Source organism: Schistosoma haematobium, chromosome 1 (assembly GCF_000699445.3).
Source record: "Schistosoma haematobium chromosome 1, whole genome shotgun sequence".
NCBI lineage: Eukaryota > Metazoa > Platyhelminthes > Trematoda > Strigeidida > Schistosomatidae > Schistosoma > Schistosoma haematobium.
Genome location: NC_067196.1, coordinates 60,226,772 through 60,346,460, shown reverse-complemented (window position 1 = coordinate 60,346,460; position 119,689 = coordinate 60,226,772). Strand labels below are relative to the sequence as shown.

The 119,689-nt window shown below is 33.7% G+C and overlaps 2 protein-coding genes across 3 annotated transcripts; both read right to left on the bottom strand.

Annotated features, from left to right (window-relative positions):
- Positions 1-19,722: 19,722 nt before the first annotated feature.
- On the bottom strand, positions 19,723-62,173 carry MS3_00001763 (uncharacterized protein). Of its 2 annotated transcripts, XM_051209246.1 has the most exons (26): positions 61,945-62,173; positions 61,779-61,915; positions 61,448-61,746; positions 61,207-61,414; positions 59,996-60,127; positions 59,498-59,868; positions 58,909-59,007; positions 56,533-56,838; positions 55,616-55,973; positions 54,094-54,353; positions 51,641-51,966; positions 48,594-48,717; positions 47,566-47,759; positions 46,010-46,250; positions 45,485-45,835; positions 43,400-43,747; positions 43,028-43,312; positions 42,550-42,939; positions 38,567-38,823; positions 36,954-37,366; positions 28,551-28,928; positions 27,347-27,731; positions 24,790-25,325; positions 23,051-23,464; positions 21,557-21,760; positions 19,723-20,719 (listed from the first exon to the last, which is right to left on the bottom strand). In XM_051209246.1, exons 4-26 carry the CDS (start codon positions 61,301-61,303, stop codon positions 20,325-20,327), a joined length of 6,864 nt encoding a protein of 2,287 aa, XP_051074688.1. In that variant the 5' UTR covers positions 61,304-61,414; positions 61,448-61,746; positions 61,779-61,915; positions 61,945-62,173; the 3' UTR covers positions 19,723-20,324. The 2 variants fall into 2 exon arrangements, with proteins under 2 accessions (XP_051074688.1, XP_051074689.1); XM_051209247.1 differs by having other exon boundaries at positions 61,207-61,746; positions 61,779-62,108.
- Positions 62,174-75,759: 13,586 nt separating this feature from the next.
- GCNT1_7 (Beta-1,3-galactosyl-O-glycosyl-glycoprotein beta-1,6-N-acetylglucosaminyltransferase) lies at positions 75,760-87,555 on the bottom strand (the record flags this gene model as incomplete). The annotated part of the gene is made up of 2 exons (XM_012940726.3): positions 75,760-76,632; positions 86,764-87,555. 2 exons carry the CDS (start codon positions 87,553-87,555, stop codon positions 76,138-76,140), a joined length of 1,287 nt encoding a protein of 428 aa, XP_012796180.2. The 3' UTR covers positions 75,760-76,137.
- Between the last annotated feature and the right edge of the window lie 32,134 nt (positions 87,556-119,689).

Sequence of the window (119,689 nt, the reverse complement as noted above, 5' to 3'; positions counted from 1 at the left end):
CTAGTGAGTAAGAAAACTTTTTTTGGAATCTTATCAGAAAGAAAGATGAAATAAAAAGATATAAAGTCGATTCGCAAGAGGTGTAATTTAAAATTTTTTAACAATTCATAGAAACATCGAGGTTTTCAACAATCCTTGAGCATTCAGCAATGGGATAATTGCATAATGTGATGAGGTAATAATAAAATATGATAGTTAAGCATCAATTCTATGGAACAGTAAATCAACTAATGTTCACACATCTTCGAATTATTTATTTGGCTTCTAGTTGTGTTCATTATTGTATTCAGTATTTTATATAAAAGTATATTATTTTGTTAGAACAAACCTATCCTAATATGAAGTTATTTCGTTTTTTGATCCCAAACCATTTGTGAGCTTACGTCAAATATTTAGTTTTCTCAATAGATATTGTTCGGTTACATCATATCTTTGGATAATATTTATTGACAAACAATTTTTTTTCATTTTGAAAATCAAAACACGTTTGCGAAAGAATAAAATCCTAACTTATGACGGTGATAATAAAAGTAAAAGTCGACCGTTGGAATGGTAATTACATTGGTTAACTAGAAATCACATCTAGAACTTCACGAAATACTTCTAAATCAACTAAAATCTAAATGCCGCTCGCGAATCATACATTCTAAAGCAAATGGAATTCAGAAAGAATCTATGATAGAAAACGAACTCAGTTCATGTAACAACGAAGCAGTGGTAATCGATGATTCCATAATACTTGGAAAGTTATAGATTGTCATTTTTAAAGATTCTCTGACTACGACGAAACAGATATCCTTTACTAGCTTGATAATTATTCAGATAGTTATTGACGTAAGTCTATAAAAAGTTTTAATGTCCTAGAATATGTCAAAGGCATACAACTAGGGTGAATGAGATTTAGGAACAAGTCGTCAACGTATATGTATGTATATATAATCTAGATTTATGTCAAGTTGTCATTTAATAATTTTATTTATGATGAACTAATTTTTCTTCTCCCTCCTATCACTTAGACATAAATTCAATGAGATAGGGCTAATTTCTTCCTTTAGTCTCTATTATAATCCGTTACTTGTATGCCAGCATAATAATTGTATTACTGTATTATACACAATACATATCTACTGACAATATTCAGTTAGAGAATAGTGATTAGCATAATTAATTTAGGCTAGTCTATTATAAACAGAAAAGGAAATGAGACAAAAAAGAAACACGCCTTTACATATATTCATTCTATGACAAGTATTATGGAAGTATATAAAAACAGATTAGTGATATTGTTTAATATGAAAATAATGAGAATATCTACTATTCATTTTTCCCAGAATTATGTACTGCATTACATGAATACTTATTTGATATATAAGTAATTTATCATAGATTTGAAAAGAAAAGGCCAAATAACCAGATCAACAAAACAATGCAAAAATAAATAGTTGTTCTACTTTCATCGTTAACTTCATTTCCATCGTTTAAAATGGATTGAATTGATGATGTTAATTTTTAGGAACATAACCATTTATGAAGGGTTTAGTAAATTGTAACATATTTTGTGTTTGGAATTACATAGAGAGTAAATGAACCAGATTACACTGAATAAAGTTTATAACTCATTCAAGAAACATGTTAACCAAATTCTATGAACAGTCAAGCAACATAAAAAGTTATAACTTGTATCAACACATAAAAATAGGCAACGACTTGACGTTGACTAACGATATGCCAAATCTTCTGGGAATGCTAGAAAATTGCTTAAATTATGATACATATCAATCTGGGATTCAGAAATGTACTAACACAGATTAGTCACGTGGCTACATAAAATGTAAATTTTTTTGACATTACGGTGTCTGGAGGTGGGATGATTATATTTTTTAAATGTGTACAAACCGAACCTTAATATACACTGTTCCTGTTAGTATGAAGCACATATATGAATATATAGTTTCTATCATTACAATATAGTGGCTTATTAATGGCGATTCATTTAAAATGTTATGATCCAGGTTTTTATTAATGTCAGTATTCATCTAAAGAATTTATTCAAACAAACAACTATGTCTATAAACCCAATAAAAATTTTGATCATATAAGATTTTGAACTTTTTGATTCAGTTTTATAATGAGAGGTTAATAATAAACTATTAAACTAGTCATATGGTCAAAGTATTTGAATTGGTTAGTGATCATGAAATAAAAATATATCATTTTCATCTTGACAAACTTCATCATTCATTTTTTTATGCTAGTTGACACATATCAAATCCATGAGTCATTCTAAGCTAGAATACAATTGAAAACCTGGAAGCACCGGATGGACGTTCCGTCCCAGTATGGAACTCATCAGAAGTACATACTCACAATCCCATATGCGGGATTGGAATTCACGACATTCGAGCTCGTGCACTCATGTGCTCACTAGCGAATAACTTGGAGATGAATTTCCTAAGGTTCTAGTGAAAAGCCGTGACCAGTGGAGTTCAATCCGTGTCGGCTGGAGACAGTTATTCACCTCAGACAATCGATGAAGGGTTGCGCACGATCATGGATCGATTGAAGTTAGATATTAACACCGTTGGATGCCGGCTGGCTCAGTGGTTTAGATGTCAACTGTTCATGCGTGTGTGAGACCGTGAGTGCGTAACGCTGAGGAGTCCCATACTAGGACGGAACAGCCATCCAGTGCTTCTAAGTTTCCGATGGTGTTCTAGCTTAGATCGACTCATGAATTCAACTATTAAAATTACTACAATATCCACAAATTCCAATCCTGATATATCGAACTGATCTATTACCCAATCTCTAAACCAACTGAGATCAGTTGTAATTACAATAGCTACAAAAGAGAATCAATACACCGATGTTACTATATGCAAGTAATAATTATGATGGGGAAAGTAGTGGGAACATAAGAATTCTTAACACATGATAATAAATATCATTAAAGAAATTAATCAATTAGTCTTTTAGTGCGAATTTCTGATTACGTGACAATAATAATCACTTTAATGTAATTCATTATAAAATTTCTAAAAAATTATTTTAATCCATAATTTAAACGTCAACTACCATTTCGTTACTATAATAATAATATCACTATTATTATTCTATTCATTATTATTATGTTGACCACAAATGCCTTAGGAATTTTCACTGACAGGTTCTGGGTGCACACTGATGATGAGTCCGACAATAGGACGAAATGGCCGTCCAGTGTTTCCAGGTTTTCCATGGTGTTCTAGCTTCAATTGACTCATGATCTCAACTATTAAATAATAATTTATATTTTAAAAATCATTTTTAACCAACTGTTTACTATTTACGTTTTCTTTCAGTTTGTCAGTTTCTTTTCATTTCAGTGATTGTGTATTGACTAACTGAATATGTGATGACAAATGACCACGCATTGTTTTGTCTTGTATATATATCATTTGTATTAGTTATTTGAATCTTTCCATTGATGTCTATGACTGCAATTGATCAATCTCTTTTCGGTATATTTGTATCGCGTATGAATTGCCTCAACATTTGCATCATGTCATAGGGATTATAAGCAGTGAAAAATGGTGGCTAGTAGTAGAATTCATAATGCCTGTTTCATCCTATTTGGAATTCATCTATTTTCTTAATAATTTCATTTAATATACAGGGCTATTAGGCTGTTATTGAAATTGTTTGAAAGGACATTTAAGTACATATGGTTTCAAACTGAAATATTTTTTAATATTTGCAGAATTTCATATTGGTGGGTCAAAGTTATTTAAGGTTAAACGATTTAACAATTACGAAATAAAATTTGTACTAAAATTACAACCTTGAATGTTTCAGCTTATTTTTTTCAGGGTTGTATAGGAAATCATAAGATAATGAAAGATCCTAACAAGTGCTTGATTATTAACATTTTATTACTGTTAGCTAAAATCGAAAAAAACTAGGGTTTGATTGGTCTTAAAACTAGTTATAATGAATTAAGTAAGTTTAATTTATTCTCTCTATTCTTTATTCTAAGTGTTGGTAGTTCTAAACTGTGCTATGAAAATAATCGATTGTATTAGAATGAACAATTATATCATTTCAAACTACATATAATAACTGAGTTATTCAATAAAGATTTCAAACAAATGCACAAAATATAGTTGATGGCATATGAATAAAACAAAATATCTATTGTAACATACGTTAATAACAGCTAATGAACTTACTTACACCAGTTACTCCTCGTGAAGGAGGATAGACCGCCCACCAACATTCTCCATTCAACTTTGTCAAGGGCAATTCTTTCCAGTTGCTATTCATCCTTTTCATATCTTCTTCAAGTTCCAGACATACTTTTTTCCTTGGTCTTCCTCTTTTCTGCCTCTCTTCGAGATTCTAAGTTAGCGCTTGCCTCATGATGTAGTTTGATTATTTTCGCAATGTATGTCCTATCCACCTCCAACATCTTTTCCTAATTTCCTCCTCAGCTGGAACCTCGTTTACTCTCTTTCACAGTACGTTGTTGCTGATGGTTTCCAGTCAACGGACAGTGAGTATCTTGTATAGACATTTGTTTATAACTACCTGTACATTCTCGATGACAGTTGTAGTAGTTCTCTACGTTTTAGCTCCGTACAGTAAAACTGTCTTGACTTTCGTATTGAAGATTCTGACTTTGATAATGGCTTGCAGACAGTTGTTTTGAGTTCCATAAGTTCCTCAATTGTAGGAATGCGGCCCTTGCTTTGCCAATCCTCATCTTTATATATGCATCAGATCCTCTACATGTAGCTCTTTTAGGGTCACTATCGGTCTCAAGCCTGGGTAGCCTACTTCGTAAAAAACAACCTTGCTGAAAGAACACTGACAGAAAACATACTTGGACCTGAAAGTAAATCTAGCGATGAACCAGATAAAATAAAACAAATTACTACAAAGGTTTTGCTTAAGATATCTATATGTATTCTGTGTCTAACAATAAATCATTTGTTGAGCACTTCGCCACTGTTAGTTAACATTCATCTAACCATCCATAACTGTGTTCAAGAATTTGATAAAGAACTTAAAAGATGAATTCTCTTCTTTTTCGACAGAAAAGTTTCTTTGTTACTGTGTTGTGAATAACTGGGAACAAGTTGAATACGGAATCACTGATACATATAATAATGATCATAACAATAATAACAACAACAACATGTATTACGATATCGTTTTTAATTTTCAAAAAAAAAATCCTTTTAAATCTAATATACTACACATATGTATAATACCGGATGTTTGAGTAATCTAATTATAGACCTCTTTTAATAACATATATATACACTATAGAAATTCATGAACATGGATGCTTGTTTGCGTAGGTATCAACATATATACGTACATAAATACAGCGAAACATTAATAATACCTTATAGCGAATTATGATATAACCACCCTCCAGACTACATTACTAACACAGCATAGATATTGACTTGAAAAGTAAAGCATATGTATAAATATGATTGTATCAAATCATTCTTAAAATGGTCATCATTTAGCTTCTTTCTTTTTTTTATATTTATTTATTTCAGAAGTTGTATTATTTATAATAAACACAACATACACATTAACATTGTAATGACAATAATCAGGAAACGCTTTTGTATTCGTACATTTTTTTTTATCTCTTTCTCTCACTCTCCCTCTCTCTCTCATTGTTAAAACAAACATCACAATAGAAATAAACTTTACCACATAATTAGATTTAGAGAAAAAACAAAACAAAACAAAAACAACAAACTAACTGTTTATTATTTTTCATTTATTTCCCACTAGTGTTTCTTCTTTTTTTTCTCTTTTTTTTGAATTTCATTGTTGGCTTTTTCGAAAATAAACAGTTGCCGATTACAATTTTAAAAATAACAAATATGAAAAACTGGTACTAATCCCTATTATTATTATTATTATTATTATTATTATTATTAATATAACAGTTATTATTCTTTCATCGAATTATTTAAGTCCCTATAGACAGGAAGTGTAAATTCATTTAAATGAAAAAAGATTTTTTTGATAATGTATCATCGTTTGGAATGATTGATTATTTGATAAAATAATTGATTTAAACATTTTTATTTGAATTATTGAACAATATTTATATATAGAAACAAAAATATGTTTGTTGTTAATTAATTTGAATGTGTAAATTTAGATACACAGTAAAGATGGATAGTGGGTAGTAATGGAATCTAGGATGCACGTTTCATCCTATTTGGGAATCGTCACCTGAATGTACTTGCATCTCAGAGTTGATTTCACTCAGGGACTCCAACCCAATACCATTCACTTCAAACGCAATCGCATTATCCACTTAATTAGACTGTTATAAGTTCTCAGTGAGTAATCTGGTGGAGTTTTGTATTTTTGTTTAAGATAATACTCACAGATAATAATAATCAACGAGTACACATGATTTGTGAAAGATTAATTACTAAACGTTCTGTTATAGACATCAATGGTTATCATAGATTTCATTTTGAAAAGCTTGTTTACACAACGATTGTTTTACATTTTGTATTTATATATATAGCCACCTGCTTATGCACTGAGCTATCAGGACTCGGTAGCTAAATGGATAAAGCGATGGCGTTTGAAGCGGACGGTATTGGGTTTGAGTTCCTGGGTGAAATCAGTTCTGCGATGCAGGTACATCCAGCTGACGAGTCCTAAATGGGACGAAACGCGAATCCTGGATTCCACTGCTAACTACTATTTATCTTTGATTAAAAAGCTTGTGACTTAAGGCTAAATCGCGGCAATGCGCAAAGGATGCATATATGCCAACAAGAGACTGATCAATTGCAGTCCTAAATAACAATGGGAAGATACAAGTAAAACAACACCAACTGAATTTAGATAGATAGTGTTATATTTTGTTATAAATGGGTAATTATTTTTATTCTAGATGCTAATCAATTAATCTGAAATATAATTGTAAATATTCAACTTATATGATTGTTAGATATTCAGAAAATCAAAAAAAGTTAAACGAACCTATAGTTAAACATCCAATAAATAACAGTCTAAAATGGAGAGAAATCAAAATGATACATAATTCATTGAAGGTGTTAGAATTAATTACATTCAAAACTTGAAATAGTACACAATTTAGTAGAATAAATTCTATAATGAAACGGTGACGTTAGACTAATGAATAAATTACAAATTAATTTTTATTATGGATTAATTTCATCTAAGGAAAGTTGTTAACAAATTTTACGAAATCTACTTTAAGTCGCCTGATTAGACAGTAATTAGAATTTTCTACCTTATGATCTTCAGAAATAAGGTATAATAATAATGATGCACACTCATAAGAGATGCTCTGCTGCGACCAAGGGTGGTGCCAGTCAACTCTCCCTCTCTAAATGCTTTCATATGGCCACGCGTATAAAGCCACTGCCAGGGAAGTCCTACTCACTATCTTATCGAGGCAGGGTGTTGTTTACGAAATTAAGAGGACGGAAATCGCATGTCCGACGCTTTAATCGGGTAGTTGGAAAACCCTGATTTCAGATCGATGGTGCACATGGGCTCCAGTATCCCAAGGTAACAAATGGTGTATGAATCAATTGTTGGTCACAGCCTACCATGGGACTGCATCTCCTTACGTTGCTCTACTATCTTGTGGATCAAACGCTTAGGTCAAAGGTTTCGGGCGTGGCCCCCTAAGAAAACCACCCATTTCGGTTTGGGCACCCGGACAGTATCCCAACCTTCACACAAATCTATGATAACTACTACTGGCCTTATTATTATTGTGTGTCACATATGTAATTAGTGCTTTCTTGCACCAAAGTTTGTGTGTTCAACTAAATAAATAATAAGGATGTTAACATTTTATTTATACAGCTAAATGATCTATTAAAATTTCATTGGATGTTTCATTTTGCTATTAGATGACCAATCAATGTAACTCATTGAAATATATTTTAAAATTAAAACTGTTATTTATTTATGATAAAATTCTTAGTTGATAGATGAGCTACGTAGATCCAAATCTTACTTTTTGAATGAATTTTAATGATTTTTATTATTTCTCTTAAAATGTTGTCTATGTGTAACAGAACTAGTATATTTGTACATAAGTGAGATATTATGCTATAAAAAAATAATGACATTATTTACTATCATATGACTTGTTTTGCCTCTTGAAATCCGTAAATAGTGGATTTTGTGTCAATGATATGGTTTTACTGATCACTGGTCACTTGAGCATACTACTCACATTATATAAATCAACAGACCCTTACATAATCCTACATTAGCTAACCGTTATATCAATATACTTTTAATTTAGTTAGAATAAATGTTATGATCTATTAAAATCTGTAGTATATTGATTCTGTTGATTGAAATAATCAGTGAATATGAAAAGAAATCTGTGCTAGTTTATCATAAGCTGAAAAATACGATTGATTGGAGACGAAGGAATGTTATGAAAAGGCAATTGTACACAGAAAGATAATGATTGAGATGGCCACACATTAAGTTATTGTAGGTTCTTTCACAGAATACGAGATAGATAAGGAATAAAAAGTTTCTTTACATAATAATAATAATTTCTATTCTGAAAATAATAATAACAGAATTCACGCCAGTTTACAGGCATGATCAATTTGATATAAATAATAACGTTAGACGTGCAGAACAAACATGTGATAAAAGAAAGCCTTAAGTATACTAGTTCAGTAGTTGTTTAAGTAGTACATATATTACAGCGATCCAATGCATCAGCCGGGAATTTTTAATATTTCTTAAATGGACAACCTGTTGATTTATGAACGGTGTAATTAAGGTCAATTCGTGTGCCAGATCGAAATAATGATAATTATCTACAACTAGAGAAATTAAAACGAAAACAGAGAGCACGGAACAACAAAAAAGTAATTACCAAAATATATCAATCAGGTCTACCTAAATGCGTGTGTCATGTGACACAGTGATATACTGTTTATGTTATTCAAATTAGTTAAAGTTGCTAGGAGCGGTGTTAACACATTGACAGAAAGTGGGTAGTTTTACTTAGGGAATTCACCAATAAAGATGGCTAAACATTTAAGGTTCCTAAAATATCACTTGTGGAATGAGATACACTTAAAGGCGCTAGACCATTCAATGCATTTTCAGAGGAGCAGTATGCATCGATGCAGCGAACAAATAATGGGAGTGATTTTATCGTGCGGATAGATTGTGGTAGGTTATTCCAGAGTCTAGAAAATTTACAGGTGAAGTAATTCATATAAAGAGATGATTTAGAATGAGTTTGTTTCACTAGTGCCAAGGAATTACGGATGTCATAATGAGAGGTTTCTGCATATTGAATCGCGTGATCGGATGTAAACGATAGTTTATGAAGTAGTTTGAAGAAAAAGATAAGATTTAGTTTGAGTCTCCTCCTCCATAAAGGGTCTAGCCCAAGTTTATTACATCTAGAATTATAAGTTAAGGTACAATCAGCTCCAAGAATACGAAGTGTAAATCGTCTCTGTACAGATTCCAGCCTTAATTTATCCTTTATGAGCGCACTGCTAAGAATAAACGTGCAATATTCTAGAAGAGGTCGAGCACAAACTTTGTACATTAGAATACGTGACTCAGTGTTGTAAAGATTTCCAGTTATGTAACCTATTAGACGTTGAGACTTAGAGGTCTGCTTTAATATATGTTCTGTAAATGACAAGCCTTGGGAATATCTAAGTCCTAAGTCTACTACTGTATGTAACCCAGATAACACTTCTCCATTTATGGTAACGTCTAGGTTGAGTGATGTATCGCCGAAGCATATCCATCCACATTTAGCCGTATTAAGCTCCAGTTGCCATTTTAAGCACCACTGTGCTACCTTGTTAAGCTCCATGCTGATGCAATTTTGCATATTTTTCAGGTCATGTGGAGAAAATGAATATACTACTTTAAGATCATCTGCATATAGAAGGGGCTTACCGACACAAAAACTTTCACAAATATCATTGATAAATACTAAAAAGAGCAAAGGACCTAAGACACTACCTTGTATTACACCACTTCTAACAGGGACAGCGTTAAACAATGAAGAGTTAATTTTAACTATTTGATGTCGATTGCTGAGAAAGGAATCAAGCCAAGCAAGCAAAGGATTTTGAATCCCATAAGATGCGAGCTTACCTATAAGAAGTTGGTGGCTAACCATGTCAAAGGCTTTAGAAATGTCCAGATATAGCACTAAGACTAGATATCCTTGGCTACGTAGAGAATAGACTAAATTAAAAAAGTCAAAATGACATGTCATGCAAGAACTATTTTTAAGAAATCCATGTTGAGTATCATTGATAAATTTTCCAGCAAGTAAATAGTTGGAAAGTTCATCACTTATAATTTTTTCCATAATCCTAGAAATAACTGGAGTAATATTTATTGGCCGGTAATTGTTCATGTCAGTCTTATCTCCAGATTTGTAACGTGGTATGATTTATGCGGTTTTCCAACAGTAAGGGTAAGAACCGGTTTCCATAGAGAGAGTAAACAGCTTTAGAAGAAGAAGTGGAATATCTGGACCACCATATTTGTAGAGAAATGATGAAATCCCGTCTACTCCATGACCTTTCGAAAGCTTAAGGGTATTTATAGCCTTATTAATTTTCATGCATGTGAAGGAGATAGATTTTATTGAGTTGCGAGTTACGCACATAACTCTTTAAGCATAGCCACTTATGTTTTCTACACCATTCGCGAATGTACTACTGAAAAGGTCGGCCATGGTTTTAGAGTCGTATATAAAAGTGCTATTATGCTGGATGCACGGTATATCAACATTTCGAGTTGCTTTAGTGCGTTTATTGAAAAGGAGAGTTAAATTTTGTACTTTCGAGTTAGTATTGAGGGCTAACAGCTCCTCATTAATGGCTCTTAACCTATGTTTCTCTTTAATTTGATTAAAAATCATTGTTATTTTTGCAACTGCTGTGAAGTCGTTTGACTCAAAATAACGATTCTGTAGGCGTTTTAGTTTATTACGATATTTAGATGGTATATATGATTCGTAAGGTTTACTAAACCTGTACGTTTTAAGAGGTACACTGGAATCTAAACAAGAGTTAATGATCAGATAGAATCCATGAGACAGCATCCATGAGACTATTACATGAAAAAAAGTTATCTCAGTCTGAAAGTTTAATCAATGAATGCAGGAGGTCCCAGTCAGCATGCTTATAGTCTCTATATTGACAGGTTTTTTGAATGGGTGGGTTATAAGAGAGATAGATAGGGAGAGCGCAAACTACTATCTTATGGTCAGTGCTTTCAAATTCATCATATACTTTTACAGATAGTGGGATAACATCTCTACTAAATATTAGATCGAGTATACTATCGCCTCTAGTTGGGGCACGAACCCACTGTGACCAGCAGTGCATGTTCATGGTTGCCGAGATCTCATCATTACATGACTGACAACTACCGGTACTCCAGTTGATCCCAGGATAATTGTTTTTTATAACAATAAATCATCTGTCGAAATATAAACAAAATAATTTGAATTTTTTAGTACCAATCAAATCAAATGGGTATCTAATTCAAAATAATGAAACATCAAATAAAATCTCTAATCTCAGAAACAAGAAAATACAAGCTCTTAAATGGTGTTAGTTAACAGGATATATATTTAGGAATGCTAGGTATTAGGTTACAGTGTTAATGTAAACATTTTCAATGGGATAAAAGTTCATTCAATTAATGAGTTTCCATATCGAGTTACAATTCAAAATTTGTCCAAAGTTTATTCTTTTTTCAGTTATAGTTACTTATAAGTTATTACATTGTGAACTTTGGTTTAAACTGTAATTACCTGGAAAATGAATAATTGAACTGTCAACATTTTTTGTTGTTGCCCATTTAAGATTTAAAAAGATTTGTATGTTCTTCATACTTGTATGAAATAGAAAATCCAAAGAATAATTTGGTATATAATGCTTATGTTTAATAGCTATATATCTTATAATCTCAGTACTTTTGTAGTGAACAGAACAACCATAGGGACAATCAAACGTATTTAACACAAAATTACAGGACTTGTTAATAAAATCTAACAATCATAAAGTAAATGCTTAATTTGCAAAATGTCCACCATTTGTCTCAAAATGAATCAGACTTCATTGTTATTGCAGTTTCATACAAATTGCATCCTGTTCCCATTCTTTACTGTTTGATCCTCTTGTCTCTCTGCTGTCAGATCTTCTGTTTACGACTAACATCATATACTACTTGTGTCGATATAAGTAGCACAAACCACACTTTGTTTATTACTTCGTTTTTAATATAGGTTTTATATTACTACTTACAAACACTGTAGGATTTAAACGTCATTATGAATATCATTACTAGAAACATCGGGCTTGAAAGTATTGATTTGAATAAAATAGACATCCTGATATCTAATACTAGTCGAAATCCATCTGCTTTAAAAACCATATGAAGTGCTAAACGTAAAAAAAATGGTTTACCACCTTTCAGACATGTATAGTTACTCAAGCACAGAGAACTACCATGTCGAATAAGTTATCGTTAAATATTTATAGATGTTACGAGTTGAACTCATACTTACTTAGTAGGGTATAAATTTACTATTATTCTAAAAAAATTATATAGAAAGCATAACATTTAGAAAACGTTCATGAAAAATAAAATATTAAAATAAAAAACCATTCAAGAATAGTTGAGTTCATGATTCAATTGAAGCTAGACCACCATGGAATGCCTGAAAGCACTGGACGGCCATTCTGTCTCACTGTGGGGATCCTCAGGAGTGAGCGTCCACGATCCCGCCCCGCGGGATTCAAACCTTCGGTCTCGCGCGCTCATGTGCTCACTAGTGACAGGTTTCAAGAGGCATTTCCCGGAGTTCTAGTGAGGAGCAGTGACCAGTGGAGTCCAACCAGGTTAGTTGTGAGATAGGAACTCACTGAAGACAATGGTAGACAGTGGCTCAGTTGCGTGAATTGTTTGAAGTTAAACATTCACACCGTTGAATGACGCCTCAGTGATCTAGAGGTCAAACGCTCGCGCTCGAGACGGATAAGTCCTGGATTTGAAACCCACAGTGTAGGATTGTGGATGCGCACTGCTGAGGAGTCCCACAATAGGATGAAACGACCATACAGTGCTTCCAGGTTTTCCATGATAGTCTAGCTTCAGTCGACTTATGAACTCAACTATTAAATTACCATAATATCTACAAAAAACCTCCTCTGATATTACTCAAGAATAGTAAATTTTGTGATCAGATGACTTTTTAAAGAATTTCAATAAACAATTTACCAAATACACGATTAAACTCTGTTATATTACATTTTCATTGGAATAATTTATATTGTTACATATATATAGCCTTTTAAATATAATTCTCAGAATTTCTTATCAAAATTATATTCTTGTATTATTTCTTACATTCAATGCTGGCCACATTGCAACATGGTCAGTAGCATTCAATCTGCACTAAATAAGGACTTGACACACATGACATTGATCACCACCCAGTAATCAATCAATTGTCATTACATCTCAGTCCTTTAGGACGTCGATCGTGGCCCGGATAGCTCAATGGTAAGGTCTCTGACTGTGAAGCTGGGTGACACGAGATCGAATCCTCCTGGGAGCACCAGACTTCTGAAGATTACAAATACACCTTGCTGACGAGTGCCAAGTAGCACGAAACCCGGGTCCAGGGTTTCCTGTCGACTACCTCCAACCACCATCTAATCTCAATACATAGTGGACGCAGTGTCGAGTCACCTAGACTGGTGGCCACATTGCAACATGGTCGACAGCATTCGATCTGCACCAATAAGGATTTGACACACATGACATTGATGACCACCCAGCGATCAATCAATTGTGACAGCGAATTAAACTTATTCATATTAGAATTTAGAAAACTCTGATATTTGATACGGAGCATGAATAACTCAGAATTGTTTAGCGCTTTTATCACACAGAATGTTTATGGTATGATCAAAAAATAGGGGAGAAATGTTCTCTTATTTTAATCGTAAAATAAATACAGTATTATTACAAATGAAATTTGAATCGTTTTAGTTAATTTTATTTTTTAATCAAATTAAAGCAATTTATACGATGTGTAGTGAAAATCTAATCTAGAAGCTGAAGATTATTTTTTGTCAACATACTGACATCGATTGTAAAGAACTGTGCACTGGACAAATGTTTCTGTTCATATTCACCATTATTCGGGTGTGTGATCATTACCTTATCAAGGATTTAACTTCATTTTGTATAATCTCCACACACTCATTCTATTTCATTAGTAATGGTATTTTACTAGTTGCAAAATGAAGCCGTTACCACTAAAATGCAATTGTGTTAAGTGTAATTAAGCTAACACCAATAAAATTAGGTAATTATCAAGGAATACTATGAATTTAATGAAGTTTAAACTATGGAACATTTGATTTGCTAAGCTCGAAACGAGATATGAATCCCTATGACTTAATTCATTGTTAAATAGTTTAAAATCAAGGCAAGAAGGAGCAGGTATTCAATGTACGACTGATCACATAATTAATGAGAATCATTGATAGAAACCAACTTCAAATTATGATATACATGCTGAAATATTGTTAATAATAAAAACTAATCAAAATATTCCAGTAATTAATCACAATTTAAAGATAGCCGTTTTTGTTGTTGTTGTTGTTGAGAAAAACAAATTTACCTTTCTCATCAATATTTTCATCGTCATCACCATGAATAGATTTTTTTATTATTTATCTTTCTTTCCTACTAGTTAAATGACAGAATAAATAAAAAAATTTCTGAAATTATGGGAAATGGTATTTTATATTGCATGTATATATGTATATGTAAATGCATAGATGCGTCAGCGCGTGTGTGGTCATTTCAACTGAATCTTTCGCCTTGTTTGACCGATGACAAGAATATATATACAATATACCAGGGAGAAGAGGTAATTAATAGGTATCTTGAAGTGACAACCCAGTTGTCTTCCATCTTTATTTTTTTTCAAAAAGAAAATAGAAATAAATCATCTCATTTTGTGATCTTCTATACTACACTAAACATGATGTAGTTGAAAAATAAATAATGAAAAAAAGTAATAAAATCCCCTTAAATAGATTTAGTGGTATTAAGAAAAAAGTAAGTTATTTGACTATTATATATTTTCTGTCAAGTATTATCAATTAACTAGTTATTCACTAACCAAAATAAGTTCTTGTTGAACTTAATTGGAAATTTGATTTCATCCATGTTTTTTTAAAGTCTTAAAGGGAGCATTAATAAATACTAAGAAGTTGAGATATTCGATTGATGGCTGTTAAATGAAACAAAATGCACTCTGGTAGTTACTTCTGAGTCGTGATGTATTTATTTGGTGTAACTACCATTATTAGCTTTGAAATAAAAAAATCTGGCATATTAAATCAGCAAGTAACTCTGTTATTAGTATGTACCAACTAAGAGCGTTGGCATTTAGCTACATTGAAGACCTTGCAGATCTGACTATATTTAATTACACTGAACTGCTTTTGAACTACTTTCTATTTTTAAGTAGTATAACTTTATAATAACGTTTCCAGTCTGTTACACAGTCAAAAATGGGGAAATCGAGTTTTCAGTATACCAATGATAATAATATGGTATGGTGAAATCACTTGGAAGATATTTTTACTGTTGATTCAAAATATTAGGATATTTATACTGTTGGCTTTGAAGACATGTCATATTCACATAGTACCAGAAGCAAGTACGTGAGCAATTTTATAAGTGCTACTAAAATAGATATTGCATATACAACATAATTTCCATGATGTGGATACATTAAACAATTACGAGGATTGTTTATTTAAAATATTTCACATGGCTATTTTCCTTCTTTCTGTCAAGAACTTTCTTCAAAGTAAACACTAATATATCTTCGTAATTGAAGGAACCATTTTTTCTGCCTGTTTTCCGATTCGCTCATAGAAAATAAAGGTTAATAGATTGGACTTCTGGAAATTCTAAAAGGAAATCCTACAATATTTTGTGTTCATTTATTCATTTGGTATGAAACTGTCTATTCTTTGTATATTAAAGTGTATTTAAGTCTCATCAAAGTAACTAAGGGACTTGTGGACATTATCCGCTAACTGATTCCATGTATAAATGTAGTGAACAGTTTTCCACGGATTACGTATATCATGCATTATCTATAATTTATCATGTACAAATACCAAACAAGATAATTGTCACATCGTTTACATACAAAAAGAACAGTTGGATTGAAGATACTCAAAATGAACTTAGTTTAAAAAAGCAATGTCTACAGTTATGATATTATGCTTAAAACAATTAGATAGAGATTAGTGGTCTATAAGCTGACAGTATTTAATTAAAATAATAACCAATTGCAGGTGTTTAGATAGTTAATTAAGAATCATATTTCGTTTTTAAGTGAATCTTGATGACTCGAGAAAAATCCCCAACACTGATTAGATAATAATATGTCAAAAGGATGGTAATTGAGGTTGTAATTCAGAAAAGTTGCCGATTTTGAGGTTAACTAGTGACAGGAAATCCACTAAACTAGAAAAATACATGGGTAGTTGAGAAATCTTGATTATTTAAAATTACTAGACAGGTTTTAGGAAATTTTGTTACTAACATCCGTTTCTTGATTGTTTTTTTTTCAAAACTTTTACTCAATCGAAACTAACAGATATTTTGAAAAACGTTTAAAAGTTTAGGTCCTTATATATAGTGAGCAGAATCTCCATTTCTCAATGCTATTTAATAAAAGTCCCAAAAGAATGTACCGATTGTTGGACGAACTAACAGATGAGAATACTGTTAATTTTAAATGTTAGGTAACTAAACAACTGTGGCTTTATTCATCCACTTTTATGACTTAAAAGGCATTTATTATCGGGAAATTTCTACAGAAGAGATGATCAGAATTATTTAACATAATTATTGTCGATTTCAAAACCCTACTCTAATCGGCACAACAAAAATCAATTGATTAATCCGGGTATCTAGCCTGTCGTATGTTCTGATGTTCTCATGTCTTATTCTACTGTTTAATATCATATGTATCCGCTCCCTCTCATTATTATTCCTATTGCCACTAAGAGTATAACGTATATTTAGAAAGTAGTATTTAGCACGAAATAACATCAACAAAAATTAGGAAGCACTAGATAATTATTAAAGAGTAAGACAGTATCTCACCATAAGAGTTGGATGAAGATTGAGCAGTCAAGAATAAAGACAAGTGAATTTCAACTACATTCAAATACATAGTATTTGCCATGATACCTAAACATTCTGAGTTCGATTCTGTGTAAACTGTTGAAACCACAGCCGGGAAACAAATCAGTGATCTGTGGTTTTCAGTTGATAAGAGTTTGAAGATGAAAATCATTTCCAGAATAAACGAAAATTTGTGCGCATTCACTTAGCTTGATGTCAAAGGCACAACATAGAACGATAGAACATAGAGAACACGAACACAATCACACTTGATGAAGAAGCTTTGGAAGATGTGGAACCTTTCATGTACTTGGGACGCATAATCAATGAACAAGGAGGATCGGATGCAGAAGTAAAGGTGAGGATTGGCAAAGCAAGGGCCACATTCTTACAATTGAGGAACATATGGAACTCAAAACAACTGTCTGTAAGCCATTATCAAAGTCAGAATCTTCAATACGAAAGTCAAGACAGTCTTACTGAACGATGAAACTTCAAGAACTACCACAACCATCATCAAAAAATGTACAAGTATTTATTAACATATGTCTACACAAGATACTCAATGTGCGTTGACTGGATACTATCAGAAACAACCCACCATGCGAAAAAACAAACCACATTCCAACTGAAGAGTAAATTAGGAAATAACGTTGGTAGTCGATAGGACATATATGGTGAAAATCAACAAACTGCATCACGAGACAAGCTCTAACTTGGAATCATGAAGGAAAACATAAAAGTGGAAGACCAAGTACACATTGCTTTGAGAATTGGAATCAGATATGAAAAGAATGAATAGCATATGGAAACAACTAGAAAGAGTTGTCCTAGACAGAGTTGGATAAAGAATGTTGATGGGCAGCCTATCCTCCTCTACGAGGGATAACAGATATAAATAATAATAAGGCTTAATGTGATAAATAAACTCACAGTACAATCATTAGACTAATAAAACAATCTTGATAGAATTTCGAAAAACAGATAGTTTTTCATGATTCATTCACTAAAAAGAAACAATAAAAGAAACTAAAAAGGTAATAGACAACTATTTTATTTTTGATTCTATTTACTAATGTGAGAATTTTTCTTTTCTATAATTTTTTTCGTGACAAGAAACTTTTAACTTACATTTTGTTTTTGTTTTGTAACCAACTAATTTTTCAACTGTAATTAATTTATTATCAATGGTTGTTGACAGATTATTTTTCTACATTGAAATAACTTCTTATCAATCTTTGTATATAATTACATAATAAACATGGAATAAGTGAGTTGATATATAAAAGTTTTGTCTTTCTCATATAAAAAATATGCTGTAAAAATGTTACATAACAAATAAGAAAGTGTAGGAAATGAAAATTCCTGTAGTAGAGAGTTATTTTCCCACTCACACACACACATTCTTTCTGTAAAGTGACTGAGAATCAAGCAGATCCATAAATTTGTGTAATTTACACAGAAAGTGAACTTATTACGAGTTACAAAGTAATAAAGCAAGATACAAAGGAAAAAGAACGATATATGACCAAATAGAACGACATATATACCATAAAGAATGGTTCAGATAGTGATAAAGAAAACAAGTATTTTGTCGGGGACGTTAGATCCCCAGAACTCACTTGGAAAAGGACCTAATTTTGTAATTTATTTAGAAAGTTTGAATTTCTTTGTTCTCACGCCAAAGGTGCTCTTGTCACCTTCATGTCGTATTTCCCACTGGGAAATATCTTAAACGCTATTGGTCCGTTGTGTCTTTTAGTATGCTGTTTGGTAACTCTCCCCAAGGACCGTTTTGCACAGTATATATACTTTTTGAATTGTGTTTGTTGTTATCGCTCGTTTCTGGCTGATTTGCAGAATATAATTCCCATTCCAAGCTTGGACTTCTACCTCTAGTTAGCGGGGCTGGGACGCATCAATAGCTAGCTTACTGGTTTTTGGTCACCGAGTCCTGTTCTCGTTCGCCGATTAAGTGAACTCGTGATAGCTTCAAATCTAGCAAGCCTATCGAGTCTCTGAATCCTTGATTCTTCGTTCCGTTCCGAGTAAGACGAATCAGTAGTAGCATTCAAGTTAACGAACATAATATATTTCCAGCTTTTCTTGTTACAACAGAAGGAAGCATTACAATCTTCATAAATTCCCAACAGATGATATTGTTGATATCTATAGTTACATGTGAATATAACTGTTTATTGCTTATACGAGCTTATTCGACTAAGTTTTTCAGACCAATTCATAAGCAAGAATGGTATTGGATCCTAAGCGGACAACAGTTTAACTCAACTAATATGATAACATTTTACACTAATTGCTCATGAAGTACTAATCAATGTCATACTTGTATGATCCTTAGTGGTGATAGAATTCTGTCAGTTAAGTTGTAATGTAGCCACTAATCTAAGTAAATCAACGTTGTTATGCAACATCTTTCGTAGTTTTTAATTGTAAGCAATCGATAGGGAACCCTGGAAATATCACCTCTTACAGACACTAAATGATGAGGATCACCCTCTCAAGGGTAGTATCGATTTCTCCAAGATTACAAATATCTCGTAGTTCGGAGTGCTAACTAGCACGAAGACCAAGTCCAGAGATTCGTCCAGATTTTTCTAAAAGGATAGTATCCTGGGCACAGGAGACAATGACTAAAATGAATGCAATAGACACTATTAATTCAATGACGTATATTGAATATGAAACTTTTAACACAAAAAAACGAATACCAGTATGTATTTAATACAGAAAACAAATGACAGGATTTATAAGTTTGTTTTTAAAAAATATAACATCAAGATAACGGAGGAAAAAACCTAGGGACAATAGTAGAAAGTGGACTGAATTCTGAAAATGGATATATAGTCAGTTTAGATATGATCTACAGATAAATGCTTTTATCAGCACGTTCGAAGAAAGTGTAATATTCAGAAAAAAAACAACCAGACTAACAACGATGAAAAATGTTTATTCTAAGTGGAATTTTCGACAGGAATGTTATAATCGAAACAAAATCTTTATAACACACTAGGATAAAAAAATATGAACAGAAAAATGATTTATCCTTCGAAACTATCTCTTAAACGATTGGTACTACCACTAAGAGCTTGACGCCATCTTCTCTCATCATTAACTAAATCACCGCTTGTACCAAGATTAAATCTGGGAGAGATACGTTGAGCAGTATTATATGATGTGTTTGGGGAAAGATTTTGTGGATGGATTGGAGATGATGAAACATTCGATGAACGAAGACCATCAAATGTTAAAAATGGTTGACGCATTGTATTAGGACTTCCACCAGGAATAAAATTTTGACTCCACAGTTGTCGACCAGGAGGTGATCGACTTAATCCTCCTTTGACTAATGAAGGTAGAGGACCAGGTGAATATTTTCCAATGTTTGAGTTATTCGAAGAACTTATCAATGTCTCACTGCGTAATATAATATGTACTACAGATAAAGGAAAAAAGATTAAAACAGAAATACACAGATTACAATCAATCGAAAATAATTGAAAAAAACATATTAACCAACAAAACAAAGTTTATATGATTAAAACGAAAGAGAAGAACTAAACAGCTGAAATATGTACTAAACTAATAAACTTAATGAGAAGGTACTAGACATTGAACTATTATTTATTTCAATATTTGAGATCATGAGTCAATTGAAGCTAGACCACCATTGAAAACCTAGGAGCACTGGATGGCCGTTTCGTCCTGTTGTGGGATTCCTCAGCATCATTTATTTTACAAAGGATATGAAAAGTATATAAGTCTATGTTTAAACTGTAAGCTTAGAAGACAGCTTCATCAATATTTACGATAATGTTTATTCAATTAATCTTACAATCCAATGGTTATTTAAAAAGTAACTGCTAAGTAATTATGAATACTGAAAACAAAACAAAACGCTTTCATTCTATTCAAATATTAACTTTTACAGAGGTCATAAAATAGGATTGATTCGAATCTAAGGAAGAAACAAACAAACAAAACTATCAGTTCAAACCCTTAAATTATTAGTGGTTAGATAAGTAACACGCACAATCCATTATCTTACCAAGGCATTAATTTCTATACTTAACTTTTTTTTTATTAAAAAAAAGTGATTATTACCTCTCTGTTTGTACATTACTCATATTTGTCAAGTGGGCAAACATCTTCTATACTTTCCTATTGATAATCTTATTATCACTATGTGATTTTTGTTTGAATATGAATAATGAACGAGAATAATGGTGTATAAAATAAAAAAAAGTATATTTATCAACTAAACACAACTTACTGATAATCGCAATAAACAATGTAATTATAATCATAGCAAAAAGATGAATCCAAGAGAAATTTAATAAGTAGAACGATGGTTTTGAACTTATCATTTCTTTGTTATTTAATTGATTTAATGATGGTAGATTAATTCGTACAGGAATTTCAATGTGTTGACCGGTTGAACGAAGGCTTAACACAACATTCACCAGAGTATCAATAGCTTTAGATCATTAAAAAAAAAGTGAGGAAAATTATATGGATAACAAAAAGGAAAAAGCTTAACAAATACATAAACAATAATGTAACTCAATTACCAAGTACGGATTTATGTACACAATATTCAAATTTATTTTTTAATATGCGATGGTTTATGATACTTACAAATTGGTAGAACTGGAGTAAGTTGAATGAAGTTAAAAGTTGGGGAGCTTGATGGTTTCAAGCTGAGTACTATAACCTTACATAAAGTCTTTCCTTTATGTATTACACCATTGAGTTAACTGCTTCTATGAATTCGGTGTTCATCTTGCTGTGCTAATGAGGTGTGGCAATTTGGACCGATGCATGTATGTGCCTGGTCCTACGTTGTCACTGACTGACTGACTGACTGACTGACTGACTGAGTATTTTAACTGTTAAACAACTTCATGAAAATATTAGGGTATAAGAGGTTCACTTTTATTTGTATCACTAAATGTACAATGAGTTTTAGTGGTATCTTTCCTAGTTATCTATTTTCTATTTACTAAGAACATTATTGCTTAATCTTCATATTTTCCATTTCTTCCTTGTTCGTTCATTTTTGTATGCTACATTATACTACTTAATAACATTCAATAGTTCATAATAATTAATTAATTATCCTTGAGACATTTGAAGAAGTGATTTACATCAAGTCATGGAACGTCAGAAATAGAATTTTCTGCTACAAAGTTCAGTGGTTCTATTTTCTTAAATCAGTCTGACAAGATTCGTTTTAATGTCGAAAATTATCCTAACTTCATCAAACATTTTATTAATCAATAATTGATTCGTTATGAGAAACAAAAATTCCTACCTAATCATAAACACAACTGATGAGCTTAATGCAAACTCATCTGAAAATTTTAGTATACGTGGATTGAGGATGTACAATAATCCTAAGGACAAGTACAACTAACCAATAAGATAGTCATGAAAGCATGAGTATAATTTGTTTCTGATCTTATATTTACACAATTGGATTAATCATATATGAGAAACAACAGACGCAAATACTTAATCATGAAATTACATTAGAAATGAAATCAGTGATAAGGAATCTTGATGACTACATTTTTACTGAATAACTTCGATTAATTAGAAGCTGTTTATGGAAATGACATCAATGTTTATTTAGTGTATGAAGTGTTAGCAACTGACAATTGAATAAGTGATATTAAAAAATGAAAATAACAATATATATGAAGGTAAATAAAAACGGGAGGCACCTTTATAAAGTACAAGAGAAGACAGAAACAAAACAACTTACGAGAATCACCAGGGATACATTTTACTTGTACTAGCCATAAAACTTTGTGTTTTAATATGGATGGATTTAAATCCGATACTACATCATCTTCAATTTTGCCAATCTGTTCGTGAACTACATGAAGCCAATGGGATAATTCTGTTGTCACAATGCTAGGATATGATGCCAATGTAGTGGAAGCTAGTGAAGAGGAAAAACTCCGACTGTATTCTTTGTAAATATCCACAACTTCAAGCAAACTTTGAACAGGTCTTGGTGATTGAACAATTTCTAAGATTTCAGGGAATTGTGATCTAACTAACAGTTTGTCTGGTCCTAATTCTTGCATATTCAATGCAAATGAAGTGGCTGGTGGAATGAAAATCAATAATCGTCTAGTAAAATGATCAGTTTCAGTAATCCAAAACTGGTAAGCTAAAATAAGGCAAGAACAAAACAAACTCTACAGATATCATAGTAGTGGATGTCAAAAAGAAATGTTTTGATTAACAAGAATTTCCAACAGAAATAAACTACGAATAAAAAATATGATAGATTTTCAACATCAACAACAAAAATGAGTGAATAGATATAATCCAACGCAAATAACTCCATTAACAATATTAAATTTCAGGAGGGTAATAAAGACTTATTAGTATCATGTTTATACAACTAGAAAATATATCATCGAAGGATTGGTACCGATAAGCTGGACATCAGCAATCTTTGAAATTATGTATTTAACAATGTTAGTGCAAAATAAATGAAGGACAAGTACGTGGTACTTGCATTTATATGAATAGATCAATCAAATAGTTTATTCTTAGAAGACTTTTCAAGTGGTATACACGTAAAATATTGTTGACAATGACTTGATCACTCATAGTTAATGTCTAGTTACAACATTTAATTTTGAATACCTCATCACTTGTGATATTTTTATTCGTCATTAAAAAAATTAGTTGGTTAGCATTCGGTATACATGACAAACATGTATCACATCTGATAACGATTGAATACCCAAACTCAGGTAGATTGAATGAATTTAATAAAATAAAACATATAACAATAGAAAATACAAGAACAAAACCTTATTCTACAAAAATAACGGTGATTAATTAGTTTATTTCAATTTAATGGGATCATGTTACAATTCATGAAGTCATATACATAATTAGCATAGACATTATTTTAAAAAGAGATCAAGAATTAAATGCGATTATGTGACAGTAAACTTCGTGGAAAGATATAAAATGTTCACAAAACATCAACGACACTAAAAAAAATTAACTAAGAGGATTGAACCATGTGTCACAACAGACTCAATAACCAACTACTCTGATATATAAAGGTAGCTAGGAGAACAGTAAGCTGAGAAAATGCTAAATACATAAAAACCAAGCTATGAAATTAACCTATGAAGACAATAACTCAATCTGAGAAAGAAAACAAGATGCAGACCCACTGTTTGGGATTTGGGTAACAATTGTTGGAGACCATAGGCAACATAATACGAAATTGATCATAGTCGTGTGACTGGATTCACTTTAAATCTAGTGTTTACTGATATGAATGGTGTTATTTTCTGTTTTCTGCCTCTCATTTGAGTTGATCTCACCACCAGTGTAACAGTAAAATCCTGAATAAATACACATTTGTGTTCAATTTTGTATTGTCCAAAATTGAACTAAAAAAAACTTGAAAAATTGGGAACAACTTGTCAATTAAACATAATGCAGAAAAAAAGAATAAATACTTACAATCTTTAGACGCAGACGTGTGACTGTCTTCTTGTAGTTTAACAGCGGGAGGAATAAGCATCCTAATGCCTGGCAAAGGAAGTAACGATGTTTGAGCAATCAATGATGAATTTTCTCCCTGTTCAATATTACCAGATAACTGTGTTTTAACCAATTGTAAAACCATTCGTGTTTTAGGCATTAGTGTTAGAGCAATAGCATCAACATTCAACGACCATGTTGTAGGAGATTTTATAACACACTGCCATTGTGTAGAACTTGTATGGAATGGTGAGGATTGTGACAAAGGTTCTAAATGAGTTGTAATATATCGTTGTAGTGAAAATTTAGCAGATTCTAACTCAAGAATTGATTCAATAGTTTCATTATGCTCCCAAAGAAGTAAATGTGAGAACCAATTCGGTAATAGACTTGAACGATAATTAAAATCAATATGAAATTCATCATCTATTTGTAATTGAATTTGACATTTGAATGGAGCGAAATTTTCAAATGTTAAAAGTGATCCAGATGTTCTAGAACATGGGATATCATTGCTGTAAAAGAATATCACAAGGTATTATAACGATATTTTCATTTAGAACAATTATTGTCAAATTTTTAGGTTTGGAAAGAACTTAGTAACTATAACATATTAAAGTATGTTTTAGGCTTGAACATTAAAAAAGGATATTACACGAAGACTGAAATTTATCAACTTGGCCATATATTGTTTATAGCAGCGCTAGTTATACTATTAGTCTATTCGAATCAAAGTAGAATCTCAACATAGGACCTAACGATTGAAAGTTGAAGGCTTTAACCATTAGTAGGACAATCACTATTCATAATTGGAGATATTTAGGAACAAAGCTCGAAATTGATCGCGATGATTCGAGTATGCACTATTCATCAATTATCTTCTTTTTACTTCTGAATTTTAAGATTATTTCATACTCCTTTATTTTATAAGCTTATTTTTTCTCCATACTAAGTTCATATTCTTATTGTCAATATTTCAACTTCTTTATATGCTAAGTATTTTGTTAATATTATTTTTGTGGGAAGATGTGGTGTGAAAACTTAAGCTTATGTGAGCGCTTGAGTGACGTCCTACGTCAATTATGTTTGATTAACTGACAGCTGAGATAAATTTTAATAGTACTTAAAATAGGGTTATATAATGCACTTTAACCTCCATGAACATTGTAAATCTAATAAAAATCTACCAACTAATTATTCATGAATAGTCTAGAAATTAGTAACATCACACTTTGAAGATAAGAAATAAAGTAATATGCATGTTGCGTAGTAGGCAAAAAGCTTTAAAAGGTGAAGGTAGAATTCCTTGGAGAAAGCACTAAAGAAAGTATTCAATTTATGTTCTACATAAATATTATCAAAAGATCATGAAAATCATATATATATTAAAGATATTGGTATAAGGAGGCACCAAATAGATATGCGCCACACAAATCTCATTTGATATGTGTGAGGGCTGCGATACTGCCCGGGTGCCCAAACCGAAGCAGGTGGTTTTCTTAGGGGGCCACACCCAGAGCCTTCGACCTGAAGGTCTAACCCACAGGGCAGTGGAGCATCGTAAGGAGATGCAGTCCCAAGGTAACCAGTGACCAACGATTGGTTCATACGCCATTTGTTCCTTCAGGATACTGGAGCCCATGTGCACCATTGGTTTGGAATCCGGTTAAATCGCCGGACATTCGCTTTGCGTCCTCTCATTTTCGTAAACATCCCCGCCCCGAGAAGGCAGTGAGTAGGACTTCCCTGGCGGAGGCCATATACGCGTGGCCATTTGAGAGCATTTCGAGAGTGAGAGCGGACTCTCCCCACTCTCGGCCGTACCAGGGCATTTGGGGGCTATATATTAGTTCACTGATATCCTAGTTACAATTAGATGAGAGGCGAGCAATCTAAAGAATGATATTCTTCAAAAAAATCCTTTTTGCCATTAATGTAAAGATTGCGATAGAGTTTTCAGCGTTATTTTCACATAACTTAATCTGACATAATATCATTAAATTAAACGTATATTCAGTCAAAATAAAATGTATGTGGGAAAAGGGTTACCGGAAAGAAAAATTGGCAAATCATATTCAGATCAATACATATCTTGATATAACTGAATTGAATAACTTTAAACAACTAAATCTTTCATGACAATTCTCACTATGCGTCAATATCAATATTAATTGAATAGAATTATGAAATATTTGACACGACAGTTCAATGGATTTACATAGTCATCTCTTTAGGATTAAACATGGTAAGGATGCCAGCTTTAGATTACTACACTCAATTTCAATGACTAAGGCATACTCATAGTCAAATTATGATTTTTTTTAATGAATGCAACTTTGCTGAATATAAAGTGTTTGAGAGAAGGTCGAGTGAAATATATACTTCCATAAAGTAATCCAATGCAATTTGTATAGTAAAAACAGTTAACTGTGACTGAATTTTAAATTCGTGATAGAGTAAAGAAAACATGAAATGTTTAATTAATATAACGTGATTAATTACAAAAAAAAAGATAGAAATAATTTTTAAAACAAACCTTTCTTTGATAGGTAATTGAATAAGAAAGCGTAACATTGATAGAAATGATTCACTTCGTGATAGACGATCAACTCCAATAGAAAATATGATAGATTCACTTTGTATTACATTATTTCCAGAATCAACAAATATTAAACTTGCAGACGGTATACCAGATGTATATAATTCAAGTGGAATAACTTGTACATTAAGTAAATATGTAAGTGGTTCACTCTTGATATTTGAATAAGTTGTATTTTTTACTGTTTCGATTTGTTGGTAAGTTTTTAATGAAGATGTTAAAGAAAATGTTAATACTCCTTGACCGGAATGACGTGCTAAAATTATTTGATTTAATTGATCAATCCATATGATCGATGGATCAACTGAAGACCAAGTATTATCTAAATTTACAATAAAAGGAGAATGCCAAAAACAGAAACGTCGATGATGCAATCATATTAAAGTATAACAACACATGTGTAGTAATTTTAGCGCTCAAACAGAATATGTTTAAATAAGAAAGAAATGAATCTTGAAAGTAAACTTTTGAATCTCCTGGAGGAAAAACTTTATCGATTTTGATCTTCAAGTAGCTTGCTTGGAAATCCGTTTGTCCATGACCAGATTTTTTGGGGACGAAATTTAATTTGATGATAGACGCAGTAGTGGTTATATCTAACATAAAAATAATGTACAGGGGTAAAATACGATGGTATATTTTTAGAATGTTTATGGATATTGGTTAGAGATAAATAGACCTCTAAACAAATGTATTAGTGAAGTATAAGGATTAGAGACATTATTTTCAGGTAGGTATTAAGTGGTGTTCAGCTTTTTGAAAGAGAAAATTCATTAAAACTGGACAAGGTGTACTGACCGAATCTGTTGTCATGGAATCCGAACTTCTATTACGTCCTATAATGAATACATGCTTACTAGCGCTATAAACTAGTCATTATACTTAGGTTTAATTGTCAAGTTTCAGGTAATACGAGTAGATCAGCAATTGTGGGTATGAAACTATATCAAATGAAGTAGACAATGTGTTATTACTACACAACCTTATCCCAGAGATTAATTTGGTATTATGACTCAAGATACTCAAGCTATTGATAAGTAGTATGATTCTTATCACGAATATGATGAACATCAAAACAAAATGTGTACGTTTTCCTAAATAAATAAAAACGAATATTAGAAACACATTGACACTAACTTACCTGAATGGGTTGTGGATGATGAGAACTTTGGTAAACACATCCATTGCCCTTCTATTAAAGATGTTAAACCAAGAAGATCTAACGAATTACTATATGGTAGACTTAAATAACTTGGTGATACACCATTAATTTTATTCGATAATCCAATACGTAAGGCAGCCCAATGTGAATTTTTGTTATCTTGAATGAATTCAATTTGATTAGTTGACTTAGAAAATGGCAGGGAATGTATACTAAAACCAAATGGAGTATGACGAATTGGGTTGTATGAGTTTATATTATTTACAGGAAAATCTTGTTCAATTATAAAATCTCGTATAAAATGGGTAGAAAACAAATCTGATCGATGAAGTGATGCTTTCAATTGGTAGAAATCATCTGGAAAACAAACAACCAAGCATATAAACAATTAGGAATTTATGAATATATCAAATTCTTACAGTCAACTTGACCAGATCTCTATGTACAACTTCAAACACTGATGAGTGAGAATATTATGAAAGCTTAACACTAATAACTCGGAAAATGACAGTTAAACTGGAGTAGATAATCTAGATTACCAGATTAGGAATGAATTGAAAGAAACGTATTGTAATGATGCAACAAACATAGATTCTTGATCGTTAAATAAATAGTACGGTGGCCCGCTTGAATATCTGAGCTACCTGTTCCTCCCATCCAAACATTTCAACAAGTTACCTGTTTTTGTTTGTTTTAACACATCATTGTGTCTATTAAACGCATAACTTATTCAAGTGCGTTTATGAAAAGTTTACGACCCTTCTCCACACAAGTTACAAAAAGTACAATCAGAGACATTGTGATGGCTGGCAATATGTATTGAAAAGAATGAACATTATTCAGATGTCAATTCCTAAACTACTGAATTCTAGCTGCCGATCACTAATTGGGTAAGATAGACTATTTTCAATTCCTACTAAGTCAAAACATGTATCGTAATTGTGGTATAATCACGATTCAAGAATCCTGCTTAAATGATTCACAAGATGATTGCTTAGTATTACTACAAAATTTCAATGTCTATCGTCAGGATTGATCAAGCAATAAGAAAAAGTATGGCACTGGTATAGCTACATTAGTAAAAGTAAACTGGTGTCGATCTACTCTTGTATGTTTTAAGCTTTCAAACGACTTTATCGACTGTTTAACTTAAAGGTGCCGTACAAAGCACTTGAATCAATACAATCATATTTATGTTATCAACATCTACGCGAGTGCGGACTGCACATCATTTGCACTATCTGTTTTCGCTGACGAATTCATTGAATTTGATTTTACTGCCTTCAGTTGTATGTGGTGATTTTAATTCACGTGACTGTAGCTTTCTTTCATCACTAGGTCACCAAAATATAGTAGATCTTTCCAATCGTTTGGACTTAGTTTTTATTAATGATGTGGGAACATATGTGACTCATAAACGTGCTTCATTGTCTAGTTCCAATCATTTTATGATTCGTGTTCTACCTAAAGTATGTGGTAAGCTTGGGAAGGGTACACTTTTACACCAGACGAAGAAAGTCGAATAAGGAAATTACGTAGAAGAAAATATCTGAAATCTGAATAACATGTTTTTTATGACAAACTGGCGATTATTTACAGATGACTCAATGGAAAACACCTTTGGTGTTATTACTTGTTATCCTAAATTCTTTTTTGACAAATCCCCTCACAACCAATCTCATGACGAAAATGTGGAGAAAGATAAAGATAATCCCTATACCTAAGAAAGTATCTGGCGTTAAGAATGTAAAATTTAGATCCATAGCAATAACTTCAGCTTTTCTCAAGACAATAGAAAAATTATTGGTACTCCCACTTCAGTCTGCACTACAACAGCACACTGATCTATATCGGCTTGCTTACAAATGCAAAAGAAGCACCTTAGATGCTGCTGTTGTTCTGCATCATAATACGTTCAGCTTGGAAATGGGTAAGTAGTATGTTAGATGCGTTTTCTGGACAATGCTTCTGCCGTTGACTCTATTCCAAGACAACTACTACTTAACAAGCTGATCAGCGTCAACACAGACTGTTGGATAACCACTGGATATGTTCCTACCTCTTTGGAAGAGAAGGGTACACTGTTTAACGTAGTAGGTCAGTAGGTCTTTACTGACTAATGGTATGTCACAAGGAGTTGATCTTTTCCCTCTTCTTTACTCTTTTTTGTGCATGACCTACCATCTTCCGCAGAAAACACTTTCGTTCAATATGTGGACAATGTTATTGTACGTATGTCGATTTCTACCTTTTCATATCCCTTTTTAAATGAATAGCTTTTTGTCTCTTATTGAACGGGGTTCTGTTGTTAACGGTCTTACACTCAATCCGTTTAAATGTCAAACTGTCAACTTTAGCCTGAGACATGAACAGCACCTAAACACCCTGTTGGAATCCCATAATGCTTATACCATTGGAGAATCTTTGATAGACACTGTGTCGAAGGTCAGTTATCTTGGTGTAACTCTTTCCTATGAGCTCTTTTGGTCTTTTCATGCGTTATTGTTATTGAAGAACGTTTTCCGTTTGACTTGCTACATAAACAGGCTCGACATTTACTATTTGTGAATTATTGCATATTACCTATTATTCTTTACTGTTCTCTATTATTCTTTCTGGGCTTTTGAGAAAAGATTGCTGTATTTCGGAGAGTGTTGAAGGCAGTTCGCAGGGTGTGTGATGAATCTTTTGTGGTCATTATTAATATAGTTCAGGGTAAACATCTAAAGTTATGCAAACTCCTAGGAGGTGTTATCAGATACTAACCAGCCCCCTAATGCCCTGGTACGGCCGAGAGTGAGGTGAGTCCGCTCTCACTCTCGAAATACTCTCACACGGCCGCGCGTATACAGCCTCTGCCAGGGAAGTCCTACTCACTGCCTTCTCGTGGCGGGGGTGTTGTTTACGAAAATGAGAGGACGAAAACGAATGTCTGGCGCTTTAACCGGATTCCAAAACAATGGTGCATAAGGGCTCCACTATACTGAAGGAACAAATGGCGTATGAACCACTCGTTGGTCACCGGCTACCATGGGATTGCATCTCCTTACGATGCTCCACTGCCTTGTGGGTTAGACCTTTAGGTCAAAGGCTCTGGGTGTGGCCCCCTAAGATAACCACCTGCTTCGGTTTGGGCACCCGGGCAGTATCACAGCCCACACACAAATGATGAACTCTCTATGTCTATGGAAATTACTTTTCTCGCTTCGAAAAACAATCAATTGATTCAAATTATTATCATTACAATTATTGTCATTATAATAATAATTATTATTATTGTTTTCCACATTATTCACCCTCTTTTATACTTATACAGCGGCTCGTCTTTGGTGGAAATTCGACTGTATCTAAACGTTCTCGTGTCACTGTCCGGTTGAAAATTGTATGCTACCACCGAATATGAGTACTGAAGCAGTTTTTCTGAAACCACGTGCACCATCCAAACTGGCTGCCTTCAACGTTCGCACACTTATGCAGGTTGGACAACAGATAGGGCTGGCTATGTCTTTGGAAAGTTTTCATATCGATGTCTGCTGTCTATCCGAGACCCGTATTCAAGACTCTGGTGAAGTACTACAAATTCGCTCTACATCTGTCACTTCAAAAAGCTTGTTTTACGTGCGCTTATCCGGGGACCCTGTGGCATCTTCGTCTGGTCTCGCTGGCATTGGTGTCGCACTAAGCGCTAGAGCTGAGGCAGCACTAGTCGATTGGATCCCCATTAACAGTCGGTTATGTGCTGTTAGATTAGAAAGTTTCATCAAAGTGAGAAGAAATCGGCGTGAGAAACGACGTCTTTTCGTCATCTCCGCCTATGCAGCCCGGATGCAATCAAGGATGAACTCTACCGCCAGTTAACTGTTATTCTCCAGAAAGTGCGTTCGACAGATATTGTAGTACTAGCCGGAGACTTGAATGCTCAGGTCGGGCGTCTAGGCACAGAAGAGAGTCGTTTAGGTGGCCGATGGGGACTCGTTGGTCGCAGGTCAGATAACGGGGACCGTCTACTGCAACTGTGCACAGACCACAACCTGTTTCTGGCTAGCACTAACTTCCGGCACAGTCATCGCCGATGTGCCACCTGGCGTCCTCCCTCTGCATCTCAAGCCTGGACTCAGATTGATCACATCGCGATCAGCTACCGCTGGCGTGGTTGTGTAAAAGACTGCCGCTCCTTTTGGAGTACCTATCTGGACTCTGACCATGCCTTGATCTGTGCCAATCTTGCCTTACTTTTCAGTGGACAACGAAGTGACCGCCACCAAAGGATTGATGTTAGCAAGCTAGTTGCAACTTCTATTGCAAGTAAGTATCGAACCGAGCTAGTTTCTAGGCTAGCTTCCATTCCACCGAAAAGTATGGATGAGCATTGGTTGCAATTGCATGACGCCATGAAAATGGCGGGTACAGTCAGTTATAGGTTCGCGAAACGTCCCGCTTATAAGCACTGGGTTTCAGCAGGCTCCTTACAACTCATTGAAGTCCGTCGGTCTACTCCGGGTGACCGTGAGTTTGACCATAAACGAAGGATGTTACGTAAGGAAATTGGGCAAAGCTTGCGTAAGGACCGAGAAGCCTGGTGGTCGAAGCGTGCTAATGAGCTGGAAGCAGCAGCTGCATCTGGTAACTACCAGAAGCTCTTCCAACTCACCCGAGCCACTGGCAGCAAGAAGTCTGGTGTGAGTGAAACAATCTACGAGGATGATGGGATGCCAATCACTAACATCCATCGACGTCTTGGACGATGGGCAGAATTTTTCGAAGGGCAGTTCAACTGGCCTGCTGCTCCGGCAACATCGGTCAGACTGTCCTGCCCTCCATGGCCGGTGACGACTGATCCACAAAACGAGGAGGGAGTCCACAAGGAACTCCAACTCTTGAAGCGTTACAAATCACCTGGCCCAGATGACTTACCTCCGGCTCTTTTTAAAGATGGTGGTGACTTTTTGACTAAGGAATTGACGACGTTGTTTACAAAGGTCTGGGAACTAGAGAGTGTACCAACGTCATGGAATGAGTCGATAGTTGTCCCTATCTTTAAAAAGGGTTCACGTCGTTCCTGCAACAACTATCGGGGGATAAGTCTACTTCCGATTGCGTCCAAGCTATTGGCTTCCATCGTACTTCGTAGGTTGTTCAAAACCCGAGAAAGATTGACTCGCGAGGAGCAGGCTGGGTTTCGTTCTGGTCGAGGATGTATTGATCATATCTTCACCCTCCGCCAAATGTTAGAACATCGCCATACTTATCAAAGGTCAACAATCGTAGTGTTTCTTGACATCAGGGCTGCCTTCGATTCGTTGGACAGGACTGTTCTCTGGGATTGTCTATTGAAGAAGGGTGTGCCTGAGAAGCTTATTAACATCCTAAAAGCCCTATATAAAAACACCTCGGGCAGAGTGAGGGCATACAACCACCTCTCTCCATTGTTCCATTCGAGCAGTGGGGTTAGGTAGGGTTGCTCCATTTCACCATTCCTCTTCAACTTTGCTATCCATGACGACATTCTGGAAACAGCTCTGATGGACATAGGTAGTGGTGATGTGGATCTGTTGCTTGGCGAAAGACGTTTAGACCTTGAGTATGTGGATGATATTGTCTTACTGTGTGATGATACCCAAGTCATACAATCCGCACTTAATCAGTTGGTAATCAGTGTCCATAGGTATGAAATGTGTTTCGCACCTTACAAGTTCAAAGTGCGTTCACAAGTCTGGCGGGCCCCTGATCCTGTACTCACCCTGAGTATTGTGTGAATAGAAGTAGTTTGGAAGTTCGTGTATCTGGATAGCTGCATAAGAGCTGGTGGGGGTATGAGTGATGAGATCAATGCACGAATAGTGAAAGCCAGAGCGGCTTATGCCAATCTGGGCCACCTTTGGCACCTTCGCGATGTTAGTCTAGCTGTAAAAGGTCGGATCTACAACGCGTCGGTGAGAGCAGTTCTGCTCTATGCTTGCGAAACCTGGTCTCTCCGAGTTGAGGATGTTAGACGACTCTCTGCGTTCGATCATCGCTTTCTTCGAAGGATTGCTGACATTCAGTGGCAACACCATGTCAGTAATGCAGAGGTTCGGCATCGTGTGTTCGGGCACAGAGATGATAATTCAATTGGTGTTACCATCTTGAAACACCGACTTCAGTGGCTTGGACATGTTCTCCGAATGTCGTCTCAGAGAATTCCACGTTGTGTATTATTTGCCGACTCTGTGACTGGTTGGAAGAAGCGGAGAGGTGGTCAGTGCATGACATGGTGTCGTGGCATGAAAGAAAGCTGCAAAGGACTGGCTTCTGTTGGTCCTTCACGACTCCCTGGTTGGGGTCTGAGAGATGGTGCTACACAGTGGCTAGAGACGTTATCAGATATGGCTCAGAATAGAAGCCAGTGGCGATCCTGCTGTAACCTTCTTTTACTTTCTTCATAAAAAGTGGTTGTGTCTCCCTTACCTGAAAGATTTCTTCTGATTGTACCTTTCCGTTCCCTCATTACTACCACACTACCTTACACCAATCTCCTTGTTATTGTTCTCTCTTTTTTTCTATTTCTCTTCGAATTCTCATTGTTTTGTGTGGCGCATATATATTGGTGCTCTCTTGTACCAATATTCATGTGTTCAAATAAATAAATAAATAAACCATCCACTTCATTCATATCTTTCTCCTTGTATAACTTCTGGTAGGACGAGACGTCAATATATTAGAATAAATAGATGCAAACAAAGGTATAAAAGCTCTACAATACCTCATCTAGCAAATATACTTTGTAACAAACAGGTTGCTAGCATTGACCTAATCAATAAATTGTATTCTTAAACATGTTTCTAATTAAAAAAGTTGTACAGATTAAAATCTTAAAAAAAAACATTTCATTTAATTCCAGATATTTTATCTACTAAACTTATGTATGTATGTAGTTATCAGTTTCTTTCATAGTTCTTTTGTCAAAGAAACTTTTTGAAATACCTTGTGCCGAGAATTTTACATAGCATCAAAAATATAATATTGAATAAGGCCACTAATAATAAAAATAAAAAAATTATAATGACGTGATGATATACAATTAAATTAAAGATCCATACTGCATGAAGTTGTTCTGAATTAGGATTTTAAGATTTGATGAACGATTGTTAAAACGAAAGGAAAGAATGCTGATCGATAAATGAGATGGTATGATACGAATGATAGGTGCCCACCAGGGAATTATTGACATAAGCATCTGAATGATTTAAAATCAGAGACAGGAACCACTGTTGGGAAGAGTAGGTTTTTCAAGTAATAAAACGATATGGTGATATATAACCATTCAACATAGTAATGGTTTAGTGTCTAGAATTATGCTGGAGTAGTAACTTAGTTCTACACTGCTTCTCCAGAGGGAGATTTTATAGAACGGACTACCGAAAGATAGTGTGTGGTAGTGAGTCAATTGGATTGCCCCAAACGCCCTGGTACGGTCGAGAGTCCGTTCTCCCTCTCGAAATGCTCCCACGTGGCCACGCGTATACAGCCACTACCACGGAAGTCCTACTCATTGCCTTCTCGTAGAGGGGTGTTGTTTACGGAATTGAGAGGATGAAAAGCAAATGTCCAGCGCTTTAACCGGGTTGGTGAACATGGGGAGTCCACCTAAGGGAGTTGGAAAACCCTGATTCCAAACCTATGATGCACATGAGCTCCACTATACTGAAGGAACAAATGGCGTATGAACCAATCGTTGGTCACCGGCTACCATGAGACTGCATCTCCTTACGATGCTCCATTGCCTTGTGGATCAGACCTTCAGGTCGAAGGCTCTGGGTGTGACCCTCCTAAGAAAATCACCTGCTTCGGTTTGGGCGCCCAGGCAGTATCACAGCCCTCACACATATCAAATGAGATTTGTGTGGCGCATATCTATTTGGTGCCTCCTTGTACCAATATCTATGTGTTAAAATAAATAAAATCACTTAGATTAATGTCAATATTGCAACTTGATCCCTAGAATATGATAAGCAATTAAGGATAATATCAACATGACATTAGTAACTACTCAGAGGTCGACTAATGCTCACCTAACCCGATAAATCAACTAGGATAAAAGGCTGAAAATATTACCCTCTCTTGTAGTCTACTTATGTACTAAGTCATTTATAAGGAACTGACTAACTTATCTTGTTCCCAGCACTGAACCTTAGAATCAATACAATTAAATGTTAACTTGTCTAACTGGTTGTCGACAGTCCAAACACATACATTAATACCATCATTAAAAACATAGAATAAAGAAAAACAACTATTGACTGATAACTAAAATTCATTAAATTAATTTTCCTATTCAACAGAAAACAAAAAAATAGATCTTAAGATATTTAACACAAAATTACAGCATAAAATAGAACCTACTTGAAACTGCATCAAATACACGCCCTAACTCATCATGATACGAGATTTTAATGTTATATGGACCGCCAACAGGAAGACCAACTACTTTTGACAATCTTTCATTCTGTGGAATAGTAATAGGAGGTACAGAGAATATCATAAAACGTGGGACTTTAATCAATACATCCAAAATTAATGTCTGAATAACTGAACTGTCAAAATTATGTGTATACTTTGAATTCACTAAATTTCCATTAGGCATTGATTGAATTTGAAGTGTAACTCGACAAATTGATCCAATCTCTGAACATTTATCACTTGCACGTAGAATACCATCTGGAGTCACAGTTAACAACTGACTAGCATGTTCTGAAGATAGATTCCTATTATGTGGAACGGTTAAAATCTTGTATTGTAAAATGCTATCAGAATGTCTAGGAAGAAAAATGGTGAAATAAAAATAACTGTTAATTAAGTAGTGCAGTTTAAAACGAACAGATAAGCAGTACTTATAACAAGTCAAATTGATAAATGTGTATTCCACTTGCTACTGTCGGTAACTGTTAAAATAGTTAATAACTCAATAAAATCAAGTACAAGTTTATATATTCAGCTTCTAATAGGCTTGATGTTACCCGGTTGTCCAGAACGAAGTAGGTCAAGTGGCTTGATAATAAGGGCTTAGGTATAGAGGAGATCATAACTTTATATGCGTTACCACCAAAATGAGGTTTCGGTGGGGTACGCACGTTCCACACATTATTCCGTTGATTTCTGCAAAGTGTATTACATATTGACTAAATGAGAAAAGTAACTAGAAGAGTTTGTGAAATGATGGAGTAGAAAGATGGATAATTGAAGTCCAGATCCACTATATTTGGTCTACAAGAGTATGCAACCTGATGGTTTACTTTTTGATCAGACATAGTTCAGAATAAAAACAAGTGGTGATTGTAAGGCGGTTTTTAATCGTATTTTACATAAATAGTAGGATACACCTTTAGACTGAATAAATATTCTGAATTGCGTGAACTATATTCTCTAATATTTATTATCTATGATATTATCATGAATTTTTCTCTTCTTTTCTCTCAACATATTACTGATTCATTTTGAATAAAGGATATCATGGTGCTCTGCTGTGCCAAAGGGTCTATGCAGTTTATAGAGAACAGAAAGCACTAACTTATTTTATACATAAGCTATATTAAGAATGCAAATAATTTTTAAGATTAAAAAGATCATTTGTGCGTAATAGGCTTTGTGAAATCAAAAGACTTGAGATGAAGATAATGCAAATGTCATAATTTGTTCGATAAAAAATTGAGCAAGTTTGCAAGACATTAAAAATAAAAGTGTTAAACTTGAAGGCAAATGACTGGTGAGATGATATCTATCATTGTTAAAGGAAGAATCGTCAACATAGTCATTGAAACAATCTTTAGATATGATAAATTGACCACTATTAATTTTTGCTAGTATTGTTTTCAGTTAACTCTTAAATTTCTGAGCTGTGGAAATAGTTCATGTAATGGAACATGGATTTAGTCAGAGTTATTGAGGTGTTATAATATATATTTTTACTTAGGAAATAATAAAGAGAAACATAAATATTTCTTCACAAAAGAACTTACAAATCAGTCCAAGGAATCAAATTTAATTGGGAATTCGGCGATAGAATTATTTGTTGAGGTTCCCGATGTGGTGAACTCAGTCCAAGCCGTGATAAAACAACAATTGTTAGTTGGGCATATAAGCGGTCAGTCGACACACCGTCAGTAGATACAGCAATTATTTGTTTTGCATAAGGTTCTACAGGTTCAACAGTCAAATGAACAGTTACAGTACCAGGTTTCAGACCGACAAGAACCATTCCAGATGCTAAATGAGTCTAAGTGTTGAAAAAGAAAGGATTTTAGATAATAAATTTGACAATAACAAAAAGACCTATTAGAAAAGGTAGAAAATGTATATGGTTATAGATCAGTGACTTTATCACTATGATCTAAAGTGTCAGAATACATTAAAACTAAATGTGTACTTGAGATTGTGCATTTAGAACTAGTCATTTAGGTAGAGATAAAGTACTAAGTAAACGCGGTAAATCGATGGATGCGGTCGTAAGTCTTCATCAACTGAGGTGGTCGGGACGTATGCCCAACCATCGCCTACCTCGACCGACGATGTTTTCCGGCGCAGGAGTAAAGCTAGGGGCGATCAAACCAAAACATGACATCAGCTCATGAAGTCAGTGACAATTGGACTTAGCCATGTTAATAGGTACAGACCACCTGGTTGGGGTCCGCGCGATTATCGTAAGCAATGGTTAGAATGTAGTGTCAGTCATTATTTTAAGCCCATATACCTTATTCTAGTTTTTGGACAAACCAATCTATTCATTCTACTTGAGTCATATGTTGACCTTGTCAATTATTCGCTTGTCAGCCTTGATTGTTTTTATATGAGCGTATATGTGTGTGCCCTTCTTATTCCATTAATCACATGTCTTTAGCTTTATTTTGTCTGACTATAAATATTGAGTAACGCTTGACTAAAAGGGAGTTGGCATCCCAGCCATCTTCCCTGCGTGTCATTTTGCTTTGCTGTTTCATTCGCTTCATATACAAAATATATGTATGCACAGGTCGATTCTCGTTATTTGACTTATTTAATTCCGTTACTGACTAACGCGATTTAAGTCGACGATTATATACGAGAATAGGCGATAACAAACATTCGTACGATCTAAATAGGAGTAAGATCCTCGGGCCACCAAAAGAAACTTTGAATGACATGGCTAAAATCGTTTAGAATAGGGCAGGTGCATTCATTGTTCGTTTTCTTTCAAATTCTGAGGTTCTAAATCCTTAAACATAATTCTAAGCATTTTATAACCTCTGATGGATCTAATGGGCATCGTAAATTTAAATCTAAATCAGATTCTAAATAATCATTGATAATATCCATTGCTCGACTGATCTACCTTATTCATATTTCGAGGTCAACTTTACAGACAGAAAGAGGGTATAGCAATGGGCTCACCAGTTTCTCCGATTGTAGCGAATTTATTCATGCATTCCCTAGAAACTAGTGCAATCGCAAAGAGTTTATGTCCACCAAAGTTATGGTTAATGTATGTAGACGATATTTTTATTATCAATAAACGGGATGGTATGGAAGAACTATTTAACAATGCAAACAGCATTTCTGAAAACACTAAACTAAGGAATTAGAATCAGTTGACCACAAGCTAGCATTTCTAGATTGTTTGGTTGAACGTCGACACAATAATAAGAAGTTAAAAATAAATGTTTACAGAAAATCAACACATTCCGAGAGATACTTGGATTTTAATTCAGCCCATTCACAGAGCACGAAAATTAATGTAGTGAAAAATCGAATGAACAGAAGTACTAAGATTGTTACAGACAAGGAAGGCCAACGAACCGAATTAAATAAAGTATTTTCTACTCTTAGGGATAAAAACTACCCAAAAAGGTTTTTAAAGAAGATTATTAAAAATGAAAGAAAACCTAAACTAGAAAGTATACGAAAAGAATGGAAGTACACCGTAGTCATACCTTACCGTAGTGAAACATCAGAAGAAATCAAACGGATTCTAAACAAACATGATATAAGAGTGTATTTTAGAGCGAATAACACATTAAGATCGACATTAGTGAAAGTTAAGGACAAATTAGCAAAGGAAGAACAACAGAACATTGTGTATGAGATTCGCTGTCATGACTGTAATGCTACCTATGTTGGAGAAACATCCAGGCAACTGAATGTAAGATTGAAGGAACACAAACAATGCTTGAAAAATGTTCCAAAATCCTCGGTCGATTTAAAGAAACTTGAAAATAAGTCAGCGATAGCGTTACATGCGTTAGAAACAGGACACAAGATTAATTTTGAAGGGACCAAAATACTTCAGAAAGGTTTTAACACCCATAAAGAAAGATTGACAGCAGAAGCGCTGCATATATGGGCGAACAAGAACAGCCTGAACCGAAAAGATGGTATTCAACTGGCAACTACATGGCAAATTTCGTTTGACAAGTAAATTTGGAACCTATCTCTTGTTTAAACCTGTTTTTTAATATCACATGCATCGTTATTATTTTTGAATGAATTCAATGAGTTTTTTAAACAATACAATTTATGTTTTGACATGTACATCGATGTTTCATTATCAAAAAATTTTTCAACCTTGAACTTGAACTTTATTTATTTATTTATTCCTTCATATCAATCTCTTACACATACATACATACCTGCACACTCACACACATACGATTTGTTACTCAGTTAATTATTTCTATATAGTTGAATTCTTCACATGATTTGTAGTTAACTGACTCATTTTATCCTATTTTACAAAAAATCAACATCCAAATATGATTGGTTTAACACAGTATAATCCTGATTGTTATAAGCTATATATGTCTTTGGTAATTTTGATTTTGATTATTACCCTGAAGAAGTCCAGGCAAGTTAGCTGGACGAAACGTTGGAATTAGTTATATTTCAATCGCTGAGAATATTTCAAACATAATTTTCACATATAATAAATTCTATATATTTATACTTCATTTATCATAAGCTTTCAATTTGCTTATTGGCTATTATTATGAGATTTACTGTCCTCAAGTTATACCCAATTTATGAGTTACAGTCTCTCACAATAACAGCCGCTTTTTAGCTTGATCCTGTATAATTTTTATTTTTATTTTATGGTGTGATGCCTTTATATAAACTGTGAAATACATGGTTCATACAGTGGAAGCTGAGATTTGTGTTCTGGACTCAAACAGGCATGTTTAGGCGAGAACCACCAATAACGATTTAGAGTTGACACAAAGCTACTAGTGCTGTCTTGACGAATCATTGGTTTAGCACAAGAACAAGGTCATATAAGTCGGTACACGGACTGGCGATTTTGTCACGTGATAATTAACAGGGCAAAATTTATAACAAAAACACTATAGTTTTACTGAAATTAACAGGTGTTTCTTCCAGGGTTTCAGGATCCTGAAGGGATAAATAGTGTATGAACCCATCGCTGGTCAATGTCTACCAAGGGACTGCATCTCTTGATGTTGCTCCATTGTCTTGTGGATCAGAACTTTAGGTCAAAGACTCCGGGTGTGGCCCCCCTAAGAAAACCACCTGCTTCAGTCTGAGTACCCGGGCAGTATCATAGCCCACACACAAATCAAGTGACTTGTGTGGCGCACATGCATTCGGTGCCCCTTTGTACCAATATTTATATGTTCAAATAAATAAACAATAATAACATAGCGACTTCACTCTTATGCGTTTTTCAATAATGAAAAAAAGTTCATACCATTAATGACTAATATGCATAGCAATTGCTTTTTTTATTATTAAACATTCACTTTATCAAATATAACATATTTCGTAAGATATGCAAAGAATCGGAATCTATCAACGGTAATTCGTATCAGTTAATAAAATGAGAAACTATAAAAATTTATGGCTTGTTAAGGCATCCATCATCGAAATTCATACTAAGATGACGTAATTACATGTATTTTTTGCATTAAAAGAATAACAGTATATCAATTATTTCATGTTGCAATATAATGCTTACTTCATCCACATTAACACCGAATCGATCAAGCCAATACTCTAAACGAACAATAGAGTTAGGTTCAGGTGGATTCAAATGCCAACGATAGCGTAATGGAGGATTGACAGCAGCCATTCCCAAAGGAGAAACAATATTCGATCTTGACTGGTCGTTAGAATAATAAGGACTGTATGGTGTACCTTCAACCCATAACGGTGTTGAACCACAATCGCCAGAGCGTCCAGGAGGGCATGCAAGGAGAAAATGTTGATCAGACCTATCTGAATTAGTTAATTCTGGGAAATGAGCATTGGAAGAATCAGAGATTTGAGAAGTAATTTCATCCAAGTTAGCAAGTGGGCATCTAATTCGCACACCAGACAACGCCACAATATGAATGTTGCAAACTGTCTGGAAAAGAAATTTTTATGTTGCTCAATTAGAGACTTAGTAATTTATAACTTTATGAATAATTTTACAAATTCAAAGTATAACATACTTCTGAATAGATGACATAATCCTCATGCTTTTCATCTAAACTTGAAGAAGGTCTATTCCCTGTCATACCTACTGCACGAGCACGAATATTCGCCAAACCTAAGGATTCAGATGCACGTATTAAGACACTGGAAGGGTTTGTCTTAACAATTGTTATACGACTTGAGATAGACTCAGGAATAAATTCCAATGAAGCTTGACTAGGACCACCCACTGCATGAAGTTCGTATTCCGCTCCTAGAAGAATATTGAAGTTACATGGAGTCAAACGTAATGGTGCAAACACCTAAGATGAAAAAAGAAACAGAGAACATAACGAATGTTTGGTTTTTAAAGCGAACTTCAAAAAAGTATGACATTCTTTTGAGCTTACCTGAATCTCAACAACGTTACTTTGAATAGTAATCGATTTACTTTGCAATAAACCGGGTACTATCGAAGTTACCATTAGTCTAGAAGTACCAAGAGCAATACCTCGGACTGTAAATTGACCAGAACAAGGTTCTTCAGCATTTGATGAATTACAAATCCAAAATGAATCTGAAGGAACATTTGTTTCGGGTACGCTAAGTATTCTTTTTGAGTCATGTGATGACTCTTTATGACCAGTAGATGTGGAATGAGTGACATGGTCACTGATGATTGACAACTTCAATAAACGTGCAAACTTTGATGGTAATGTGATTCCATCTGTACCCATGGCCTCTATAAAAGCAGTAACCTAGATTAGGAAAACAATGATAAGACATTGATCATTTGCTAAAAAATTAATTTTTAAGACATAATTTAATTGTTGATCACTTTTCGAGTTAATATCGGTTTATTCATTAAAAATAATTAATATAATGATGAAATTGTATGTAAGCGAATGAATCTGCTTTGTGAAGGCTAGTTGCACAGACCGAATCGAGTTCAGTAGTGTTGGAAATGGCGAATCACCACAATAAGTTGTAAGAATCATCTGTTTTGTAATTTATATTAAATAAATGTTTCATTTTTTGCCTAGGTAATCTTCATTATTGTTGGTGAAATAAATCTAAACAAAGGTTGGATTTTATAGCTGATTAGAGAACAAGGAGAAAGAGTATAGGAAGACGTCTTATTCACTGTTATTGAAGTCGAAGTTAAGAATCATAGGTTATCGCACATATGTATCAAATAGATTTAAACACATAGTTGAATAGTGTAAGATGATTATACAAGCAATTTAATTGAACGTTTTTATTATCCATTATTCAGGAATATCATAGATTTTATAGATGATATCATGTTTATTTATTCTATTTTATTTGAACACATAAATATTGGTACAAAAGGACACCGAATGCATATGCGCCACACAAGTCACTTGAGTTGTGTGGGCTATGATACTGTGCGGGTGCCCAGGCCGAAACAGGGGGTCCCTTAGAGGGCCACAACCGGAGGCAGTGGAGCAGTGTCAGTTCTATGGTAGCCAGTGACCAACAATTGGTTCATATACCGTTTGTTTCTTCACGATTATGGAGTCCATGTACACTATTGGTTTGGAATCATTGTCTTCAAACTCCCCTAGGTGGACCCTAACTCCACTAACCCTGTTAAAACTCCGCATATTCGCTTTGCGTCCTCTCAATTTCGTAAACAACACCTCTCCGCGAGAAGGCAGTGAGTAGGACTTCCCTGGTAGTAGCTGTATACGCGTGGTTATGTGAGAGTATTTTGAGAGGGAGAGCGAACTCTCACCACCCTCGGTCGTATCAGGGTATTTGAGGGAGGTTATATCAGATAAGGTATTGAAATAAGTTAATAAAAGTCTATCAATCTATTAAATAGTAGAGTAATATAAACAATTTTAGGATGTAAAATATAAAACTGTAATTTATGAAATTTAGCCGAACAATCTACATTCAAAACTAGAACTGATACTTACATTTGTGTCAAATTCTATTCTAATATGATATGCATAATTAATGTAGACTAGATTGAAGAAAATAACAATACATTTATGTAAATTCTTGTTTATATAATTTCTGTCATTTATTTATTTAAAACATTCTGAAACTTTAAACATAATATAACACTTATACAGATATGTTTGTTTTTAACTAATATTTCATATACTTGATAACCTAATATAATTAGTCCTATGAAATAATTGACAGTAACAACAACAACGATAACAAAAATTGACTAGAATAAAAAGTCAGTCACAATTTAGAAATAGTTATTTCTTTTAGTATTTCAATGAATAGTGGATAATCTAGAAAATATTATTAAATTTAGTTTATTATTTATTTAAACACATAAACATTAGTACAAGAAGGCACCAAAGAGATATGCGCTACATAAATCAATCGATTTGTGTAAGGGCTGGGATACTACCCGGGGTGCCTAAACCGAAGCAGGTTTATACATTTTAATTAAATTTTATAAAATTACTAATAAATAATAAACAAACAAAACACAGAATTAGACCAACCTCATCACCAAGTTGTATTTGATTATGAACTCGAAGATTTAATACACTAAGACCAATTACATCTACATTAAATTCAGCTTGTGATGGATTAAGGTTATATTCATTTGGTAGGTTTAATTTTGTTGATGGAAAGCATAAGTCAATTGCTTGAATTGTTACACGACCAACATGTTTTGGTTGTATTTCGTAAGTCCGTCTCGGCATGATATACAGTATAGTATTGGTTGATATAAATGGTTTATTTAATTTCTCAGATAAACGAATTGGATAGTGATGTCGATCTGTTAGATTGTCTGAATTGTCCAGGTAGTAATAACCAGATCCACCATGAATATCCACAGTAGATGAAGCCTGCAAAGAAAAAAACAATATTCATATGCATGCAAATATGAAATAAAAGTATTGAATCGCATAGCTGAAAAATTCATATAATTTAGTAAACTAAATTACAAATAAATTGAAAACGTGTTAATATTTTACTTTATCGGAAGAGGAATCACAAAGAAAAAAATAATTGGAAATTACCTCTGGATGATAAAATAACTTAATTAATTGACTAGGAACCGCGTTTATCACTGGACTCAAATATATATTTAAAATAGACTTTAGGCTCTGAATACCATGTAAAAATGGAACATATCTGTTAGGTAAACTTGGATGAACTGTAACATGAACCGCAAGACTACCAGAAGAATGACCAAAGTTAGCTGGTGTAATTAAAAAATAAGGCCGCGAATGCATAGGACGATTGGAAGATCTTTTATCGCTGAAAAAAGAGCAAGATAGAAAAATAATCAAAATAAGCTTCATTTATCAGTGAAACGAAACGTTTTGATTTAAACATTGGAACATTTTCCGTAGGGGGTGCATAAAATAAAGTGATATAATTTAGTAAAAATGGGTAAACATAAATGAATTCATTAGAATGGCTAAGATCCTATGACGTTTGTTTTTTAAGGCTCCCGGTAACCAGCCCTAGAAGTTAGACTGTTTAATACAGCTACTTATCGGCTAAAACTGTGATATATATATATATATATATATATATATATATATATATATATATATATATATATATATATGGCAGTAAAATCCGACTTAGGGCCTCGTGGAGCTGCTGGATCGTGGGGCAACCCTACTAGACGACTTAGGAGGTCACAGAGGTCGGACCGACCACCCACTTTGTTGTATCTGATCAACCTGGGTTCTAAACTCGGGGTTTAGTTTACCGCTTGAGCTACCTGATGTGTGTGCTTATGTATGAGAATTGCAGAAGTTATCGGACCTATGTAGTTCAAGTATATAGGTACATGTAAAGGGTACGCATGCGGTGTCGTACAAAGGAAACGTCGAGCTGCAAAAATGTCTGCCCTACATCTAATAAAATCAGCGGCCTATCCATCAGGTCGAAGACACAATAAAAAGGGGTGGTAAGAAATACTACGGCGGGACGACCAACAACCTCCCCTGAGAGAGTGCTAATGTTTATGTATGTATCAGAAAATAATGGGGCGGTAGTCATGGTGTGATTGATATTTATATGTGTACGAGTCAGTCTGGGGTAGCAAATACGTTTTCTTTGATTTGGTGAATATCTATCCTCCCAGGTGGGTGAATATACCTATATGTATGCTATGGGATGCATGGGGTAAAATCTGTTACCGGTGTGCATGTGACGTATATTTGCTCACAGGGTATATGTATGTCAAGTGGTACTCGTATCAAAGTTCGTGTGTTAATCAGTATGCAAGTAGACTACACATATCCAGGGCAAGTAAATTCGCAAACTTCTTTACTCGTTCTTTTGGTGCGATACCATTATGCATGCAAAGACCTGTGGGGCTGCGATCCCCACTAAATCGCATTCATGCGGTAGGTTTGTGAGCCTCGAAAAAATGGAGTCCGTTCTAGAAGGACCACTAGGTCTCTCCAATAGGCTTCACCAGTTGTTCTGGCTGCAACTATATATATATATATATACGGAGGTAAGAAGAAAAGATATTAATAAGATTTATTATATCCTGGTTCTTGTATTTGTATCCAGGAGAATTATGATCAGAAAGAATTTTGATAGAGCTTACTAATCTGGGTAATCCATCTGTACAGGAGGATTCACATATTGAACTAATTGTAATTTCTCTGTAGTTCCCCCATCATCATCAATTGAAGAAATAACCACATTAGATATAAGTGAATCAACTGATTCTAATTCTTGACTTTCTGATCCAAAGAAAATTAAGTGAATAACAGTTGGGATTGTATTCGGTAAAATTAACTGAAATGATTGACGAAAATAAGAGAAGGAAATCAACCATAAGGCATGGATAAGATATAAATTATCAAGTGATGATTGTTTTTTAATTTAGCTGTTTAACTGTTAAATGGCAAGTAAAACACATACAACATATATATTAATTGATCATTGAGAATTAACCGATTCCCTGTTAGTTTAATCCCTTACATTGATCAAATTCTATTTACCAACTTGAATGGTGGTCACTTGACATCACAAGAGAGGTATGTCTGATATATTTCGATATAATCAACAAGGAGTTCTGAGTCCTACATTTTATGTTAGTTGACACGCATCAGTAAAGCGTACAAATCTAATCTTGAAAGTAATTGAAAGTCACATTGATAGAAATGTTAAATGACTGGTTCATGCAGTAGAGTAGATTAATTACAAACAAAAAAGTTTCTAATTCTGTTACTCTATGTGTTAACATAAGCGACTTTCTACACAAGTTATTCCGATTTGTTATCTCAATCACTGAAAGTTTTGCATGATTAATTTTTCCATTGTAAATATAATCAGTCGATAAACATGTGATTTGAAAGCATGCCAAGAACAACTCTTAGAATTATCACTGAAATAATTAGATAGATAATCTACACTATAAACCAATCCATATTCGTCACAGTAATATCAATGAAATAAACGTTTGCACTCACAATAGTTACACATATTTTCCTTAAATGTTTCTAAAAGAACCTATTAAGAGATTCATTAACAATGCTATCACTACAATAAAAATTCATTTTGGTCTATACACATCTGCTATACATATACTACAAGTGTAATAAAAAACGAAATGTACGGATAGTTTACCTTATCATGAGACCAGTCATTGGAAGATATGTTAACCAATGGGCAAGGTGGAAAGTGTAGAGGTAATGAAGGAAACTGGAAGACAGGTAGTAACTGTAGTCTGACTGCGACATCGCACATAATTCTGAGAAAATCAAATTTTTAAAAAAAAAATTAGGAAATTTATTACAAGTGAAGTGAAATACGGTCACTAAAAACGGTTGTTAAAATCACACTGATCATTTATCTATTACTATAGAGCTATTGATGAATAGATATACTAAACTGAAGTAGCTGGATATATAATAAGTCAAGTATATATATACGATAGATATAATCATCGACAGCCCATCGAACAAATCACATCTTGGAACCATATTTAATCAAATTAGAAAGAACAGTTATTTCAAATAAAATAATCAAAGTTGAAAGTTATTAAATGATCAGTGTAGTTGTACAACATATCTGCCCGTTATATCAATGAGCTTTTGCCAGATGTAAGGTTATTACTTTCTTTTTACGAACACATCTCGATTTTATTTGGTTGACAGGTGGATGACTAAGATATATTATAAAGAAACTAATTGTAACACCAAGAAGTAACAAAAATAGCTAAGATAAATTCTTTGTCTTGGATTGAGACGGTCGATCAGGTAATTGTTATTTTTCTCTTGACAAAAAGGTAATATTTCTTCAGAACAAACGGTTTTTTATTGAAATCCTAAATCAATTTGAGTTAGACCACCATTAAAAAACCTGAAAGCACTGGACGATTGTTACTTCCTAATATGGGACTCCTCAGTAGTGCATATACACGACCCCGCAGGCCGGAATTGAACCCAAGATCTTCGGTCTCGTGCGTGAACACTTAAACTACAGACCCTAATAGGATGCTAACTCATATATACGTGATACTAGTTTAATTAACTAACAATTATAATGCGTATTGCTATTTCTCACATGACCAACAGCTGAGTGACTTTACCGAGAAGACAATTTACAACAACGCTTTAGATAATGGTAAATAACATGTAGTTTTACTCAGAGTTTATAAATCCATTAAATTCTTTTCCTCAAGAACTTATTCATTTTGAAAAGCTACTAAACAATTAGAATTGTTTTCAAGCGTTATCAGTTAATTGATGACTAGTACAAAATTTACTAAGGTATGAATTCCCCATAAGTTTGTTCAAAGCACAACTAGAATCGTGAACCAATTGTTAAGAGTTGGACTGTACAGGATTGATTATATTATTTCATTTAAATGTAGTCAGAATACATAATAGAGAGACAGGGTATAGTTGGTTACTTTATAGCAAGAAATTAATTCAACCGGTTAAATACATTTTGAACTAAGAATAACTAGAATAAACAAGGGGCACAAAATACAAGCAAGTTATTTTTTGATTGGGAAATGATACTATATTTGAGTTCCATATATATAGTTGATTAGTTTAGTAGATTTTGGAATGATATTATTTCTATTACTAGGAGATGAAGGATAAGTTGGACAACTAAGGTATATGAAATCTTCAATTGAAAATGTTTTGTCTAGTACGTGAAAATAAATAAGAACAATTAGTCTTATTTGTTTTTTGGTTACAAGTAGTTTTTGTACATATATATATACCTATCGAGAGATATATTGGCAATCCGGAATTATTATAGGCTATTGCAAGATATTACACGAAGGTACCGCTAGTTGAATATCAACATTTATTTTCTCCCTCGTATAATAAGTCATTAGTCATATCAAGATATTTGTTAAGTACAGAGTACTGTAGATTCACTTTGCACTGACTGATCTTATAACGGTGAAGATTGTGAATATTTTTGTTGTTCAGTTTTCTATTTGTGAAAGCGCTAGAGTGTGCTAGGGTGATTGTAGTTGAGTTTTCATTCTTGAGCACATGTGTGATTTCAGTTGGTGGTGTGCGGTATATTTAAATTTTTCGGAGAGGTGGCGGCGATTGGTAGCGGTGATCGGCTGCCCATCAGAAAGTGGTTGACTGTTTGGGTCTGCTCACTTTCTTTACAGACTGGAAATAGCAATTCAATGGTGGCAGCATCGTCAACAGAGACTTCCTTCTTCTCGCATGCATAATATGCTCGCACTGTTTGTCCACGTTGGCCAAAGACATTTACACAGTTTACTTATACTAAATCCGTATCCCAATAATACATCACAATTATCACTCCATGCAATGAGTTCACTTCATTTATTCATAGAGACAATTCGGTTAAGGATTTTATTAATTTTCTCACTTATGTCACGGAATTTTATCCCCAAAGATAAGGCTTCTAATTGTACATTTGTTAACAAATGAACAATCCGGTTAGATTACATTTATGTCAACCATACACTTTACTCCACTACTGTACCAAACACTTCATATATTCATTACACCCTATCTCTATTTTGACTACATTTTTATCCATAACACATAATGTATTAAATTGGTAGATCAGCCGGTAACTGTGATATGCCTGTTTCATCATATTCAAGAAGTAAATAATACAACAAATTATGATTGCTAGTAATATGTCTAATCTGTATACACATTAAAAAACAAATATCCTCTGGAAATTTTTTTCGAATAAATTCTGACAAATTTAACTAATTAAAATATGCTACTTATTATTGATAAATAGGGTAGGTGTTTATAAGAAAATATGTGCGGAGGATTTCATCGAGCAAAGCAAGCATGTAAATTTGTGAAGGTAAACTTTTACTACAATGAATTGTTTTTTGTTCTCCATTATTTTACAAATGCTTAACCTTACCTCAGTGAGCAGGTGTGTGTTGACTAGAGAGATTTTCACTCAAATTAATGTCTAATCTACTATAAGAACATGATTTAATAATCCATATATGTATGACAGGCTATGAGAAAGGCAAATCGAACTAACTAATCACTCGATCCTCTGGAGATGGAGTAACATATGAACTTATGGTTTCCTGATTTTAATTCGAGTGAATAAACCAATAGACCAAAGCTCGGCTGCATTATCAATGTTATAAGAAACGTAGATCGGTCAATTATCTTGTACATTGAAAAAAAGCTTACGTGAACTTGGATGACAGAACCATGGGATGTAGATTAGAGGGGGTGGGACGATTTCCAATTTCAATCACAAACTCAAACAACCCAATACTTTCACAACGAAGGTTAAATGAAACCAAGCGAACATGACCTTCAACTTGATCCATATAACTTTGAATTGGTTTAGCTTCACTGTCAAAGTTAGTCTTTTGATAAACTGTTTTAGAGAAATGTGGTTCACTAATCAATGTTGGAAGTGATGAAATATCATTATCTGCGTCGGGTTGGGGAAAAACGTTGACGTAATGTTCTGATGGTTGTAAAGGCCATGGTTGTGGCCCATGTGTAACCTAGGTTCAATAACATTAATCATTATAGAATAATGAAATAATTACATCAAAATATGATGTAAATAAGTTAAACGTCAACAAATCACCACACCATACATCAATGACCTTTCTTGTGTTCGATCATTACAGAATGCAGGAAATACAGGATAATGAAAATCTGATCATGTGTCGTGGCGTTGGTATGTTTTACCTATACAGTAGACAAAGATTGTGTAAATTGTACAATTCCAAGTGAGGAGAATCACTTCGCTCTGATTTCAAAGACATGGATAAAAAAATTCCCCGGTCATACAATTTTCAAATAGAACTTCGTTAATTCTTCACAAGGTTAGTCGCCATCAGTGAATCTAGTCTGTTCAACCTTTGACACATTAATCACGATGTGGCAGATAAAACTGAACTCTAAAGAAAACATCCACTTTGAAATTATTTAGAGAAGTTCACCAGAAATTTTAAAAAGTACTCAACTAAAGCATTTGTTTCAGTGATAATTCTACTAGAAATTCTCGAAAACGTTCTATTCGGGTCATCTTACATGAATTATCTAGTTTTATGGAAGTTTATCGTTAATTTTACAAAATAATTTATGTATTTTATATAAAAAGGATAAAATATTAGATTTATAATCGTTATCATGTAATATTTAACATTCTATATATTTATTATTATACGGAATGCCCCAAATGCCCTAGTACGACCGAGGGTGGTGAGAGTCCGCTCTCCCTCTCCCAATACTCTCACACGGCAACGCGTATAAAGCCACTGCCAGGGAAGTCCTTCTCACTGGATTCTCACGGAGGGGTGTTGTTTACGAAATTGAGAGGACGCTTTAGCCAGGTCAATGGACACAGGGTCTACCTAGGGGAGTTGGAAAACCCTGATTCCAAACCAATGGTGTACGTGGGCTTCAGGATCCTGAATGAATAAATAGTGTATGAACCAATCGTTGATCACCGGCCACCATGGGACTGCATCTTCTGACGTTGCTCCACTGTCTTGTGGGTCAGAACTTTAAGTCGAAGGCACCGAGTGTAACCTCCTAAGGAACCCCGTGTTCCGGTCTGGGTACCCGGACAGTATCATAGCCGACATACAAATCAAGTAACTTGTGTGACACATATGCATTCGGTGCCCCTTTGTACTAATATTTATGTGTTTAAATAAATAAATACCATACGGAATAGAATTTCATCAACTATTTTATACAAATCTACTCTTCAGAAAATATTGAAATTACTTAACATAGATAGAAGTGAACTAATTAGAAACATCTTCACTAAATAAAGATATATTCGGTTAAATTTACATTAACATAATAGCATTTGTTTTTCTTTTCAAATAATTTGTTATTTCAAAAATACTTTTCTTCAACATTTACCTTCTTATCATAATTTTCAAAAAAAGCGAATTTATGAAGCCAAAACTATGGTCAACGCATAACTCGAACTTTGGAAGTGTACCTGAATATCTAGGCTACCTGTTCCTTACATCTAAATATTTCAATAAGTTTTTTGTTTTTGTTTCGCTTAATACATCATTATGTCCATTAAAGAATGAACGTTAATTAGATGTCGATTCCTGAACTGCTAACATCTAACTGGTGATCACTTAATACTTATCGTCAAGATTGACCAAGAAGTAAGAAAAGGGAACTTGTTGAAATATTTTGTGCTGAGAATTGTATATTGTGACAAAAATATAATATTGAATAAAATCGCTAACAATAATAATAATAACACTGATTTAATAAATATTATCTGTGGTTGGAAAAGCTTTTTAATAAATCAAGAACAGTTTATATAAAACAAGAGTTAATTATTTAGCATTGCACGATTTTACCTGATAATGAACATTGATAAAATAGAGAAGAAAAATAATTACTACAATGATTAGATTACTAGGTAATTGAATACAATACTAGACTTTATACCATACTCATTTTGTATAGGAGTTAGTGACACTACCCATTGGTTTAAATTGAAGGAAATAGATTAGAGTTTAAATGTCTAATCAACAACTAGTTGAAAGTCAAATAAATCGCTTCTTATTGAACTAACACTACTAATCAAGCAATTTGTGATTGGCTGAATATATTCATTGAATTGAATACTAATTTTCTGTACTTACTAGCATATTTCGAGTTGAACCTATTGCAACAGGAGTTATTTCAGAAACAGGATCAATAAAATTGATTTTACGATATGCGGCAACATGAACACGTGAAACAATTACAACAGATTCATCAAATTTGTTAACTGGTGATGGATTGTAAATTGCTTTAATTTCAGTGAAACCAACGTTAACTCCGATCACATAAAAATGTAAGCATTCGTTAGAATCAAATAATCCATATTCAGCAGATGAATTAAGTCGTGGGGCATGAAAACCTGTACAATTTTAATCCAGTAAAATAGATTACTACACAAAATAAATTTATGAGGAATAAATTATAAAAAACAGAGAAACATACTTATATCTCAACTGAAACAAAAGGATTTATAAAGCAATTTTTTACAAAGTAGAAAAAACTAATAGTAGAGGCCATAATATACGTTAAATACTACCACCCCAGATAAATATATAATACAAGACGATCCCTTTTTGTGTCAAAAATAATTCCAGACTTTATTAGCTTTTTTTGCACTTACGCTTCATATTGTCAGTTTTTCTCTACTACTGTATTATTGTTACTTCCAACTGTTTACATTTTAGTGTGTTGAGGATATAAGGTGTTAATTTGGACTAGTATACATTTCTGCCAATATCTACTTTGTTTGTGTTCTTCTATCCTTTCATTCTATTTAAAACTGATGATTTATGTTAATTATCCATTCTAATACTTTTTTATTCTGTCAGTTTCACTTCTGCTTACTGCATAAGTTTCCTAGTATAAACTTATGAACTAATCTATTAAGCTCTTGAATTATGCCTAACAGTCAAGTGTTTCATTCGTTGAAAAGTGGCTTACAAAACTGATAACTTAAAACCCTTTATGACACCCAATCAGTTATTTTATTAAAAACCTATTCTTATGGCTAGTGGTCATGTTTTTTTATACTAGTTTACTCAGTTACAGATAAGATAAAATTATAGGTTATTATAACTCGAAACATTTCGGAGGGATTTAACAAAGATATACTTAGTAATATACTTCAAAACATAGCCATTCCCAGCAAGCACATAATTATCGATCCAAGAAAGCAAAGAAATTATGATGGGTATTTTATGATTTTCTACGTTTATTCATGGTTTGTTGACTGAAGATGCCTGTGGATCAGTGGCTCAGAGATTGGACAAGTCACTTGATTCGCAACTATTAAACTATACTTTGGACCTTGTCCCATTTATTAAGGTTTGGATAATTGAACAGTATCATCAACCTTCACACGAAAAAATGACTTGAAACTGCGTACACGGATATATAATTGATATATTATCTTCTTTTCATGAATACTAAGGTTAGCACAACTGGATTAATAACGGTTCTCAAAACACCAAGAAGAAAAAAAGAAATCTTAATACTCCCTATATGACAAATCGTTGAATGACGCTATTAAAGGCAAATCATTGAGTTAAAGACTGTGAATTTTGAAAAACTAATATTTGTCTTGGTCTGGTAGAAGCGAAATTCACCATCGAACTAACCTACCTGGAATGATCTTCACAACATTAGAGTCGGCTGCATGAATTTCAATGTTTAAATTTCTGCAATCCGTCATACTTTGACCATCAGAATCAAGAACAGCTAATCCTATCGCTAAATGTTCCAAGTCGAATTCTACGGCAGAGGGATCTTGTATACTCCATTCCTCATTTGTTGGTTGATTCGGATAACTCCTCGTTAATTCTTCGTCAATAAACTTAGCATTACGACGAGGTGGGATTAGAACTTCATTGCGTTCATACACAAATTTCATTTCAGAAGGTGGACGCACATAAACTACAGTATGTCCACAAAGTTGAGGATTCGAAGAGCTAGATGCAACTATGATAGATTCGCCGGGATTCTAGAATGTGGTTTAAACAAAAGGTATTATTATGAGACTCAAAAACATTATTTAACAATTTTCATCATGCATTAACCACTAATTATGCGTAAAAGTTATAGTTTCTAAACACACTGAATTTACAGAATTCGTATTCAACCAATAATTTTTTAATCGAACGACGTCCTGTGTACAGTGTTTATCGTAAGCAAACAACAATATTTTTGCTGTTTTACAGAAAGTATGTGAAGTGAAACTGAAGCTTACAACATAGTGAATAAGAATCGAATACACCTATTTATTCACTAAGCTATATGACCGGTTTAGTTAGTGTCATTTACACAATTGTAGCAAATGCAAAGCTACATTGTTTCGCACTGATTATAAACGATAACAATAAAAAAGTAACCTTTCAAATAAAAATATAAAGTACTGCAAATTATTGGGCGAGAAGATTGAATTTGCTAACTAGCCACACAATAACAAATTGATTTCTATATAATAATCTTTACAAGAATGTAATACAAACATGATACAAGTTGTAACATGCAAATCATGCAACGTATAAAAATAAGCTTACTAGAGCTGATATAACCCCTGTTTTAGTAATGGACACAACTGTGTTAGTGAGTAATTCAGGGTTCGGTAATTTGCCTGGATCAGAATGATGTTCTAACGCGCGGAGAGATAAAGCTGTCCATCTATATTGTCCACAACCTCCGTTAGCTCGTAGATGGTAACCAGGAATAGAATGTGTGAGGTTAGACGATAGTAGTTCTGTAGACCACGGTAAAATGACTGGTGTTGGATAGATTTTGATAGGAGAGTAAATGGTCACATCTTGATCGCCGGTTATGGTTGAATTGAATTCCACAACACTTCCGTCCTTATAAAAAAATAAGCAAACAGAACAGGGCACTTACTCATATATCTAATAAAAGAATTCTGTTACACCACTGTCTATTTCACAGTAACGAAAAAAGTAATAACTTTTATCGAATGCTTCATTCGTCTTAAAAGTAAATCGATTTAAGAACCGGAATTATGTATGAATTGCGGTTCTCAAAATAATAATCAGTGGTTGCCAAGATAACTACGATCATATTAGCTGTTAAGTTTTGCGTTTCCATAATGATGGTTAGAAAATTATTCAAAGACATTGCAACACGTAAGTAGGTTTGACCATATTTTTTCCACATTAGCATAAACAGTTTGTGAAAAAGAATTATTTGTAATCGTGGTGGGAACAGAGACAATGATAAAATCAATAGGTGAAAACTATGAAAGTACATTCACACCTACTATCTGTAAATTAAATCATTGTTAGAAGTGATTCATTTCAAATCCGGAAAAAGATTACTTTTGAAGCTGGTAGCAGAAATATTTATTTAACTGTTATGCTAGGATAAATAAACACAGATGCCTTAGAAATATTGCTAGCGTCTGCTGGGATCACCAGGTAAGTAATAGTGAGGTCAGACGCAGGATATTAGGGAATGATGGTAAATCAGTTGATGAGGTTATGAATCTTCATCGACTGAGATGGTTGGGCCATGTGTTACGTATGCCCGAACACCGATTACCACGACGTGCAATGCAAACCGGTGTTCGGGATGGTTGGAAGAAAGTTAGGGGCGGCCAAACCAAAACGTGGCATCAGTGCTTGAAGTCACTAACTTCTAGTCTGAGCCATGTTGGGAGATGCAGACTACTTGGTTGGGGTCCACGTGACTATCGTAACCAATGGTTGGAGACTCTTGGTGACATGGCTCAGAGTCGATCACAATGGCGTCGGTGTATACACTCCCTGTCTTCCCTTAAGCTAAGAGATTAAAATCACTTCATATCTTTCTTTCTACTAACTAACTCTTCCTTCCTGTACTATATCCTTATTGTAATCTTTCTTTTATGTATTACCACCTCTGAATTAACTCGTTTTATGAATCTGGTGTCCATCTTGTTGTGTTTATGAGGTATGGTAACTTGGACCGATGCATATATGTGCCTGGTCCTACGTTGTAGCTGACTGACTGACTGAGAGCCATAAATCCTTGAAAATATATCAGTTTATTCATAATTTTTAATGCATCTTAACCAACCATATAACAACTGAATATGTTTGCGTATGGTAAACCGAAATCACTTTAATTTATTTATGTGCACTTATTTACGAAAAGTAGATGAATTTATACTAGGAAAATTTTTTTGAGATGGATACAGTTATTAAAAGTGTTGTTTCCTGTGAAAACACTTGGCATACTAAATAGATTTTATTTGCAGTAGTTGTAGGGTCTTTTGTGGAGAAAATTGGTAAGACGAAGGTGGTTCTCCATGAATAAGAGTTGGTCATCAGTTCGAACTCAATTCTGCTCCATTCACTGAGGTTTATACACTCAGATAGTAATATTAGTTCTCACAATAGTGAAACATCAAAATCTAGTATACGAATCAATATTAAGAGGCTGAATGGTAAGATGACTCCTAATGTCACTTCCGACAGTAATTAGCTCTTTGGCGTGGTCGAACTGGCCTTTAGTGGCAACTTAAACAGATTACACTAGATGGGAATTTTTCTCCCTAAAGTCCTACAGATACGACAAAGACAAAAAAGTAAGTTTTGGATTACAAAACCAAGTTCATATTGATCGTTTTGAGATTTAATGGTCGTAAAATGTTTCGCATAAATTATCGGCAACTTTGGAGATGACATCTTTCCACTATTGAGAAGAAATCTGCTTTGGAAACAATATAATTCTCAAACTTAAGACCAAAAATTGTGAAGTGAAAAGCATCAACAAATTGATATCTTTAGTAGAACCGAACATCAGTAACAGATGTATTATTATCTTGTGAATGGACAATGACCGCTGTAAAAAACCATTTAGGGAAGTGAATTTTATAAACTGGATGGATACAAAATATCGCGCCTCAATTAATGCGAATCAATTGAACGTACCTGATCTACGACACCTCTTAAGACAGCCTTGAGAGACACCGAACCAGATGAAAATGCTCGAACAACGACATAAGTTTGATTTAACGAAGATTTTAAGATCTGAAACATAAGTCACAAATTTGGAGTAGGATATTATAGAAATTAACAAAGTGGCGCATTCGCAGAACCTGTCAACAATCGCATCATACAATGTACAAAGCATCAATACCAGGCTTATGATTATTCAGTTAGAAATTAGACCAAGACCTTCTTGCACTGCTCACTGTTGTATATTGTCTCACCAGGGATCTACACTGAGAATAGTATGTAAGTAGTAATACGTATTATTAATATTTGACAGGTAAGTAGCATTAGAACTAAAGTCGCATCTTATCTTATCATGTAGATGTATGTCATACTGTTCATTGTGAGACTTCAAATAGACTTATATACATCATAGCCATATTCAAAACTGCCATGCTATTAACACAAGTACCAAAACAGCTCAACAAAAACCTATACATCATATTAAACCAGTCGATTAGTTTAGTCCAGTACATCAACAAACGGAACACTTAGAAAAGCTATCAGAATAAACAAATAGTCTTACCTCAAAGTGGCTTTCTGGAAAATAAAGAGACAGTCGCAGATTGTCTGAGGGATATAAACGGTGGTTATTACGATCATATATATCTAGATTGATGACATAAACTTTCCCTGACTCCATAATCCATCTTCGAATAGGCATATAAGAACCGGATGCAACCTGATTACCATATGACCCTGAGTTTAAAAATGAAGCCAGTTGGCATATATCTGGGTTTTTATTGGTAGACTTTTGAATGAGTGTAAAACCCAGATAGGCTGGCTCTACAATCTGTATGAGTGAAGTTGGACGTCTCCGTTTTGGCAGACGAAGATCTGAATCATCGACTTTAGAGTTTAAAACCTCGTCCAATTTTTCTAGGGCTTCTTCGACATCTAATAGTAAATAAAGGTTGATTTAAAAGTAAAATAGGTTGAGAGGTGCTAGTTCACATATTGGCATAATTTAATTCAATTATATTACGCATGGAATAAATGAGTAATGTTGAAACATTTGACTTACTTCGATCAAGAAGTGTAACTTCAGTTTGACCATAATTTAGAGCTTTAAGAGTTGAACCATCAAGTGGGCTAAGAACAGCCAAGTTCGTGTCATTCACCTGCAAGTGGTATTGTAAAGATGGCATGGCGACCTCTGAAAAATGAGGAGTGGGATATAAATTTATACTCATTTAACTAAATAAATGATGAAAGTTCTCATACAAAACATTTCATATATGAACAGGTTGTTTGAAATTTACTACATTTTGGGGTATCACTTAAACTTATTCAACAATTGCTTAAAGATGAAACTGTGATATCTCTCAAGATTATTAATTATGGTTCTTTTAAATTTTGATCAATTTTAGGGCAGTATTTGACCAGAAAAACACGAAAATTCACATATTTTGTGGTAAATGTGTGAGCCCCGTAAATTAAAGGTCTACAAACCTTGGGATCGCATTATGTCAGTATTTACACATTTATTTTGGAATAACATCGCATAAAGGTATCATTACCAAGATCTTACTAGATAATTTTGAATAAATTGAGTAGATTGTTATGAGTAAATAATATATTTGTAATATCCCAAAGAGTAGAAAAATTAGATTTTTTGACGTTTCGTGACTTCGTGTAAGCCACTTCTTCAGAGAATGAATAACCAAATAGTGTTTATTTATGCTCTGAATAAGTGGCTTACATGAAGTCACGAAACGCCAGAAAATCCAATTTTTCTACTCTTTGGGATATTACAAATATATTATTTATATACAACCGCATAGTCTCCAAACAACGTGATATAAAACGTCCATGTACAAGTACGCTCAAGTAGGGTACCAGCAGAAACAGCTAATTGATAATCAGAAAATGACATTTTCAACACTCAAATGTGCCACTTCCGTCAAAAAATCTGAAACAATCCAGACGAGAACGAAACCAGAGCGTAGACAATACATCCAATGAAGCAAGACTAAATGAAAGAATTATATTGCTTTACATGGTGAGATGATGGCAATGTAAGAGCTAGAGATCACGAACTTACAAAGGCCGCATTGCAACCTGCAGCTAAATACTGGAGCAATAAAATTTAGCCCGGTGAATCAGGTGATTAGTAAAAGCACAAAGACAAAATAACAGGATTATGCGTGGAAACTAATTGCTGAAATGTAATGTTACCATAATTACTCCTAATTAGTACAGTAAAGAAGAGATATGTAACAATACAATACTTACCTTGGTCATCACCTTGTTGAATAACGTGTACGGTGAAAGTCAGCAAGGAATTTGGGACAAGATAGGCTAGTGCTGGGCTCAATTGGGCATTAGCCATAACGAGAAGACGAACCTGACTGGGTAATACACTTTTGTAAATCGACTCATGAAGAGCCACACTAACGACCGCAGAGCCAGTACGCAAGCCACTTATTAGTTGCATGTAGCCCTACAGGAATAAGATATATCGTTATTAGCTAACCTGCATTCCTTTCGACTCAAGTAAAGCCATTGTACTTGGAGTTGTATATTCCGACTCCCTCCACGTGATAAATCTTAATACACCTTGAATGTCTCCGAACTCTTCATATTTGTCTTCAAATATACGCCACTCAAATGGTACACCTTCAAGTGACGTGAAGGTATTGCCATATTCATCATAAGCAGTTACTACAAGAGAAACTGGTGTATTATGCAGATAAAGCTCTTGTGTGGTAGTGGCGATTTCGATCCGATGTATGTCGTCAACGATTACATCACACTTAACAATGTGATCAGCATCTAGAAATGTTTTGAAAAGTGTACATATTTACTAATTATTTTGGCATATATGGTGGCCACAGCCCTGTGCCGTGATTGCCAGACCGCAGTTATAACAGCAGCAGAAGAGCAGCCATTCTCAGATGATACTATTGGGCTTACTACTGCTACCTCCGGTGTGCCCGAATGCCTACAGTGTTAAAAAACTAACCACCTTACCATTCATAGCAAGCCCCCTCGCTACCATGCAGAGTGTAATTCACGGGATTAACACTATAGTAAGGCAGAAGGAGCTTGGAATCACTTAATTTAAAGTCACAATAAACGATGGGGAGTAAAGAGAATGCGAGCAAGACTAGCATCGTTCTAATTTGATATCGTGCGAAGGTCGCTTGATCGACATAACAATGACTGCCCAGTATATAATGTTTTCCTGAATTCATGTCCCTCCCTTCTTTATATGAAATAAAAGTTCCGAAAACTTTGGTTGTTTTCAGTTGACAGTTTTTTATGACAGTCTGACTTCAAATTTATTTGGCAATGTTTTTTCAGACTTTTGGAACTTAATTGACGGAATCAGCGAATTCATTGGTACTTGGGTCCTTTGTCAATATGATAGGAGACATTTGTTGACAGTGGTCTTCTACTATTCGTCACTCCCTTTTTTAAATAAGCATTGGGTGATTTACTGTGATCAACTGTAGAGTCAATTAACCAAGGTGTATTTGATTGCGTTAAGCTAGAGTACTAGAATATTAAGTTTGAAAAACTGTAGGTCCAAATAGTGCGGTGAACTGGGGTGATGCTGAGGAAGACAAGAATTACGTAGAGATAAGGCGGAATTGAAAGGTTAAAAATATTTTCATATAAATAGGGTTTAAGTGGTAAACAAATCCGGCAACGGTTCAGGGGTATCGTCCATTGATGGGGGTTCCTGAGCACTTGAAGGTCAAACTATCGTAAGATGATTGGTGCGTTACCTCGACAACTCGTGATGTTTTGCAGAAGCGGTCAAATCAAGGCATTTTTAGGTTTTAATTCAGTTCAGCCACACTATGTCCGATACTGTCTATTCTTCAAGTAGCGAAGACGATGCATGGTATAGGACGAATCTTCAATAATATTACGTTATCGTGACGACTTACAAGTTGAAACAATTTTGAGGGTTGTTTGAAAGAAGTGAATAAGGTAATTTGACTTCTGTGGCTGATAATTATTTTTGCAGTATACGCACACTAAGTATGTTATACCAGTATGTAAAAAGCAGTTATGACCCAACTCTAAAGTGTTCTTTCGTTAGATAAGTCCGGACTTATGGGCGTAAACGCAGTTCGTCAGAACCCTATGCTTGTCTTTTAAATGAGTCTACAGCTTTTTTAATTAAAACTGTAGTTCTGAATTCAATTTCTTCCACAATTATCGCTGATAGTTTGCTACGTGCCTTCTATATGGTGATCAGAGCTTGCAAGAGAAAAGAGGAGAAAAATGAAACAATAATATCTGAGGAAGTACTGCAAGCGAGTTACCAAACAGCATGTTGGTCAGGCACGATTTTCCCATGCTCTGTCCAGCTATTAGGTGTTTACTATTTTGGTTCTTGAGTCGCCCTCAGGTGAAAAATAAAAAGGATCCACTCCATAAACAATAATGAAAGTCGGTCAAACCTGAAAAATTGCTCCACCGATTGTATAAAACAATAAGGTGCGAAAAGTAAATACACAAATAAGATTGATAATTGTTTGGTTCCACATAAGTCTTCGGTTTTCAGGATGAGTTGGCAATCTGGAAATAAATAGACAAGGTGTAGACATCTTGTGTACGAAAGCGTGTTAAAAGAATAAAAGGTGAGACTATAATTTGTGGACGACCTTTGAGCGACGCTGAAGTGACTATGAGAGTGGACACCTACTGATTAGGACTAAGTGAGGGTTATAAAGCAGTTACAATCCTCATTAACAGTTGATGGTTAGGGCTAAAAATTAGATTTAGGGTTGTCATCACAAACCGACATAAGCTATAATGCCAAAACTCTATTTAGCCAAATATAAGAATGAATTTCGCACCAAAATTCATGACTCGTTATCTTATATCTGATTGGTCCGTTCATAAATTATAGTCTTTTCTAAAAACATTTCTTTTTAAATATATATATATATGGATGAGTGAATTTGCCAGAAGTTGGATTCAACAATAAATTCGATCAGATACATGAACTTTTATAACTGGATTCGTAGCCGCGGGTGAATGTAGTACCCCTTAACTCGGAAAAATATAATATACGGCTAAGGGGAAAAGGAAAATTAACAAGAGTATGAGAACCGAATAGGCATTTCATGGTCAGTGACAGTCGTTGTCTCACAGGTCTAACAGTTTATGGGCTTGGTGTAGGTATGCATGATATAGTGAGACCTTTTAAAGTCGCCCAAGTAACCAGTTGGTTTGTTCCTCACAAGTGTTCAAGTTCTATCGGTCATGAGTATCGTTGATAATCGACCAGTGTTAGGAAATACTGCATTCACATCCACTACGGGCAGTTATGATCTATTAGTCATTCGGGAGGACGGTGAACGATGGTCGAGGACTTTGAGTTAGTCAGAAATGAGGAAGGATAGGACAAAAGAGCGGACCAGTAAGCCAAAGTGTCCTAAAACGCCACACTGAAATACCGTGTCAGTCAGTGGTTAGCGGTTTAAAGTATGGTCATTACAAGTGTTTTCTGCTCATACTAATAATAATCAACTGGAAAAGCCATACGAATTAATATTTCCATGAAATGAGGTTTCCTTTTAGGAAAAATGGTGGTATGTTCCAGAATTTGGTATGATCAACTGACAATAACTGGCTTAACATGGGAGTAGCCGTGAGGGCCATGTCTCAAACTCAATGTTCTGATTATCTAACGGATCAGCTATCCACATTGGTTTAGAGACGGATAGATAGAAAGAATTGTGAATACTAGTCAGTTGTGTGCACTCGGTCAAACAGAAGCTATATAACAATGAGTTTGAAATTAGGTATGTGAGATCAGTACAGCTAATGTAGTAACTTTACAGGCAATGTGCTGTACGATATCTTCAGTTAATTAAGTGTTCGTAAGTCGATTAGGTGAGTGATCATCAGGGAGAGTATAGGTTTCAGCCAAGGGAAGTATAACTCCCGACTCATTGCTATAATTATGGTATGAACTTTTAGTCGGTGTTTGCATAAACATAACTGTAGGAAAAAAACAACGCTATTTGTCAGAATAATTCAGTTAGGTTATCAACTGATTTAGTTCTTAGTTCCATCGCCTGGATCGACCATATTACGTGATTCTCAAATCGTAACAAAGCTTTATGGTAAAGACGAGGAACCATTTATGAATAGCTACTTTCAGTTTTGACTTGAGGATTAGCTACGGAAAATAAGATAGGTAGTGCTGTTTATATGTGCCCAAGAGTTTTGACGGCTCAGAACACACTCACGATTGTTGATTCTTAAGTGTCAGAAATCAAAAATAAAATGAAAAAAATTGAATGTTGTCAATGAAACTGAGTTATATGTTTACATTGCAAATCATGCTGCAGCTATGCTCGTTGAATTGGTGCATATCATTTATAAGCATGCCAAAATGACGATGAGAACCACTAAAAGGTACTTAACCACTTCTTGCTCTAAAAATGATTCATCTAAGAACCACCTATTATTAGTAGTATTGGTCGTATGAAGCTACCAAACATCTTATTGCAAAAATGGTCCTAAGAGTGGTTCACATGAAACATATACGACCAGTCTAAGAAAAAAATATATAAGTTAACAAATACTAAATGCATAGTGGATTAACCAGTGAAAAAAAAGTTAATTCGCCTGAATTGCTTTTGGAATTCGTCATTATTACGAAGGTTCATTGTGTGGGTTTATAGTACGTGTATATTGGGATTTTGTTCGATGTTTCCATTCATCTTTCTCATTTTCTGCTATTATTAACAAAATCTAGGAAAATGGTTAATCCGTCATGTGAAGCTTGCTCACATCGCTCACCACAGTCGAAGATTCTTCGTTCCTTTATGACTTATCCCTTTTCATATGTTTCGGTTTATATTACTCGGTAAGTCGTTTGTGGATAAATAGCTTATGCACTCAGTATTTAAAAAATGAATATAACGTCCATAGATCAGGATCAAGAGATCTGAGGAGGGTGGAATGCATAATATTTCAGAATACGAACATGTTCGTAATGCTTTTTAGATAAAATAAAATAAGCAAGATGACACAAAAGCGTTCACGTTTTGATCATTTGAGTAAACACAAGACTAGAGTAGATACGTGGTGACACTTTAGGCTACAGCCAAAACCGTGGATATCCTTGACTAAATAATTAGCTGTGACCATCTAACCTTTCTAGTCACTTGTGCTAAATTCTCTTTCTTACCTGTCGATTCTGTTATTGTTTAGTCAGGTAAATTATCTAACAACATGTTTGGTAGTTCATGATCTAGATGAGCCGGTTTTAGCCTATTAATACTTAAGGAGTCGATGCATGGGTGAGACATGCCATACCGATTAGGTGCTCCTGCGTTTACTATTTCTGACCTTCTTCATACAGTAAATGCTTTACGTCAACCTCATTCATCACATATTTAGCCTCAAAAATTGTGTGGTTATAAATCAATACCACTACACCAAAGTTCTCGGCTCAATAGTGTAGCGGAAACTTATACCATTTCTAAGCCGATAAGGTCTTTACTGCTTGAGCTCGTTTTCTGCTGGATTCCTTCAAGGTGAAGGTATTTCTGGTCAGCTTTGAGATTTTCGGTAAAATCTGTGCCTCTCCCGAAGCACAGATTTTAGGACTAAGAGAAGAGGAAAGATCCCAGCATTATAAGGGGACAGGATTACTTCATCATTAATGGAGGACGACTGTAGTCAAGTTCAGGTATTTTCAAACTACCTTGCGATGTATATATTGTAGAGACACCCTTCCTGTCAGTTCACAAAACCCCACCACCACACACTGGACATTGTGACCTTTAAAGAATTCAATGCCTTTGGTCTGCTAAATAAGCTTCATATAGACAAGTCCATGGGACCCGATGAAATACATCCTAGGCTACCAAAGGAACTAGTGAATTTTGTTGTGACTCCCTTACTCATATGTCCTAACCTACCTGACTTATGTTTTAAGAGATTGTCGAATCATGGTCTACTATGATACTAGTACTGATCTAATAATAGACCTAATCCTAAAATTGTACGTTTGTCATGATGTAACTACCTAATCTATAAGATCTTACGTTGAAGTCATATAATTATCTACACTGACTCATCGTATCATAACAATTACCAATATATGATGGAGAACACATTCAAGCTAGATATACAACAATATATTTAATATGAGTAAAAGCAAGTTGTACAGATCGACCACGCCTTCAAGGCCGAGTCATGCCGTCCGACCAGTTCAAATTCATGCCATTCATTCTTCCCGCCTTCCCCATCTTTGGGTTGTTTTCCGCTTTAAAGGTTGAGCATCTATTTTCCCAAGTGTCTCATACTGGGTATTGAAGATTGTGTGGTTAGGGCCCAATGCCACTACAAGATTGCCAGCACACCTAATCTGAGAACGGAACGAAGACTCTGTGAAACAATGACAGGTAAGCTAGCTATCTATCCAAGCCCAGCTAACCAGAAAGAGAACCCTGAGTTCGGACGACAGAAGTATATTCCACAAGCGGCAGGAAGCACGAACAACCACGACAAGTCGAGTTGGAAATACACTCATTTATATATTGATTCATATACCCATTTTTTATTAATAATTAAAATAAAATCACATATATGAAAAATACTTAGTTATAATAAACTATATGCCGAGTATAGTTCATGTTAACTTAATACAAGAAAATCGTATGTTATACATAATAAAATGTCACACGGGAAAACAAAACAAATGCCGTACTGAGTAATCATCACACTGAATTACAACAGAATTAATGTTGGACAAAAATCACAATGAGTAAATCAATCTAATATTGACCTCTCAACTTGTCATATCAACCGACATCCCAGGGTCGATTATCAAAAGACTGGAATAGCACAACAGCAAGTCACTTCCTCAAAACAGGTGCGAAACATAAACCTGAGAACTACTGATCCGTTAACCCAACCAACATGGTCGTTAAAACGTCAGAAAAGACTATTCTGAAGTTGTTTAAGTATCTCGACGAAAACCGGATTCTATCTGGGAGCGGAATGGCTTTAGAATGGGTTATTCCTGTCTCACTAGCTTATAAATCTCTCATGAAAGTCGGTAGGCCCTTAAAAACCGAAAGTTACCTGTAGATGTATCCTACATTGACTTCAGAAAAGCTTTTGACAAAGTTATCATAACCGACTGTTTTATAAATTAATAAATACCAGGATTAGGAGAAATTAATAATGTGAATGAAAGACTTCATAGATGGGCTCCAACAAAGAGTGTGGGTAAACTCAAAGTTTTCTAACTGGGAAACTGTGCTTAGCGGAGCGTCTCACGGCATAGTTTCGAAGCTAGTGTCAGTCCTCTTTCATAAAAACGACCTTCTCAGTCACCTCTCATCGTCGTCCCCGCTATATGCTGACGATGTCAAAATATGGAGGGCAACAAAAAGCAAAGGTGATAGTCTGGTGCTCCAAAATGACTTAGAGAAATTATCTGACAGGTTGAAAATTTAGCAGTTGCTGATAGATGCTTCGAAGTGCAGCGTAATGCATAATGGTCATCTAGGTGCAGAAACATACATGATGAATAACATAGTCTACCTGTTGTCCAGACATACAACGACTTAGGAGTCATGGTTAGCCAATACTTCAAAACTACTGCATACTTCAATGCGACAGCCGGCAAGGGTTTTAGGACCCCATGGTCAATACATAGGGTCTTTAGCCATGTCGATACTAAAACCACTTTGACTTTGTATACAGTATTCATTCGTCCTAAACTTGAGTACTTCATACAAGCGGTTAGCTACTACTTAAAAAGAAAGTGAGATTTTGAAAAGGGTTAAGGAAATGCAACTAATTTGATTCCCGGAGTAGCGAAGCTCCCGTATGATGCTCGATTGACCAAACTAAACCTATTCCCATTGTCGTATCGAAGAACTAGAAGTGACTTGATTATAGTTTTCAAATTGCTTAGTGATAATTTTGCATCTGACATACCCTCATTTTTCTTATCTTCTAGAGCACAGAATTTACGGGGACACTCCCATATGTTCACAAGCCCAGGTAAATACTACGTTCTGATTACTTTAGGGAAAGCTTCCATCTTTTAGAAACCAACTTTGTTTAGATTGCCATCATAGGTAACTTCTTCTACTGCGTTTTACTGGTCGTTGACTGATGATTTCTACTACTTTTGTGGCTGCAGAGCGTGTTGGGTACACTCCTCCATGAACGAATAGCTTACCAGTCTGTACAAGAAGCATTGAGTATCCACATCAGTTGTGTCTTGTTGTCAGAGTTTAGTACGACCTACAGTGTTATGAATTTAGGGGCATAAACGATCAGGGTTCTCTAATAGCTTTTTTTCTTAGTTTTCTTCGGAACCGACAACAGTCAATTATACTCAACACATCAAACCTCGACGGCCAAGACAGGAAGAAGACGGAATTTCGGGTAACTTGATGTCGTAGTAGGACAAGCAACTTAAACGAAATTGGTACAAAAGTTGTTATAGTAGCAGAATTTGGCCTTCGAGCTCTTAGAAATTCAGAAAACTAAAAATACAGGACAATTAATCGGAGGGCAAAGGTCGTGGTAAAAAAAATTAGTGGGAAGTGTGTGGGCAGTTATCGTTCCAAAAGAGGTTTTAGTATGTTTAATAAAATACGACTATTCTTGCGACCGCCTTGAAAACATTTTGCCGTAAAACATCTCTGGTGACCACATAAATATGGCCACAGCGCGAACAATGTTGGCTATAAGGATTTGGATGTGGATATTCTCGCCTTTAGGTTGGTCGTTAGGTGGCAGATATTCTTACCTTTATTATCTCATATGTTTCTCCACATTCTACCTTTTTATTCATTTAAATAGCACCACACTCTTGATAGTAATCATGAATCTTCTGTCGAACCTCTCTATGTATTTAAAACACCATAGTTCATGGGGATTGGGGAGGGGTTGCTTAGGTCCACGATTGTAAGTGTGTGACCAAACTGCAGGTGAAATAATGTCACGATTATATGGAATAGCCGCTCTTCCCTTTTGTTGTCGCTGCTAGAAGTACGATGTATTCCATTTATCAAGTATTTTGTGTAACGAAAAAGCTTGAGCTGGACTTTAGAAGTTCTGTAAACGCGAAGTGAGCATGTGTTGTGGTACTGACGTGTCGACTTTTGTCATCATCGCTTTAGCCCCGCTGCGTTTCCACTTTCGCCTGAGTGATGTTATCCTTTGCATGCTCATGTCTCTGTTAGTGAAGTCAGATGACAGTTAGCTATTAGTCAAAGGTCTTCTAGAGTCCCACTATTTTGTCTCCAAGTCCACTAACATCGCTGTACAAACAACTCGTTGTTGCGTTGGATTTTTTTGAAACAGTATGTTTTAGACTATACAAGTAAAAGATGATTTAGAAAAAGTTACCAAGCCGTTCTGTTGAGGCTGACCCAGTTAAACTTTTAAAAGGCAATCTGATTGGCTATCCTATCACCGAAACTCATCATCGGTATCTGAAACCAAGAGTTGTGGTTGAAGAGCTGCTGAGATGATCATTTTAACCACATTTGTAGTCAGTTTTTGACCTCATAGTTTAAGCCTATTTTCATAACACTGAAAGATGTGTTGTACCACGTAATAAATTCGTTTGGATTGTCTTTTATTCTCTTCTCATGCAACTACCGTTTTCTTCATAGCTTGATAATATGAAGTAACCAGCTCCATTTCTAATGATTTATGAACAAGTGGTGTGACATATATTTTATATTCCCAAGTTATTGCACTAACTGATGTAAAACAAGATGAAATGGCTGGATGATCGCTTAATTTAAGGAACTGAAAAGCTTTTATACAAAACGTATATATAGCCTTTGATCATCCATCTGCACCTTGATATGTGGTTTGTAATCCAAACTGTCTTCACATCTGTTCATCGTACGTCCTACCCACGCCGTGCTTTCGAGTTACTGAAATTCTCTCCATCTGGTGTTTATGTATTCTTTGGATCGTCATTCGAATACATCAGCTTACATATTTTTGTGATCGCAGCAACAAACTTGCTGGATTAGCTCGGAACAGGACGCGATGAAACACGAAGAATATGCCATAACTACTTAGTAAAGGGTAAAGGGGCTCTTAAAGCTTCAGGAATATGGTCCATATGACAATTAAAAGTAGTCAAATTGATGTCTTGACTGAGAATTACCTGAATAGTTCAAGTTAAGTCAGATAGAACTCGATGAGAACAACTATGTGCATTATATTTGTAGCTCCTATTGGCTATGGGAAACAAATACGGAGGAACTATCAGTTAGTACAGATACTACATATCACCAATTAAGCAAGTGTTATATTCGTTACATTTATGATCAATGGCCGAAAACAAGTGAATTAAGTAAAGACTAGAACAAAATTTTCCTGAGTGTGTACTGTGATAATTGAGTTCACTAGCATATACAGTAACTCCGCTACTGCCGGTCCCAAGCCCGGATAAAGGAGGAGGGTCGGGCATGGGGTTAGCAATGCAATCCCGTAGGAAACTAACTCGCTAAAAAACGCTAAACAGAAAAAGCAATTCAAACCATTTAATTATGTCTTGAGAGTTAGAAGGTTTTTATTTAGAAGAGTTATGACGCCTCATGGTGAAAGTCAAGTTCCTTCTAAAATCACGAGGCTGATGCCCCTTCTGACAACCAGAGCAGCCATTAATTTAAGTACACGAAATGCTCGTACAATGTGGGGGACTGGGAGAGTCATCCAAATTGCCGTAGCAGTTAAGAATGGTCTGAATGAACATAACGTGACTGGGGTAGTGTTAGTGTTTGATTAATGCCAGAATTAGACTTATTTGAAATTGAATCGGATTTATATTAACAATGGCACTATAAATCATCGATAGTTGTATTGGAATAGAAACAATACTGGCAACAGATTATATAGCGAAATAAATCCAGAACTGAATTAGACTGGTCTAATTTTCACTGTGTTGAAATGAACACAAACTATCCATGGTGTCAATTATTCAGCGTTTATTGAGTATTTATAGACCAGTACAACACTGGAATAAGATCAACAAGTAGAGAGATGGGCAAACAATCAAACATACATATTGTAGTGACTTTGCTTCGTTAATTAATCACCCTTGTAACCGTTATTATATAAATTTCAACGGTGTTTGAAATTAGAAGACAATGAGAAGCGGCAACTACAGTCTACTAGCGGATAGCACAGATCACAAAGCTACAATCACATCAAGTGAATTTGAAGCAGAGAGGCGAATGTGTGTGTGCGAGCGTATATAGAGGTAAATTTATAGTCAAATCGAATGGGGGTACTGCAAGGTAAAGTGAAAGCTAACAACAGGAGTTGAGTACGTATTTACATGAGGAGGAGAATGAATCGTCGGGTGATGTTTAAGCGATCAACGTTTTAGCTAGAGTCTGTCATGCGATCTAGCGATCATAACAGTACAAATAAATATGTGGACTGTTACTGTTCTAATAACATTGTTTGTTAAGTAAGTTAATAAAAGGGCCTAACTAAAATGAACCATGATCGAAATTGATTGTAGGATGGTTGCTATAATATATTAGAAGGATTTGCAAGTAAAGCATTCGATTTAACAACAAAATTGAGTACAAGTTAACTAATAGAATCGATCTAGTGCACTTAACAGCCACATGCTCAATTAGACATAGTATTTTAGAATGAATATACAATTGTGTTCATTTGACGTCTGTATTAAATATCGTAACGGCTCCAATATGAATCATTAACTGTTTAAAATGAAATTTCTTAACAACCAGGAAGTCAAACATCTCTTGCACTAGGGAAAAATCCAGCCATTTTAACCAAAACGGCAGTAGTCCAAGATAAGGCCGACTAATGCAGTAACCGCCCAAAATCCCGATGTTTAAGAAAACGAAAGCGAAGCAGTGATCAACATCATCTCTGAGTTGACCACAACTCAAATTGTAGACAATATAATGATGATAAACCCAAATAAACCAGAAGAGAAACAAAATGTGCATAAATGCGGTAAACAATAGAAATGTTAAATTTAAAAAAATACAAAGGCATTATCATTACAAAATCAGATACATCTTCACAGAGATATACAAAATTGATTGTTCACTTTTAGTGGACATCGTATATGTGCCATAGGATTAAAAGAAAAGTGTACTCATCTTCGATGGCAATTATACCTGGACGTACGGTTACTTGCCAACCAGGTGAGTACATACATTGTCCTTGCTAAGCTGCCTTCTTCCTATACCTAGTTCCTTTTTCGAGTTTCAGTCTCACTGCTTACTCATAAGTAGTTTGATAAGTATATTATGGAAGGCTCACTGGGTTTGTTATATGGTGCTAACAGTAGTTTTAGTGACAGATATTTGGCAAAAAGTCATACTTGTTAATACTCACTGTGGACATGAGGATGGACTAATAACATGATGTTGTAGCGTGGCGTCGAGTCGAAATTGACTATGAACACCGCTACCAAGAAACACGTGCCAAGTAAATCAGAAGGCGAAGGTTGAACGTAACCAAATAAATCCATAAAATCCCCGAGAAGCCAAATATCAGAAGGCAATTAATGGACCAAATCGAGATATATTCGCTGGCGATCTCGTGGTATCGAAAGGATACCGAGATCGTGCCAGGATACAAGCTTGGTTACAGAACGTAACCGAATTCGCGCGAAGTCACAATCAAAGCGTAAGAATAATGGATGCTTTTTAGCACAGTTAAACAAAGAGCACATTAAACAAGCACAGGTACAATTGGTTATAATAATAATTGTTTTCATCAAACCAATCGTGTTCTCGTAATAAAAGTTAATACTAACAGAAACCTAATAAGGCTATCACGCTTTTGACATCGTTTAGAATGTCGTGGGGCGACTTTGTGTGGTAACAAAGATTGTTCGGTGAATTTTGTCTTTGAACGTCGTTTGGTAAATAGAACCTGCTGTTTCAGCAATATTTACTAAGTGTCAGTCTATTATCTCAAAGAAATTGAATGGTTTTGCCAAATTATTTTAGAGTTGTAATACCGAAGGTACTTTGAACTGAAAGATTAACGGAGTCATTACCAATTTGACCTGAAGTTGCATGTTACTTTGGAAAATGCTGCTTATAACCATAAGAATCTTCAAGAAGTACAATATCAACCTGTACTTGAAGGTCTGGATTTTAGCCTAATCTTGATATCTATAATTCATCAAGATGAAACTGTCAAGTTTTTATAAAGAATTTTTTCAGAAATCAATAATAAAACTTCTATTTCCAAAGCATTTCAGTTTGATATTGAAGATTCACATTTTCCCACTTGAAACTCACAAGTAACAAATTTAAAACTCAAGTGATTTGTAGTGTATGATACTCGTTTGTTTAAAACCCATATTGATCAAAATTCCTAGTACATATTTTGGTAGGTTTATTCAACAACCCTAAATCTAAGGGCTTTAAGTTCTGAATTGAATTGATGAATCCAATATTACCACTGCCAGCAAAATAAGCATGTGATAATACAGCAAATGGAGATAACTGTTTCTGTTTACAAAGTAGTAGCATTTATAGCTCATTTAATTAAAATTTTTAACAGTGACTTCCTAGAACGTGTTTGCTCATATGTTCCACTGTTAATTTCTTTTTCGTTAGTTTCTATTCACAAGTATATTGTCCACGGGGCATAAGATTACTCCCAAATAACGAATTTATTGTGTTAGGTTGAATCTTATGGTTTTAAGCTATTCATTTGCAGTAAGGTGAAACAGAATCCTAGTGGATTATAGTGAGTTAAAAACATATGAAATATCCAGTGTTAATCTGTTACAGAGATCGCTGATTTTAATGTATATGGTTCGATAATTACAAAGTTATTCCCCAAATATCATTCTAAAAGAAACTATTTCGTTCTTAGAGTTATTAAATACGTCTACTGTAGTGATCATAGTTTTTTAGAGAATATACTCTTATAATTCCATGAGGCCCCGCTCAAAACACACGATAAATCTTAATGAAAATTTTCATTATTTAATTCCTAGTATGAACTCAAATTAAGATTTAAGGACGTTACTCACTAAATTATCGAATAATGGATCCTATTTTTCATATCCTGGTCACATTCATTGTCTATACTTGAAGCTGTCTTTAACAATGAAACCATTTAACACAACTTATTCAACTCATAACCTTACATTTTGCATTAAATACCTTAGATATACAAAATACATGAAAAGGTGTTTTGAAGAAGCTAGAAATAACATGGCTTTCTAATTAGCATGATAATGTAAAAATATATTTAAAATGTCTGTAATTAAAATAAGTTTTGCAATAAAAAAGGGGAAAAAAGATTAGTGGTAGATTTGAGCAAACAGCATAACTAACATAAAGACTAAGTTCATCACAATACTAGAAATAAAAGTGACTAGTTTTATACTTATAAAGTTATTTACATGGATTTTTGTTGCTAAAATCTTTTTAAAGAAGTATTTTAAGTCGGTGGGTTAGCAGTTGATTGCCTCACCTTTCAATCAGGTCCGAATTCCATTCCATTTATTGTAGTTTAGGGCACTGACAAATTCCCAGTGTAACTTAAAACCAAGTGCACTGGTATATATCTGGTGCATGAGTTACATTCATCCTAATAAAAAAATTTTATTCTATGTAGTACATTTACTACAAAAAGCCCTTATTTACTAAAAATTCCTTTTAAATAATAAGAGCTCCCTAGCCATAATTAAGTTCTTAGATAGTAAGTCATCTGTGAATTCGACATAATATAACGAAATAGTACTAATCTCAAAAAGTTTAGAACTTTGACAAGACACAATCAAAGGACTCAAATTCGAAGTATGCAATATGAAATTGTATTGTATTATTATGATAAGTTTAAACAAAACATTAAATATTTAATTTTGCAGTAAATGTCTTGATTATTCAATATATCACCAATATGATTTATCTTAGTTACGAAAATTATACAAATTTACCCAAAATAAAGTAATCATTGGTTAAAGCAATTAGTCCTTTTGATAAATTTCGATAATGTAATAAGATTGTTCAAAATGCATTACGCTAATATATTACATAATTCTGATAATCTTTGTCTTCTTATTACATTATCGAAATCATTGATCAAAACAAGAATAAGAAATGACATATTTAACTCTTATGGATAATAGAACTTTACAGGAACAAATATTGATGAATAGAAATTAATGATTTAGTATTAAATATGATTACTAGAACAATGCAGTCTAGAATAAAATGTTACATTGAAATTTGGATCTAATTGTTTTGTTTGCATCTCTTTGATTACTTTATTCATAATATAATATTCTATACAATCATATGCAATTGGTTGAAAATCTTCTTGAAATTTATTTACAAAAAACTCCATTCTTGATGGTATAAATGGTAGATGAGCTTTACCAATTATACATACAGATCGACGAGTGTATTGACTAACGCATTTTTCCATCCCCCAAATTACATAACGTGCTATAAATGGAGATGATGAATTATTATTATTTATACAAGCACCAGGTGCACCAAATTGGGGATCATAATTTAATGTAGGAAAATATAATTCATCTGGATGCTTTCGTAAATGTTTCTCAGCTTTGATTGCATCAAGTATTTTTTGTGACTTTGAATCAGTTTTATAAAATTGTATTAATTCTCGTTTTAATGCCATATAGAAACTTCCTTTATTCCAAACAATCTATATAGAAAAAGATAAGAAAGTAAGTGATTAAATAATTGACATCAATTTGTATTTACATACAGTGGGTATTCATTTAAACTGGATAAATTTTTAAAATGTAATTACACCTCAATGAAATGAAATTACAAATAAGCTGTTAGATTTAAGTAATATGGTAAAAGCAATTAAGCACTACAATAAATCACTAAATTTATACGACTACTGATGCAACTACATATTTGAATGAATCACATTGTAGTTATTTTATTATTCATTTATTTTAACACATAGATATTGGTACAAAGGGGCACCGAATATGTATGTGTGAGGGCTGTGATACTGCCCGGGTGCCCAAATCGAAGCAGGTGGTCTTATAAGGGGGCCACACCCGAAGCCTTTGACCTGAATGTCTAATCCACAAGGCAGTAGATAAACGTAAGGAGATGCAGTCCCATGGTAGCCGGTGACCAACAATTGCTTTATACGCTATTTGTTCCTTCAGGATACTGGAGCCCATGTACACCATTGGTTTGAAATCAGGGTTTTCCCACTCCACTAGATGGACTCTCCATGTCCACCAACCCGGTTAAAGCGTTGGACATTCGCTTTGCGTCCTCTCAATTCGGTAAACAAGACCCCTCTACGAGAAGGCAATGAGTAGGACTTCCCTAGCAGAGGCTATATACGCGTGGCCATGTGAGAGTATTTCTAGAGGAAGAGCGGACTCTCCCCACTCTCGGCCGTACCAGGGTATTTGGGGCTATTAACTCTTCCAATATACATATGATATTCTCGAGTGAATTTACTTTTTTTTGTAAGGATTTGTTAACGGTTTGGTTTTTTCTGGAAAGTGGTTCATTGGTATGTATTGGAAATTGTAATGTAAAACAAATGCTTGATGAGAAGAAAATGAACTTCTACATCAGAAAAGAGCAAAAGGTTAATATTGAACCAGTTTTATGTTATCAATACTCTGTATATTTATTATTGCTAAGTTGAGAATTGTAGGAAACTTCAGTGTATTTACCTGACTACTGGAAAACTGATAATAACTTCTCAGTTTTTACATACCATAGTAGCTTAATTAAATCGCTGAGTGTTACTTTAAACTCAATGGTTTTAAAAAGCATTACTATTCCAATCTAGGGATGATGAAGTTAAATCACTAGTAGATAAACTTTGAATTGAAAACAATTCTAGATAATTGTTTTGTGTAACACAAATTGTCGAATCTTATAAAGCTTTCGTGGAGAATTTAACTGTCATACCAGGTATAATTTAAGATAACCTTATGCTTACGTTTCAAGTCATTGAATCGTTAAATAGTATTAGTAATCTGTTTCGACATTGTCCTTTTGAAATATTTTATCAGTGGTTAAAGAAACTCATCAGTCAATTTTTCGTACATAAATTGTTATTATTTAATACACAAGTCTTGTGACTCGGTTTATTCAAATATTAGGCTTGTCATGAACATAGGTAACTGAAAAACCGCTTATGAAATGTGTCTAAGATGAAATGATGAATAGTGCATTTTAAACAGTCTTACTGGACAAGCATCATTTATATTTGTCTCTCATATGGTGTTTTTTTTTAGTCTTAATTTACTTCATTAATCTCAAAATTCAATATGCCAGGAGCAATAATAATAGAAATATAAGTCTTTTACCACGTAGGTTGTAACAATATATATATATATATATATATATATATATATATATATATATATATATATGACAGGATTCAACCACGTGTGTTCACGAACTTCTTAAGGAAACTGAGATCGACATTTTATTACTATTTCAAGTAGTGCTAACAATTATTTAATGTAATGTCGCAATGGAACCTACTTTTCATATGTTGGATATTGTTATGAATTGGTGTTATATTTAAAGACGATATATCTGGTTTTAAAATCTGGTATATACAACAACGTTACAAGGATAAGATTCCTGTGATGGTGAAGAAGATTTGTAGCTAAGGTGGATGATTTTGATGGAGTTTTGTTCTCTGAACTGGATGGTTTGGTAGTGGAGCTTTCATCGTTCTTCTGAACGACATCATCAGCACAAACTTCAGATAGACTTCTATCTGAAGTCTGTTCATTTCGTGATATTTGTAAGAAAAAGTTTAAAAAGTACTATTTGTTAATGGATCTACTTTCTCGAATTTTCTTCAAAATCTGGAAGAACCAATACTGAGCACTGAGAACAACTAACTTTGAATTCAGGCAAAAAGGTGCATTTCATAGAGTTGGGAATAAAAATAATTAAAAAACAATGGTCTAATACTTAAACTTTATAAGTATTCCGCTAAGTGTACTTTTAGAGATCAAATATTAAATTAAGTGATAACTTGATTGAAAGTGTCAATATAATTGCTTTGAAACAAGAACTCATACGACTGTCAATGTGTTGTTTTCAGAAATCCAAAACAGCATGTATTAATTAACTCCAAGTTTATACAAGTTTGCATTATGTTGCTCACATCATTCAAATGAACTTTCAAGGGCGTGATAAAATGCATTCATTTTATAACAATTTAATTTTCAGTGATCTTGATGGTAATATTGCTGATAAAAAAGATGCTTAATTTGGCTCTAATTTTATATATAATAATCTTTTGTAAAATCAAAGCTACGCGCACAATCTTGTCAAGCAGTCTTAATTTATAACTTTGCTTGACCTTAACTTCGCTTTACACATAAGAAGTATGATGATATTTTACAATTATAGTAGGATATCTACATAAAATGATATACCAATAGCATATGCGTCAACACATATTTCTATTGCTACTATTACATAGTAAGAACTCTAATACTTCACAACCATTTATCAGTTTGAATAGCAAATAACTAGTCATAAAGATCATTTAAACTTTAATGGTCACCACTAATAAAATAAGTAGCTGCGCTTAGTTTTGGTGCATAGAGATTTAAGTGAGAAAAAAGTATTCCGTCTGACTAAGTTATGCTCTTAGTTGTAATTAAATAGATTCTGAAATAAATTGACTGTCAACATTCATTGAGTATAAAGTAATATGACAAGATCAATAATCTAGCAAATATTATTAAATAGCATAGTGTATGGTCTTTATCAGGAAGACAAGTTACACTTGAATTACAAAAGATATCAATCCAATTTAATGAACGTAGGATATTGAAATTGATTTATAAGACTAAGACAACCATTATTGTCATACATGAATTTCGAATACAGGTTCTGTCGACATATCAATAATGAGTAAATGCATATTTATTATACTTGTGATCATAGTGACAACTATTAACCTCACTTCGTGTTAGCAGGATATAGATTGGATTTAGGTATGTTCCATGTAGGGTTGTGTTGGGGACATGCTGATTAGCTGTTTCTTGACCAATCAGCGCTAGCCGATACTTGGAGAAGACTCTAAAATCCTCTTATGTAAAAATTATAAGCATACTAATGTTTTTCATATTGTAATTCCTATTTCTATCCAACCTTGTTATTTGGAATATAATTACTTTCCTGTTCAACAGTATTCTGATTTGGTGACTCGTCAAGAGAAATAATGTAAAGAATATTAAGCAATAAGAGTAGTTGGTTCGTAATAAGAGAAATCATAATACTTTGATAACAAGATACTACAGATCATTTCTGTTTTAATTTCAGCTAATCTTATCCTGTGTTCAAATTTCACGGGGCGGAATGGTGAGTGGACACTGCTTAGGATTCCCACAATAGGACGAAACGGCCATCCAGTGCTTCCAGGTTTTTCATGGTTGTCTAGCCTCAATTGACTCATGATCTCAACTATAAAATCTTGAAAGATTTAATTGCTAACGACCAAAAATTTAAAAAAAACCCGATTAATTCTTATTCGAATTATAGTCAACCATTATTAGTTAAAGAATTAGTTGAACTGAACAGTTGTTATATAAATGAATAAACATAATAAACTAATCAATAAAATGCAATAAAATTGCACTATAAATTAAACGAAAAAAAAAACAAAGAAAAAAATGAGATCATATTCAGTCAAAATGTGAACATTAAAATTGATTCATTCTTAATTCAAGATTGAATATCTATAATGTTCTTATTGAATAATCATAAAATGAAAGATTTGATTGTAATTAGTTGATACTTTTCAATTATTAAATTAACATAATTAATAAGTCTAAATTTATAAAGTATTTAGAAAATGAATTATGGAATAAGTTAATCTACTACTTTGATGAAGAGCAATTTTCTATTGAATAATTCAACTGATTTACATGAAAATGGTTAATTCGGAAATTTATTTTAAGACATTCTTTTTATTCAGTATTCTGGATCATGAATGTAAATTTATGTTGATTTTTGTAAAGATTTTGTATTTCTAGCTGGACGCTAACAATTTTGTATGACTTTATGATCACTATCGAAGTCGAACTAACCATACGCGCACTAATTAAAAGGACAGTGGTATTTTTCCTCGTTGAGTAAATTCTATTGTTTTGATCGTTATTACGTATCAAGACAACTGTTTTCATTTTAATTGAATTTATTTCAGTTAAAGTATTCGATTACAGTATCGTTTCTGCTTCCATATTAGTTTGTCCTCGGTGTTTCAAAAAGGGCAGTGGTTTTGTACTTGTTGTGATTATCCTTACTTTTGTGTAATTATTGCATCAAAAGCATTCTTTGTCTAAATCAAAGTACTTTAGTTAAGGTTTGAAATCTTGCTTAAGTTTGTCTTGTAGTACACTCTTACTCGTTGACTGACACTGTGTTCATACTGTGATCATATTGTGTTTTACACCTTAGTCTGACTAGAATGGTTGGTAGTACTCACAAATGTGTACTACCAAACTGTTTGGTCCCTGTGGAGGGAGGAATGCAGTGTGATGAATGCAAAAAGTGGTTCCATAAGATGTGTACCCGTTTAAGTCCCACTGCATACAAAAGATTTCTGAAGCCTAACTCACATTGGTTCTGCATGTTTTGCTGTGCAAATAAGACGTTACTAATACAGGAGGCTATGAGCCTATTGGCTTTGGCCTGTAAGAAGAACAATGGCGCATGCTCTGATAACACGAGCACTGACAGTGACGAACGTGTCAGTGTAGTACATGCTGTTACGAGACGCTTTAAACAACCGACTTTGATTGACGGAAAAGTGAAATCTCCGTTAAAATTAACGAGGAGGGTAGTGCCACCTGATACTGACATTGGTAACCATGCACCCCTGGTGGAAACTGAAGATCTGGATAAAACCGTCACTGCTTCAAATAGTCCCGGTGTCCTGAGGGATGAAAAATGGATTACAGTACGGAGAAAACGAAACGAAAAGAAAGAGGCTGTAGACAGTACGCAGATGGTTAGCAAGTCACTGGTGGACTCCCATTGTCAGTCACTAGATGCACTACCAAAATCTGATAGTAAGAGAGAAACCCACCCTGGCGTGACTGAGAAGAAGAATCTAATCTTATCGAATATTATTATGAGCAAATTGCTGGAGTCAAACTACCCTGATCCCAAAATCAGACGCGAGAATGATTTAGAAAAGCTGGGAGAATATATTCGTAGTATCTTACTAGATGACTCTAAAGGAGTTCATGTCAAAAAACTGATTAGAGTAGGCAAGAGGACTGAGGAAAATGTTGAACCCCGACCATGTAGACTCCCTAAGGTAATCCTAGGATCGGAGAAGCAACGGGATCTCCTGTTAAATAGCGCTCGTTGTCACGACAATTCCGATATACGGGTTAGACCTGACATGTCTCTTGAAGATAGAATAAAAAGGAAGAAAGCACTAGCTGAACTTGAAACTCGTCGGCAAAACGGTGAGGGAAATCTCCGGCTAGTGGGTTTTCGGATACTCAGGTCGTGGAAGCGAATGCTACCAAGGCCTGTGTGGATAGGCCGTTCTACTTAGGAGTTTTATATACCAATGCTCGTAGTCTGAGAAATACGTTCTATGAACTAGAAGCATTAGTGGACAGATTAAAGCCACTCATCGTAGCAGTGACAGAAACTTGGTTAGTCCATGACTTAGACATTACACCAGAGTTATTCGGATACCATTATCTCAGGAGTGATAGACATAAATGTAGAAAAGGAGGTGGCGTCCTGTTATATATAGCCAATAATATAAATATTCGCTCTTCTGCTAGCGAGTCTCATGATAGCGGTACTTGTGAAGTCATTAGCTGTAAATTGGCTATCGAATGTAGTACATTTATGCTCGGTATCATCTATTGCAGCCCGATCTGCTTAGCTGATGACTTTAGTTTAGAGCACATTCATCTTTGGAGTGCAAATACCAGATGGTTGATAATAGGAGACTTTAATGCACCTGATATTAGTTGGACTGAGATGACCACATAAGGATCTATAAACTTCTTTGATAGTAGGATCCTGGTAACAATAATGGAGCATGCACTAGTGCAGCATGTATCCAAACCCATACTTTTTGGTGCTATTCAAGGTTCTTCTCTGTTGGACTTGGTAATCACTCATGATACTGAGGATATTGTCGACCTAAATATTCTTCTGCCATTAGTGAACGGCGATCACGCTGTTTTGACATTCATGTTTAGAACTAGGGACATGTTATACGATCAGGTTACACTTCGCCCAAATTTATGGAAAGCTAACATATCAGTCATTCAGGAATGCGCTGCTAAGACAGATTGGCAGAAAATGATATCGAAAAAGCTGAAGCTTTATCGGAATATTTCAGTAAAGTGTTTTCTATCGGTAATGAGGAACGACCAACGATTTATTGTGATCGCGGCGGCTCGCTGATGGACCCTGTAGTCATTGAGAAAGGTACTGTTTCAAGGCTACTTCAGCATCTTAAACCTGATAAGTCCAGTGGTCCTGATGATATTCATCCTAGAATTATGAAAGCCCTATCAGATTTAATTGCTGAACCATTAGCGATACTGTTTGACATGTCTCTAAGGCAGTTCAGACTGCCCAGAGACTGGAAAGACGCTATAATAAGTTTGGTGTATAAGGCCGGGAGTAGGGATTTAGTTAGTAACTATAGGCCCGTTAGCTTAACCAGTGCAGTTGTAAAACTGATGGAAAAAATCATTCGGGTATCTGTTATAAACTACGTTGAAGGACATAATCTTTTTTCCAGGGAACAACATGGTCTTCGGAGAGGCCTATCATGCTTGACAAATCTTCTCATTGCAAGAGAAGATTGGGCTGCTGCAAAAGATCGGGACATTCCTGTGGATGTGATCCTCATAGATCTAAGTAATGCCTTCGATAAGGTCTCCAACTCTGGTCTTAAATTTAAACTGGAACGTTTTGGAATCCATTATACAGTCTTAGATTGGATAAGTAACTTTCTGCATGACAGGAGACAAAGGGTAAGGATAACTGGGGCTCTCTCCTCGTGGGTACCTGTAAAAAGTGGAGTTCCCCAAGGTACAATCCTCGGTCCTCTTCTCTTTTTACTTTATGTAAATGAATTACCAACTATAGCGAAATCATCCGTTCTACTCTTCACTGATGACACAAAGATTTGGAGACCCATACACAATATGTCGGATAGGATAGTATTACAGAATGATCTTAGCTCATTGGTGGCATGGTTGGACAGGTGGTCACTAGAAGTAAATCCTAATAAAAGTGTAGTGATTCAAACAAATAACTATGATGAATCGTATCATTACACAATATGTGGATTCGTGCTACCCAAAGTAAGAAACTATAAAGATTTAGGAGTCATATTAAGCAGTAATCTCAAAACCACTAGTCACTGTAAGGCTGCTGCTGCGAAAGGCTATAGGGTATTATGGTCTATTCGTAGATCTTTCCAGTATTTAGATGATGAAATGTTTAGACTATTATACCCGATTTGTGTGCGACCACATTTAGAATATGGGATTCAAGCAGAGAGTCCTTGTTTCAAGTATGAAGCAGAGATGCCGGAAAGAGTCCAACGACGAGGTACTAAGATGGTAAACGGTCTATCTGACCTATCTTGTGAAGACAGACTGAGACACCTCAACTTATTTCCGTTATCTAACCGTAGAGTGTGGGGTGATCTAATATTGGCTTATCGTATACTGAAAGATGACCTTGGTATTAACATGTCTTATCTTTTAATTCCGTCGAGGACTGATCATTTGAGACGACATTCGAAGAAAGTTCAAAAACCGAGATCAAATCGTTTACGTCTGGAGTTTTGTTTCTCGACCGAGTAGTAAATTACTGGAATTCTCTGCCGGAACACGTAATATCAGCCCCTTCTGTTGACATACTCAAAACGAGATTGGAACTCCACAGTATTACAAACCGCAAGGATTAATATAGGTCGATAGACCTCCTATACTTTTTACTGAAGACTAAAGACTGATAAAAGTTTTCAGAATTACATTATAAAATTGAATTTATGGACGAACCAATCAGATTTACGATAGCATGTCTTGAATTTTGGTGCAAAATTAACTCATCCATTTGGCTAAATAGAGTTTTGGCATTATAGCTGATGTCAGTTCGTTATGAAAACCCTATATCGAATTCCTGACTCTAACTATCAACTCTAAATATTAATTCTAATTCCTCACACTGGTTTATAACCCTCATTTAGCTGTAGTATGTGGATAGACATTATCAACGTCTCTATAGCGTTGCTTAAATGTCTCCATAAATTATAGTCTGACCGTTTTCGACTTTCCTTTGAGTTGGTATGTTCAAAGAGTGATAAGGTGGTTTGTAATTAAGTATTTTTTCCTATTGAGACAATATGATAGACATTATTGAAATTCTGAAGGAGTTTCCTGGGTTCAATTTCCAAACTCAAATAACTCGAAGTTTAATCAAACGAAATTTTAAAATAAATTGAATATGAATAAAAATCCAGTTTAAAGGATTGAAAAGTGTGTAATCTCTAAATTAATCATTTCTTAAAGTTATAGTACTTATTTTTTGAAATATATTCTAATAGCGAATTAATGCTTAACATTTGTAGTATTACTGAGAAAATGTAAACTGTTGTAAACACCAGTAATAGGTCAATTAAGCTAATTACGTACCAGCATAGTAATAGAATAAGTTCATAATCAGATGGTTGTAGTTATAAGATCAATCACACAAATACAGTCATAAATCGATAATTTTAGATGATTTGAAGGTATAAAAACAAACATTTAGCTCATTTTAACTGAGTCGATTATTTTCTCATTATAGAAAAAATGATCTATTTTGCATTTTAACCTTAATATGAAAGTTATTGTAAGCCATATATATAAATATGATAGTATAATTCATTAAAAAAAGAGACAACCAATCAACACTGATTATTTAACTGAAACCGTTACATTATCATTCCCGTACTTGAATTAGTCACCGATGATGCTACTTACGATAATGATAAAAACTTCGAAATTAAACCATACAGTTCAGAAAAAACATCTCCAAGTTTCGAATTTTTTTTCATATCTCTCTTAATCCACTATAATGTTCCGTATTATTAAACTGTATCGGGCGTGAGACAGTTACCCACCGACAACAATGGAAGATGGTTACGTTATGTCGTGGATTGGTCGACGTTAGGTATTAATACCATTGAATGCCAACTCAATGGTCTGGAGATCAAGTGTTCGTGTATGAGACCTAAGGTCCTGTATTCAATTCCTACATTCAGGGTTGAATATGTTCACTCTTGAGGAGTTCCATATTGGAACAAAATGATTGTCCAGTATTTCCAGGTTTTCAAAGGTAGTCTTGCTTTGATCATTTCATGATTTCCAATTATGACTTTCCAAAATTTTTGAATAGTATTTGTCTTAAACCAATAATTTCAAAATTATAGTTATTTTCTTGAACTAAATGAGTTAACAAATGAATCACTATAAAAAGTATTATCTAAACAACTTTTACGTCTCATTAATTTTTCCTTGTGAATCTCGACTCCCAAAGAAGGTATCAACATGTTTACTTCTAACTAGTTTAGTTACTAATTTATGGATTATTATTTCATATTTGTATTATATCATGCTGATTTTCCTTTGCTTAAAATTTCTCGCGTAAATTGCTTTTACTAATTCTCGAAATAATAATGTTAAAAAACATAAAAAATATACTTAAAAGTTCGCTTAAATTAATAATTTATTATTGATAGTGAAAAAGTATTGTGATAAAATCATATTTAACTTACAGGAAATTCAAATTTCTTATTAGGCCATCTATTACGGTTAAACCGAGGACCTAGACCTTCTACAACATTCGAACCATTTATAGCTTTCAGTGCTGCAACCAACTCCCAGTTTGTTCTTAAAGGCAGTTCTTGTCCAGTTAGATTTAGAATGTATTTCCACATATAGTCAGTATTATTTAATAATTTATCCGCACATAAAAGAAACACTTCAAGTATGGAAAAATAACCCCACTGAACATTTACACTTTCTGATCTATTAACCACTATAACGTTAGGACCGAAACATTTAGCAGAATTTAAAACTTCATCATAGAATGTTTTCGGAGATTTCGAATCTACATGAATGCAATATAAATTATGTGGTCTATAAATCAAACGAAGGAGACGAGATACTTGTTTATTGCTTTGATGTATAGCTATACTGAATGCCAGTGGAAATTGTTCTTCTTCCTTTGACAAATTAACAGTATGACCATAGAACAACTTGAACTGTTTGCAACTGTATGGATTTGATAAACTGAAATTTCTGTCATTCCACAATGATTGATTATTGTCAGAAATTTCATGACTATGATTCATAGTAGAGTTCTTGAAAAGATATTCACAAACATGACTAGCATTGTGTCGTTTTATTTGGATATGGTCTGAATAATATATGTGTATCTTAGGTGGAATTGACAGATGATATAATGTAAGCAATAATATAATCAAGAAACTTCCTATTCCTAAAATTTTGTTTATAATATGACTGAAAAATCTCTTTGATGGTATTTTCAAAAAGAAAATTAACATTTCAATATGTACAAGAAATATTTATCAAGATGTAAATCAAAGTTTATATTCAATTTAGTAGTATTTTGTCAATTAAAGTTTATTTTATTTATAGTCAATATTAGCATAGACTTTAAAGTGCACTTCATTCGTTTAGTATTATTGAATAAATGTATTTCAGTCACGAGTAAATTGTAATTTGATTAACAATTAAAAATGATTGGTTATATATTCTTGAATTATAAAACAAATTATAGTTATGTCAGTTAGTTGAACTCAATTAAAACAATATTCTGTATATTACTTTCTAGTGAATTATTTGAGCAATCTTTCGCAATAATAATATATCATGTTAACAACAGTCAACTTGATTCAGTCAGATTGAAAAATCGTGCAGACGGCTGAAGCAATTGCTATTCGGATAAAAAAAAACCCAGAGCTTTACATCCAAAAGAAATATGTTCAGCCGCTACTTCTAACCTGGCCATCTTCAAGGCCAACTAGTTAATAATCAATTTTATAATATGGTGACATAGTTTGATTAATGTTCATTTTTATGTCCTAAACTTACCACACATCTTACCACTGTCATTATTATTATTATTATTACACTTGATAATCATTTTAAGAAATTTATTCAACATCCACCCCTATCTACTATATCTGACCTAATCCATATTATTCTATATATATCAGGGTTTTATTGGCATATCATTACAAAACTAACTATCCAGAGTGTTTAAATGTCAAATGGAATAAACTAACGTAATACAAATACTTTTTGTATTAAACTCACTAAATTTTTTATGTTAATAAACTCATTACAGGCTGAAAACACTTCATAAATGAATAATTAATCCAAATATATATATTTTTACACTATTTGAGATCATGAGTCAATTGAAGCTAGACTACTAGGGAAAACCTGGAAGCATTGGACGGCCGTCTTGTCCCAGTATGAGACTCTTCAGCAATGCACATCCACGATCCAGCCCCGCCAGATTCAAACCCATGACCTATTGGTCTTGCGTGTGATCGCTCAAACTCTAGACCAATGAGCGGGCACACAACGGCGTTAATATCCTCACCTTTATGCCTGAATCAGATCCGCCTTGTTCATCGATGACGCTTCCCAGGTATGTGATGGATTCTACATCTTCCAGAGTTTCGCCAACAAGTGTGATTGAGTTGGTGTTCTCCGTATTGTATCTCAGGATCTTGCTTTTTCCCTTGTATATGTTGAGGCCTACTGATGCAGAGACTGATGCTACACTAGTTGACTTCATCGACATTTGTTTGTATGTATGGGATAGAAGCGCTAAGTCATCTACGAAGTCCAAATCGTCTAGTTATATCCAACTTGTCAATTGTATTCGATGCTTTCCCTCAGATGTCGAGGTCTTCATAATCCAGTCGACCACCAGAAGAAAGAGGAAGGAGGATAGTAAACAGCCTTTTCTGACTCCGGTCCTCATTTGCAATGCATCTGTCAGCTGTCCTCTGTGTACTACTTAGCTCTGTAATCCGTTCCGGATAATGTTGACAATCTTCTCAGGAACTCCGTAGTGTCGAAGAAGTTTCCATAACGTCTTCCTATCTACACTGTCAAATGCCTTTTCATAATCAATGAAGTTGATGTATAGTGACGAGTTCCACTCAGTTGACTGTTCAACGATGATACGCAGTGTCGTGATTTTGTCTGTGCACGACCGATCCTTACGGAATCCAGCTTGTTTATCTCGACACTGGGAGTCTACTGAGTCTGTCATCCGGTTCAGCAGCATTTTTTGAAGACATCCCCTCGTACCGGTAGTACTGTGATGCCTCTGTAGTTCGCACATTTGCTCAGATCTCTTTTCTTTGATATTTTTATGACATATCCTTTTTTCCAGTCCATCGGCACTTGTTCTCCCTCTCTAATCTTCCTGAATATAACGTGAAGCAAACTTGTAGTTACCTCTGTGTCTGACCTCAATGCTTCAGGTCCTACTACTTCCCCACTCTTGATTAGTCTGATGGCTATTCTGATTTCTTTGGTCGTTGGCAGAGTGACATCCATAGGAAGGTCTGTGTGTACTGCTTCGATATCCGATATATTCAGTGGAGCTGGTCTATTCAAGAGTTCCTAGAAGAAATCTACTCATCTGTTCCTTTGTTTTTGAATCTTATTGATTGTCTTGCCTTCTTTGTCCTTGACCAGTCTCCTTGGTTTACTATATTTCCCTACCAATTTCTTCGTTGTGTCATATAGTTGCTTCGTATTTCCTTCTCTTGCAGCTTTGCTGGATCTTTCACATATTTCTGCTTGTCAACTCCAATGTTTCTCTTCACTTGCTTATTTGCTTCTGTGTATTCAGATTGTGCCTTGACTTTCTCTGTTCTTGTTCGGCTGTTGTTAATTGCTGTCTTCTTGTTCTTCCTTTCTTTGATCTTGTCCAGTGTTTTTATAGTGATCCATTCCTTATGATGATGGTTCTTCAGGCCCAGAACCTCTTGACACGTTGAGGTTAATGCTTCTTTGATGCCTTTCCAGTTGTCCTCCATAGTATTTTCTTCTTCCTTCAGTAGATCCTGTAAGGCTTGGAATCTGTTGTTGAGAGCTATCTTGAATTCGTTGATTTTGTTAGTATCTCGAAGGAAGGCTGTATTGAACCTTTGTAGGGCTGTTTGTCCAGTTGTCCAGTTTTTTTTTGGCTTCAGTTTTAAATTGGCCACAACTAGATGGTGATCTGAAACTATGTCAGCTCATCTCCTGGTTCTCACATCTTCCATTGTCCTTCGGAATTTTTATTGATGCAGATATGATCTATCTGATGCTCTGTAGTGTGGTCCGGTGAGATCAATGAAGCTTTGTGTATACGTTTGTGTGGAAATATTGTGCCTCCTATGACCAATTTGTTGAATGCATACAGATTTGCAAATCTTTCTCCATTTTCGTTTCTCTCACCCAGTCCATGTCGTCCCATAATATCTTCATATCCGGTGTTGTCTATTCCGACTTTGGCATTTAGATCTCCCATTAGAATGGTGAGGTCGTTTCTTGGGCACTTCTCTATGATTGACTGCAGCCGCTCGTAGAATTGATCTTTCATGTCATCGTTGCTATCATCGGTGGGTGCATAACACTGAATAATATTCATTGTGATTCCCTCCTTCTTTGTTTTGAATGATGCTTTGATGATTCTGGATCCGTGAGATTCCCATCCTACAAGTGCATTTCGTGCTACTTTGGACAGCATCAGAGCAACTCCCTGAGTGTGCGGAGCATTTTCCTCTTCATGACCGGAGTATAGTAGCATCTCTCCCGTATTTGGCCTTTGTTGTCAAGCTTGGGTCCAATGGGTTTCGCTGATTCCCAGTACTGCCAAATTGTATCTCCTCATTTCCGTTGCTATTTGACTGTTCTTCCCGGTCTCCCACATTGTTCAGATGTTTCATGTACCTATAAAAATGTTTGCTCTGGTTGTTAGAAGAGGAATCGGCCTCGTGGCTTCCGAAGGAACTCGGCTTTCACCATGAAGCGTCATAATTCTTCTAAATGAAGACCTTCTAACTTTCAGGGCAGAGTTAAAATGGTTTGAATAATTTTTTCTGGTAAGCGTTTTTTAGCGAGTTAGTTTTCTACGCAATGGGGACGCTAACCACGTGCTCAACGTTCCTCCTTTATCCGGGCTTGGGACCGGCATTAACTCTAGAAGAGCTACAGGTGGAGTAAATGTCAATGCGACGATTCAAGTAAAACAATACCAAGTGAATTTAAACTAAACCCCATTTCACAAGCAAGTGACTGTTCGAAATCAGTAGCTAGGTGGATAACACGATGGCATTTGAAGCGAACGATACTGGGTTTGAGTCTCAGAGTGAACATCAACTCTGCGATGCAGGTACATCCAGCTGATAAGTCGTAAATAGGACGAAACGCGAGTTCTGGATTCCATTACTAGCCACTATGCATCTTTGCTCATGAAGCTTGCGAATTAAGGCAATATCGGGGCGAAACGCACAGTATGCACATATGCCAATAACGAACTGATTAACTGCTAAACTAAACATCAACGGGAAGATTTAAGTAAAATAATACCAAGTGAATTCATATGCTGAAATTTTCTTTTTAAATACCTAGTAGTTGCGCATCTGAAAGAAAAAACAATACAGGAAAGGAATATCTAATATATTAGTCCCTATAAAACTAATTTCTTTGAAATAACTAATTAATAATAATTATTTTATTCATAAATATTTCTATTTTGATAAATTTGTCAAAATCACATGTTTCCATTGTGAATGTTCAAGTCATGTGAAAAGTATATCTATAACGAAATAAATGTTGACAGTTCAACTATATTCTGTCATCTAATATTGACATGTTCTGACATTTCCTGAATTTTTCGGTCATATAAACGTGACAACGATAATAACTTTAGTATAATCGGGTTTATGGTTTTGATTATTAATATAAAAATTTTGATAGTTGAATTCATGAGTCCATTGAAGCTAGACTACCATGAAAAACCTGGAAGCACTGTTATGACGGCCGTTTCGTCCTGGTATGACACTCCTCAGCAGTGCACATCCATGATTGTTAGTAAGAACATACACATCAATACTAACCATGTTCATATAAAGACGAAACTATGAGAAATCATGGTATAATCAACTTCATAGAGTATGTAAGTACAGTGTTGTCCATAATGTAAGCAGAATGAAGTGAAGTAATAATAATAATAATAATAATAATAATAATAATAATAAAATTAAATCAGTATAAAGGTTTTGAAGTTTAAAATCACTGATGACTAAACAATGATACAGCTTCAAATGTGTTTTAATCAACGATCTAAATATCTATATTACCTACAATAATAAATATAAAATTGATATGAACTTTTTAACTAGAATGAATAATGAAATGATTAATGTAACATGTTTAGAGAAGATTTGGATCATTAATATATTATAGTATAAAACGGTTGAAAGAAAGCTTGAAATCGCACAGATAAGCCGAATATTTAAGTCAATCAAAGTTTTAATGGAATAAGATTATCAACCCCATGTGATAAATTTATTTAACGTATTTTAAATTATCCGGTTACAGATCGCTGTTTTAAGATATTTTTTAAATCAGAAATAAGGTTCAAACATTAGACAAATTATGTCATAAGTAAATATGTCAAAAACGCTTTTGTGAGATTATATTGAATATTAGATAGGCTTAATTTCAAACTACATTATCGATCAGCGGTGAAAAAGTCGGAATTTCAACTAAAAGTGAAAAAGGGATATTATGGTGAAAAGATTTATCATAAAGATAAGAATTGTGAGAAAGATCGATAAAGGTGAACGGGAAAGCAACAATTAGAGAAAATGACAATATTAATTTTTCATAATCAAATTATCTTCTTCCATTCCCAAAATACATCATACTTCTCCAGAATGATTATTCATGCAAGTAAAATATAATAACAGTTACATTCAAGCAATTTGAATGATCATATACTGTAGCATTTTAGCGTTTATTTTGTTATTATAGTGACTCACGTGCAATTGAGTTTATTCTCATTTAACTCAGTTAAGCCCTTTTGCTAACTCATTTAGCGGACAAAGTCATCCGCACCATAACAACTTATTGTACCTTTATTATTTTGTGCTTGTATGAAATACGTTTGCTTGAATATTGATTACGGCCCACGCATTTATTCACTCTGCTAGTCTTACTACTAACTGCTTATTTGATTCGATTACTCATTCATTTCACATGGTATATATATGTCCATGTTATTCATATTCAACACACACGCACTCTCGTCTAGCTCTTGCTCTGGCTCTCGCTCGCTTGCTCACCTTTCAGCACAACTCTTCTATGCTTGTTTAACACATCTGTACATTTGGATATATGTGTGTGGTCTCGCAATAAACGTAATCAACACTCCGTATTTGCCTTCTGATTAATATACCGTTGGGACGTTATATAGAACGGTTATCAAGACGATCTGTATACGAAGTTTAAAGATTATATCGAATACCGACCACCACATTATCACCTGGATATACGATAAGTTTGTTTATACTTAATTCCATACGATTATCAGATGTGAACAAACTGTAATTTGGTCTGATTTAGTATTTGTTGACAGCTTTCACACAACGGTGAGCCAAAAGAAGAAAAAAACCGAGGATTAGAAGAAGAGTTTTTGAAGACAGCTCAGAAAATAGAAGATGGAAGAAATAGGGACACTCTATTGATTACATTAGTTATATTCCTTTGATGTATTGGTTATGACTTCTGTCTGAACATATATTCAGTGAATTATTATTATCTACTGTTTTGTGATATGACGCTTATTCTTTCAGTTATGAAGTTATTGGTTTAGTTTAGAAATATGTAAGTATTTTTGTTTCCAACGAAAATGTCTTTGTCTATTTACTCATTAGAGTGCTATGTTTTAGTTGAGAACTAAATACAGCATATACAAAATAAGCTAGGAATGATTTATTACCTAAATTGGAGATGAGGAGTAATATTTGTTTGATATACAATAAATATCTTCAAAACGATGTTGGTATGTGAAATACAACTTCTTAGCCGGTGGTTATTCTTATACTTCAACATATATTATCAGTACAAATGAGGAATTCATAAATTTATCTTTTTTAATAATTGAAGTCATGAAACGGATAGATTCAGGAAACCACTGAAAACTATGAAGTACTACGCAGCTGTTCTGTCTTGTTATGAGATTCTTGAGGTGTGAAATATTCACGAACCCACCAGGGATCAAAATCTAGATCTAAGTGTCAAGCGACAAGCACTTACTCTTCTGACCAACTCAATTTCACCTAGTGGCTCACACTGTCAATCAGTTATTTTATGAGGCCGTTTTATATATTAGAAATGGTAATAACTGTCGCAAGCCTGACATGTCCGAACTCATGTGGTCCTTGCTTCTTATTAGATCATCAGAAATGAATCTTGGAGTTAGCCGCTAGTGAGGACATGAATGCTATAATAAACTATTGTTATCTGTTCATATTTCTGTCAGTGATGTGTTCCACATATTGATCAATCTCCATATAACCTCTCTACTACCAAGAGTAAGTTCCCTTGGTCTCTAATATTTTTGGTTTCTGATGTTCAATAATAAAATTATTTGAATAGTAGCAAGTTTAACGATTAATTAATTTTTTCCAGTATACCTGTTGTCTCGACTAGTTCGGGTATGTCCCCTATGGTTCAGTTGGTTTTGACTTTCTTCACTTTCTCTATTCCCGCATAATCAAAATTTTTATTACCAGTAACTTATTTATTTTTTTACGATTATAGTAAATTGATTTGCAATGGATTCTCAACAAATTTATTTACAGCAATGCATTTAATTTACAAAACAAAGGTGAACATGAGATAATAAAGACACAATTAGTGCAGCAAATTTAATGAAGCCCACGATAATGATTGCGCTTAGTTTAAAAAAATAATACCAACCGATTGTATCAAATTCATTCGGCGTTGTTTACTTGTATTTTCCCATTGTTATTTAGGACTGTAATTGATTAGTCTCTTGTTGGCAAGTGTGCATCTTTGCTAATAAAGCATATGACTTCAGGTAATATCGAGGCATTCCGCATAGGATTTACATATGCCAATAACAGACTGAATAATTACAGTCCTAAGTAACAGTGGGAAGATATAAGTAAACAACACCAAGCGAATATAACTTCACCCCATTTCACAAGCAAGTGACTGTTAGGACTCAGTAGCTAAGTAGATAAAGCAATGGCGTTTGAAGCGAATGGTACTGGGTTTGAGTCCCAGAGTGAACATCAACTCTGCGATGCAGGTACATCCAAATGACGAATCCCAAATAGGACGAAACGCGAGTTCTGAATTCCATTGCTACCCACTATCCATCTTTGCTTATAACGATTGTATCAAACTTAAAAGCAATTTCATGTGAAATAAAGAGCACTCTTCGCGCGACGCTACTTGAATATTGTTAGTAGTATGATCTAGAACACTAAAAATATACTTAGGTGCAATTCTTCAAAATTTTGTTTGTGAAGTTAATTTAACTCTGCCAAGTAATCACGATATTCATGTTGATATATTGAGAGGATGACTTACAGAGCAGTAATTGTAAGATCTTCCATCAATGTTAATTTTTAGTATCTACTTTGATTTTCCAAAAGGTTTGAATGAGAGAGTTCTTTTTAATTGTTGATCGTCATAGTGAATAGAGAAATATTTTTTAATAGTATAAACAACATCTACTGACTGCCTTTTTTAAGACCTGATTAAAAAATGGATTTCTATAACAATGCCAGTACCCATCATAAATGCTAAAATACGTTAGTTATTGAAAACAATAAACGTCTAACAAGAACATTTTCTGTTGAAGGACACAGGTTAATTGATATGGTGAAATTAAAATATTTTTATTTTTCTTGTATAACATCAAATGATGATGCGTAGACACTCAGATTAAAATAATATAAGAGTATTTAAACTATCATTAAGGTTCTGTTGAGTCTGTAAAAAATAACATTATTTAGTATAATTGACGATAGAAAGTATATTTGAATAGAAGTAAAGGTTACCAAGGTCCTCAAATTCAACACGGAGAACAACAATACAATCACTCTTGATGGCGAAACTGTGGTGTTTGAATGGACTAATGATACCTTTGTACTGGTTGAATGCTTGATTTCGAATTCTAAATACAATACATTCGTTGGTGCCTGTGTCTTCTTAATTCAATTGCGTTAATCCTGAAATTCCTAATTCATACGACAATTAGAACACTATATTGGCGTCGTTATGGAACCTGCAATGGAAAAGTTGGATATTCATTCAACTCCTGAAGCTTTTGAGGATTATTTGGAAAGGTTTGAAATCTGGAGCATGACCAAGAAAGATGTTAAAGGTGAGAAAATTGTGGCACATTTTCTGACATTCATTGGGAGAGAAGCGTACAGCTTATTAAAAACTTTGGCATATCCAGAAAAACCTATCTCACTCCCTTATGCAACTCTTAAAGAGCTATTGTTAAGTCATGTAAAATGCACCAGTTTTGAATGCCGTGAAAGGGCGAAGTTTCATAAGATGGTTCGTCAAAATGACCAAAAGGCTCGGGAATTCATCCTTGAATTACAGAAACAAGCTGCCAAGTGTAATTTCGGTGATCAACTTCATGTGCAACTGAGAGATCGATTAATTGCAGGAATTAACATACCGAGTTTGGAAAGAAAGCTGTTAAGAATGCCAAACTGTTCCTTTCAAGATGCTAGAACTGCATGTATTAACTACGAAGCAGTGAATGAACTTGATACCCAGTCGATGAAGATTTCTGTTACTTTGCTTAGTCGTCATGATGAACTACAATCTCAGGGTCGATCAAATTTGCGTTCATTTAACAGTGATTCCTATTCTCGTGTAAATACGAAAGGTGTTTCAACGAGGAATTACAAAGCAAATCACAAAGGTGAGATGAAGTTTGGTAAATGTTTATCATGTGGAAAGTTTCATGCTCGCAATCCATGTGTATTTCGTAATGCTAAATGTTTTAAATGTGGTAAGGTAGGACACATTCAGTCAGTATGCAATGCTACTGTCCATTTTGCTTCAAGCTGTACCAAATCTTGTAATTTAAATTTCAATAATTCGGATGTTTCTAATGATCATTTATCTTTATCAACGATTTCAAAAGACAGTGCAGAGTCATATGACAGTTCAGAATTAGATGAAATCCAGAATTCTTGTGAGACAACAGTTCCTAATCAACCGATTTATCAGAATTCTCATGCTATTGTACCAGGTATGACTTTTCCTAATGATTCACATATTTCTAATGAAATTACTTGCAATATTGAGGAAAATATGTTAAATGAACCTAATCATGATCGGAAACCTGATGTGGTTTGGATAGATGCTGGTTTTTCTAACGATCCTACGCTCTGCAATGACAGTCCTAATGAATTTCATGAGAATATTTCAGAAGAATCAAATCCTAGTGTCGTATCATATATTACCTCTCCTCATAATGCATTTGATCCTTGTGAAAAACCTGCTCAATGCGAAGCACGAGTACTAAGTGACCTCGAGTTTGATTACATTTCGGATGATTTCATATCAACTGCTGTTTACCCTTATCACAAAAACAGTTCTAATGTTTACTCTAAACAATGTGAGAAATATGTTTTAAATGAAGCCACATTATTCATAACTTGGGGATATAAAGATCCAACATTATTTCGTGGGGGAGGATAGTGTTGAAAAATCTATGGTTCGAATTCTAGATATTAATGATTTCATTACAAAACCGACATGCTGGTTGTATACAATTCCAGGTGAGTCTGTTCCGATTTCGCTTGTTAATTCCAATACTAATGAGCACTTTCTAGATACTACAAAGTTTTTATCTTACACAATGTCGGACAGACTCAGGATGAACTTAACAAGAAGACGTACAACCGATTACAAACACTTATACTTCTATTTAAGCTGTGGCGGATGTGGTGTTTGAATGGACTAATGATACCTTTGTACTGGTTGAATGCTTGATTTCGAATTCTAAATACAATACATTCGTTGGTGCCTGTGTCTTCTTAATTCAATTGCGTTAATCCTGGAATTCCTAATTCATATGACAATTAGAACACTATAGAAACTCTGGAAGATGTAGAATCCATCACATACCTGGGAAGCATCATCGACGAACAAGGAGGTTCAGATGCAGACGTAAAGGCGAGGATTGGCAAAACAAGGGCAGCATTCCTACAATTGAAGGACATATGGAACTTAAAACAACTGCCAACCAATATCAAAGTGAGAATCTTCAATACGAACGTCGAGACAGTTCTACTGTATGGAGCTGAAACCTGGAGAACTACCACAACCATTATCAAGAATGTGCAAGTATTTATAAATAGCTGTCTACACAAGATACTCAACATCCATTGGCCGGATACCATCAGCAACAGCCTTTTGTGGGAGATAACAAACCAGCTTCCAGCTGAAGAAGAAATTAGGAAAAGACGATGGAAATCGATAGGACATACACTACGCAAATCATCAAACTGCACCACGAGGCAAGCCCTAAGATGGAATCCTGAAGGAAGGAGGAAAAGAGGAAGGCCAAAGAACACATTATGTCGGGAAATCGAAGCAGATATGGAAAGGATGAATAACAACTGGAAGGAGCTGGAAAGGATTTCCCAGGACAGGGTTGGATGGAGAATGCTGGTGAGCGGCCTATGTTCCTTCACGAGGAGTAACAGACGTAAGTAAGTAAGTTATCAGAATTATTTAATATAGTAGCGTAATACATTTCAAACAATCTGATCAAACATTTCCTTGTTAAGAACATTTATATATTAGTTGTCTAGTTGACCTTTTATTTTTTTCAGATCAATATTCTTAACAAGTATATATATATGATCAGATTGTTCGAAATGTATTACTCTACTATATCACATAGTTCTAACAATCTTCATCTTCTTATTACATCATGCAAATTTATCAAAGGGACTAATTGTTTTAAAAATGAAAGTGACTTCAAATGAATATTCTTTATTTCACTGCTGTTCAGTGAACATCTGATGTTTCTTTCTGTTTATGTGTCATATATATATCTGACTGAAGATTTTTAAGAATTTATTATTGTTTTATTGTATTATAATATTTTCAAATTATTTTACTATACACATCCTTGTTTTTACTTATTTTTAAAGAAGTAAGTCGTGTTTCCCCCTATTACTTTTCTTCTGTTTTCTATCGGACAGTTGAAAAAAGATAACTGTGGGGTGCTTTTTATTGATTTCCATCCTTTCTCACTTATTTTTTTAGTCATTCTGACTCAACAAAATCTAGTTATCTTGTTCAATACGTTGTTTTATTGTTTATAAATGCGTCTTCTTTGAATAAATTTCGATTCAAATTAAAACAACTGCTTGCTTATTATGTTACTATTCCTACTCGCAGTTACAATACTTCCACACTACTACTAATAATAAGGATAATTGCAGTAGTAACATTTATGCGATTAAAACATGCACGATTAAACATCATCATTACGATATTTACATTGTCTTTTTTTAATTCACAAGAAACAATTAACTAACAAACAACAAAACACAAAACAAAAAAAATAAGGAAATCACTCGTGCGCGAATATTTATTCAGTTGTATAGTTTCATTTATTTTCATTTGGATCATTACAGTATTATTTCTATAAATGGTGAGGAGAAATAAATAAATAAAGAGGTTATAAGATTCGTCGTATATATATATACAGTGGTCAAAGTAGACTTAATATTTAGTTAGACTACTGGTGTTGAATGAGAGATCTTCTGGGTGGATGATTCTATTACTGAATAGTATAGTTTTTTAGTTGTACTTAAAATTCACTTACTCCTGTTACTCCTCGTGGAGGAGCATAGGCCGCCCACCAGCACTCATTAAGTGATCGTTATTACTTGATGCTAAATTAATATATTGAACAATCAATAGAATTTAGATAATGTTTATTTGTTTTCTTCATATAAAGTAAATATAACAATTAATGAATTGATTTTCTAGGATAGTTGACTAAGAATCTCTGCTTTTAGTGTACTGATAACTCATATCATTTTAGAATTTTCAACGTTAATCATCATTAACACCTAAATTTGAAAATCAAGATTGTTTATCATTACTTATTACACAATGAATAAGTATGCATTTGACTAGATGATGTTTTAACAATTTTGAATCGAGAAATGATGAAACTTGGAGAATAATTGAGGTAGATATGACATTTATTAATTCATTACAAACCCTCTGCAGTTAAAAATGTTGAGTAATATATTCTAACTCAAAACTTGGGTCAATCGTGTTCACTGAAAAACTCGAATAACTTAGAGTCGATCAAGTTTTAGGTAGTGAAAGAATATTTTTGAGATGTTTTAAACCAAGGTATAACAATTGTACAATGTGTCACGGTTTAGAATAGTGATTTACATGATATCGGCCCTATAGTGAAACTATCTACTGAGTACTTCTTGTGTCACGTGCGTTTATACTGACCCCGATGCTTTAAACACAACTTTTCCTGTGGTGGCCACCAACAAAGAAAATTATAAGTATTGCATTAAAGCATTGGTAAGCATTGGTAAATTTCGGACAACAAATATTTGATATTAGATAACTTCAATCAATTCACGATATATCTGAATCTTCTTCCATTACCTGTAATGGATAACTGTCTCAAACTCTTAGTTAAACTACCAAACAACTCTTAAATTATACTATTGAATTAGTTAGTTTGTATCTTTAACAAGTTGTATTTATTGCGCTTAAATCATTTTTAACTCAAAAATTCACTTTATTTATACTGTCATATAAGTAATCATAACAATGTTTAGGATTTTATTAGTAAAACACAGACAATCTCAATTCGAAAATCATGTATTGTTATGTTACCAATTGAGACAAAACACTTGCTTGAAGAAAAGCTATTCTAACTTATAATTACTTTTCTAGTAATGGATATCAAATAGGAATGGTGAATATATTTTCTTCTTAATTTTAATACGATACAGCAAACCACTTGTGTTTTTTTCTTCTAGAATCATATGATTTATATGCATAATTTATCTTTAGTTTGAAAGATAATTCATTCATCAGAAGAAAAAACCCAGTAAATCACTTTAGAATGTTTGTCTACTATCATTTTAATGTTGACATAGAAGCTATTAGAATGACAGAAAAGACAAATTAAATCAAGAACAATGTGTAGATGATACATTTCTTATAGAACTCTAACTTCTAGTCTAACCCAATGACATGATATAAATTATAGTATTTTGAGACATCGAAATTTTAATGACAAAATAATGATTAAGTCAAATATTTCATAGCTTCTTACCATGATTTAAACCAAACCATTATTGAAAGCCAAGAAGTATTACTTAGCTGATTCATCTATGTATGGTACTCTTTAGTAGTGGCTATCTAAGATGCTGCCAGAAATAGAACTCGGGACTTTCAAGTTAGCTATTTAAAATATACGCGTTTCATCATATCGTGACATTGAAATTCCAATCAGTCACTTTTTTATAATAATACATTTCACTGGTTGAAATCATGAGTCAATTGAAGTTAGACATTAACACCGTCGAATACCGATCAGCTCAGTGGTCTAGTTGGTTAAGCGACTGGAGTGAGACTGATAGGTCCTGGGTTCAAATCTCGCGGGGTGTGGAATCGTGGATGCTCACTGCTGAGGAGTCCCATACTAGGACGAAACTGCCGTCCAGTGCTCCCAGGTTTTCCATAGTGGTCTAGCTTCAATTGACTCATGATTTCAACCAGTGAAATTTCTAAAAAAATCTACTTAAAACCCATTATGATAATAATGTATTTCTAAGTGAGGGAAGCTGAAACACTTCTGGTATGAATATTGTTTCAAAAGGATTTTATTATCATAAATTATACTTTTATTAGGTCAGAATCATACTGGTTGTGAAACAGTTGATTATGCAGTGTTTAGTACATAGTAGCACTTTGTTCATTTAAGGGTTACAGGAATTATGGATATTTCTAAGTGAGTTTGTCACATTTAAGCAGAAATGTACTTCCAATCATAGAATTTGTATCAAGTATAGATTCAAAAGTCAATATATATTAACTTCATTCAAGTAATTAGTACTCTTTGAAATGAGGTGAACATCTGTTCTTGTATTCAGAATAACAGATCAATCTAAATGTTTACATATAACATCGACAAGAAAATGTATCATTTTAGTAAACTATATTTTAATCATTAATACAATATTAGATTCGTTATTAATTAAGCTTTGTTGATAAGTCTTCAGACAAGAAGATCAACTGATCTGAATTGCATACTTGAAAAAAAAAGAATGATAATAGAACAACTAATTCAACTCCTTTTGTTTTACTCAGTAACTAATACATGAAGTGGTTGATGAATTTATTGTCTAGACATATCAAGTTTATTTCATTTAGTTAAATCAACTTATTCACTATAAACTTATCTGGTGTAAACAATAATTGACAATTTACACACAAAATTGAGGGGGGGGGTGAGGAGAATAAACACAACACAAGTAAACAAACTTTTTTTTCAATACTCACTTGAAAAATAAATATCACTTACTTTAATCGTCAACAGTTAGTGGTAGAAACAATATTAGGGTAAATGAATGGATAGTTTTGTTTGGATACTGCAAAAAGACTATATAACCAAAAGTTAGTTTAATCATCTTTCGTGATGTTAATAAATTTTTAGTTTCTCTTGAATAATTTTTTTGTTATGTAATTCTAACAAGTTGTTTATTAAAGCAATAAACTTCTGGTGTTAGACAATCAATTTTCATTTTCTTAGATGATCGGAGTCATTCTGTAAAGAAATTCGATCCAGGTTTTTTACTAGTAACTATTCATCAGAAAGATAATTGATACTTCATGAGATGTTCTAGCCCTCATCACCCAGTGTCAAATAAGAGCTATATTGATAGAATTCCGTTACCACTATTGGCTTGACTAACACGGTGCGGATTACTATTCAGTGAAATATCAGTATAAACTTTACTTGAGTGTTTTGATATTCTTCAATCTCCATGTAAATGGTTGAGATAAGCAAATTCAACAACTAAAAGGATGGCATTGACTAACCTTCTCTGTAGTGGTTTTCAAAAGACGCAGAGATTTAGCACATAGTAATCGTTCATTGATATATATACTCGATTGTTTTGCTACAGATCTTATCGTTGCTTTATTTCATAAATGTTTAAGAGGCTGATATGGTTTGTGCTTAGACTAAAAAACTTGGATGAATAATGTTTATAACGAACAATATTATTTACAAAAATTATAGATATTAAAATATAGGCCAAGATGATAAGCCGTTTAGAATGATAATTGATAGATTAATATGAATGTTCACATCAAAAAGTGAATACAGTGCTTACAACTCCAAAAATACAAACCTTTCCATTGAATGTATGAAGTACTCATTTAACGATGAGTAAATAAAGCCTAAATCGCTACGTTGATACACAACCCATTTAAATAATAATTTTAGAATATGCCAAACAAATAATCTAAGATTATATTTTTTGAGAATTTTCAGTGAAATTATTTACTATATATATATACATATGGGGATTTATGAAGATCGTATTATTTTCACAGTTTAAATCATCAGTCTTAGGTTTGAGTCCCTCATGGGAGATGATGGGTGTTGAGGTATCCCGTACTAAGAAGAGACGATCGTCCAATGCTTTCAAGATCTAGCTTAGAACGACTCATGATTTCAGCTATGAAAATATTTACTATAAAGTAAAAAACCCAGCATGAAATGTTATTTCTTTGTGAATTTTGATTTAATTAATTAATTTGTTGATTATTTAATCTAATAGTTGAATTCATGAGTCGATTGATACTAGACCACCATGGAAAACCTAGAAACACTGGACGACCGCCTCATCCTAGTATGAAACTCCCCAGAAGTGGGCATCCACAATCCCATCACACGAGATTCAAACCCAGGACCTATCAGTTTCGCGCGCGAGCGCTTACCTCTGGACCACTGAGCTAACATCAACAGTGTTGATGTATAACGTCAACCAATCCGCGAAATTGCACCACCGCCCACCATTGTCATCAATGTGTTACTATGTCACTGTTGGGGATGTTAGGTCTCCAGAACTCACTTGGTAAGTACCTTATTATTGTAATTTTAAAATTTTGAATTCCTTGTTTTCGTGCCAAAAGCGCTCATTTTCACTTCATGTCGTATTTCCTACGTGAACAAATCTTAAACGCCATTGGTTCGTTGAATCTTTTAGTATGCTATTTTGTAACGCTTACCAAGGACAATTTTATGATGTATATATATATATATATATATATATATATATATATATATATACGTTTGATTTGTGCCTGTTGTTATTGCTCGTGTCTGTGGCTGCTTGCGGAATATATTTTCCCATTTCGAACTTAGACTTCTCTCTCTGTAGTTAACGGGGCTGGAACGGATCAGAATAGCTGGCTTATTGGTCTTTGGTCACAAAGTCTTTATTCTGTTCTTAGACTAGGTGAACTTATAATCGCTTCAAACATAGCACTCACAATAGATCCGGTTAAACTCCATTTGTTGTGTATGCACACTGCTGAGAAGTCTCATCCTAAGACGAAATGGCCTTTCAATGCTTTCAGTTTTTCCAAGGTGATCTAGCTTTAATTGACTCATGAATCCAATTATTAAATTACTAATAATATCAAAAAAACTCTTCCCTAATTATTTAATCATCCATTACATACACATAGTTTTTATTTATCCACGAATACGTAAAGCAATGCAAAACTGTATAATATATTTATTTTAGAACTTAACTTTAGAGAAAAAATGCAAACAAAATATTTATCATTAAAAGAATATTTATATTTAAATTGATTTAATAGCATATGCGCCAAATCTAAATTCTTTTCCCCTTCTTCTTCTTCTTCTTCCTCTTTTTCTTCCTTTCTGTTGTTGTCGTTGTTGTTAATTATCTTTTATAATATTTACATTTATTAATTCTAAATACAATTTAGACATTTCAATTAATTACATTTCTAATATCATTGAACTTATGAAGAGTATAAGGAGGAAAGAAAAAGAGAATTAAATAACCATCTGTTTAATAAAGTTACGGTTAAATAAAGTTTGTTTCTTCAATTCATAAACAATAAATTATGTTAAGTCAAAACTGATTTCAGTAGGCATATATGGTAGATTGGTATAGAATGTGACTCTTCAAAACTATCGAATGTGATCTTTAACCTTAGAGTATAATGAGAAACAAAGGGAGGAGGATTGAAAGAAAATGAAGTTAAACAAAAGATAAATGAACATTGTATGATTGAAAATTTAGGATTTTCCTTTTTAATCAAAACCAAATATTTTAATATATATATTTATTTATTTAGAAAGCTAATTCATAGAAAATGAGGTTAATTCAAGTGATTAATTGGACAGTTTATTTTTAAAGGAGGACAATTAAAATATTCACGTTATCTGTGATTGTTGTAAAAAGAATAATTGTCAGATTGTCGATATGCTTAATGCAATTAAGAATATGATGGTGATAAGGCATTCTACTGATTATTATAGCAATAGTTGTGCTGTCCTTTTTAAAACGTTTCTTTTTTCCTTAACTTAACCCTTGATATTATAGTTATTTATCATTTTGTTTAAGAGTAGTTGAATAAGGTTATTTTGAATATACAGAATCATAATTGAGTAATCTTGATGTCAATTTTATGTCTATAGGAAAATGTTTTGAGGACTTCTATAAAAATTCACTTAGCCCATTTTTTTAGGAATGTGCGATGATGTTACTGTATGGGGAAACAGTGAAAGCCCAACAATCAAATCATTCATCTTAGGTAACCTAAAATTATCAAAATGCTTTATTTCAATCTACCGCAACTTTCAACAAAGCTGCAAAGAATCTACGAATAAAATATGTATCTCAATTTTTAATATATCACAGAGGTAAACAATTTTCACATAGTTTGCTTCACGTTTCTGCTGTTTACTATTGTATTCTCAACTGTTAGTATTAGATAATACTTGTATTCCATTGCGAATTTGGCATGTTTCGAACTGTATGAGGTCAACTTACTTAGCAGCGAACACCAATTAGATTATACTTGACAAGGAAGCTATGGAAGAAGCAGAATCTTCTACATAACTGAGCAGCGCTATCCATCAACAAAAAGAATCTGAAACGGACGTGAAAACACGCTACTGTTAAAAAATATATGGACTCGATAGGACTGTCACTTAACACCAAAGTCAGAATTTTCAACATCAACTTTTAAACAGTTCTATTGTAGATATATGAAGCTTGGAGAACTATTAAAATTATTAAAAACATACAAGTATTTATAAACAGCTGTTTACTCAAGATACTTCAAATGCATTGACAAGAGAACATCAGTATTAGTCAACTATGGTAGAGAACAAACTAGCTGAAAAGGAAGTTCTCAAAAGAAAAAGTTGTTGGACAGGAAACACATTATGGAAATCACTAACTTTGAATCGTCATGGCGAAAAAAAGTGGAAGATAACATCAAGAACACGAATAGTATTTGATAACAATCAGAAAGAAGTGCTCAGGATAGGGTTGACTAAAGATTCATGGCTGGTAGCCTATGTCTCAGTAGGGGTTATAGGCTTGACTAAGTAAGTGGGTAAGTAAAATAATTCGAACTTTTTATGAAACCATAACACTAAAAAAACAATCAAACATCTTTATTCCAGATTTCAGGAGACGGAATTTAATAAATATGAATAAATAACTTAATAAATTTCTTGAAGTTCTAGTGAGAAGACGTAACCAGTTGACTTCAATCCTTATGGCCTTGAGAAAGATATTTATTTCAGACAATAGATGAAGGGTTATGCAAGATAATGGATCGATTGGAGTTAGACATTAACACCGTCGAATACCGACCGGCTCAGTGGTCTAGAGGTTAAGTGTTCGCACACAAAACCGAAGGTTCTGGGTTCGACTCCCGAATGCAGGACCGTGGATGTACAGTGCTGACGAGTCCCATACTAGAACGGAAACGCTGTCCAGCACTCCCAGGTTTTTACTGGTGGCCTAGCTTAGATTAACTCATGAAGTTACCTGTTGAAATATCAAGGAATTAGAACGATTACTTATATGCGAAATACTCAATGAAGTTAATATCACTAAGAGATACATATCAAATAAGAAAATGATTCATCATAGATGAAGATAAAGGTTGTGAAGTAACTAATGATTCTCCAATTCTAACTTTCATATTATCTATAAATTTACTTATTGAGTACTCTTTATGTCATTTAGTAGATCAGAAAGGAATCAACGAATATTTTGTTTTGTTATGTACAACAAACTGTATAAATCTTAATAAATATGTCACAATTATCGTATGAAAATACAAAAAAATTATTATCATAAATCCTTATGACAAATAAACAGTTACATGCATAAATTTCTAAGCCATTTTTTTTTGTGATGATTCCTTCATTAAGGGGGGGGGATTAGAAGAAAAATCAAAATTTTGTTTTCATTACTAGATTGTTTCATGATTTGAGCAACAAAAATCTGTCATAATTATTTGCTTCATTTATTAAATTTTCCTAACATGACAGGTACTTATTACAACTGTCTATCATGAAATGTTTGTAACAAAAATGGAAACGGAACGTTATTAGAATTGAAACGTTTTTGCAAATTGTTATATATATAAGCTTAAGTCTAATTAGTATATCACTAGTAGTGTACACGTCACCGATACAAAAAAACTTGAACTTGTTCATCAGTTCTAAGCAATTAGTGAATAATTGTATTCCCTTCAGTAAAACAATTCATTATTGTACAACATTTAAGAAATTAAAATAAAAATATGATTAGTTTTCATAAGACGATATTTCATTGACATAACTCTTCCTGGGAAATTTATACTAAACAAGCGTCTTCTACTAGGTGATATTACTAATGATAATGATTTTTTAAAGTGTCATTTGTTTGATTATGATAAACAACTCTTAGCACGGAATATCTAATATCTCAACATTTTCTCTTCTAAGCAAAGATCGATAGCGGCTAGCAGTGGAATCCAGGACGTGCGTTTCGTCCTACTTAGCACTCGTCATCTGGATGTACTTGAATCTCGAAGTTGATGTTTACTCCAGGACTTGAACCCAGTACTGTTCTCCTCAACGCCATCGCGATCTTTACTGGGCTACTGAGTCCTGATAGTCACTTGCTTGTTCAACGGGGTGAAGTTTGAATTCATCATGTGACTTAAGGCACTATCGAGGAAGTCTGCACAGGATGCACATATGCCAATAACAGACTGATCAATTGCATTCCTAAACATCAATAGGAAGGTTCAAAGAAACAATACAAAATGCATTTAATCTTCTCTTCTATTTTACATACATTTAATCCTATCGCATTTTTTTACCAGTGACAGTCAACAATGATAGTTCAGTTTTTATTTTGCAGTAATTAGCCCCAAAATAGTTTGGAAGCTGTTTATAGAATTATGTGTGTAAATGGAGTTGGTATTTAAGAAGAAATTTAAATGAATCTAAATTGACTAAATTTATTACCAAAATAAGTGGCTTACAAGTTTAAACAATCTGCCTACATGCTATAGGGCTCCTGACTATGATTACTTTTGGGTTTTTATCCACCGAGGTGAATAATGAGACTTAGTTAGAACTCAGTATATTCCAAATCAACATTGACTGTAAATGAACTAAGTTTCGATTTATCTGTATCTTATTTTATTTGATCATTAGGCAGTGATATTTAATAAACAATACTGATAGATAAATCAATAATAAATAAGCTATGTTCCGGAGATAATTCCAAAACACATGCCAATTTACAGGTATGATCAGATTGATACAAATAATGTTATATACAAAGAAGGGATATATGATTTTAAATTGTTCGAAATAATGTAGTTCGAAATTGTTTTGGGAGTACATTTATCATATAGATTACAAAAATATGAGCATCAATTGGGAACCATTAATTCCTTGAAGTAAGATTAGGATATCCCATAAATATATAATTCTTTTATCCAAGGTCATCCTCAATACCACTATGAAGTAATTCTAGTCATCAGTTAACCGAAAACACAGAGAGGACAGAACAAAATTAGTAAAAATTACTATGAGATGTTTGATATCATACAATTACTAAGTTTGTGAGATGAATATTCATACAAATTATGATGTGATCAAGTGCCAAGTATTTTAAAGATTTACTGATTGGGATAGATACTATTTGCACTCATTAAATTAACCACGAATAGCGTAAATGTAAAATATCCACAAGAAGGAAGGTTTTATGAGTGCGCTCAGTCAAATATTAAATTATGCCTGTGTAGTCCCCACACTTGCTCAAATTTCCTTTATTTGGTACCCTAATGAGTTTTTATTCTTTCCAATCTGTTAACACTTATTCTTTTTCCCAAATGTTTCTGAATGGAATGTAGAGTATCTTTGTAGTTACCTTTATGTCTGGCTTCAGGGCTTCATTTGGTAGGTTGTCCGGTCCAACTACTACCTTCGCACTCTTGGCTTGTTTGATGGCTATGTTGATTTATTCGATCGTTGGTGGAGTGAGGTCTTTAAGAAGGTCTGTGTATGCTGCTTCAGCAAGTGTGATAACTACAGGGGCATCATTCTTTTCTCAGTACCAGAAAACGTTTTCAACAGGGTATTGCTAAACAGAATGAAGGACTCCGTAGACGTACAACTTCAAGACTAACAGGCTGGATTCCGTTAGGATAGATCATATACACACCAAATCGCAACCCTACGGCTCATTGTGGAACAATCAATTGAATGGACTTCATCGCTCTACATCAACTACATTGAATACGAGAAAGCATTTGATAGCTTGGACAGGACAACACGGAATTCCTATGATGGATTAAACTGTGAAAACGTGCATGGAGGACAGCTCATAGAATCGTTCGAGGTAAAGACCAGTGTCAAGTAAGGTTGCTTACTCTCACCCTTTCTCTTTCTCCTGGTGATAGACTGGATTATCACGACGTCAGTATCTGGAGGGAAGCATGGGATACAGTGGACAGTTAGGATGCAGCTGCACGATCTAGACTTCACAGATGATCTAGCTCTTCTATCGCACATGCAACAACAAATGTAGGAGAAGATGACCAGTGTAGCAGCGACCTCAGCAGCAGTAGGTCTCAATATACACAAACGGAAAAGCAAGATTCCCCGACATAACACAGCATGCAACAATCGAATCATACTTGATGGAGAAGATTTGAAAGATGTAAAAACCGTTACATATCTGAGAAGCATCATTGACGAACACGGTGAATCTGATGCAAATGCGAAGGTGTGGATCGGCAAAGCAAGAGCAGCATATTTACAACCGAAGAACATCTGGAACTCAAAACAACTGTCAACCAACACTAAAGTCAGAATTTTCAATACAAATGTCAAAACAGTTCTAGAATATGGGCCAGAAACCTGGAGAACTATGAAAGTCATCACCCACAGTTGTCTTCGCAAAATACTTCGGTTCCGTTGATTAAACATTATCAGCAACAATCAACTGTGGGAAAGAACAAACCAGATCCCAGCGGAGGAAGAAATTAGGAAAAAGCGCTGGAAGTGGATAGGACACACATTGAAAAAAGCACCCAACTGCGTCACAAGACAAGCCCTCACATGGAATCCTAAAGGCCAAAGAAGGAGAGTAAGACTAAAGAACACATTACGCCGGGAAATGGAGATAGACAGATATGAGAAGAATGAACAAAAATTGGATAGAAGTAGAAAGGAAGGTCCAGGACAGAATGAGTTGTAGAATGCTGGTCAGTGGGCTATACTCCATTAGGATTAACAGGCGTAAGTAAGTAAGTATGTGCTGCTTCAATGTCTAGTTGATCCATTGGGACTGGTCTGTTTAAAAGTTCTTCAAATTGTTCTGACTAAGTTACTTATATTAAAAATATTATTGGCTTCTTCGAATGATAAACTATCTTCTCTATACATATTGATTGCAAATATCATTATTTAAGCATGGTATAAAATTATTACATAATTTGCTTTGATGTATTAATGTACATAATTACTAGTTTAATTGAAATTCATATCACAATTAAAATAATAATTACAAATACATCAGTTAAACATAAACTATTCCTTCTTTTTATCCCTTATAAATGAAGAATAAAATAAAATAAACAATCAATACAAACCTATTCATTGAATTAGTTAAGCATATTTACTATTTAATAATGCCTATGTATATAGAGTTAAAAACAATGAAATGTTATAATATTTATGTATATTTATTGTCTTTTAACTTAGTTTCACCCTGTTATTGCTATACGTTGTGTTTATTTATTTATTTATTTTTTACCTCAGGCTAAAATTATGATGACTAATTATAAAGATGTCAATATGAATGACGTAGATATTACTTAAATATGCTTATATTACTTCATCATGCAAACAATTAAAGGTCATGTTAAATGTTAATGTTGATAATAATCATAATAATAATAATAATAATAATAATAATAATAATGATTATTATTATTATTATTATTATTATTATCATGAGAAGAAAAGAAACGTTACATTGTTTAAAGAAACTTTACATGATGAAATGACTTTAGTTGGAAAACTTTGAAAACTCGGTTATACAGAACAGATATTTTGTTTGAGTATTATACTCCGCTTCAATGAACACTTACAACAATATAAAGGAATAAATTTGAAAAATTCAATTCTTGTAAAGAATATGTTACTTTTAAACATCTAAGTTGATTTGTATTATTTTATATTATCAAATTTAATTATTCCATAATATTGGAGGATAATGATCGATTGTTACTAGTGATATACGTTTCAAGTTTAAAATAAATGAACTCCTTAGATCATAACTCGCTAGGAATACTAGATGTGTTCTTAGAGTTAGTCAGTAATAAACATATACAATCCTTTTATTAGTTTGAGTATTATTACTAATTTAGGATAATTACTTAAAACTACCAAATACTAAGTGTAGTTCAAGATTTTCTCAGTTATATTGCATGTAATTATCAACAGATATGATTAATGTTGAAAACATGATGCTTTTCAGTGTGTGATTTAGGCAATTTTAATGAACAACAGCTAGGTTAACCGTCATATCAGAGGAGATACTAAAATCGATCAGCGTATCAGTCATACAATATTATAATGTGGTTCTTAATGTCATTTGTCCAACGAACTGTACTTTGAGTTGTAATCAATATTCATTTGAAAGTATTTTTCAGTATTGTAAAAGACTGATCCGTCCTGACTACCGAATGAAACTATATATATATATATATATATATATATATATATATATATATATATATATGCTGGTTATGTTTAGGTTTGGTTTTCAGTGATGCACACTGACAACCTAAAATCCCCATGGGATTAAGTTCAATACGTTCACTATATCTTTAGATCAGTGAGTTAGAATCTAGTCATTTGCATGATGTAGTCCAAATGCTTTATAATCTTCAAAACCTTTTGAAAGCATATTTTCATAACTGAAATCTGTTAACCATATCCTTGACCAGATTTACGTCAGATCATCTGCATACTTGATTTCAGGTTGTGAAAATAAGTTCCCGTAATTGTTAAGACAGTAGATTCATCCTGCGTTCTAATACTTTTGTTGTTGATGTTTTGCTGAAAAAATTCATGTTTTCCTAGTATGATATCAAGTTGAATCACTTAAGTCACTTTTAATCTTATTTTTAAATGATTAGCCTGTTAATCACATTTTAGTCATCAGATTAAGCTCTATAAGTCATTGGTTCCTATTATTAATTTCGAGGATTCATCTCAAATCTGAAGAGTCTTAAGTTAAGCTGAAACTAAAGCAGATTATTTTCCAGTTCTCTACTTATCATCTGATGTTTATACATGCGATCAAAAGTTACTATATATATATTGATATTTAAAACATTTTATTAAAATAAACTAATAAACAGTAATCAAAGAAGGGGTTTTGTGGATATTATAGTACTTTAATAGTTGAGTTCATGGGTCAGTTGAAGCCAGATAACCATGGAAAACCTGGAAGCACTGGATGGCCATTTCGTCCTAGTATGGGACTCCTCAGCAGTGCGCATCCACGGTCGCGCCCCCCACGAGGTTCGAACCCAGGACCTATCAGTCTCACGCCAGGCACTTAACCGACTAGACCACTGAGCCGGCATCCGACGGTGTTAATGTCTAACTTCAACCAATCTACAAAGTTGCGCCACCGTTCAAAATAATATAATTGATTTTATTTAATAAATTCCTCAATCATTAACATGTTCTTATCTAAATGTTTTATCAAATTTCTAATCAATTATTGATTGTGTTATTAAGTTAGTTAGGCGACAAATACACATTTTTTTATTTTTATTAAAAAAATTATTATATATCTCTTTTTCATTAAAACAATAGAAACCTTCATTAATTTTCATTAATTTTAAACAATATCACATCAGATTGATTAACTGATGATTGAGTTCAATAATAATAATAATCAGTTAATCTTATTTTGTTGTCCTATATCTACCTACCTACCTACCTATCTAGCTATCTATCTACGTATATATATAATCATTGTAAATAAAGAAATATAATGAATATGTTTATAACTGTCAATCATATTTGAAATGAAAAGACATACATTATTACTAATTCTATTCGAGGGTAGTATAATAAAATAAAACGAAAAAAAAGTAACATTTCTGTATGCCATATTTTATATATAAAATTTCACCACAAACAATTGTATGATTATTGTTATATGTCCACTTACAGACTAAATCTATCCTATTCTTTCTTTCACTATCTTCCTCTTTATTGACTAATTCTATATACTCACTCACTTTCTCTCTCTCTATTCATCCTATTTATCTATTTATCTATCTATTTTCTCATAATAAAAACAAATCTTGAGTAGAAAACAACAATTTTTTCTCGTTTAAAATATCCCAGAACATTGCGTGAGCTTAGATTTAAGTGAGCGAAAGAAATAACTGGAATTTTTTTTTATTTTTTAGTTAGAAGTCAGTACATAATAGAGAGATTATATGAATAAGATTGTTTATTTATGCTTTTACGGTTTGATCGATTGACTGGGTTTTTTTGTTGCTAATTTGCACTCATGGATTTTAAATCTATTGGACTAACTAATAACTCTGAAAAGAACAATTTTGATCAATAATGTATCGATTTTTATGATCATTGTTATTTTATTGATTAATCGTAATATTCATTAGATATCTGATGTATTTCTTTTTCATAAGTCTACGACTGATTATAATGATTTAAAAATGATGATTGCTGGAAATGAAATTCATGTGAATAATTCATGATTAAGGTTACAGTTTTAAACTGTTTTATATGATAGTTCCTTAAAAAGATCCATTTATAGAAAACAAACATGGAACGGCCATCTGATCAATTTTTCTTGCTGGGTTCCATTAAGCAAAAAAATGGAATCTTTTGTTTGAGTCAATTTATTTAAGTGTGGAGAAGACCTTGAAGTTTTTTTTTAAATAAATGTCTTAAAAGTGTTCAGCTTTTCTACCTAAAATTAGAAAATTAGCATTCGTTTTACCGAATCGATGACGGTAATTCAACTAAAATCCTATATTACAATAAACTTTGGTTTGAGACAAATTGATGTCTGTGCGTAATGAGCAACTTATCGTCAAGTGAAACAGAATCTCTACAAACCATCTATCTGATAGACACTACACATTTACTAGAGATTTATTTAAACACTCAATTCCAGTAGCTTTAGTAGAAGACATGTGATCGATAGAGTTTGATTACATTGGAAGTACTACAATTATCAATAATGACAATAGAGCATAGTACCACTATATATCACAAACTGACTTAAGTTAAACTTATAAACAATTAGATTATCATGGAGCATTCCACAAGTATCCTGTTTCGCCTCCAACTCTGTCAGCGAAACCAAAATTATGGTGTTTTTGTAGTTTCTGGTGTTCTCTTTAGTATATATGGTTTATATATGTGACATTTTCCTTTTCAACGCAACAGTAGATTATTCGAAAGAAATTACTAAGATTCTATCACAAGTGCTCTAGTAGTTTATTTAGGTGACTCAGGATGTCAGCAGTTAGTATCGTAAGTTATTTTTCCACTTACCCTATTTACTTTTGTAGAGATTGCTTTGGGGTCTGAAATTTAACCTTGCAGTTATTCACTGTTCATGTCACTGGCTCGTAAGCAGGATCTGTGTCAACATACTTATTATTAACTGAATACCATAAACCTTGAGTGTATAAAAGTTGTGGAATTCGTTGTGCCTACTTCACCTCGGATTTCAACATTTTTTCAGTTGAATCCTTGTTCATGATTATTTAGTATATTCACTTACGCACTTATGTTAATACAACGACAGAAGAAGACCATAATATGTCTCGTATATATATTTGTTCTCAACAAAAAATCATAACAAATCATTCAGCTACATAAAAACAAAACATTTAAAAATCTTTAATTTAATTCACAAATCTCTTCTTTCGTCTCAATATTGCATCTAATTCATTTTCAAACAAAACTATAGGTAGTTAAGGTTAAGATTGAGTGTTATCATCATGTGTAATAAATGTTTAGGAGTGATAAACAAAAGGATAATAAATCTAGGTCTTAATTCCGTCATTGTGTTTTTCAGAAACTACCAATGACGGTTATTTTTGATTCTAAAATTCAAATCCTATACATTCATTTGGAGGCATCAGGGGTGGAGAATAGTTTTAGTTAAGTGTGTATACACATTCTACTAGAGAATTTCATCAAATGTTTAACATAAAGTCTATTAAGAACCAAGATACTAGGAATAAATCGTATGAAAATGATCCTTATGAAATGCTATAGCTCTGTCTTTAAAGTAAAGAAATGCGATTTTCTATTATGAATGATTCACGCAATATAATAGCTCTTCAAATCATCTTGAGGAACAACAATTATTATTCTGAAAAAACGATTTCTTTACAAATTATTAACAGAATTACTAAAAGTTAGGTTTCCAGGTTTCCCACCATTCATTTATACCTAATCAATACTTCACAGAATAGCTGACTCCGAATAAAAATTAAAATACATATCCAATGCTTTTTCATTTTCAATAGATCTCCAAATAATATCAGTTCTCGATAATGGATATCTTCAATTGATAGAAATTTCTCAATGGAAAATCAAAACAAATTACGTAATACATTAACATTATTTCAATACTAATTTAATTCTTCTGATTATTAAATTATGGTATACCATTAAGTAATCAAGTTAGTTTACAGAATAACAATATCAATACAATCGGTAATCTTCTCATGATCTTTCTATTCTCATTACTAACTAAAATAATTTTCTGATCAATAACATGATGAAATCAATTGTCATTACTGTTGATTAAAAATTAGATCTTTCATTGTTTTTAATATTTTTAATATTTTTTTTTAAACAATAGAAATGAAGTACAGAATAATCACAACTGATTGATCACTGGATAATGATCAATGTCATGTGTTGTCAAGTCTTTCTTAGTGCAGATCGAATGCTATCGATCATGTTGCAATGTGGCCACTAGTCTAGATGACTGGAGATTGTGTTGTAGTGTCAGTTATTATGCCAAGCCCATATACCTTATTCGAGCTTTCGGACATCCCATTCTATTCATTTTACTTGAGCCATACATTGACCTTGTTATTTGTTCGCTTATCAATCTAGACTGTTTTTATATGAGCGTATATGTGTGTGCCCTTCTTATCCTATTAATCACATGTCTGTAGCTTTATTTTGTCTGACTATAAATATTGAGTAATGCCTGGCTTGAATTGGAGTTGGCTTCCTAGCCATCTTCCATACGTGTCAAAATTGCTTTGTTATGGCTCTCGCTCGCTTGCTTGCCTTTCAGCACAACTCTTCTATGCTTGTTTAACGCATCTGTACATTTGGATATATGTGTGTGGTCTCGTAATAAACGTAATCAACACTTCGTATTTGTCTTCTGATTAATATACCGTTGGGACGTTATATAGAACGGTTATCAAGACGATCTGTATACGAAGTTTAAAGATTATATCGAATACCGGCCACCACAGTGTACACCACCAGCTGAATTACAGAATAATTTTGATATAACATGTTGAATAAAATACCATTGAAACTTAATAATGTTTTTTTTCTTCATTAATAACATGGTGCTATTACTGAAATTAACTGAAAGGAACAGAAAAATAAATTTTATCACCTGTCCTTTTTCTTACACGACATTCAATAATAATAATAATAATAATAGTAATAATTATATATATATATATATATATATATATATATATATATATATGTACATCATATAAATACAGCTGCCATTTGGTTATTATAAAAGTTAATTCATTAATGATCGACAGGCTTGACTGAATTTTACACATAGATATATACATATACAACATGCGGGAGTCTATTACTAAAAACGAAATCTACATATATCTATTCATCAATATACTTCTCTTTATTTTATAAAAATATAATTCTATTGTATGTATGCCAAATAAGATTAACACTTACACGCCATTAGATGAATATCCTATATTTAATGTCTTATGTCTGGCACTTATAAAAAATTTTTTTTCAAAATGAAATCACATGGGAACAATAGAAAAGAATATGACCTCATTTAAAATGATATCAACAAAATAAATGAATTTATCCATCATCTGTCATCATCATCATCATCATCGTCATTATCAAGAAAACAACATCATCATCACCTACTAATGTTACAGTTCGTTGAACACGTGCCTTTTTCTTCATTCTTTTTATTCTTCTTCTTATTATGATTAACATTAAATAACAAGTTTTTTGAAAGATAAAAGTTATTTTTCTGAATTCATTGAGTTTACATTATAAACAAAATGGTGATGATAAAAACAACAATCAACTATATATTGAAATAAAATTATAGTAGTATATATATATCAGACACTTATACACCATATAGGTTCTTGTAAGATATTTTAAATAATCATAAAAACTAATTAATCTAATTTACTACTACTATCAAGTTAGTTTTCAATTCGTTTTTAGCCTTTACAGAAATAAACAATGAAATGATTTCTTGATAAAACTGTTGTTCTAAGTAAATATTTCTGAAAAAAATTAATATTTTTGTTTGAAATCATAGAGTTGTAATGAAGTGAATTTGAAACTGTTAACTGAGTGATCTTGGTATAGAATGATTATTGTAGAAGTTTAAATATCTTCAATTTGCTTATCGTATAAAATGATAGGAGTGTATTGATAAGTAATTTGAAAGTGAGAAGCAATAATTGTTCAGTGAATTCAATTCTTTAATAATTCCCTAATTGAAGTTTGTACATAGCGAAAATGTTTTGTAGAATGAAATAAATAAATAAATTGAGAAACGACAACTAGTTTATTGGAGTATTGATGAATGATAAATGCCTACTGAAAATCTGAAATACATGTATATATTAAAATGCAATTCTGATGAGAGAAATCATGGGAAATATCAACTAAGGTATTTAAAATTATTAAATCAAAAATGTGAGAGTAAGTGTAAACCCTTTAGGTAATAAATGCTGAGAATCATATAATTCGAACTCACAGTTTTTGGTTAAACTAGTTAGATAATATGATTTCAAACAAGTAATTTCAAGGCGGCAAAAAAGATTAGATTTTTTGAAGTACATAAGCTTAACTCGTCGATTAGCAACTGTTATACATGTAGCCCAGTATTAATTCATTTTTATGATTAATTGTCACTTTTTGGTGTGAATCAAACTGAAATACTATGTGTTCCATTCAAATTACATTCATCCACTGTTCAATGAATATCTACTCAAGAATCATATTAGATATCTGAAATTACCGATTAGAAACAATATTTGACGAAGTCTGATCCAGATCTTGGTTGATATGATACCAAAATATTTTAAATGAGCTTTCTTAACTAATCTGCATTTCAGAACCACTATTTATTCAGTCTCACATCCTCACGATATCAACACAAAAGCATCTTGATGGAATTTTGTTCTCTAAGCTGGATGGTTCGGTCGACACGACCAAAGAACAAAACTCCATCAAAATCATCCACCTGAGCTACAAATCTTCCCCACCATTACAAAAGCATCTGTTTCCTATTCGGTCGGCTTAAAAACAAGATGGTTTACTTACAGAATACATAAATAATTTCAGGATTTAAAGTTTACCAATAAATCCCTGATTTTCTTTGAAGCCAATTAAAATATTTTACAGTACTCTGTCTGTTCACAACAAACTTTTAGGAAGTGGTAAACATTTACATAGTTAAATGAAAACCATGTTCATTACAACATAATTCTCAAAAAATCATAGTACTGTAATTCATTGTCATATGTTCGTGTCTATAAACAGTCGTACTTTTTGGAAAACGTTTTTGAAGTGTCAAAAGACAAGAATTTGCAAGAGTAATATAGCTTTTCATTTCAACGAAGGTTATTAATTTAGTATTAAATAAAATTTATTCGGCTGTTCAAACA

What these genes read in the sequence shown, in the direction of transcription:
- MS3_00001763 (XM_051209247.1), bottom strand. Translation starts at nt 61,408, where the DNA reads ATGCAACTAATAAGTGGCTTGCGTACTGGCTCTGCGGTCGTTAGTGTG. An exon ending in TAAGAGGTGTCGTAGATCAG is followed by an intron (nt 56,839 to 58,908) that starts GTACGTTCAATT and finishes TTTTTTTATAAG; the next exon opens with GACGGAAGTGTTGTGGAATT. An exon ending in ATGTATCCCTGGTGATTCTC is followed by an intron (nt 21,761 to 23,050) that starts GTAAGTTGTTTT and finishes AATGATCTAAAG; the next exon opens with CTATTGATACTCTGGTGAAT.